The 138,494-nt window shown below is 45.2% G+C and overlaps 2 protein-coding genes across 14 annotated transcripts in view; one reads left to right on the top strand and one right to left on the bottom strand.

The window, feature by feature from the left end:
• Nucleotides 1-16,876: 16,876 nt before the first annotated feature.
• Nucleotides 16,877-93,160, bottom strand: LOC130355477 (extracellular superoxide dismutase [Cu-Zn]-like). 12 transcript variants are annotated; one of them, XM_056555702.1, is made up of 4 exons: nt 93,032-93,104; nt 88,734-88,911; nt 82,676-82,778; nt 16,877-17,774 (listed from the first exon to the last, which is right to left on the bottom strand). In XM_056555702.1, exon 4 carries the CDS (start codon nt 17,759-17,761, stop codon nt 17,081-17,083), a length of 681 nt encoding a protein of 226 aa, XP_056411677.1. In that variant the 5' UTR covers nt 17,762-17,774; nt 82,676-82,778; nt 88,734-88,911; nt 93,032-93,104; the 3' UTR covers nt 16,877-17,080. The 12 variants fall into 12 exon arrangements, 11 of the variants coding, with proteins under 11 accessions (XP_056411677.1, XP_056411670.1, XP_056411662.1 ...); XM_056555695.1 differs by lacking the exon at nt 93,032-93,104 and adding an exon at nt 92,963-92,985; XM_056555687.1 differs by lacking the exon at nt 93,032-93,104 and adding an exon at nt 92,797-92,862.
• A 31,701-nt stretch (nt 93,161-124,861) lies between these two features.
• The window catches only part of DHX15 (DEAH-box helicase 15), a 45,208-nt gene continuing 31,575 nt past the window's right edge, over nt 124,862-138,494 (top strand). Inside the window, exons 1-2 of one of the 2 annotated variants that reach the window (XM_056555645.1) lie at nt 124,862-124,985; nt 138,291-138,494. The exon at nt 138,291-138,494 is cut by the window's right edge and continues 121 nt beyond it. Coding sequence is in view for 1 of the 2 variants with exons in the window: in XM_056555634.1 (XP_056411609.1) it covers nt 125,201-125,265; nt 138,291-138,494 (269 nt within the window). In the remaining variant the exon portion in view is untranslated. Of the gene's footprint in view, nt 124,986-125,006; nt 125,266-138,290 lie in introns of those variants that run through there. The other variant, XM_056555634.1, reaches the window with a different exon arrangement.

Here is a 138,494-nt window from a genome sequence, read left to right as displayed (position 1 = left end):
TACTGCTATACATTGTACCCTGAATATAATACTGTCATACACTGTACCCACTAAATATAATCCTGCCACACACTGTAACCTGAATGTAATACTGCCCCACACTGTACCCTGAATATAATACTGCCACACACTGTACCCACTAAATATAATACTGCCACACACTGTATCCACTGAATATAATACTACCACACACTGTACCCTAAATATAATACTGCCACACACTGTATCCACTGAATATAATACTACCATACACTGTACCCTAAATATAATACTGCCACACACTAAACCCACTAAATATAATCCTGCCACACACTGTAACCTGAATATAATACTGCTGTACACTGTACCCCTGAATACAATATTGCCATACACTGTACCCACTAAATATAATACTGCCACACACTATACCCTGAATATAATACTGCCATACATGCATACACATCATATATACATATACACCCCATCTTATCCTCTGTGTCCTCATCACTCCTCATCACCCCCATAAACCCCCTGCCAAACCTCTCATCACCCCCCCTGCACCTCTCATCACCCCCATAACCCCCCTGCACCTCTCATCATCCCCATAACCCCCCTGCACCTCTTATCATCCCCATAACCCCCCTGCACCTCTCATCATCCCCCCCCACCACTCATCACCCCCATAACCCCCCCTGCAACTCTCATCATCCCAAAACCCCCCCTGCACCTCTCATCAGCCCCATAACCCCCCTGCACCTCTCATCACCCCCCGACCACCACCACTCATCACCCCCCACCACTCATCACCCCCCCTGCACCACTCATCACCCCATAACCCCCCTGCACCTCTTATCACCCCCATAACCCCCCTGCACCTCTTATCACCCACATAACCCCCCTGCACCTCTCAACACCCCCCCTGCACCACTCATCACCCTCATAACCCCCCCTGCACCTCTCATCACCCCCATAACCCCCCTGCACCTCTCATCACCCCCATAACCCCCCTGCACCCCTCATCACCCCCCTGCACCACTCATCACCCCCATAACCCCCTTGCACTACTCATCACCCCCATAACCCCCCTGCACCTCTTATCACCCCCATAACCCCCCCTGCACCTCTCATCACCTCCATAACCCCCCACCACCTCTCATCACCCCCATAACCCACCCTGCACCTCTCATCACCCCCATAACCCCCTGCACCTCTCATCACCCCCATAACCCCCCTGCACCTCTCATCACCCCACGACCACCACCACTCATCACCCACCCCCCCCACCCCCGGCACCACTCACCACCACCCCACCCCCCCTGGCACCACTCATCACCTCTTATCACTCCCATAACACCAACCCCCCCCCCCCCCCCCCCCGCGCAGGTTCGCCTACCTTGTCGGGGATTGGAGAAACCACGTGAGGCTTCTGCTGCTCCTGGTGCTGGACGTGGGAGGATGAAGGAGATCGCGCAGGGATGTGGACAGGTCACCTCTTATCACCCCCATAACCCCCCTGCACCTCTTATCACCCACATAACCCCCCTGCACCTCTCAACACCCCCCTGCACCACTCATCACCCTCATAACCCCCCCTGCACCTTTCATCACCCCCATAACCTACCCTGCCGGGGATTGGAGAAACCACGTGAGGCTTCTGCTGCTCCTGGTGCTGGACGTGGGAGGATGAAGGAGATCGCGCAGGAATGTGGACAGGTCACCTCTTATCACTCCCATAACACCAACCCCCCCGCGCAGGTTCGCCTACCTTGCCGGGGATTGGAGAAACCACGTGAGGCTTCTGCTGCTCCTGGTGCTGGACGTGGGAGGATGAAGGAGATCGCGCAGGGATGTGGACAGGTCAGGTGATAGGAGTAGACGTGCATGCCTGCGCGGGGCTCATGACGTCTGTACTCCAATCAGCCCTTGGCCTGTCCGGCTCTGCCATTATTCTTAAGGGGCCAACGCCCTAGATATAAATGTGCGGGCCCCCCGGACTATGAGGCCCGGTCATAGTCCTTGCGGGCACCCAGTGGTCAGTGAGTGACAGTCGCAGTCACTCACAGACAAGCAGGGCCGCCATCAGGGGGGTGACAAGTCATTAAAATAAATAAATAAATAAAAAGGTCCAGGGACGTCCGGGCCCCCTGAAGCTTCGGGCCCCATACATGTGTATGGGTTGTACCCCCCTGATGGCGGCCCTGCCTGAAATAAACACTGCATGATGCTGCCACCACCATGCTTCCCTGTAGAGATGGTATTGGATAGGTGACAAGCAATGCCTGGTTTCCTACTGACATGACGCTTCGAATTGAAGCCAAAAAATTCAATTTCTGTTTCACCAGGCCAGAGGATCTTTAGATGCTTTATTTAGGCAGGCTTTCATGTGTCTTTTTCTGAGAAGAGGCTAGGAGGAGTCCTGGTTGTTTCAACCTTCTTCCACTTAAAAGGGTACTCTGCCTGTGATCGTGGGGGGCCCAGCCCATGGGACCCCCTGCAACCTGTGGGGGGTGCGGATTTCATGAACCCAGAAGCCTTCTGTGTTTGTGACATCACACCACGCCTCCTCCATTCATGTCTATGCGAGGAGGTGTGATGACTGTGTACTAGCAGCGTCGGCCCGGAGATCTACAAGCAGTTCTTTCCCCCTCATGACTTTTTTTTTTTTTTTGCACTGATATGCATTGGTAGCTGTGAGACATTATATAGACAGGGGTGTGTCTTTTCAAATCCAGTCCAATCAACTGAATTTACCACAGGTGACTCCAATTAAGGTGTAGAAACATCTTTGAAAAGTTTCTACATCTTTTTTGAGTCACCTGTGATTAATAAGAGGCCCCCAGAGCTTAATTTCAAGTGCCCTAGCAAAGGGTCTTTATACTTATTTCCATGCAAAATTTAGTTTCTCTAGTTTTTTTTGAGTGTTGGTTATTTAGGCAGGCTTTCATGTGTTAAGTGTAGAATGATGGGGGAAAATTAGATATTTTTATTTTAGCACAGGGCCTCAACATTGCAAAATGTAAAAAAAAAGGAGATTTTTTAACACTTACCGTAAAATCTCTTTCTCGAAGGATCCATTGGGGGACACAGACCATGGGTGTATCTTGCTGTCTCTAGGAGGTGTGACACTATGGTAATAAAAAAAAGTCAGCTCCTCCCAGCAGGATATACCCGCCTTCAGGCTCTGAGCTAGTCAGTTTAAGTTCCAGAGCAATAGGAGGAGACCAATAGGTCAAGGAAAAACCCAAAACTGTCCGAGAACCAGAAGAAAAACATAACTGAACACACCCTCGGACAGAGAACCAAAGGAAAACCCAAAAAGGGCGGGAGCCGTGTCCCCAATGGATCCTTCGAGAAAGAGATTTTATGGTAAGTGTTAAAAAATCTCCTTTTCTCTATCAGCTCCATTGGGGGACACAGACCGTGGGACGTACCAAAGCTGTCCATTGGGTGGGCAGATAAGTAATCAGGCAGACGGCCGATCCACTGCCGCCTGCAACACTTTACACCCCAGATTAGCATCAGCCGATGCGAAAGTATGAACTCGGTAAAACCTCGAGAAAGTGTGCAAAGACGACCAGGTAGCCACCTTGCATATCTGCGAGGCCGAGGCTCTATTCTGGAGAGCCCAGGATGCCCCAACTGAACGTGTGGAATGAGCCACAACCCTGAAAGGAGGAATCTTCCCCTTACAGCAATAGGCTTTCGAAATGGTGGACCAAATCCACCGAGAAATAGTGGCCTTGGAAGCAGGTTGACCCTTGCGACGACCTTCCGTAAGGACGAAAAAGGAATCACACTGTCGAAACGAAGAAGTGATGGAAAGATAAGACCGAACAGCCCGAACTACATCCAGCTTGTGTAGTAAACGCTCCTTAGGATCTCGTTGAGATGAAATGCCGAGACCACCTTAGGTAAAAAAGAAGGATCCGGCCGGAAAACGACCTTGTCCTGGTGGATCACCAGAAATGGAGAACGGCAGGAAAGAGCTGCCAATTCAGACACTCTCCGGATGGAGGTGATAGCCACAAGAAACGCCACTTTCCAAGAAAGTAAGTGGAGAGACACCTCACTAAGGGGGTCAAAGGGTGCACCCTGGAGAGCACTCAGAACCAAATGAAAGTCCCAAGGAGGAGAAGGTGACCGATAAGGAGGAACAGCGTGCGCCACTCCTTGCAGGAAGGTCTGGACATGAGAATTAGAAGCCAGGGGCAGCTGGAAAAGAACAGCTACTGCCGAAACCTGACCTTTAAGGGAACTGTGAGACAATCCCAGTTCCAACCCTGACTGCAAAAAGGAGAGAAGACGGGGAACCGAGAAGGTCACCGGGGAGAAGTCTTGAGCTTCACACCAACAAAAATAAGATCGCCAAGTACAGTGGTAAATTCTTGCGGAGGAGGGCTTACGAGCCTTGAGCATGGTGCAAATGACTTGGGAAGAGAACCCGCGGGCCCTCAAAACCGCGGTCTCAACCACCACGCCGTCAAATGCAGCGACTGTAAATTGGGGTGGCAAAGAGGACCCTGAGAGACTACGTCGGCGTACAACGACCTTCGGGGCCAATCTGGAGCTACCAGAATGGCGGGAACATTCTCTGCCTTGAGCTTCCTCAGCACCCTGGGAAGGAGCGGAAGAGGAGGGAACAGATACGGTAGGGCGAACCCCGCCCAAGGAATCACTAGGGTGTCCACGGCCAGAGCCTAAGGGTCCCGGGACATGGACACAAACGGTAGAATTTTGCGATTGTGCCAGGACGCGAAGAGGTCCGGAATGCCCCAGAGGTCGCAGAGCTGCGCGAAGACCTCCGGATGAAGAGACCACTCGCCGGGGTCGTGAGAGGACCGACTGAGGAAGTCCGCTTCCCAGTTGAGCACTCCCGGAATGTGAATCGCCGAAATGGCCGGAACTTGGTTCTCCGCCCAGGTGAGAATCTTGGTCATCTCAGCCATGGCTGCCGAGCTGCGAGTGCCGCCCTGATGATTTATGTACGCCACGGCCGTGGCGTTGTCCGACTGAACGCAGACAGGACGGGACTGAAGACGGGACTCCCAATGAAGAAGACAAAGAAGAATCGGCCGTAATTCCAATATGTTTATCGGAAGAAGAGTCTCCGGGGGAGACCAGAGTCCCTGAACCGTCCAATCCCTGAACACACCGCCCCAGCCCGACAGGCTGGCATCTGTTGTAAAAACCTGCCAGTGAAGGGGAAGAAAGGACCGCACTTGGAGAAGAAGGGGGGAGCGGAGCCACCAGAGCAGAGACTGACGGACCCTGCGAGGGAGAACAATCTGACGATCGAGGGACAGGGGAGACCTGTTCCATCGAGAAAGAATCGCCAGTTGAAGGGGGCGGTAATGAAACTGGGCAAAGGGTATGGCCTCCATAGTTGCCACCATCCGGCCCAGGACTTCCATACAGGTGCGGATGGAGACTGATACCTGAGTCCGCAGGGAGCGGACCCCCGCCCGGAGCGCCAGACGTTTGTCCGGCGGAAGACAAATCCAGGCAGAGGCCGTGTCGAATCGAAGTCCCACAAAGACTGGGTAGGCCGGAGGACTGGGTAGGCCGGAGGACTGACTTGTCCCGGTTGACCATCCACCCGAAGCGAGTCAGAGTGTGGAGAGTGACGTCCAAATTCTCCAGAGTCTGGGCTCTGGTTGGAGCCATGATGAGAAGGTCGTCCAGATAGGGTATCACCGAGATTCCCCTCGACCGTAATAGGCCCATCACTGGTGCAAGGACCTTTGTAAAGACCAGAGGAGCCGTGGCTAGACCGAATTGAAAGTGCCCCTCCGGAACCGCAAAGCGGAGATACCGATGATGGCCCGGAAATATTGGCACATGGAGGTAGGCATCCTTGATGTCCACTGATGAAAGGAACTCCCCTTGTTCCAGGGGCGCCACCACCGAGCGGAAAGATTCCATCCGGAAGTGGCGGATGAGAAGATGACGGTTGAGACGCTTGAGGTCTAGAATTGGTCGCACAGAACCGTCCTTCTTGGGGACCACAAAAAGATTTGAATAGAAACCCCAAAAACGTTCCCCTGGGGCGACGGGGTCGATCACCCCCTGGAGAAGCAGAGACTGGAGAGCCGCTCGAAATTGCTTCGCCAGAGGAGAAGACCGGGGGGCCCGGGATCGAAAAAAGCGATCCCTCGGAAGGGAGGCGAATTCGATCCGGTAACCGTTGGACACCACGCCCCTGACCCAAGAGTCCCGAATGTGTGAGATCCAGATGTTTTGGAAAAACAAGAGACGACCTCCCACCCGAAAAGAAACCACGGGTGGGGGCCTCACTTCATGCAGAAGTGGGTTTGCGGTTGCCAGATTCGGGCGCAAAACGGCCAGAGCGCTTGGAGTCTGACTTCCAAGACTGGCGAGCCCGGAACGAGGGAGCCTTCTTGTCCTGCGAGGGTGCCTGCCCGGACCCTTTACTGGGGCCAGAGATCCGAAAGGACCGAAAGGAAAAGGACTTCCTTTGGGAGGTAGGGGGAGCCTTATTTTGAGGTAACAAGGAACTCTTACCTCCCGTCGCCTCAGAGATAATCTCATCAAGGCGTTTGCCAAAAAGACGGCCGCCCATAAAGGGAAGCTCAGTGAGGGAGCGTTTGGAAGCGGCATCCGCATTCCAAGCTTTAAGCCACATAGAGCGGCGGAGGGTTGCTAGGTGACCCACAGCAAAGGCAGAACAACGGGCTGACTGCATGGAAGCTGCGCACAGAAAGTCCCCCACCTTGGTGCATCTGAGAGCCAGAGCAGATAGATCCTCTGGGAGGATCCCGCTAAGATATCCTGATGGAGCTTTTGGCACCACTCCGACCGGGCCTTGGACACCTATGTGGAGGCGAAGATGGGAAGAAGAGAAGAGCCAGCTGTTTCAGAAGCAAACTTCGCTAAAGATTCCACATTCTTGTCCGCGGGATCCTTGAAGGCAGCGGCATCTGCCAGGGGCAGTGTAGTCGCCTTAGAGATCCGGGAGATTGGTAGATCTACTGAGGGAGGAGAAGCCACCTTAGCGACAAAGTCCTTGTCAAATGGATAACGTTCTTGAATTGTCTTGACTCCCACGAATCTCTTGTCTGGATGTTTCCATGCGGATTCCAGAATGTCGTCAAAGTCAGCGTGAGAGCTGAACCTTTGAGGTGCTGGCTTAGTACGATGAAAGGACACTCCTGGATTGACATCCTCCAAATGAAAGGTGTCTCTTATGGCTGTCACCAATGAGTTCACCGTAGCAATGGAGTCCGTGCGGTCCTCTGGGTCAGATGCCGGTTCGGAAGCCTCGTCCACTAGTTCACCAGGAGAATGTGAATGAGTAGAGGCAGTCCCGGAGGGGGGCGACCCAGACAGGGTACGCGGCTCTGGCGTGGCAGAGCGGCGACTCCGAGAACATCCTCTGGAGGAGCGATGTTTGTGCCCGGATGATAGGGGGGGTGGGACCCGCGAGGGGAATGCTCACGTCTATCCGAAGACTCAATGGAAAAGTCAGACGAGGCACCCCTAGCACGCTTGTTACGAGGAGACGACAAGCGTGCCCTCTCAGAGGTCCTACGCCAGGAAGACCCCTTCAAGGCGGACACCATTTCCCGGGAGGCCTCAACCACCGAGCGGGAGACTTGGGTCAAGTCAGCCATATACTGGGTCAGGGAAGAAACCCAGGCTGGAGGAGCGGCTGCACCCACTGGGACCGAAGGGGCATCTGGGGGCACCAGGGGGTCGGGGGGAGCAGTGAAGCAGGCAGAGCAAGTGGGCTCAGCGGAGCCAGCCATTTTGGTATTACAGTGCTTACAGGTATAGTAAGTCACTGAATTCCCAGGTTTCTGTTTAGAGGGAGGAACAGCCCTGGGTAGGGACATAATGTGGTAAAAAGAGAAGACAGGAACTATTTCACCCTGGTCTGTGTCCCCTGTCAGCTGCAGTGAGGAGAACTCGCTCCGTGCAGCCAGAGGGACTGAACAGGCCAGCCAATAGGGAGAGAGAGGTGTGTCTGAAGCAAGGCACATAGTAAACGACCACCACACATAGAAAATCGCACCCACGGCGCTGATTGGACGCTGCTTCGCGCCTCTGAGAGCTCCCAGCCCAGTCGGTGGAGCTACAGACGGCCGAAGAAGAATGTCATGGAGCCCGCTCCTTGTCCCGAGCGCACCTGCCTAGCCGTATATGCGCTTAGGGGAACAGAGCGGGCGGCGAAAGTGAGAGTAAGCCGGCGCTGAAGTGCCCGGCTCATAGCAGCGCCGAGGCTGTCAGCCGCGTATAAGGCACTGCAGGCATAAGGAAAGTAAACCGGCACTGAGAGCGCCCGAAGCAGCGCCGCGGCTGACAGCCGCATATAAGGCGCTGGAGTAGTGCACCAAAACACACACACACACATATTAAAATGTCCCATACCACATTCCCCATAAGTAAGGTGCCTAATAAAATATGCCCCCTCAGGTGCCACTGCTCCCCCAGCATAAGTGCAGCCCCTGCACATCGAGCCCCATAAACTGAAGGTGGTTGCGAGTCCTTACCTATGGAGAAAAAAAGGGGAAAGTACTTACCTCAGTCAGAAGAATTTACCTAATGGAGTCTTCAGTGAAGTCTTCAGTCAGCTTTTTGTCCCTGCATCACGCCTGGCTGCTATGTGCGAGTGAGGCGAGCAGAGAAAAGAGGGGGACCCGGACCCATGAGGTACCACCCAGGCGCTGACCATTGGCGAGAGGGGGTTAACAGCACATATACGCAATGTCTGTGTCAATGTCTGTGCCCCCTTACTCACAATGGGGAGACAGTGCAGTCCCTGAGTCCCCACTTGAAAACGGAAAAGAAAGGGAATAAAAAACTAACACGTCCCTATACTAGAAAAATCCAGACCATGTCCACCTCCTTCAGACACTAAGCTTAAACTGACTAGCTCAGAGCCTGAAGGCGGGTATATCCTGCTGGGAGGAGCTGACATTTTTTTATTACCATAGTGTCACACCTCCTAGAGACAGCAGCATACACCCACGGTCTGTGTCCCCCAATGGAGCCGATAGAGAAAAAAAGTGTATATGTATTCCTTTCAGTTTATTAATACTGATAGCAAATAAAAATCATGATATCTAAGTGTGATACATGCTCAGGGTAGTAATGACATAGTTTAACAGGTTAAAAAAAAATAATGTAGTTTTTAATTTGTCAAATGAATAGTATGTTCATTTTCCATACCTACCAGTATACCTCAGCATTTATAACTCATAAATCAGCATAACCATAAAATATAATATAGTCCACCACAATTGAATCAGATACATTATTTACAGTGAAGACCAGATATCTGCAAACTATTTTAGCTTGGGATCCCCTACTTAAATTTGGTTTGTTGGTTATGTACTAATAGTAAATCTGTCATAGTCTGTCATGATCCATATCAAATAAGTGTTTAAACTTTTAGTGATAATTTACAACTTAATACAAATAAATAAAGAAGAGAATATTGGTGAAAAGTTCAATTCTCAGATGGCTAACTGTACTGTCAAGTGATCCTGGAGACAAGTTCTGGCCATTGGCTTTTTCACTCCATGCATTGAGGGCCATAAGGTGTTTTTAGTAAATACCTGACAGACAGTAATGGACATGCTTAGGGAGGATCCGCACTTGTCTTGGGGATAAATGGCTATGTTGTGAGATTTCCATAACACTGTGGCTATCTTTTTGTGAACTGGCTATTTCCTGTTGGAGTTCTCTCAAACTACAATTGCCATAATTTCTTGTTTGTAAGTGTGAGGTCACACTTTTCTCCCTCCCACACATCAGCCACCCCACCCATTGAAACACACCTGTGATCCTTTCCATGCAATAGACCAGTGTTTTATGACCAGGGTGCCTCCAACTGTTGAGAAACTACAATTCTTGCAGAATGACCTTCCTCCCACCCTGCAGTCTCTCTACCCATTGAAGCAGACAGGCTTCCTCTGAACACCTGACTAGTGATGTCAAACTCTCGGCGTCCTGCCACACTGCAGGACATCTCTGTTTGCTGATCGCAGCTTCACACAACTGTCTGCATTACACCTGGGTTTTGGTAACAAGTATATTACCCAAACATATGTTTACTTAAGTGTCCTGACATGCTGTATCTGGGAGCATATATTTGGTGGTTACCTATATGCAATTCGACCTATGGTGTTATATACCAATTACGGCATTGTATTAGTGTATATATGTATTTTACTCTTGCTCTATATACATTTAGTGGTGGCTATCTGGCATATATATATATATATATATATATATATATATATATATATGTGTCTGACATTCAGATATACATAAGAGCTTATTCCCCTGAGGACACTCCTGTGTAATTGTTCATTGACCTTAGGAGTAGAAGTGTACGTTGGGAATGCTTATGGCTATAATGTTTCTTTCCAGGGAATAACTGTGTACTCTATAGCTGTCCCTGGTGGTTTGCTTGGATTATTCTATTAATCCAGCCACCCTGCTGAAAATATGTGTTTGTTGTCACCACTACAGCACATGTACTATATCTATGCTTACGATTATAACTAGTTGATAGGTTTTTGTATATATGGATATTTTATCTGATATGATTTTTTCTCTCTTTATGGGGGAATGCACCTTTTCCTGATTTTTGGTGGATTTTAGTGATTACCAATTAAGTGTAACGTTTTATGGCACCTTTTTTTTTTTTGTTCTATATTGACTAGTAATGTAATGTCTCGGGGCGCACTGCAACCTGAGAAAACCTGAGACAAAGGTAATTTTATATGCTGTTAAAAACAAACACTGGGGCAAAAATCACAAAATACTTGCGAGACCACCATGAAACTCAGGTGCAGACACTATATTATGAACTACACTAAATGTACAGCCCCTGTAGCATGGTCAAATATAAAAAAAAAATCCCGGAATACCCCTTTAAAATTTTATAAATATCGGGGTGGTTATGCCTAAAGGATTTGCTATTTATTTTTCTATTCATTTATTATAAACATTTTACTGTTTCTGATACATATATGTGAATGTGTATATTAGGGATCGACCGATTATCAGTTTGGCCGATATTATTGGCCGATATTCACGATTTTGGACGTTATCGGCAATTACCTTGCTGATAATCCGATAATGCCCCGCCCCCGCACCGCGCCACACCCCCCACCACCGCACCACACTGCCCCGACCGCTGTCCCATTGCCTCCCCCATCCCCGGTTTTATAATTACCTGTTCCCGGGGTCCACGCTATTTCTGGCTCCTGCGCGTCCTGTGTTACGCTGTGCGCAGCGCATCGCAATGATGAGTGATGTCTTCAACGCTACGTCACCGTCATTGTGCACAGTGACAGCTCAGGAGGACGGCGCCGGAGACAGAAGTAGAGCAGACCCCGGGAACAGGGCCAGATTAAGAGCATCATGGGCCTGGTGCTGAGGATTTTTATGGGCCTACAAGTGTCCGTGACCCAACAGCTGGGTTGCGGCCATTTGTGGGTTGCAGTGCAACTCCATTTACTTACATTATGTGCGACACGTACGACAAACATATGACATATGTAGGTAGCCAGGTAAGTAGCTTGCCAGTTGGATTGTTAGCTAACTAGGTAGATAGCCAGATAACTAAGTAGAAGCAAGGTAGAGCAGCACATCCGAACAGCGTCAAGGTGATGTGGGTGCAAGCTGGCCCAATCACAGCCCTGGTTGCTGGCGGCAGTAATCGACACAAATAGAAAGCGTCCCACAGCCTCCAATATAAGGTGAAAAGCAGTGTAGTTTATTTCCTCATATGTGGCAAGCAACGTTTCGACTGTCTGCACAGTCTTTATCAAGCATACAAAAGTGACCAGAGTACTGGTATTTATGTGTGAACACACACAAAATCAATTACAGGGTAATTACAGCAAATCAAAGTGAAAAGGTTAAAAAAAAAAAAAAAAAAAAAAAACAATGATCCAGTGTAAAAAAATAAAATACACATACAGTGATTCCTCAGCTTACAATGGCCTCAACATACAATAGTTTCAACATACAATGGTCTTTTCTGGACCATTGTAACTTGAAACCAGACTCAACATACAATGTACAGACAGTCCAGATCTTTGAAACGTGTCAATGGCCGGAAGAACTGACCAATCAGAATGGGCATTCACTGGTAAAACCCCTGTATTACTAAAGTGCATGCACTGACTGGTGTCTGGTAGCGCCCCCCCCCCCTACAGTACAGGGAGGTATTACATGTTCTTTACTACTCTTTACCTGTACCAGGGTTAGCTGCTACTTTGGACACCAGGTGAGGACGGCTCCATGATACTTTTTTAGGACACTGTGTACTGTACAGGACCCCGAAGAATCTCCTGTCCTCTACATAGACCAGTGTTTCCCAACGAGGATGCCTCCAGTTGTTGCAAAACTACAACTCCCAGCATGTCTGGACAGCCTTTGGCTGTCCAGGCGTGCTGGGAGTTGTAGTTTTGCAACAGCTGGAGGCACCCTGGTTGGAAAACACTGAAATAGACAGTGATTACAGCTCCCAGCAGATCTTTCTTATTTATATGTAAGGATTTGCTTTATCTGTATTAGTTATCTACTTATTTTTATTTAATCCTCACTTTTTCCTATTTTCAGATGACATTTTGGGGCTTCAGAACCAATTACCAGGTTTCCATAGAGTTCTGGTCTCAACATACAATGGTCGTCCCGAAACCTATTAATATTGTAACTTGAGGGACCATTGTATGGATACATGTGTGCAATGAAATACAATGTGTTTAGTGTTATTACATTTATATATCACCAAACCGATCATAGCGAAAATATAATCTACCACACCATGACCACTGACTAAACAATACCACCATACTGTATGGAAATAAAAGCCACTATACACAGACCAGTATCACTAATAACACCACAATACAAGGGACATATAAATCCTCCACACCATGACCACTACCATAACCACTAACACTGCTATATTGTTATTGAATAAAAACCAGTACAGTATACAAAAGATCAATGACCCTACACAGGAATAGATTTGAGCTGTACACAGGGGCTGCAGACCATATAGGTTATTATAGTTATATACTCACAGGGGCTGCAGACCATATAGGTTATTATAGTTATATACTCACGGGAGCGTCTTCTCTGATCTGAGTCGTTCACTTTTCTCTTTCTTCTCCATCTGTTCTGAGTCATCATGAAGATTTCTCCCAATCACAACTCGTCTTCTCCGAATCTGCCAGACAAACATTTTAGGATTCTCGCTACAGCAAAATCCTCACCTCTATACAAACCCCCTATATGTATTACACTGCCCTATATAGTAGTCCCTTCTGTGCCCTATATAGTATTAGGCCCCAACATTGTCCTCATACATTATAATGCCCCCTCTCATTGCCCCTATATAATATAATGCCCCCTCACATTGCCCCATATATAGTAATGCCCCCTCACATTGCCCCATATATAACAATGCCTCCTTACATTACCCCCATAGATTATAATGCCCCCTAACATTGCCCCCATATATAGTAATGCCCCCTCACATGACCCCCCATATATATAGTAATGCCCCTCACATTGCCCCCATATATAGCAATGCTCCCTCACATGACCCCCCATATATATAATAATGCCCCCTCATATAGTAATGCCCCTCACATTGCCCCCATATATAGTAATGCCCCCTCACATGGCCCCCACACATAATAATGCCTCCCTCACATGGCTCCCACACATAATAATGCCCCCCTCACATGGCTCCCACACATAATAATGCCCCCTCACAGGCCCCCCACACATAATAATGCCCCCCCCTCACATGTCCCCCTCATATAATAATGCCCCCCCTTAACATGTCCCCCTCATATAATAATGCCCCCCTCACATGTCCCCCACATATAATAATGCCCCCCTCACATGTCCCCCTCATATAATAATGCCCCCCCTTAACATGTCCCCCTCATATAATAATGCCCCCCTCACATGTCCCCCTCATATAATAATGCCCCCCTCACATGTCCCCCACATATAATAATGCCCCCTCACATGTCCCCCACACAGAATAATGCCCCCCCTCACATGTCCCTCTCATATAATAATGCCCCCCTCACATGTCCCCCACATATAATAATGCCCCCCTCACATGTCCCCCACATATAATAATGCCCCCCTCACATGTCCCCCACACATAATAATGCCCCCCCTCACATGTCCCCCTCATATAATAATGCCCCCCCTCACATGTCCCCCACATATAATAATGCCCCCCTCACATGTCCCCCACATATAATAATGCACCCCCTCACATGTCCCCCACACATAATAATGCCCCCCCTAACATGTCCCCCTCATATAATAATGCCACCCCTCACATGTCCCCCTCATATAATAATGCCCCCCCTCACATGTCCCCCACATATAATAATGCCCCCCTCACATGTCCCCCACATATAATAATGCCCCCCTCACATGTCCCCCACATATAATAATGCCCCCCTCACATGTCCCCCACATATAATAATGCCCCCTCACATGTCCCCCACATATAATAATGCCCCCCTCACATGTCCCCCACACATAATAATGCCCCCTCACATGTCCCCCACATATAATAATGCCCCCCTCACATGTCCCCCACATATAATAATGTCCCTCTCACATGTCCCCCACATATAATAATGCCCCTCTCACATGTGCCCCACATATAATAATGCCCCCCTCACATGTCCCCCACATATAATAATGCCCCCTCACATGTCCCCCACATATAGTAATGCCCCCCTCACATGTCCCCCACATATAATAATGCCCCCTCACATGTCCTCCACATATAATAATGCCCCCCTCACATGTCCCCCACATATAATAATGCCCCCCTCACATGTCCCCCACATATAATAATGCCCCCCTCACATGTCCCCCACATGTAATAATGCCCCCCTCACATGTCCCCCACATGTAATAATGCCCCCCTCACATAATAATGCCCCCCCTCACATGTCCCCCTCATATAATAATGTCCCCCTCACATGTCCCCCACATATAATAATGCCCCCCCTCACATGTCCCCCACATATAATAATGCCCCCCTCACATGTCCCCCTCATAATAATGCCCCAACTCACATGTCCCCCACACATAATAATGCCCCTCTCACATGTCCTCCACATATAATAATGCCCCCTCACATGTCCCCCACATATAATAATGCCCCTCTCATATGGCCCCCACATATATTAATGCCCCCTCACATATTAATGCCCCCCTCACATGGCCCCCTCACATATAATAATGCCCCCCTCACATGTCCCCCACATATAATAATGCCCCCCTCACATGTCCCCCACATATAATAATGCCCCCTCACATGTCCCCCACATATAATAATGCCCCCCTCACATGTCCCCCACATATAATAATGTCCCTCTCACATGTCCCCCACATATAATAATGCCCCCCTCATATGTCCCCCACACATAATAATGCCCCTCTCACATGTCCTCCACATATAATAATGCCCCTCTCATATGGCCCCCACATATAATAATGCCCCCTCACATATTAATGCCCCCCTCACATGGCCCCCTCACATATTAATGCCCCCTCACATGGCCCCCTCACATATTAATGCCCCCCACATGGCCCCTTTGTATATTAATGCCCCCTCACATATTAATGCCCCCTCACATATTAATTCCCCCCTCACATATTAACGCCCCCCTCACATATTAACGCCCCCCTCACATATTAATGCCCCCTCATACAATAATGCCCCCTCACATGGCCCCCACATATAATAATGCCCCCTCACATATTAATGCCCCCTCACATGGCCCCCTCACATATTAATGCCCCCTCACACACATATGCCCCCTCATATAGTAATGCCCCCATATATGGAGGTCATGTGAGGGGGCATTACTATATATGGGGGCCATGTGAGGGGCATTATTATGTATGGGAGGCATGTGAGGGGGCATTACTTATTGGGGGCAAAGTTAGGGGGGCATTACTTATTATTACTTTGCCCCCATATAAGTAATGCCCCCTCACTTTGCGCCCATATAAGTATGCCCCCGTCACTTTGCCCCCATATAAGTAATGAGCCTCACATAATAATGCCCCCAGCAAAAAACAAAAAAAAACACTCACCTCTGTCTCGTTCCCCCGCAGCTCTTGTTCTCTCCTCTTCTCTCCTGTGGTGACAGCCTCCACAGAGCCGCTGCCGCACAGGAAGCCCGGGATGGAGTGACAGGACGGAGCCGCCGGCTCCTTCTTGTTACGTCAGCTGCCGCACCGAGCGCACGCTCAACGCTGTGTGCGTCTTAAAGGCGCACTCAGTGTTAAAAGCTGCGGGCGCTCGGAGATTCGGGACAGGTGTTCAGGATCTGCTGGCGTCCCAGACCCTTCACCTGCTGGCCCAGTCGCAAGGGGAACGATGGGGCCCGCAGGTGAAGCGTCCGGTTATGCACATGCAGGGACCGTGCCAGCACCGCTCCCAGCATGTTGCAGCCCTCGGTCTGTGCGGCCGTTTGTGCAGGCCGCCGGGCCTATTTTAACGCAGGGGCCTGGAGCTGCCGCTCCATCCGCCCCTATGTTAATCCGGCCCTGCCTGGGAACAGGTAATTATAAAACCGGGAATGGGGGAGGCAATGGGGCAGCAGCCGCGGTCTCTGGCAGGAGTGGTGCGGGGGGGAGTTGCGGTGCAGTGCGGTCCAGGGAGGGGGGTGCGGTGCGCCGGGTGGTGTCGCCGGGGGGGGGGGGGGGGGGGGATAAATAGCCGTTAACTTACACCGGAATATTGGTATAAGTTATCGGCTATCGGCCCTAACCTCCACAGAATATCGTATCGGCCCTTAAAAAACGATATCGGTCGATCCCTAGTGTATGTGTGTAAATAAATATATATAACTGGAATCATACCATCTTTTATTAAAGAGGAAGTACAAAAAAATCAGTGCTTCAGACCTTATCTAAATTGTATTATTAGCACACAAGCCTAATATTAGAGATAGTTACTCACAAATTCTAAAATCAATGCAAAATATTACACAGTGTGATTGCCCTCATAGTTAAAATCTTGGAAGATTGCAATGTTTAATACATTTTGTTTTGAATTTTATCAGTCTTCAGACAAAGCAGTGAACTTATCCCAGCTAGTCTTGCTGCTGGACCCGATCACACAACAAGCAAGACGTGTGCCGGCATTCCCGTTTTCCAGACTAGCCTGGTTACCGCCTTTGCCTAGGTCATCAGTCAACTTGTGGACATTAATAGATTTACCAAAAACAGAGTAGGGCCCAAAAAGTGTAGCTTCAAGGTTTGATAGATTTTTCTGGATCTTTCCATCTTGCACTTTAAAATTCCCAAAGTCTCCTGGGTGCTGAGGATGATTTACCTTAAAAGGGTTGTAATGTCCACCAGTAGAATCACAACCATCGCTCAGATCTCCAAAGTTATGGATATGAATAGCTCTGGTACATTCACTGTCATTCAAGGGAAATCCTTTTATGATGAAGCGCGCTTCGAGCTGTCCATCGGGGTAAGACTGCTTGAGCAAAACCAGTCCGGTGATTTTGGCTTCACTCTCATTCAGTTTTGGATTTGGTTGCAGATTACATATCCCATATGTATTGTTATCTGGATTATTCTTCATGGGAATTGTAAGGACCACTGTGTTCCATATGTCATCCACCTTCTGGGACATCACTGTCAGCATTTGAGTTTCATCTTTGTGCGGTGCCACAGTTCTCACACCGCAGAAGGCACATATATAAAGGATGAAGGTTGGGTAAAAGCTCATGGTGATACGATTCCTGAAACAACCAAAAGACAAATACAATTCAGCATGCTATTAACTAATGTATATGCATAGTAATGTATACTAAAGATATAACAAGCATTATAGAGTAAAGTGTAATTTAGCCCTGTGCCCAATGCCTTCTTTATATTCCAAGTTTAAGAGGAAATTAACTGATTCACAACTCAATGAGAGCTTTATTAAAGGCTATGGACACCTTTGCACTGATTTTTTTTTGTGTTGATTTGTTTCCAGAATTCAAATAAAGCAACTTTCTTAACAACTTTCAATAGAAATTACCAACATTTAGCTGCTACTCAGAGTAGGATAGGATAAGTTTGTCAGACTGCATTTTTTTGCTCTCTCATTGTTAGGCCATGTTCACATGTTGGCATTTCTGAGCGGAATTCTGCATGCCAGGATGTACATGTACGTCCTGCGTCGACCTCTCGCATCATTGACTACGGGTCCAGGCTGCTATTAGAAGCCAAGGACCCGCCGGTGATGGCTGACATAAATATTGGATCCTTCCAGTACTTATCAGCTGCTGTATGCTCCAGAGAAGTTGTGTAGTTTTTTCCAGTCTGACCACAGTGCTCTTTGCTGTCATCTCTGTCTGTGTCAGGAACTGTCCAGAGCAAGAGCAAAAACCTATAGCAAACCTCTCCTGCTCTGGACAGTTCCTAACACAGATGGAGGTGGCAGCAGAGAGCACTGTGGTCAGACTGGAGAGAACTACACAACTTCCTCTGTAGTATACAGCAGCTGATAAGTACTGGGAGGATTAAGATTTATAAATTAATTTACAAATCTGTTTAACTTTTCTGGCACCAGTTGATTTGAAAATATTTGTTTTCGCCCAGAGTACCCCTTTATAGTGGTATTCTCATCTCCCAAGGTTATTCTGTGAATAGGGTATGATAAGCTGATTGGTGGGGCGCCGACTGCTAGGACCCTTATTGATCACAGGCATACGGGGAAATTGCCACCCAAATGAATGGAGCACACCACACTTGTTTGACCAGCGCTCTATTCAATCTTCATGGGTCTTCCGGACATTGCCGAGTGCTGAGCTGTGGATAGAGTATAACTTTGGAAGATGAGTATACTCCTTTAAAGGTGTATTGTTACCTCTCCTTCTGATGCAATGAATGAGTTATGCAATTTCAGTAACTCCCATTGACTTCTGGCAGTTACGTAATATTAATGACAATAAAGTACCATGTATTAGATATCACATATATATTAATAATAAATGCAAATTATTATTAAGAAGATCAAAAACTCCCCAACACACATTAGAACCCCTTAGTATTTACTGTTATTAAACTTAAGCATCTTGTAATACATTTTTTGTGATCAAGTAAAGCATGGATCGACATTTTATATATTTCTGGATGTGCACTTCCATTATTTTGGTGTGCGAGTTTATAGTGCAATACTGACATTGCAGATGGCAATATAACCAGGATAAACCAGAATTAATTGTATCCAACTACTGAATGTAAAGAGTCTTCTCACTCACTGAGATCAAACACATATCTTGGTGAGGAACTGTACCACAAAGGGGGAGATATATTATAGATATTATGCTTTTTGGCATAAATTCGTTGCATATTTTTGTGCAAGTGATAAATTACCGTATTTTTCGCCATATATGACGCACTTTTAATTCCCCAAAACTGGGGGGGGGGGGGGAAGTTGGTGCGTCTTATAAGGCGAATACACACCTATCGCGGCGGTCCCTGTGGCCATCAAGGGCCGGAACCCGTGGCTAATGCAGGACATCACCGATCGCGGTGATGCCCTGTATTAACCCTTCAGATGCGGCGATCAAAGCTGACCGCCGCATCTGAAGCGAAAATAACACTAACCTGGCTGTTCAATCGAGCTGTTTGGGACCGCCGCGGTGAAATCGCGGCGTCCCGAACAGCTTACAGGACACCGGGAGGGACCTTATCTGCCTCCTTGGTGTCTGCTCCGTGCCAGGATCCCCTGCATGGCCGGTGCTCTCCTTCGTCGCCATCATGTCATCGCGCACGCCGTCCCGTCATCCAATAGGAGCGGCATGCGTAGCGACGGAGAGTGAGGATACCGGGCAGCAGGGACGTTCCGGAGCGACAGGGACACCCCAGGGACGTGGCGACAGCGATGGAGGGCGACATCCAGGGCAGCGGCGACGTTCCGGAGCAGCGGGGACACGTGAGTACTATCTCCTATACCAGTGGTCTTCAACCTGCAGACCTCCAGATGTTGCAAAACTACAACTCGCAGCATGCCCGGACAGCCAACCGCTGTCCGGGCATGCTGGGAGTTGTAGTTTTGCAACATCTGAAGGTCCGCAGGTTGAAGATCACTGTCCTATACTTAACATTGTATTTGGTTTAGAATCTTTATTTTCTAGCTTTTTATTCTATTAAATTTGGTGCGTCTTATATGCCGGAGCGTCTTATATGACGAAAAATACGGTATGCTAAAATTTTGTGACTTCTAGCCTAACTTCTTCCTGAATTATAATAATAATAATTATTATTATTAATAATAATCCTTATTATTTCTTTAAAACGCTCTACCATTCATTGCATTTTCATTTCAGATTTCAGATTTATCATATGTGACAATTTTAAATTGTAGCAATTTTTGGCGCAGACACACTATATTTCTGCGCAACTTAATTCCAGCGCACGCCACATTTGAAACTAACTTAGATCAAAGCTATTTAGGCACTTTTCTGATACATTTGGGGGAAGTACACATGTACACACAGGCAAACAGTAGGAAAAATTACTTGCCTTACGCCTACAATGATACGTAAAAACATTTTTTTTTACTTTTAAGTTATACACAAAGTTTAATTAATATAAAACTAGAAAACCTCTAAAGTTGTTAAAGAAAATATGCACAGAAGACTAAAATTTGATGCACAGTTTTCCAAATTTCTAGGTACAAATAGCATAAAGCAGTATAAACACTGTATACACTGACCCCATATAACAAACACTATTCAGTATGATAATAAATGTGCAGCTGCTACAAGTTTATCTTTCTGAACATACAGAACAATAATAACATTTAGCTGAATTGCTGTTTTGCGGTGTTAATTCTCTCAATACACATGAAATAGTATTTACCTGGGTTGCTGTTTGGAGCTGGAGGAGAAAGCAATGAACCTGTCTGAGCTCAAAGTATATGAGGTCTGGGATGTGCTGGGGTTTTGTAACACTGTACAAGGGGAGTGTCCACAAGACTGGATGAGCTCATTACCATACACATTCCAGAGCTCTGCATTACTGCTTCTTCATTCAGCCCGGTCTATCACGGAGTCACCTGTATATCAGACTACGTTTCCATAGATAACATAGGAATTACTTCTAGATGATCTTCTTTCGGTGGATATTCAGCCAACGGCTGTCCGGGCATGCAGGGAGTTGTAGTTTTGCAACAGCTGGAGGCATCCTGGTTGGGAAACACTGTTCTAGATTTTTCCCTAGTGACAACATTTTAGCAGCATAGCAATTGTAGGTCCGCAAAAGGTATTATGAATTCTCTTTTCATTTCTGTGACCCTTTCTTCTGTTATTAAAGGTTTACTCCACCAGGGCCGGATCATTATTGTCGCTATGGAGCGCCTGCTCCGGGCCCCGTGCCCGCAGGGGGCCCCCGTCACACTCGGGACATCCCTGTGTCCCGAAAAATCTTTTCAGGACACAAGGATGTCCAGGGGGTATACCTCCCTGCGGCGGCCCCCGCGTTAACTTTAAAAATGCAGGGGCCACCGGGAGTTTGCGCACGCAGGGACGTCACTGACGTCCCGTGCGTGCGCCCATAGATGAAATGCAGAGCGGAGCATCGAGGAGGACACGCGCGCATGGTTAGTGACCAGCGGCACGTCATCTTCAGTGTTCCGACCTCCGCTCCGGGACCTACACCTATGGCCCATAGGCCATAGCTGTAGATCGTGACTCCGGTCCCCGGGGTCTCTGGACCGGAGGAGCAGTGGTCAGAACACTGAAGTGGGGCAGTAAACAGGCATACAGCCTCCAGCCATTCACTGTATATGGCTGAAGGCTGTATGTCTGTGGAGGAACTATACTGCACCTAATGTGGGGAACTATACTGCACCTAATGTGGTGAACTATACTGCACCTAATGTGGGGAACTATACTGCACCTAATGTGGGGGAACTGTACTGCATCTAATGTGGGGGATCTATACTGTACCTAATGTGGAGAACTATACAGTACTGCACCTAATGTGGGGAACTATACTGCACCTAATGTGGGGGAACAGTACTGCATCTAATGTGGGGAACTATACTGCACCTAATGTGGGGGAACTATACTGCACCTAATGTGGGGAACTGTACTGCACCTAATGTGGGGAACTATATTACACCTAATATGGGGGAACTATACTGCACCTAATGTGGGGAACTATACTGCACCTAATGTGGGGAACTATACTGCACCTAGTGTGGGGGAACTATACTGCACCTAATGTGGGGAACAGTACTGCACCTAATGTGGGGAACTATACTGCACCTAATGTGGGGGAACTATACTGCACCTAATGTGGGCGAACTGTACTGCACCTAATGTGGGGGAACTATACTGCACCTAATGTGGAGAACTATACTGCACCTAATGTGGAGAACTATACTGCACCTAATGTGGGGGAACAGTACTGCACCTAATGTGGGGAACTATACTGCACCTAATGTGGGGAACTATACTGCACCTAATGTGGGGAACTGTACTGCACCTAATGTGGGGGAACTGTACTGCACTTAAAGTGGGGGAACTGTATAGCACCTAATGTGGGGGAACTGTACTGCACCTAATGTGGGGAAACTATAATGCATCTTATGTGGGCAAACTATACTGCACCTAATGTGGGGGAACTGTCAGGAGGGGGGGAGTTGGGCAAGATAATGAAGTGCTCCGTCTTCCAGGCAGCCTTAATCTGGCCCTGTACTCCACTCCCCAGCATCCGGAACTCAATGTTCCGAATGCTGGGTGCGGACTTCCGTGTTCACGCCCGCCCCCTCCCCTTAATGAAAGTCTATGGGAAGGGGGCGCGACAGCCGTCACACCCCCTCCCATAGACTTGCATTGAGGGGGCAGGACATGATGTCACGGAGTGGGGTGACACGAGGGGGCGGGCGTGAACACGAAAGCACGCACCCAGCATTCGGAACTGAATTTCGGACGCAGGGGAGCAGAGAAGCACTCCGGGTTTTGTTTTTATGCCTATATCATGCACACTCAACATCAACAGCTGTACAGCGACACTTGTTTTAGTCCAGCTCAGCTGCATCCGTGTGTTTTATTAACTTGGTTATGTGAATACAAGTCTTACTCTCACAAAGTTACCGTCCTGAATGGGGTGGTCTAGCAAAAAGCAACTTAGTGTCTGAACGCAGTGGATCCGAATGCTGAAACCCCCTGGCTTCTTGTGAGGAGCACGTGCTACAGATAGCATGTGCTCTATTCATTCTCTATGGGCACCAAAGAGAGCCAAGTGCTGAACTCGGGCATCTCTAGTGCTCCCATAGATATGAATAGAGCGCATGTCATCTGCAGCACATGTTCCTCGCAGAGAGCCAGGGCCTATTCAGGAGATTGCAGGGCTGCCAGCACTTAGACCCCATGTGATGAGACACCTATTGTAATGTCCTTTTATTTTTTTTTTGTGTTTTGTCTTGGGGTCTGTTCAGACACTGGTTTTTCTGTTTGTTCAGTTTCTGTGTATTTATTCCTAGCCTTGAAAGAGTTAATGTTCTCATCCAATTGCAACTCGGGTGTGGCTTTAAATCCCTAGCTCTGCTTTAGTATGTTGCTGGAGATTTGTGCAATTTTAACTATGTCTGCTAAATCATGCACATTGTATTTATATTGTAATATTTCAGAGTTTTTAACCAGGGGCCCCTATTTCTCCTGTTTATCCATACTATTTCTGCGACAATACTGCATGTGATGTGTGTCACGTGGACGCCAATGTTGGCGCTTCTACCGCATCTCCATCCACCGCCTCCTGCCCCACTTCCGGCACCTTCACATCAGCGTGCAGGCTCGGGACCATGTCTCCGAGCGTGCGCACTGAGCTACAGGGACCGGGTGAGACAGTGCCGCTAGAGGGAGACTCCGCGCAATCGCACTGTGGAGTTGCACAGACTTAGCTTCTAGTCTAACCTTACCGATGATCTATGTTTGCATGAATACAGTGTGTGGGTTTCTATGGAGGATTACTGCATATAAAGTGCTGAAACAAGATAGCATAAAGTGCTGGTGCTTTATATATCATTACATTGTCTATTAAGACAGTGCATAAATGATAATATACATATAATTTACTCGTGATACATTATTATACAAACTACATATAAATATCTTAATAATATAGGTGCAACAAAATGTATATACAAAAACATGTGATACTGTGCAAATAGTGCATATTGGTCCACTTGTCACAGACAAGCTCAATTCACTCCGTGGCCTGTAGATCATTCTCTGGCAAAAAAAAAATATCTGTGCAATCATCATTATATCTCATATTATGAATACCCCTTATATTACATTCCCAAATAGAACATCAAATCATTAAGGGGAGTTATAAAGCCCATGGAAAGTGCTCTAAAACATAACCTTTAATGGTTCCATAATAAAAGACACCACCAAAACAATTGTGACCCATTAAAATGAGATTAAATGCAAGCGTCAATTGTACCAAGAATTACAGCCCAACACGTTTCCACTGTGTGTAACAGTTTCCTCAGGGAAATAGCATTAGCTGTACCAATGCTATTTCCCCGAGGAAACTGTTACACACAGTAGAAACGCGTTGGGCTCTAATTCTTGGTACAACTGACGCTTGCATTTAATCTCATTTTAATGGGTCACAATTGTTTTGGTGGTGTCTTTTATCACGGAACCATTAAAAGTTATGTTTTAGAGCACTTTCCATGGGCTTTATAACTCCCCTTTATTATTTGACGTTCTTTTGCTGGGAAGAGATTATTGAGAGCGCACCTGCTGTGGGATGGAGATGATACCGCAGACCCTTCTATATATTCCCAAATATAAAATATAATATAACCCCCCATAAACCCCCCTACCCCCATTTTTCTTAGTGCTTGTCTTTAATTCTGGGTAGGTTGATGTTCATTATACGCCCATTCACACTTCCTACAGCATCCATCAGTAGTAGGGAAAACCTCATACTTAATATGACATAAAATTACATTTAATCTAAAAAAAGAAAGGAGAAAAAATAATAAAAATTAAAATCACTAATGGATATGCAGTTACAAGAAGGGAGAAAACATTAACTGCTCATTTAAACCCGTCGGTGTCATCATCCCCAACTGGACTATCCACCTACATTCCTTTTGGGCCAGGATTTTCTTTACATTGCAACCTCATATTCCTAAATAGATTTTTTTCTATGTCTCTTACTTTTAACTGTGTTGGATCACAGTTATGTTCTGCCTTGAAGTGACGTGGTAAGGTTTTCAAGGACACCCAATTCTGGGTATCCTTTTCCGCCAATATATCTCGTACATGTTCTTGTATCCTCATTTTTTGTCTTGAGATTAACCCTATATAAATTTTTGAGCAGCTGCATGTTGCATATGACATTTTTAGTATTGCACGAGATACATTGGCGGATCTCATATTCACGTGTTCCATCTGCAGTACAACAAGTCTTGTTGTATAACAAGTATTCTCCACATGGGTAGCAACCTACATGTGGAGCAGTGTTTCCAAAAGGATTCTTGGTTCTTGCCACATAGTGGCTACTCACCAAGATGTCCTTTAGGTTTTTTCCTTTCTTCGCTTTAATTGGTACCCTATTTGTAATTATGGGAGCCAAAATGGGTTCCATTTTAAGTACGTTCCAGTGTTTTTGAACAGCTCTCTGCATCTGATCCCACTGACAATTATAAGTTGTTGTAAATCTAGTGACATTTCCCTGTTCTTGTTCTCTTAATTTTTTCTTTCCTTGCAGTAACTCACCTCTTTGTTCTCTTTTTGCTCTCCTGCATGCGTACTTTATATTTCGATTACTATACCCCCTCTCTTTAAATCTTTCCCTCAAGTCACGACTCTGATTTTCAAATCTTTCTTCTGTCTAAAATATCCTTCTCATTCTTATAAATTGACCAGTGGGGATTGCTCTGATAGTAGATTTTACATGAGCTGAGGAGGCATGTAATAGAGAATTGGTGGCCGTTTTCTTTCTAAAAACATCTGTGGAAAGGCTTCCATCCTGTTGTTTTTCCAATGTTATATCCAAAAAATTAACTGTTTGCTTATTGTATTCATATGTCAATTTCACATTAATGTTATTGTCATTTAATGATGCCATGAATTGATCCAACTCAGACCCCTGCCAAATAAACATAATATTGTCAATAAATCTCAGCTAGCACTGCACATGGTCTACCCCCTTGAGCGCCACCACACTGCAGAACCTCCCTCTCCCAGAAACCTAGGAAAAGGTTTGCATACAATGGTGCACAGGCGGCGCCCATGGCAGTGCCGCAATGTTGAATGCAGAAATTATCTTTAAACATAAAGAAATTATAACTCAAAAAAATTCTAATAACTGCAAAATAAGTAGGCAGAGGTCTGTGTCCAAGTTGCTAGTCTCCAAATAAAATTTAACAGCTTTTAACCCATCACTGTGGTGGATACAGATGTAAAGCGATTCCACATCTGTTATCATTAGGAGCATGTTTGAGTCCAGAAAGATCCCATCAACCCTACCGAGCACGTTTGTAGTGTCCTTTACGTACGATGGTAGAGTTTCTACTAAAGGTTTAAAAAAAATATGAAACTTACATATAGGATCATTAATTCTTTCAATTTCGGACACTATTGGATGGCCCGGAGGGTGGAGGGGCTCTTTGGGGACTTTGGGGATCAGGTAAAATGTGGGGATCTGTGGGTAAATAATCAGTAACCTTGAAAATTAATTTCAGAAATGGGGCAAAGAAATACTACAATGTCGAAAAAATTCCAACGGGAAAGTGCAGCTCTGGCTCAGAATAGGGTATACCGGTGTAGACAAGGATCAGTATCACGTTCAAGATCTACCTCCATCTCATCTAATGCATCTAGAGAGAAATACCAACACTCTAGAGATGGTAGAATAAGGAATGAATTCCATGATACTCAGACACAGTCAGCCACATCAAGAGAATTGTGTCATGCCCATAAAAGGAGGATTACTCCACCAAAACAACAAGAAAAATGAGTGAAAAATACTATGGAGGTAATTAACCTGTCAAATCATTGTTTAATGTGAGGTGCTTAAATTGGGATTGAATTTTTCTCCCACTAATAATTTAAATTTTTCCACAGCGTTAAAAGACCTCCATTTATCTTCCAGTAAGCTCCTACGGAAAAAGTTACGTTAGACCTGAGCTGGTGAATCAGAGTACCATGGAAAAACAAACAATTCAAACCTTGGAGAGTATTCTTGAAGAACAAGAACCTATCTCACAAGGTAAGCAGATAGAAGTATTGTCATGTCTGTCTTGGTCTGTGTTCACACACAGCTATTGGATATGGTTGTGTTTTAACAGTGATATGCTCCCCGGTCAGGGAATAGTTAAAGCCTTTGACTTTCTATCCAATAGCTCTTAGGGTGTGTTTACTTAAGGTGAGCTCAGTTCCAGCTTCAGGGCTGGTGATTACATATGGACGTCCTGATGTCTTGCTGCTAACATGCTGTGGAGCCTTTGGTGAAACATTCCTTGTTTGAGCTTTTAATCTACTGTCTCTGTTTTAGCATGTACCTTGAATTTATCTTTGATATGTTCTGGGCTTTTACCCATGGTTAGTTAGCATGGTCATAGTAGATTTTGATCCGTGTTTGTATAGTCGGTTTTAGGATATGTATATCCTTTCTGCTATGTATCTGTTCACACTGTGTTTTCTCTTCTATCCGTTTTCTGTGATTCTGTATCTAGATATCCCTGTTACCGGTCCATGGGTAATCAGAAGGTATTGTTCTTCCTGTGTCTAGAAACAATCGCAATCCCTCAGAACATCATATAATAAATCATCAACATTGTGTTCAGTGTGAACAGTGCTCTATAATTGTATCTTGTTGTATCTGTTTTCTCAGTTGTAACTAGGCGTTCCTGTTACTTATCCATGGGGACTCCGTGTCTACTGGACGTTTTCTGAGGGATTGCGATTATTCTTGTCTTGTGTTCAGTGTGAACAGAGTTCTATAACTGTATCCTGTTGTATCTGTTTTCTGAGTTGTAACTAGGCATTCCTGTTACCGGTCCATGGAGACTCTGGCCCAGATTTATCAAACTGTGTGAGAGAAAAAGTGGAGGGATTTTCTCACAGCGACCAATCACAGCTCAGCTAACAAGCTCTGGTAAAGTGAAAGCTGAGTTGTGATTGGTTGCTGTGGAAAAATCACTACATTTTTACCCTCAAACAGTTTGATAAATATGGGCCTCTGTGTCTACTGGAGGTTCTGGAGGATTATGCTATATTCCTGTCTGTTCCTGGAGTCTGTTTAGGCTCCTCCGTTTTCTTGTCTGGTGTTTTGAACTCTATATGTCTATTAGTTCTTTATTCAGATCTTTGGAGTTTTTGTACATGCACTGATCATAGAGTACATGATCACTTAGCTAGTGTTTCCCTCAATGGTCTATAGTGTCCTCTGTGCTGCTTACTGATCTGTGTTCTCTGAACTTAATACTATAGAGTTCTATGTTCCTGTTACGTTTCTGGCTTGTGACCGACTATTTATTTGTATGTGATTTTAAGGCCACTGCACTTTAGCTCAGGGAGGGACTGGCGCCCATTTGTCATTCCACCGTTTAGGGTGGATGGGCAAGTAGGCAGGGAGAGCGATTTTAGGGTCAGTTTTGGGCTCACTCTCCCTGTCCCCTGATCGGTCCCTGACAAGTATTTTACCGAAATCCAACACCTTCACCATCTTCAGACATCTTCACCAGACTGGTAACTGATAGGGATGTCCCGATACCATTTTTTTAAGACCGAGTACCGATACTTTAATTCTAGTACTCGCCGATACTAAGTACGAGTACTTTTATTTTAAAGGGAATCTGACACCAGGGTGACCCGGTCTCTGGCGCTGCTTACCATGCTGATATGTGGGTTCCTTGTTGTGGGCAATGGAGGTGGCTGCTGTAATATGAGCCAAGATTTCTCTCTTCTCCTTTGGGCAGAACAAAAAAAATGTTGCATTATGGGCGAGACCGATGACCACATAATGACCAGCGGTAGAAATCGGGTCCCCTCCACTATCTACCTATTAATTCAAGTTAGTGCAGGCGACTCTGCTGTAAGATTGCCTTTAATATTAGGTAGTATCCCCTTGCAGACACTAGCAGCAGCCCCTGTAGACATTAGTAGAAGCCCCCCTGGAGAACGCAGCCCCCCCCCCTTGTAGACAGCAGGCACCCGCTGTTGACATTAGTAGCAGCCCCCCATGTAGACAGCAAGCCCCCCTTTAGATATCAGCCCCCCTGCAGATGTTAGTAGCAGCCCTCCTGTAGACCGTAGCCCCCCTTGTAAACAGCAGGGCCCCCCCTTTAGACATTAGTAGCAAGCCCCTGTAGACAACAGCCCCCACCCTTATAAACAGCTCACCTGGGTATGTCCTCTGACGGGTGCTGCTGCCCCGTCCTCCCGTCCACATAATGGCATTCTATGGAGGATCATGTGACATACACGTCACTCTGCTTCCTCCGTAGGGTTAAGCTGGGCACAGTGGAGGAGGTGGAGTGACGTGTGTGTCCCATGCTCCTCCATAGAACGCCATGATGCGGACGGGAGGATGGGAGAACGGGACAGCGGAGCGGCAGCAAGTATCGGTTTTGGTATCGGGGACATTAAACAAGTCCCTGATACCAGGGAAATGGCTAGGATCGGCCCGATACCAATACTAGTATTGGTATAGGGACATCCTTAGTAACCGATGAGTTCAGGCAAATTTCAGAAAAAAGATCATGTGATAATTTAACAAAGCAACAAAGTGATGCTTTAAAAGAACTCCATAGGCTGTCTATAAGCCAGCAGACAAAGGGAGAAACATGGTGGCTTTGCCCGTTGGTCTTTATGAGAAAGAGGCGTATCGCCAATTAAAGGACAAGGCAACATACAGTTAATTACAAAATAATCCAGTACAGAAGTGAGTTAAAAACTATTTTAGAGGTAGCCTAAACGGGGATTCTTTCTATAAAAAAAAAAAAAAAAAAGGAAAAGAAGGGTTACAGATTATTTACCCACAGATCCCCACATTTTACCCGATCCCCAAAGTCCACAAAGATCCCCTCAACCCTAAGGACCATCCAATAGTGTCCAGAATTGACAGAATTAATGATCCTATATGTGAGTTTATTGATATTTGTTTGAAACCTTTAGTAGAAACTCTACCATTGTACGTAAAGGACACTACAGATGTGCTCAGTAGGGTTGATGGGATCTTTCTGGACTCAAACATACTCTTAATGGCAACAGATGTGGAGTCGCTTTACACCTGTATCCACCACAGTGATGGGTGACTTGGACACAGACCTCTGCCTTCTTATTTTGCAGTTATTAGAATTAGTTTTGAGTCATAATTTCTTTACGTTTAAAGATAATTCTACCTTCAACAATGCAGTAATACCATGTGTGCAAACCTCTTCCTAGGTTACTGGGAAAGGGAGGTTCTGCAGTGCGGTGGCGAGCAGGGGGTAGACCATGTACAGTGCTGGCTGAGATTTATTAACAATATTTTGTTTATTTGGCAGGGGTCTGTGTCCGAGTTGGATCAATTCATGGCATCATTAAATGACAACAACATTAATGTGAAGTTGACATATAAATACAGTAAGCAAACAGTGAATTTTTGGGATGTAACACTGGAAAAACAACAGGATGGAAGCCTTTCCACAGATTTTTTTAGAAAGAAAATGGTCACCAATTCTCTATTACATGCCTCCTCAGCTCATGTAAAATCTACTATCAGAGCAATCCCCACTGGCCAATTTATAAGAATGAGGAGGATATGTTCGACAGAAGAAAGATTTGAAAATCAGAGTCGTAACTTGAGGGAAAGATTTAAAGAGAGGGGGTATAGTAATTGAAATATAAAATACACATACAGGAGAGCAAAAAGAGAACAAAGAGGTGAGTTACTGCAAGGAAAGAAAAAATAAAGAGAACAAGAACAGGGAAATGTCACTAGATTCATAACAACTTATAATTGTCAGTGGGATCAGATGCAGAGAGCTGTCCAAAAACACTGGATCGTACTTAAAATGGACCCCATTTTGGCTCCCATAATTACAGATAGGGTACCATTTAAAACTTTTTTTACCCACATTTCCTTGGGAAAATGTGGGTGCGTGTTATAGACCGATGCATGGTATACCCTGATAAATACGGTATTTGTTGTTGTTGTTATTATTATTTATGTATTTATTTATCTGTTCTCTACCAGCACATACATTTATTTCAAGTGTATTTTTTCAATAAGTCATATTAGATGAAGTGTATTAGACTTCAAAAAGGATGCTAATATTATCCATTTTATCTTATTTTTATATTCACATACTAGCGGAGTACCCAGCGTTGCCCGGTTTTTCCTTCCTAATCCTTTTTGTGGAGGAAAATCAACAGAGGAAGCTTTTGACTAAATATCCTGTCCTCATATATTGTTGTCATTTCCCAACCCCATATCCCGTCCTTATATCCCGACCTCCTATCCCGACCTCCTATCCCGTCCTCCTATCCCATCCTCCTATCTCTTCATAAATCTAAAAACAACAAAAAGCAGAGTTCCTCATAGGACAGTATGTCATAGACAATGTGAAGATAGGTGAGTGCAGGAATCACAGCTGTTTTAGTGGTCCTCTCACCTGGTACGGTTGTGTAATCGACACAACCACACAAGCGCATAAGAATAGTGGTGCAGCCTCCCGGTATCGGATCCAGCGATGAGCAGGCCGATTCAGAGCAGAATGTATAAATAGGAGAAAATACCCGGTTCCACAGCGCAGTCCACAAATTCAATCAGGAGATGATGATGGATGTATAAGATATTTTATTAGGCCAGGGTGCAACGTGTTTCTGGGCTTGGGATCCCCTACGTCAGGCAAATAGGCATCATAACGATTGATGCCTATTTGCCTGACGAAGGGGATCCCAAGCTCCGAAACGCGTTGCTCCCTGGCCTAATAAAATATCTTATACATCCATCATCATCTCCTGATTGAATTTGTGGACTGCGCTGTGTAACCGGGTATTTTCTCCTATTTATACATTCATTATCCTCTTATCTCGACCTCCTATCTCGACCTCCTATCCCGACCTCCTATCCCATCCTCCTATCTCGTCCTCATATCCCGACCTCCTTTCCCGACCTCCTATCCCGACCTCCTATCCTGACCTCCTATCCCATCATATTATCCCGCCCTCCTATCCCGTCCTCCTATCCCAACCTCCTATCCCGACCTCCTATCCCGACCTCTTATCCCGTCCTCCTATCCCAATCTCCTATCCCGACCTCCTATCCCGACCCGTAATATGTGTACCAGGTATTGAAATATCTACAGCCGTACGGAAGTTATGTGGGAACATACATTTCCCATTGATTTGCATGGTGTCAGGATTCGGCAGGCTGGAGGTGGATCCTCTGTGTCAGAGAGGGATTGGCGTGGACTGTGCCGGCGGACCGGTTCTAAGTTGCTACTGGTATTCACCAGAGCCCGCCGCAAAGCAGGATGGTCTTGCAGCGGCGATAGCAACCAGGTCGTATCCACCGGCAACGGCTCAACCTCTCTGACTGCTGAGATAGGCGAGGTACAAGGCATTAGGCAAGAGCAAGGTCGGACGTAGCAGAAGGTCAGGGCAGGCAGACAGGATCGTAGTCAGGGGCAACGGCAAGAGGTCTGGAACACTGGCTTGGGATACACAAGGAACGCTTTCACTGGCACAATGGCAACAAGATCCGGCAAGGAAGTGAAGGGGAAGTGAGGTAATATAGGGAAGTGCACAGGTGAACACACTAATTAAAACCATGCGCCAATCAGTGGCGCACTGACCCTTTAAATTGCAGAGAGCCGGCGCGCGAGGAAGCGGGGCCGCGCGCCGGGACAGCACAGACGGGGAACGAGTGTGGTAAGCGGGTCGGGATGCGCACCGTGAGCGGGCGCGTCCCGCATCGCGAATCTCATCCCGGCTAGGGACATTATCGCAGCGCTCCCAGTCAGCGGGTCTCACCGGGGCTCTGCGAACAGGAGAACGCTGCGAGCGCTCCGGGGAGGAGTGGGGACCCGGAGCGCTCGGCGTAACAGTACCCCCCCTTGGGTCTCCCCCTCTTTTTTGAACCTGAAAATTTGTGAATAAGGTCATTGTCGAGAATGTTATTCTCAGGTTCCCATGACCTCTCCTCAGGACCGCAACTCTCCCAATCTACAAGAATTTTTTTTTTACCTCTGACCGTCTTAGATGCGAGAATTTCTTTAACCAAGAAGACATCTGAGGACCCGGAGACAGGAGTAGGAGCAACAACCTTGGGAGAGAAGCGGTTAAGGATAAGCGGTTTAAGGAGAGAGACATGAAAAGCATTGGGAATACGGAGAGAAGGGGGAAGAAGGAGTTTGTAGGAGACAGGATTGATTTGGCACTTGATTTTCAAGGGTCCAAGAAAACGTGGTCCCAGTTTATAACGGGATATAAGCGGATATACTTGGCGGAGAGCCACACTTTGTCTCCAGGAGCAAAGACAGGAGGAGTTCTTCTTTTTTTGTCGGCATACTTCTTCATCCGGGATGAGGCCTGTATGAGGGATTTTTGAGTCTCTTTCCAGATGGTGGAGAAGTCCCGGGTAACCTCATCAACAGCGGGCAAACCAGAAGGCGTGGGAGTGGGGAGGGGGGGAAGAGGGTGACGGCCGTACACCACAAAGAACGGGGATTTAGCGGAGGACTCAGAGACTTTGAAATTGTACGAGAATTCGGCCCATGGTAGAAGATCGGCCCAATCATCCTGGCGGGAGGAAACAAAATGTCGCAAATAGTCACCAAGAACCTGGTTAACTCTCTCTACTTGCCCATTGGATTGGGGATGATAGGAAGACGAGAAGTTTAATTTGATTTTAAGCTGATTACAGAGGGCCCTCCAGAATTTCGACACAAATTGAACGCCTCTATCCGAGACATTATGCGTGGGAAGCCCGTGAAGGCGAAAAATGTGCACAAAAAATTGTTTCGCCAATTGTGGCACAGAAGGAAGACCTGGAAGTGGAATAAAATGTGCCATCTTGGAGAAACGATCAACGACCACCCAAATGACTGTGTTGCCATGGGATAAAGGCAGGTCTGTTATAAAGTCCATAGCAATCTGAGACCATGGTAGCTCAGGAATAGGCAGAGGATGAAGGAGGCCGGCAGGCTTCTGACGAGGAGTTTTGTCCCGGGCACAGACTGTACAAGCCCGGACAAAATCAGCAACATCTGCTTCCAGGGTAGGCCACCAATAAAAATGAGAGATGAGCTGGATGGACTTTTTGACGCCAGCATGGCCGGTGAGGTGTGAGGAGTGTCCCCACCTGAGGATCCTGAGGCGCTGGCGTGGAGGGACGAAGGTCTTTCCAGGAGGAGTTTGTCTGATGGAAGCTGGGGAAGCGGAGATCAGACACTCAGGAGGAACAATGTGTTGCAGGGAGGCTTCCATTTCAGAGGCATCCGAGGAACGAGAGAGGGCATCAGCCCTGATGTTCTTGTCAGCAGGGCGAAAATTAATCTCAAAGTTTAAACGGGCAAAAAACAACGACCACCTAGCCTGGCGTGGGTTCAGCCGTTGGGCAGACTGAAGATAAGAGAGATTCTTGTGATCAGTGTAAATAATAATTGGGTATTGGGACCCCTCCAGCAGGTGCCTCCATTCCTCGAGGGCTAGTTTTATGGCTAGTAGCTCTCGATCACCAATGGAGTAATTTTTCTCCGCCGGAGAGAAGGTCCTAGAAAAGAAACCACAAGTAACGTTATGTCCAGAAGAGTTTTTTTGTAGGAGTACAGCTCCGGCTCCCACCGTGGAGGCGTCTACCTCCAGTGAGAAGGGTTTAGCTGGATCAGGTCTGGAGAGTACGGGAGCAGAAGAAAAGGCAATTTTGGGACGGTTGAACGCCTCGTCCGCTTGAGGAGGCCAGGACTTAGGGTTGGCATTTTTCTTGGTAAGGGCCACAATTGGGGCCACAATGGTGGAAAAATGTGGAATAAATTGTCTGTAGTAATTCGCAAACCCCAAGAAACGTTGGATAGTTCGGAGCCCGGAGGGGCGTGGCCAATCCAACACGGCCAACAGTTTGTCCAGGTCCATTTGAAGTCCCTGGCCAGAGACTAAATATCCTAGGAAGGGAAGAGATTGGCATTCAAAGAGACATTTCTCCATCTTGGCATATAATTGATTGTCCCGGAGTCTCTGAAGAACCAGGCGGACATGACGGCGATGTTCTTCGAGGTTAGAAGAGAAAATCAAAATGTCGTCCAAGTAGACCACAACACAGGTATATAATAAATCACGAAAAATTTCATTTACAAAGTCCTGGAAGACAGCAGGGGCGTTGCAAAGCCCAAAGGGCATAACCAGATATTCAAAGTGTCCGTCTCTGGTGTTAAATGCGGTCTTCCACTCGTCCCCTTCCCTGATGCAGATGAGATTATATGCACCTCTTAAATCCAATTTGGTAAAGATGTTGGCGCCACGTAGGCGGTCAAAGAGTTCCGAGATAAGAGGCAGGGGATAGCGTTTTTTTATAGTGATTTTATTAAGACCGCGGTAATCAATGCATGGTCGTAAGGAACCGTCTTTTTTGGAGACAAAGAAGAACCCTTCTCCGGCAGGGGAGGAAGACTTGCGGATAAATCCCCTTTTTAAATTTTCTTGGATGTACTCCGTCATGGCTTGTGTTTCAGGAGCTGACAGGGGATAGATTCTGCCCCGGGGTGGAGTAGTACCACGAAGGAGATTAATAGGACAGTCATAAGGCCTGTGAGGAGGCAAAGTCTCTGCTTGTTTTTTGCAAAAAACATCGGCATAGTCCAGATAGGCCTTGGGGAGACCTGGTATCGGAGGAGCCATAGGGTTTTGACTGGCAGGACTGGGAGCAGACATAAGTCATTTTTTGTAACAAGAAGTACCCCAGTTCTAGATTTCCCCGGTGGTCCAGTCAAGGGTAGGGGAATGGCGTTGAAGCCAAGCAGTCCGAGAAGAATTTCAGAAGTGCAGTTAGAAAGTACCAGAAATTCAATCTTTTCGTGATGGGGTCCAATTCACATTAACAGGGGTTCTGTGCGGTAAAGCACAGTACAGTCCAGTACAGTCCAATCCAGAATCCAAGAAGGCCACAGCTGAGAAGGAGGAGTTAGACGAAGAAATCCGCACAGGCACAGTAAGGCGTGGAGAAGCAGAGTTCACACCTAGAGCTGTCTCACCTTTGTGCGGAATCGGAGTGCGTCTTTCCTGACGTGGAGGACGGATAGGACAATCCTTCAAGAAGTGTTCGGTACTGGCACAGTACAGGCATAGGTTCTCATTGGCGTGTCCTCTCTTGTGGTGTCAGGCGAGACCGGTCTACTTGCGTAGCCTCCACGGCGGAAGGCACAGGAACAGATTGCAGCGGACCAGAGAAGAGAGGAGTCGGGGAGAGAAACCGCCTAGTGCGAACAAAGTCCATATCCTGGTGGAGCTCCTGGCGTCTTTCGGAAAAACGCATGTCAATGCGGGTGGCCAAATGAATAAGTTCATGCATGTTGGCAGGGATTTCTCGTGCGGCCAGCACATCTTTGATGTTACTGGATAGGCCTTCTTTGAAGGTCGCGCAGAGGGCCTCGTTATTCCAAGATAATTCGGAGGCGAGAGTACGAAATTGGATGGCGTACTCGCCTACTGAAGAATTACCCTGGACCAGATTCAGCAGGGCAGTCTCGGCAGAAGAGGCTCGGGCTGGTTCCTCGAAGATACTTCGAATCTCCGCGAAGAAAGAGTGTACGGAGGCAGTGACAGGATCATTGCGGTCCCAGAGCGGTGTGGCCCATGACAGGGCCTTCCCAGACAGGAGACTAACCACGAAAGCAACCTTTGACCGTTCAGTTGGAAATTGGTCCGACATCATCTCCAAATGCAGGGAACATTGCGAGAGAAAACCACGGTAAAGTCTAGAGTCCCCATCAAACTTGTCCGGCAACGATAAACGGAGGCTGGATGCGGCCACTCGCTGCTGAGGAGGTGCAGGAGCTGGCGGAGGAGATGGTTGCTGAAGCCGTGGTAGAAGCTGCTGTAGCATAACAGTCAGTTGAGACAGCTGATGGCCTTGTTGCGCTATCTTTTGCAACTGCTGGGCGACCACCGTGGTAAGGTCAGCAACAACTGGCAGCGGGACCTCAGCGGGATCCATGGCCGGATCTACTGTCAGGATTCGGCAGGCTGGAGGTGGATCCTCTGTGTCAGAGAGGGATTGGCGTGGACCGTGCCGGCGGACCGGTTCTAAGTTGCAACTGGTATTCACCAGAGCCCGCCGCAAAGCGGGATGATCTTGCAGCGGCGATAGCAACCAGGTCGTATCCACCGGCAACGGCTCAACCTCTCTGACTGCTGAGATAGGCGCGGTACAAGGGATTAGGCAAGAGCAAGGTCGGACGTAGCAGAAGGTCAGGGCAGGCAGCAAGGATCGTAGTCAGGGGCAACGGCAAGAGGTCTGGAACACTGGCTTGGGATACGCAAGGAACGCTTTCACTGGCACAATGGCAACAAGATCCGGCAAGGAAGTGAAGGGGAAGTGAGGTAATATAGGGAAGTGCACAGGTGAACACACTAATTAAAACCATGCGCCAATCAGTGGCGCACTGGCCCTTTAAATCGCAGGGACAGCACAGATGGGGAACGAGTCTGGTAAGTGGGTCGGGATGCGCACCGCGAGCGGGCGCGTCCCACATCGCGAATCGCATCCCGGCTAGGGACATTATCGCAGCGCTCCCGGTCAGCGGGTCTGACCGGGGCGCTGCGAACAGGAGAACGCTGCGAGCGCTCCGGGGAGGAGCGGGGACCCGGAGCGCTCGGCGTAACACATGGGACTTTAAACAAAAAAAAACACCCTCACAAATGGGGGTAGTTAAGGGTTAAATTAACTATCCTATATTTTAAGTGGACATATAAGTAACAAGTGACCAAGTATACTAGCGGAGTACCCGGCGTTGCCCGGTTTTTCCTTCCTAATCCTTGTTGCGGAGGAAAATCAACAGAGGAAGCTTTTGACTTCATATCCTGTCCTCATATATTGTTGTCATTTCCCAACCCCATATCCCGTCCTTATATCCCGACCTCCTATCCCAACCTCCTATCCCATCCTCCTATCCCAATCTCCTATCCTGTCCTCCTATCTCAACCTCCTATCCCGACCTCCGATCCCATCCTACTATCCATCCTCATATCCTGTCCTCATATCCCGACCTCCTATCCCGTCCTCCTATCTCGTCCTCCTATTCCGACCTCCTATCCAAACCTCCTATCCCGACCTCCTATCTCAACCTCCTATCCCGCCCTCCTATCCCGTCCTCCTATCCTGACCTCCTATCCCGACCTCCTATCTCGACCTCCTATCCAGACCTCTTATCCCGTCCTCATATCCCGTCCTCCTATCCCGACCCGTAATATGTGTACCAGGTATTGAAATATCTCCAGCCGTACGGATGTTCTGTGGAAACATACATTTCCCGTTGATTTACATGGGACTTTAAACAAAAAAAAACACCCTCACATATGGGGGTAGTTAAGGGTTAAATTAACTATCCTATATTTTAAGTGGACACATAAGTAACATGTGACCAAATATTATCGAAATATCTCCAGCCGTTTGGAAGTTATGCAGTAACATATATTTCCCATTGACTTGTATGGGACTTTAAACATAAACCCCGCCCCTGGCAAATGGGGGTGAGTAAGGGTTAAATTACCTATCCTATGTTTGTTGTTGACATATAAGTAACATGTGTGCCAAGTTTCATGTTAATATCTTTAGCTGTTTGGACGTGAAGCTGGAACATACACACACACATACACACATTGGCCCTCATTTCCTATTGCAAACTCGACATGTTTTGTCGGGTTGTGCGCCAGATTCTATTGCACTGCGCCAGAAATTCTGTCTGCTCCAGATATTGCGCCAGATTTTGCGTCAGAATTGAAAAAACCCCGACTAACTCTCCATTTTGCTAAGAAACCCGAAAATGGGGCGTGACCACCGGGAAAAGGGGGCGTGTTCCCGACATTTTCACAAAAACCCAACATATTTACTAAGGTTTCCACATAAACAGTGGTGGATTTGAGCTGAGGAAAACCAGACAGTGTTACGCCGAGCGCTCCGGGTTCCCGCTCCTCCCCGGAGCGCTCGCTTCTCCCCCTCCGCTGCAGCGCTCCGGTCACGTCCTCTGACCCGGGGCGCTGCGATCCTGCTGTCAGCCGGGATGCGATTCGCGATGCGGGTAGCGCCCGCTCGCGATGCGCACCCCGGCTCCCCTACCTGACTCGCTCCCCGTCTGTTCTGTCCCGGCGCGCGCGGCCCCGCTCCCTAGGGCGCGCGCGCGCCGGGTCTCTGCGATTTAAAGGGCCACTGCGCCGCTGATTGGCGCAGTGGTTCCAATTAGGGTTATCACCTGTGCACTTCCCTATATTACCTCACTTCCCTTGCACTCCCTTGCCGGATCTTGTTGCCTTAGTGCCAGTGAAAGCGTTCCTTGTGTGTCCCTTGCCAGTGTTTCCAGACCTTCTGCCGTTGCCCCTGACTACGATCCTTGCTGCCTGCCCCGACCTTCTGCTACGTCCGACCTTGCTTCTGCCTACTCCCTTGTACCGCGCCTATCTTCAGCAGCCAGAGAGGTGAGCCGTTGCTAGTGGATACGACCTGGTCACTACCGCCGCAGCAAGACCATCCCGCTTTGCGGCGGGCTCTGGTGAAAACCAGTAGTGGCTTAGAACCGGTCCACTAGCACGGTCCACGCCAATCCCTCTCTGGCACAGAGGGTCCACTACCTGCCAGCCGGCATCGTGACAGTAGATCCGGCCATGGATCCCGCTGAAGTTCCTCTGCCAGTTGTCGCTGACCTCACCACGGTGGTCGCCCAGCAGTCACAACAGATTGCGCAACAAGGCCAACAGCTGTCTCAACTGACCGTTATGCTACAACAGTTGCTACCACAGCTTCAGCAGTCATCTCCTCCGCCAGCTCCTGCACCTCCTCCGCAGCGAGTGGCCGCTCCTGGGATACGCTTATCCTTGCCGGATAAATTTGATGGGGACTCTAAGTTTTGCCGTGGCTTCCTTTCCCAATGTTCCCTGCATCTGGAGATGATGTCGGATCTGTTTCCCACTGAAAGGTCTAAGGTGGCTTTCGTAGTCAGTCTTCTGTCCGGAAAAGCCCTGTCATGGGCCACACCGCTCTGGGACCGCAATGACCCCGTCACTGCCTCTGTACACTCCTTCTTCTCGGAAATCCGAAGTGTCTTTGAGGAACCTGCCCGAGCCTCTTCTGCTGAGACTGCCCTGTTGAACCTGTTGACGAGAGAGGCCAAAATAAAATTTCCTGCAGATCCAGAGTCCAAGAAGGCCACTGTAGAGAAGGGGGGGGGGTACTGTTACGCCGAGCGCTCCGGGTTCCCGCTCCTCTCTCTGCCCCAGAGACTCTTGCCATGTCCGAATACGTCCAGGAGAATCTAAAAAAGGGCTTTATCCGTAAATCCTCCTCTCCTGCCGGAGCCGGATTTTTCTTTGTGTCCAAAAAAGATGGCTCCCTACGTCCTTGCATTGACTACCGCGGTCTTAATAAAATCACGGTTAAGAACCGCTACCCCTTACCCCTCATCTCTGAACTCTTTGATCGCCTCCAAGGTGCCCACATCTTCACTAAATTGGACTTAAGAGGCGCCTATAACCTCATCCGCATCAGAGAGGGGGACGAGTGGAAAACGGCATTTAACACCAGAGATGGACACTTTGAGTATCTGGTCATGCCCTTTGGCCTGTGCAACGCCCCTGCCGTCTTCCAAGACTTTGTTAATGAAATTTTTCGTGATCTTTTATACTCCTGTGTTGTTGTATATCTGGACGATATCCTAATTTTTTCTGCCAATCTAGAAGAACACCGCCAGCATGTCCGTATGGTTCTTCAGAGACTTCGTGACAACCAACTCTATGCCAAAATTGAGAAATGTCTGTTTGAATGCCAATCTCTTCCTTTTCTAGGATATTTGGTCTCTGGCCAGGGACTACAGATGGATCCAGACAAACTCTCTGCCGTCTTAAATTGGCCACGCCCCTCCGGACTCCGTGCTATCCAACGCTTTTTGGGGTTCGCCAATTATTACAGGCAATTTATTCCACATTTTTCTACCATTGTGGCTCCTATCGTGGCTTTAACCAAGAAAAATGCTGATCCCAAGTCTTGGCCTCCTCAAGCAGAGGACTCCTTTAAACGACTCAAGTCTGCCTTTTCTTCGGCTCCCGTGCTCTCCAGACCTGACCCTTCCAAACCCTTCCTATTGGAGGTTGATGCCTCCTCAGTAGGAGCTGGAGCTGTTCTTCTACAAAAAAATTCTTCCGGGCATGCTGTCACTTGTGGTTTTTTCTCTAGGACCTTCTCTCCAGCGGAGAGGAACTACTCCATCGGGGATCGAGAGCTTCTAGCCATTAAATTAGCACTTGAGGAATGGAGGCATCTGCTGGAGGGATCAAGATTTCCTGTTATTATCTACACCGACCACAAGAACCTCTCCTACCTCCAGTCGGCCCAACGGCTGAATCCTCGCCAGGCCCGGTGGTCTCTGTTCTTTGCCCGATTTAATTTTGAGATTCACTTTCGTCCTGCCGATAAGAACATTAGGGCCGATGCTCTCTCTCGTTCCTCGGATGCCTCAGAAGTTGATCTCCCTCCGCAACACATCATTCCACCTGACTGCCTGATCTCCACTTCTCCCGCCTCCATCAGGCAGACTCCTCCAGGAAAGACCTTTGTTTCTCCACGCCAACGCCTCGGAATCCTCAAATGGGGTCACTCCTCCCATCTCGCAGGTCATGCGGGCATCAAGAAATCTGTGCAACTCATCTCCCGCTTCTATTGGTGGCCGACTCTGGAGACGGATGTTGGGGACTTTGTGCGAGCCTGCACTATCTGTGCCCGGGATAAGACTCCTCGCCAGAAGCCCGCTGGTTTTCTTCATCCTCTGCCTGTCCCCGAACAGCCTTGGTCCCTGATTGGTATGGATTTTATTACTGATTTACCCCCTTCCCGTGGCAACACCGTTATTTGGGTGGTCGTTGATCGATTTTCCAAAATGGCACATTTCATCCCTCTTCCTGGTCTTCCTTCTGCGCCTCAGTTGGCTAAACAATTTTTTGTACACATTTTTCGTCTTCACGGGTTGCCTACGCAGATTGTCTCGGATAGAGGGGTCCAATTCGTGTCTAAATTCTGGAGAGCTCTCTGTAAACAACTCAAGATTAAATTAAATTTTTCCTCTGCATATCATCCCCAGTCCAATGGACAAGTAGAAAGAATTAACCAGATCCTGGGTGATTATTTGCGACATTTTGTTTCCTCCCGCCAGGATGACTGGGCAGATCTCCTTCCATGGGCCGAGTTCTCGTATAACTTCAGGGTCTCTGAATCTTCCTCCAAATCCCCATTTTTCGTGGTGTACGGCCGTCACCCTCTTCCCCCCCTCCCTACCCCCTTGCCCTCTGGTCTGCCCGCTGTGGATGAAATTTCTCGTGACCTTTCCATTATATGGAGAGAGACCCAAAATTCTCTCTTACAGGCTTCTTCACGCATGAAGAGATTCGCGGATAAGAAAAGAAGAGCTCCCCCCGTTTTTTCCCCTGGAGACAAGGTATGGCTCTCCGCTAAATATGTCCGCTTCCGTGTCCCTAGCTACAAGTTGGGACCACGCTATCTTGGTCCTTTCAAAATCTTGTGTCAAATTAATCCTGTCTCTTATAAACTTCTTCTTCCTCCTTCTCTTCGTATCCCTAATGCCTTTCACGTCTCTCTTCTCAAACCACTCATCCTCAACCGTTTTTCTCCCAAATCTGTTCCTCCCACTCCTGTTTCCGGCTCCTCGGACGTCTTCTCGGTCAAGGAGATTTTGGCTGCCAAAAAGGTCAGAGGGAAAAATTTTTTTTTAGTAGACTGGGAGGGTTGTGGTCCTGAAGAGAGATCCTGGGAACCTGAGGACAACATCCTTGACAAAAGTCTGCTCCTCAGGTTCTCAGGCTCCAAGAAGAGGGGGAGACCCAAGGGGGGGGGTACTGTTACGCCGAGCGCTCCGGGTTCCCGCTCCTCCCCGGAGCGCTCGCTTCTCCCCCTCCGCTGCAGCGCTCCGGTCACGTCCTCTGACCCGGGGCGCTGCGATCCTGCTGTCAGCCGGGATGCGATTCGCGATGCGGGTAGCGCCCGCTCGCGATGCGCACCCCGGCTCCCCTACCTGACTCGCTCCCCGTCTGTTCTGTCCCGGCGCGCGCGGCCCCGCTCCCTAGGGCGCGCGCGCGCCGGGTCTCTGCGATTTAAAGGGCCACTGCGCCGCTGATTGGCGCAGTGGTTCCAATTAGGGTTATCACCTGTGCACTTCCCTATATTACCTCACTTCCCTTGCACTCCCTTGCCGGATCTTGTTGCCTTAGTGCCAGTGAAAGCGTTCCTTGTGTGTCCCTTGCCAGTGTTTCCAGACCTTCTGCCGTTGCCCCTGACTACGATCCTTGCTGCCTGCCCCGACCTTCTGCTACGTCCGACCTTGCTTCTGCCTACTCCCTTGTACCGCGCCTATCTTCAGCAGCCAGAGAGGTGAGCCGTTGCTAGTGGATACGACCTGGTCACTACCGCCGCAGCAAGACCATCCCGCTTTGCGGCGGGCTCTGGTGAAAACCAGTAGTGGCTTAGAACCGGTCCACTAGCACGGTCCACGCCAATCCCTCTCTGGCACAGAGGGTCCACTACCTGCCAGCCGGCATCGTGACAGACAGATTAGAGCATGTGAAAAAAAATCAAAGTGTAGAGAAAGTGGAAAATGTAGGGAAACCTTAGTAAATACCGTGGAAAATAAATTGTAGGGAATTAAAACCCACAAAGAAACCTACACTCCACTCTTAGTAAATAAGGGCCATTGAGTTTTAGATATATATATATATATATATATATATATATATATATATATATATATATATATAGATTGTTGGACAACCACAAGGGCCCTGTGGTTTGTCATTTTTAGTGTGATATTTTACATCTAACATATCTTGATTCTATTGTCTTGGTTCAACATTTTTAGCCTGTATATGCAATAAAATATTATTTTAATAGTTTACATCTTTTATTTTACATATATCCACCTTAGATCTTAAGCACCGGCACTTCTGGGTTATTTTAATTCCAAATCATTTATTATCTTGGATATAGGTGATCGGTTATGTAGCTCAATCCATTTGTAGTGGGTGTTCATAGAGAGATTCTCAGTTTTTTTGTTAGAATTACTATTTTCTATTCTACATAAACTATATGTTGCTGCATCTCAGTAATTTTACTATGATTATATTTCCTTTTTTTTATATGGAAATCTAAAAGGTGTTGTCATCAGTAAAATATTTATTTTGACTTTACTCCAGCAACCATTAAGAGATTACATCAGATATACTGTACCCTTTTCCTTTGTGCTTATTTCTTTCTGTGTGTGTATTATATTGTGTGTGTATTTTATTAAGTAGACTACTGCTATTGAAGGCAGACATTTTATTGTGGTTTATGCATTTATGTTCTTCATATTTTTTGTGAATCATTTGTATTTATAATAAAATGCATTTGTTCAAAAAAGAGAAGCTTTTTTTTATAGGTAATGGGGAATTTTATGGTACAGGAATAATTGCTTTAGTGAAATTACTATATTGTTCTTAGGGAAATTACTGGAAAATGGAATGCATATTACTATCCCAATGCCCCAATTCTTAGTTAAAGGGGTAGTCCAGTGGTGAAAAACTTATCCCCTATCCTAAGGATAGGGGATGAGTTTGAGATCGCGGGGGGTCCGACCGCTGGGGCCCCCTGCGATCTCGCTGTACGGGGGCCAGGCTCTCCGGCCAATACATCTCAATGGCAGAGCCGGAGATTGCCAAAGGCAGTGCTTCGGCTCTGCCATAGAGTTGTATTGAGGGGGAGTGTCGGCCGCTTCGTGCGGAGGTCGACACGCCCCCTTCCCGCAGGCTGTCGGGGCTCCATACAGGAGATCGCAGGGGGCCCCAGCGGTCGGACCCTCCGCGATCTGCAACTTATCCCCTATCCTTAGGATAGGGGATAAGTTGTTCACCACTGGGTCACCACTGGACTACTCCTTTAAGTATGCAGCTTGTTGGTGGTTTTCCATGGTATGTACAGGTCAGTGGGCTAAGGGCTCTTCACTTGGTCCATTATACTTTTCTTAAATGCATTGGGTCCTCATGGAAGTCCACATAAAGAGTTGGTCTCATAAAGACATCCTCTGTCCATGTTTCTTTTTATTCTATATGGAGGTCATGGGAGGGTGAACCTTGTGAGACAAAATGAAGAGTAGCGTTTACTTAATTTGTCACTGAGTGTTTGCAACACTGTATTTGGACAAATAAAGCTGCATATACCAGGCAAGTTTATTTTTATTTTCCACACTGCATTAAAACATGAAAAACTGATTCTGGTTACTAAAAAACTGTTGTTATACATGCAACATTGGTGCATTATTTTTGTATTCCCAGCAGTGTCTTGACCTCAAGAGTAAATTATGAATTTATTCCTCGCCAAAGTTCAGCCAGCTATCCTATTCTATATGGGTATGTTCACACTGAGGAATTGGAGAGGAATTTCCACGAGTAATTCTGCTCGCTTTCTCCTCTCCAATTCATTCAGCAGTGAAATCCCCATAGAGCTGTGCAGAATTTCTGCCCCTCAGTTCACACTGAGGAATTTCCTCAAGCAGAATTCTGACGAGGAAGTCTGTTCCGCTTGAAGAAAGAACCTGTTCTTTCAGGCGGAATCAGCGTCGTCCTCCCATAGAGATCAATGTTATTTTTTTTTTCAGTCAGAAGCATTTCCACTCGGAATTCGCACGGAATTGGCACGGAATTGGCGCGGAATTCGCGTGGAATTTCCACATAAAAAAAAAAATACAAATTTTATGAATAGAAATACTTGATACTCCTCCTCGGCATGAAACCTGCATTTCATGCGCAATTTCCACGCCAATTCCGCGCAAAATCTCTGTGAGTTCTTGTGGAAAAGTAACAATATTTTGAGGCAGAAAATTTCTGCTTGAATTCCGCCCCAATTCCTCAGTGTGAACTAACCCTAAGACTTCTCTCTTAGACTGTAATAAGAAAATTTACCTTCTGTCAATACCAATGTGAGAAGGTCTAGAGTGAGTACCAGAGCTTCATAAAGATGGCCATACACCTTTAATAGATGTCAGCTGAACATTGTACGGCTGTAGTCATCTCATCTGGTGTACCCATACACATAAATATTCGACACGGCTGAATGTTCTTTTGTTCTCTATGGAAACAGAATGGGTAAGACACAGCTCTGGCGGTAAATCTGAGAAAAGCAGGATCTGGCAGTTGGAATCCAACATACTCGATCCATCTCTCCCCTGAAGTCAAATGTCTGGGAAGAGTGGGGAAGCTCTCATACATTTTAGGATCTTATGGACCCAGACAGGAGTAGGTTAATAGTTGAACAAACAATGAAAAAACAATCATCTGAGTACCCAATGTTGCCCAGTCTTCCTACCTAAGCCTTGTGGGAGAGGAAAAGCAATAATGCTCTGGTCCTCATATGCCATCCTTATATCCCATCCTCACATTAAGGCTTCATATCTTGACCTCATATCCCAACCACATTTCCCATCCTCATATCCCCACCTCATATCCCTTTCTCATAATCCGTCCTCATTTCCCATCCCCTCTTAACTATTTTCTGCACCTGCCTGTGGGACAGTTGGCATGATGTTCAAAAGTCCCGGGCAATCTTTGCAGGCCGTGAGTAACGCAATCAGGGATGCATGGGATTTTAATTTAAAGGTGTATTCCAGGGAAAAACTTTTTTATATATATCAACTGGCTCCAGAAAGGTAAACAGATTTGTAAATTACTTCTATTAAAAAATCTTAATCCTTTCAGTATTTATGAGCTTCTGAAGTTAAGGTTGTTCTTTTCTGTCTAAATCCTCTCTGATGACACCTGTCTCGGGAAACGCCAAGTTAAGAAGAGGTTTGCTATGGGGATTTGCTTCTAAACTGGGCGTTTCCTGAGACAGGTGTCATCAGAGAGGATTTAGACAGAAAAGAACAACCTTAACTTCAGAAGCTCATAAGTACTGAAAGGATTAAGATTTTTTAATAGAAGTAATTTACAAATCTGTTTAACTTTCTGGAGACAGTTGATATATAAAAAAAGTTTTTCCTGGAATACCCCTTTAACTCTACTATATTTTATGTTGACATATAAGTAACATCTCTACCAAGTCTCATGGAAATATCTACAGCCATTTGGAAGTTATGCTGGAACATATACAGTACAGACCAAAAGTTTGGACACACCTTGTCATTCAGAGTTTTCTTTATTTTCATGACTATGGATTAACACTGCGGAATTATATACATAACGAACAAGTGTGGTTCTTCAAAGTAGCCACCTTTTGCTTGGATTACTGCTTTGCACACTCTTGGCATTCTCTTGTTGAGCTTCAAGAGGTAGTCACCTGAAATGGTTTTCACTTCACAGGTGTGCTGGTGTGGAGGAGGAGGTGTGATGGTGTGGGGGTGCTTTGCTGGTTACTGTCACGAACCGGCAGGACAGGTAGTGGATCCTCTAGACCAGAGAGGCGATGGCACGGGTCGTACTGAGGGATCGGTACAAAGCAGTTACTGGTCTTCACCAGAGCCTGCCGCAAAGTTGGATGGACTTGCTGCAGCGGTAACTGCCAGGTCGTGCCCCCCAGTAACAACTCGACCTCTCTGGCAGCTGATATGGCGTAGTACACAGGGAGCAGGCAAAAGCGTAGTCGGACGTAGCAGAGGTCAGGGCTGGCGGCAAGGGTTCAGAGGGAGTATACGGTAGCAACGGGTACGGCAACAGGCAAGGCAATACTAGGCAACAGGGAACGCTTTCTCAGAGGCACAAGGGCACAAAGATCCGGCAAGGGCAGGAAGGGATATAATTGGCCCTTAATTAACCATTTGGACCAGGCACCAATCATTGGTGCGCTGGCCCTTTAAACTTAAAGGAGTAGTCCAGTGGTGACCCAGTGGTGAACAACTTATCCCCTATCCTAAGGATAGGGGATAAGTTTGAGATCTTGGGGGGTCTGACCACTAGGGCCCCCTGCGATCTCCTGTACGGAGCCCCGACAGCCCGCAGGAAGGGGGCGTGTCGACCTCCACGCAAAGCGGCGGCCAACACGCCCCCTCAATACAACTCTATGGCAGAGCCGAAGCGCTGCCTTCGCCAATCTCCGGCTCTGCCATAGAGATGTATTGAGGGGACATGTCGGCCGCCGCTTCGTGCGGAGGTCGACACCCGCTATCTGACCGGAGAGCCTGGCCCCCGTACAGAGAGATCGCAGGGGGCCCCAGCGGTCGGACCCCCCGCGATCTCAAACTTATACCCTATCCTTAGGATAGGGGATACGTTTTTCACCAATGGACTACCCCTTTAACATAGCTCGCGCGCGCCCCAGAGAGCAGGGACGCGCGCGCTGGGACACATGGCTGGTGTACACAGGAGCGGGAGAGGTGAGACTGGGATGCGGATCGCGCGCGGGGACGAGCCGTGATGCGACCCACATCCCCGCCGGAGACCACAGGGACACTGCGCCCCCGTTCAGGGTGAAGAACCGGGGCGCGCATGGCTGCAGCAGGAGGCGAGCGCTCCGGTCCAGAGGCAGAGACTGGAGCGCTCGTCATGACAGTTACACTGTTGGGGATTTATTAAAAATTGAAGGCATACTGAACAGCATGGCTACCACAGCATCTTGCAGCGGCATGCTATTCCATCCGATTTGCGTTTAGTTGGACCATCATTTATTTTTCAACATGACAATGACCCCAAACACACCTCCAGGCTGTGTAAGGGCTATTTGACCAAGAAGGAGAGTGATGGGGTGCTGCGCCAGATGACCTGGCCTCCACTGTGACCGGACCTGAACCCAATCGAGATGGTTTGGGGTTGAGCTGGACCGCAGAGTGAGGCAAAAAGGGCCAACAAGTGCTAAGCATCACTGGGAACTCCTTCAAGACTGTTGGAAGACCATTTCAGGTGACTACCTCTTGAAGCTCATCAAGAGAATGAGTGTGCAAAGCAGTAATCAAAGCAAAAGGTGGCTAGAACCTAGAATATGACATATTTTCAGTTGTTTCACACTTTATTGTTATGTATATAATTCCACATGTGTTAATTCATAGTTTTGATGCCTTCAGTGTGAATCTACAATTTTCATAGTCATGAAAATAAAGAAAACTGTGAATGAGAAGGTGTTTCCAAACTTTTGGTCTGTACCGATATATATACATTTCCAACCTTCTAGTAGATGTGAACTGGCACTACTTTCACTTCTCAGTCCCTATATATATTCAGCAACATGAGGAGTCCATTATACAGGTGTGGAAATATATAGTGTACAATATGGTGGTGCTAATCGTGATTGTCCAATGCAATTGGTAAATCAACTTGTAAGTAGAAAAGAAGACAATTGCACTCACCAATCTTTGTTTATGTGCTTTTATTCTTCAGAATGAGGGGTACAGTTTACGGGTGCTCCTGTACCCGCAAACTGTCCCCCTCGTTCTGAAGAATAAAAGCACATAAACGAAGATCGGTGAGTGCGATTGTCTTCTATTCTACTTACAAGTTGATAAATTTATGTACATTCAGTTTTGAATTTATAGATTGGGCATTACAGTCATTCATAATGACCTTACATAATCAATGAAATTGGGAAAAGGACAAAAGATCTTTCTGGAAATGTTCTGGAAACATTTTGCAAAAAAGATCATTTATGGACAAAAGACCTTTTTTGAGTGAAAAATCTTTCAGCCGACTATCTGACACAAATTTCACATACATCTAACTTCATTTCTTTGCCATCATTTCAGACAATGATGATCTGACATTGATCAGCTAAAACTATTGTTCATAGTTGAATATCCGTGTATGAATGACTTTTGGTAAAGTCATACCCTTTCATTAACTTTAATGTGTATGGGTACTTTTAGTCAGGAGGAGGAAGTTTCTTGATTTTGGTATTATTGAAGACATATCTCGATTTTTCCATTTTCACATGAGTTAAAAGGCAAATACTTGTGTCCAATAATGGTGTTTTCTGGATAATTAACACTTTATTGGCTATAATGGAAATTCCACAATCAATTTAATTTAAGATATGGTGGTGAACAAAGCACATCTGTTCTTATCTTATATCAGAGGTCATAGGTCAGAGAACTGGAGTAATTACACCCTACCAGGATCAATAGGTAAGAGACTATTCATGTTTTCACCAGGCAGGTCTAATGAAGAGACCACCTCAATTCATATTACTTGTTAGGCAATTTGGATGTTCTATTTGGAATGGCAGAGATCCACTAAATAAAGGCCCATGTAAACATTGGAGGCTTAACCAGAATGACTGGCCAACTGTCTAATGTGTACGACGATCCCCCCGACTCTCCCTGACAGATGATGATAGAGGAGAGAAGGATCAGGTATGTTGGATTTCAATTGCCCATTCCTTATGTTCTTAGAGAGATAAGGCACCAATTTGTAATTGGCTTACCCCTTCTTTCTCCATGTAGAGCACATGGATGCTTGGGCGAGCTTATAGTGGACAGTGATTACTCATCTATGGCTACCTTTAGAGTATCTTTTCATCAGAATTGGAGGTCACCAGATAAAACAACAATAGCAGCTGGATGTTGGGGTAAAGTAGCTTTTAGAGGGTGTTATGTAAATTAGATTAATCACTGTATAAACTTTCATCTAAAAGTGACTATACACAAGAAGTTATGTTCCCATCACCTTTTTGTAACATATTTCTGACTGACGAACACATGGAGAAGGAGAAAAGTCGGCACTGCCGCACTCACGATTCTGCCGGAGTTACTGGATCACTGCACCTTCACGTCCAGCTGCCACAAATCCGGTGCTCAGTCCGCCATAAGCATAAGCGTAGGAAACTTGAAAGAAGAGATCGCAGACGGCACTCACGGAAACAGCAAGAAGTTTTATTCGGGATCGCTGGTCCACGCAACAACAACGACAGGTAAGTCGACCGGTTTCGCGCTACACAGAGCGCTTACACGTGACCTCTGACATCACTTAACCCTACCCCCTTAAATACATACACCAAGTAATACAAAAATAGAAAACTAGACATTACAGGGTTAAAAGCACAAAAATGGTGTGTGGTATAGAGAGACTAGCATTAGTATTTACTAATTAGCTATAACAGCGCCTTAAACTGTGTAACACTATCGGAGGTAATGCATAGTATTAAAAACGCTAGGTGTGAACATAGATCCTATGCTAACAACATACACCTGCACTATGGAAATACATTAAAATCCTCCCGTAGGTTTAATCCTAGTGGTCCTATGGCGTCTGTAAGTATAATCATTTCTGATTCTTTTTGTAACAATAATTTATGTCTATCTCCACCGAATTTTAAGGGTGCAACTATTTTTAATCCAAGGAATTTTAAATCTTCAATTTTGTTATTGTGTTTATATTTCATATGTTCTATTACTTTTGGGCAGCCTTTTCCAGTAGTGAGTGAGCGAAAGTGTTCCCTAATTCTTTTATACAAGGGTCTTATGGTCTTCCCAATATAGTAAAAACCACATGTGCAAACTAATGCGTAAACAATATAGGTAGATTTACATGTCACAAAATCATGGATATCAATATTCTGTGATCCTAAATGTATACTTTTCGTTTGTATCATGTGCGAACATAATTTGCACTGTCCACATTTAAAACATCCTTGTGGTTTTGATTTTTCTATCCAATTTTTGGACATATCATCTTGTAATCTACCTCGTACAATATAATCTCTAATATTCTTAGTTCTGCGAAAAGAAATTAATGGTTTGTTCAGCTGTGTTTTGCTTAAGATATCATCCTGCTGGAGAATATGCCAATTTTTATGTATCGCTGACCTAATTTTATTTTCCATAGGGCTGTATGAGAAGGAAAACGTAAAATTTTTTGTTTGATTTTCTATATTTACTTTAGCACAGTCTTTATCATGTGTTTTATGTTTTTTATGCAATAATTGACTACGAGGTATTTTCCTGACCTTAAAAAGTGCCTCACTCAGGATAGATATAGGGTAGCCCCTCTCTTTAAGTCTGTCCCATAATTGTTTCGCCTGTATTTCAAATGTTTCAGTAGTGGTATTTATCCGTTTCAATCGGACAAATTGTCCGAAAGGAAGGGATTTTTTGACATGTTGAGAATGGAAGCTGTCATATCTAAGTAAGGAATTAGTAGCTGTAATTTTTCTAAATCCCTCAATCTCCAAATAATCATTTTTAGCAACAAGTTTAGTGTCGAGAAATTCTATACTGTTGGTGCCCACCACACTAGTAAAATGCATATTGTAGTTATTATCGTTCATGTAGGCGACGAACTGGTGGAACTGGGCCGTACTGCCCGACCAAATAACCAGCACGTCGTCGACATATCTAACATAAAGGGCCAGATATTCAATGAAAGGATTGTTAGTGGAGAAGACCTTATCTTCCTCTAGGACCCCCAAAAAAATATTTGCGAAAGTAGGTGCCACGGGGGTCCCCATCGCAGTCCCAGATCGCTGGTTAAACCAGCGATTATAAAACTGGAAAGCATTATGGGATAATACAAACTGTAACATCTCACAAATATAATTAATGTAAACAGGGCTATGATTTTCCGTTTGGTCTAGTCGACGTCGGACAGCCTCCACACCCGCACCCTGAGGAATGCGAGTGTAGAGACTCTCCACGTCGATGCTAGCCAAAATGAAACGCTCCTGCCACCCAAAATTTTCCATAATTTGCAGTTAGTGTTGGGTATCTTTTAAGTAAGCTGGTATAGTAGGTAGTAATGGGCGTAAGACCCAATCTAGATATTGGGACAGAGGCTCAGTAACTGAGCCTCTGCCCGCAACAATAGGCCGACCTGGCGGTACTTGTGCATTTTTGTGAATTTTGGGTGTCCAGTACCAGTATGGTTTCTTAGGGTGAGTAATAAAAAGTTTGTTGGCAAATCTCTCCGAAAAAATATTATTTTCCACTCCCCTCCTAAGTAATGATCTAGCACTCTCCTGGTAGTGTGTGGTGGGGTCTTTAGGTAATGCTGTATAAGTATTTAGATCACTCAACTGACGATTTGCCTCTTGTAGGTAATAATCTTTGGTCAAAAGTACAACATTGCCTCCCTTATCCGCAGGCTTCACTACAATTTCTGTATTTTCAGATAACCATTTTAGAGCACTCCTTTCTCCCCCCGTAAGATTCGGGGTAGATTTAGGATAAATAAGTGCTTTAACGTCTTGAATGATGCTTTCCATAAAATTCTGGATATTAGAGCCTGCGGGCAAGGGCGGGTTAAATGTGGATGGAACACCTCCTGTAAAAGGTCTGTAAGTTGTAACTTTATCTGGATCGTGAATAGTTTCATCATCTGCAATTTCCATTAGTAACGATACAACATCTCTATCTTGTTCTGACCAGGATGGGTTAACCATAAAGCCCAACGGGCTAATAGAAGTTGGAACTTCCCCTTCTAACTGATTAGACTCTTTACCAGGGGTATGACCACTAAGGAAAAACCTGTGTAGGTTAATTTTCCTAATAGATTTATACAAATCTATAGTAAAATCCGTAAAATTGAATTCGTGATTAATACAATAGTTTAGCCCCTTCCTTAACAGAGATAGACAATCTTCAGACAGAACATGCTGTGTCAAATTAATAATATTGGACTGACCTGTAGGATCTGGAGAGGCAAGATCACCTATTGTTGCCAGGTGACTTGCTTTCTCTTCATCCCACCTCTTTTTGAAAATCTTTTTGCACCTGCCCCGCCGTATCCTCCTCTTGCGGGTAGGTGCAGTTGTTGGTCCCCCAAAGCCACAAGGTTAGAGGGGTCTTTAGGTAGGGTGGTATCACCAGTCCCACTAGAGTCGGACCCTGAATCTGTGGTCCAATAGTCCTGAGGTGGTCTCCGCAGTCGTCTTTTTCTTCTCATCTTATTAAGATTCCAATCAAAGACATGGCCTCCATCATAGTCTTGTTTGTCTCTCAGATATTTATTCTTTTTACGTTCCTTAATATCAGCCTGGATCGGTAATATCTTTTTTTCCACCTTCTTTTCGAATGCTTCATATTGCTCTTTGTTCACACGGGTTTTCAGCTCTAATTTAGCTTTAAGCAATTGTGCAGTAATTTGGGCATATGCCCAAATTACTGCACAATTGCTTAAAGCTAAATTAGAGCTGAAAACCCGTGTGAACAAAGAGCAATATGAAGCATTCGAAAAGAAGGTGGAAAAAAAGATATTACCGATCCAGGCTGATATTAAGGAACGTAAAAAGAATAAATATCTGAGAGACAAACAAGACTATGATGGAGGCCATGTCTTTGATTGGAATCTTAATAAGATGAGAAGAAAAAGACGACTGCGGAGACCACCTCAGGACTATTGGACCACAGATTCAGGGTCAGACTCTAGTGGGACTGGTGATACCACCCTACCTAAAGACCCCTCTAACCTTGTGGCTTTGGGGGACCAACAACTGCACCTACCCGCAAGAGGAGGATACGGCGGGGCAGGTGCAAAAAGATTTTCAAAAAGAGGTGGGATGAAGAGAAAGCAAGTCACCTGGCAACAATAGGTGATCTTGCCTCTCCAGATCCTACAGGTCAGTCCAATATTATTAATTTGACACAGCATGTTCTGTCTGAAGATTGTCTATCTCTGTTAAGGAAGGGGCTAAACTATTGTATTAATCACGAATTCAATTTTACGGATTTTACTATAGATTTGTATAAATCTATTAGGAAAATTAACCTACACAGGTTTTTCCTTAGTGGTCATACCCCTGGTAAAGAGTCTAATCAGTTAGAAGGGGAAGTTCCAACTTCTATTAGCCCGTTGGGCTTTATGGTTAACCCATCCTGGTCAGAACAAGATAGAGATGTTGTATCGTTACTAATGGAAATTGCAGATGATGAAACTATTCACGATCCAGATAAAGTTACAACTTACAGACCTTTTACAGGAGGTGTTCCATCCACATTTAACCCGCCCTTGCCCGCAGGCTCTAATATCCATAATTTTATGGAAAGCGTCATTCAAGACGTTAAAGCACTTATTTATCCTAAATCTACCCCGAATCTTACGGGGGGAGAAAGGAGTGCTCTAAAATGGTTATCTGAAAATACAGAAATTGTAGTGAAGCCTGCGGATAAGGGAGGCAATGTTGTACTTTTGACCAAAGATTATTACCTACAAGAGGCAAATCGTCAGTTGAGTGATCTAAATACTTATACAGCATTACCTAAAGACCCCACCACACACTACCAGGAGAGTGCTAGATCATTACTTAGGAGGGGAGTGGAAAATAATATTTTTTCGGAGAGATTTGCCAACAAACTTTTTATTACTCACCCTAAGAAACCATACTGGTACTGGACACCCAAAATTCACAAAAATGCACAAGTACCGCCAGGTCGGCCTATTGTTGCGGGCAGAGGCTCAGTTACTGAGCCTCTGTCCCAATATCTAGATTGGGTCTTACGCCCATTACTACCTACTATACCAGCTTACTTAAAAGATACCCAACACTTACTGCAAATTATGGAAAATTTTGGGTGGCAGGAGCATTTCATTTTGGCTAGCATCGACGTGGAGAGTCTCTACACTCGCATTCCTCAGGGTGCGGGTGTGGAGGCTGTCCGACGTCGACTAGACCAAACGGAAAATCATAGCCCTGTTTACATTAATTATATTTGTGAGATGTTACAGTTTGTATTATCCCATAATGCTTTCCAGTTTTATAATCGCTGGTTTAACCAGCGATCTGGGACTGCGATGGGGACCCCCGTGGCACCTACTTTCGCAAATATTTTTTTGGGGGTCCTAGAGGAAGATAAGGTCTTCTCCACTAACAATCCTTTCATTGAATATCTGGCCCTTTATGTTAGATATGTCGACGACGTGCTGGTTATTTGGTCGGGCAGTACGGCCCAGTTCCACCAGTTCGTCGCCTACATGAACGATAATAACTACAATATGCATTTTACTAGTGTGGTGGGCACCAACAGTATAGAATTTCTCGACACTAAACTTGTTGCTAAAAATGATTATTTGGAGATTGAGGGATTTAGAAAAATTACAGCTACTAATTCCTTACTTAGATATGACAGCTTCCATTCTCAACATGTCAAAAAATCCCTTCCTTTCGGACAATTTGTCCGATTGAAACGGATAAATACCACTACTGAAACATTTGAAATACAGGCGAAACAATTATGGGACAGACTTAAAGAGAGGGGCTACCCTATATCTATCCTGAGTGAGGCACTTTTTAAGGTCAGGAAAATACCTCGTAGTCAATTATTGCATAAAAAACATAAAACACATGATAAAGACTGTGCTAAAGTAAATATAGAAAATCAAACAAAAAATTTTACGTTTTCCTTCTCATACAGCCCTATGGAAAATAAAATTAGGTCAGCGATACATAAAAATTGGCATATTCTCCAGCAGGATGATATCTTAAGCAAAACACAGCTGAACAAACCATTAATTTCTTTTCGCAGAACTAAGAATATTAGAGATTATATTGTACGAGGTAGATTACAAGATGATATGTCCCAAAATTGGATAGAAAAATCAAAACCACAAGGATGTTTTAAATGTGGACAGTGCAAATTATGTTCGCACATGATACAAACGAAAAGTATACATTTAGGATCACAGAATATTGATATCCATGATTTTGTGACATGTAAATCTACCTATATTGTTTACGCATTAGTTTGCACATGTGGTTTTTACTATATTGGGAAGACCATAAGACCCTTGTATAAAAGAATTAGGGAACACTTTCGCTCACTCACTACTGGAAAAGGCTGCCCAAAAGTAATAGAACATATGAAATATAAACACAATAACAAAATTGAAGATTTAAAATTCCTTGGATTAAAAATAGTTGCACCCTTAAAATTCGGTGGAGATAGACATAAATTATTGTTACAAAAAGAATCAGAAATGATTATACTTACAGACGCCATAGGACCACTAGGATTAAACCTACGGGAGGATTTTAATGTATTTCCATAGTGCAGGTGTATGTTGTTAGCATAGGATCTATGTTCACACCTAGCGTTTTTAATACTATGCATTACCTCCGATAGTGTTACACAGTTTAAGGCGCTGTTATAGCTAATTAGTAAATACTAATGCTAGTCTCTCTATACCACACACCATTTTTGTGCTTTTAACCTTGTAATGTCTAGTTTTCTATTTTTGTATTACTTGGTGTATGTATTTAAGGGGGTAGGGTTAAGTGATGTCAGAGGTCACGTGTAAGCGCTCTGTGTAGCGCGAAACCGGTCGACTTACCTGTCGTTGTTGTTGCGTGGACCAGCGATCCCGAATAAAACTTCTTGCTGTTTCCGTGAGTGCCGTCTGCGATCTCTTCTTTCATATTTCTGACTGACCCATACAGTTCAATGGACTGATGGAGTCAACTAGTGACTGCATTTAGTCCATTTTTCAAACCTATATGTAAATTTTTACGGACTCAATAATGTAATGTGCTCTGCTGTAAAATGAATGTATACGTTTAAAAAGTGGACCAAACAGTCACTAGTTGACAATTTCTGTCCATTAAACTCTATGGGCCTGTGGGAATAGCGTGTGGTTGTCAACTTCTTTACACAGGTTGTAGTCAGTTGAGGTTTGAACAACCACTGAACAAACTATTGTCCACTCAACGATCATGTTGCAGATGCAGCCATGCCTGTTTTAGTCCATATAGGCGATACCTCATAAAAGAGGTATCCTTTTATCCCTGAGATGGAACCCTCATCTAACAAACTGAACAAGTTCCAGGGGACCATATAAAGTAAAAAATTTCATATAACTATTTTGTGACTAGTGTTAGAAACAAATGGCCAGTGGCCACAACCAGATGATAGTTGCCGCACACTATAATATTATAATAATTGAGTCTACCTGTACTTAATTCTGGAACTTATATTACATGCACTCTAGATTATGTGAATACAACAATTGGGACTGCTGTTTTTTAAGCAAAGTCTCTGTGCGTCTTCTGTTGTTAAAATAGTGTACATGGATAGAACATTATTCACACTGTACATCTTCCTTACATGGACCTTATGTGCCTCAATGGGGGACATTTATCAATGCATTTAGAGACTTTTTTTGCTTACAAACCTTTAGGTAATAATGTACATGAAAATGTAAAATGACAATAATACCAAAAATTAAAATAATGTTAATGGCATAATAATATCACTGGCATATAGTGAGTGCAGCTGGTATTTAACCGCTGATATCTAGGCACCCACTGCGCAATATGTAAAATGTAGCTGAGGGTGCCTGTATAATCGTTTCCCTCTTTTCCTTCTTTAGAATATAATGTATCCTTATAATAGTTCAACAATTTATGACAGTTTCAAATGAGTGTTACCGATCCTTTTGGTAGCAGCATGGGTAAGAGGCGCTGTTTTCACAGTGTGTAGATGGTGCCGGTACACTGCGTCCTCTGTGCAACGTTCCAGGTGGTATTGGTAGAGTCCAGTAAGGTCCTGGTGAGAGCGGAGGCGATTGGCGCTGGCAGGCGCCGGTGACCGCAGATCGCCGGGAGGACGTTGGCGCTGGCAGGCGCTAGAGATGGTAAGTCCTCACCGCTGGCTAGATGGAATCAGGGCCATACACTGGATACGAGGAGCTCACCTCGTGTTGTCGGCGTGTGACGTCAGCTGCTGCTGGAGCCGGGTTCGTTGCACTGGAGGTAGTTGGCAATAGTGGACCGGACTGATGTCGGACTAGATGTCCTGATGGTCTTAGTAGTTTGAAGGCGATAAACCAGCCTTGGTGGATACGCACAATTTATAAAATTGATATGCCAGTGATCATGCCCAAGTGGACTAGACGCGTTTCAGGGTTATTTAATGTAACCCTTTCCTCAGTAGTCATATGGTTGTCATAAACTATTTCCTTTTTTATAGGAGCACAAATCCCGCCCGTTGACTCATTCCTGAGTGTTAATGAAAACAGTGAATGGAGTCTACGGATAGGTTCCCTAGAGAGCAATACTATGTAGAAATGGGTATAAGAAAGCTGTGTGAATACTGTTAGAGATATAAAATTGCGTTTTTATAATGGTACCCTTCCAAATTTTATTCAAAAAAGATTAAAAACCGCATGCAAAAACGCCAAAGTTAAAGCCCACATATCGTTTTTCTTGGCGTTTTCTCACCCCCATAGACTTCTATTGGAGCAAAACGCCACGATTTTGACTAAAAACGCCGGTTTGAGCTACAGACAGTGTTTTTTGGAAAATGCAAAGGAGCTGGAAAAAACGACAAAAAAAGTGAAAAAACGCCAAAAGGATTAAAAAAACGCCAAAGTGAAAGAACGCCAAGTGGAATAAGAAATTTGGGATTTCTCATTGATTTACAGCTAACATCTGGCCACAGCATTTTTTGGCCAAAAAAACACCATGCGGCAGAATTGGCGTTTTTCTTGGCGTTTTTGAAAAAAAAAATAAACAAGTGGAATCCTAGCCTCAAACACATGCAGTTTGTTTAGACCACCTATTGGCAACATAGGTGTCAGGGTCCGGACTAGCGGCTGGAGGTGGATCCTCTGTGCCAGAGAGGCGATGACGCGGGTCGTACTGGGGAATCGGTTCTAAGCAGTTACTGGTGTTCACCACAGCCCGCCGCAAAGCGGGATGGACTTGCTGCGGCGGTAACTACCAGGTCGTGTTCCCCAGTAGTGACTCGACCTCTCAGGCAGCTGAGACTGGCGCGGTACACAAGGACTAGACAGAGGCGAGGTCAGACGTAGCAGAAGGTCAGGGCAGGCAGCGAGGTTCGTAGTCACGGGCAACAGCAGAAGGTCTGGGTACACAGGCTTGGGAACACACTATAACGCTTTCTCAAGGCACAAGACAACAAGATCCGGCAAGGAAGGGAAGGGGAAGTGTGTATTTATGTGTAGGGAGGTGATTGAACTAATTGGGCCAGGCACCAATTAGCGGTGCGCTGGCCCTTTAAATCTTAGAACATCGGCGCGTGTGCGCCCTTGGGAGCTGGGCCGCGCGCGCCAGGACGAGACAGCCACAGGAGGAGGGTGAGTAGAACGGGGCGCGATCCGTGAACGGGTCTGACCCTCCACACGGATCGCATCCCCGCCGACATGAACACAGCAGTGCTCGCGGTCAGAGACAGAGACCGGAGCGCTGCTGTTAGTATAACGCCGCGAGCGCTCCGGGGAAGCCGCGGGACCCGGAGCGCTCGGTGTTACAGTACCCCCCCTTAGGTCTCCCCCTCATTTTGGAGCCCAGGAACCTATGGATGAGCTCCTTGTCGAGGATATTGTCTTCGGGGCCACAATTCTCCCAGTCAACAAGAAATTTTTTTTTACCTCTGACAACCTCGGAGGCGAGGATTTCTTTTACCGAGAAGACATCAGAGGAGCCAGAGACAGGAGCAGGAACGGTGACCTTGGGGGAAAAGCGGTTAAGAACGAGAGGTTTGAGAAGGGAAACATGAAAGGAGTTAGGAAGATGAAGCTTGTAGGAGACAGAGTTGATTTGACTTTTGACTCTAAATAGCCCGAGGTAACGTGGACCCAGCTTGTAGCTAAACTGAATATATTTGGCAGAGAGCCACACTTTGTCAGCAGGGGCAAAGACAGGAGGAGTTCTTCTCTTCTTATCCGCATGTCTCTTCATTCAAGAAGAGGCCAGTAAGAGCGACTTTTGAGTCTCTTTCCAAATCGAGGAAAAGTCCCGAGTCAATTCATCTACGGCAGGAACTCCAGATGAAGTGGGAACAAAGAATGGAGACTTGGTGGATGACTCAGAGTCTTTGAAATTGTACGAGAATTCAGCCCAGGGTAACAGGTCGACCCAATCGTCTTGGAGGGAGGAGACAAAATGTCGCAGGTAGTCAAAGCCAAGGGTCTGGTTCACTCTCTCCACTTGTCCATTGGACTGCGGGTGGTAGGTGGAGGAAAAATTTTATTTAATCTTCAACTGGGTGCAGAGAGCTCTCCAGAATTTTGAGATGAATTGAACGCCTCTATCAGAGACGATATGCGTAGGCAGTCCGTGGAGACGAAAAATGTGCAAAAAGAATTGCTTTGCCAACTGTGGCGCAGAAGGGAGGCCAGGAAGCGGGACAAAATGAGCCATCTTGGAGAATCGATCAACGACCACCCAAATGACAGTGTTGCCATGGGATACAGGAAGGTCAGTGACGAAGTCCATCGCTATATGTGACCAAGGCTGTTCGGGCACCGGCAGGGGAAGGAGAAGACCTGCAGGCCTCTGGCGAGGAGTTTTGTCACGTGCACAGACAGTACAGGACCGTACAAACTCAGTCACATCTTTTTCAAAGGCAGGCCACCAATAGTGTCTGGCAATCAACTGAATGGATTTTTTGATTCCGGCGTGACCCGCCAAGTGGGAAGAATGACCCCATTTGAGAGTCCGGAGGCGAAGACGTGGAGGGACAAAAGTTTTTCCTGGTGGAACAGGCACCAGAGAAGCAGGAGCAGCAGAGATCAGACACTCAGGAGGGATGATGTGTTGAGGAGAGACTTCAGCTTCTGTGGCATCGGTGGAACGTGATAGGGCATCCGCCCTGACATTCTTGTCAGCAGGATGAAAATGGATCTGGAAATTGAAGCGGGCAAAGAACAACGACCACCTGGCCTGGCGAGGATTTAAGCGCTGGGCGGACTGTAGGAAGGACAGATTTTTGTGGTCAGTGTAGATGGTGATAGGGTGAAGGGATCCTTCCAGGAGATGTCTCCACTCCTCTAGGGCCAACTTAATGGCCAACAATTCACGGTCACCAATAGCATAGTTCCTTTCAGGAGGAGAAAACGTTTTAGAAAAAAAAAAAACACAAGTGACGTTTTTCCTTTATCAGTTTTTTGAAGAAGAACCGCCCGGCTCCTACTGAAGAAGCGTCTACCTCAAGGAAGAATGGTTTCAGGGGATCGGGCCTAGTCAAGATGGGGGCGGATGCGAAGGCGGCCTTAAGGCGAGTAAAAGCTTCTTCCACTTGGGGAGGCCAGGATCTTGGATTCGCATCTTTCTTTGTCAGTGCCACAATGGGAGCCACGATAGTGGAGAAGTGGGGGATGAACTGACGGTAGTAATTAGCGAATCCGAGAAAGCGCTGGATAGAGCGAAGTCCCGAAGGCCGTGGCCAATCCAAGACCGCGGAGAGCTTGTTGGGGTCCATTTGAAGACCTTGTCCCGAGACCAAGTATCCCAGGAAAGGAAGACAGGTACGTTCAAAGAGGCATTTTTCAATTTTGGCGTAGAGATGGTTAACACGGAGGCGCAGGAGCACTTGACAAACATGGAGGCGATGTTCCTCTAAGTTGGAGGAGAAGATTAGTATGTCATCAAGATAGACTACACAGGTATACAATAAGTCCCGGAAGATTTCATTGACAAAGTCTTGGAAGACTGCAGGGGCGTTGCAGAGACCAAGTGGCATGACGAGGTATTCGAAGTGACCATCTCTGGTGTTAAAAGCGGTTTTCCACTCATCTCCTTCACGAATTCTGATGAGATTGTATGCGCCCCTGAGGTAAAGCTTAGTAAAAATCTTAGCTCCGAGCAGACAGTCAAAGAGTTCAAAGATGAGAGGTAGAGGGTAGTGGTTCTTTACATTGATCTTTATTGAGGCCACGGTAGTGAATGCAAGGGCGTAGTGACCCGTCCTTCTTGGCAACAAAGAAGAATCCTGCTCCAGCGGGAGAAGAAGACTTCCTGATGAAACCTTTCTTGAGATTCTCCTGAATATACTCCATCATGGCCTTAGTTTCTGGAGTGGAGAGAGGGTAAATCCTGCCACAGGGCAGTGTGGTACCAGGGAGCAAGTCAATAGGACAATCGTAGGGCCTATGTGGTGGTAAGGCCTCTGCCTGTTTCTTGCAAAAGACATCAGAAAAGTCCTGATAGGTCTTAGGAAGGCCGAGCAATGAAGAAGCGATGGAGACTTGGCTGGTAGGTACCGACTTAAGGCAGCATGTGTGGCAGGAAGAGCCCCAGGATTTTAATGTCCCCAGTGGTCCAGTCGAGGGTAGGAGAGTGAAGCTGGAGCCAGGGTAAGCCTAAAGGGATGTCAGAGGTGCAGTTTGGCAGAACCAAAAATTCAATAGTTTCTTGATGGAGAACGGGTCATGTGCACGGGTTCTGTGCGGTAGCGCACGGTCCAATTCAGTTTTTCTCCATTAACCGAAGAAATAAACAAGGGTTTAACGAGACGGATAACAGGGATGTTAAACTGGTTGATGAAGGAGGCTTTAATGAAGTTTCCTGCTGAACCAGAGTCCAAGAAAGCCTCCGCAGAGAAAGAGGCTTTAGCGGCGGGAGAAATCCGCACTGGAATAGTCAGACGTGGAGAGGAAGAATTTACACCCAGTGACGCCTCTCCCACGTTCACTAGGTTCGAGCGTTTCCCGGACACTGAGGACGAAGAGGACAGTCCTTTAGGAAATGTTCAGAGCTCGCACAGTATAAGCATAAGTTCTCGTTCCTCCGGCGAGTCCTCTCTTGCTGGGTCAGGCGAGACCGGTCCACTTGCATGGCCTCCTCAGCGGGAGGCACAGTAACAGGCTGCAAAGGATGCTGGAAGAGAGGAGCCAGGGGTGGGTATTGCCTGGTGCAAACAAGATCTTTTTCCTGGCGGAGCTCCTGACGTATTTCAATGTAACGCATATCAATGCGGGTAGCCAAGTGGGTAAGTTCATTCAGAATGGAGGGTATCTCTCGTGCGGCCAGACAATCCTAAATGTGGCTGGATAAACCTTTTTTAAAAGGTTGCGCAGAGAGCCTCATTGTTTCAGGCCAGCTCAGAGGCCAAAGTACGGAATTGTATGGCATATTCGCCCACTGTAGAATCTCCTTGGACAAGGTTCAGCAAGGCTGTTTCCGTGGATGAGGCACGGGCAGGTTCCTCAAAGACACTGCGGACTTCAGAAAAGAAGGACAGGACAGAGGCAGTGGCAGGATCGTTGCGGTCCCAGAGTGGCGTGCCCCAGGCCAAGGCTTTCCCAGGTAGTAAACTGATCACGAACGCCACCTTAGACCGTTCCGTGGGGAATTGGTCCAACAACATCTCCAGGTGCAGGGAACATTGGGACAGGAATTCCCTGGCACTTCTTAGAGTCCCCGTCAAACTTATCCGGGAGAGACAAGCGGACTCTAGCAGTGGTAGCGGCAGCTTGGAGATGAGGGGATGCAGGAGCTGGCGGAGGAGATGGTTGAGGCTGTGGAGGCAGAAGCTGTTGAATCATGGAGGTCAACTGCGACAGCTGTTGTCCTTGCTGGGCAATCTGTTGGGACTGCTGGGCGACCACGGAGGTGAGGTCAGCAAGGCTTGGCAGTGGTACCTTAGCGGGATCCATGGCCAGATCAACTGTCAGGGTCCGGACTAGCGGCTGGAGGTGGATCCTCTGTGCCAGAGAGGCGATGACGCGGGTTCTAAGCAGTTACTGGTGTTCACCAGAGCTCGCCGCAAAGCGGGATGGACTTGCTGCGGCGGTAACTTCCAGGTCGTGTTCCCCAGTAGAATACCCTTTTTATTATTATGGATAATCCTGGGGTGAGCCTAATGTCTTTCCATTTGGCTGCCCAGGTTGCACAGCTAACAAGTATAAATCATAGTATGGATCACTTTTCAGTTCACAGAAATCTAAGAATCCAGAATAAGAATCTTATTTTCTAAGAAAATCATTCAAGACTGGTGTGATGAGGATGCGGGGACCAGCCCCTGTAAATCCCTATCGGTGCCTAAATGAGCTAAAAAAAAAATGGAGCAGGACTACCAGTGGAGCAAGTAAGCGGCTGGCAGGATAGCAATTTCTCCATTTCAAGACAGTCTTTATGATCGCCATATATTTAGATAAAGCTGCATTATTGTAACAATCATTCTGTTTAATTTGCCATCTCCAGCAGTCTGATATTTACATGAGGAACAACATACTAACCCAGGAAACCAATTTACCATGTTCCACTGTTGTCTAGTCCTATGGCAGAAGGCCAGCAGGACTGCAGGAGCCGAACATCACAAAATCTACTTAGCAATTTGGTCTGTGATGGACAAATCAACCTGCAGCCTCCATTATATCAAATAAATCTCCCACAACTCTCATTATTTCTGTCTGTTCTCCAGGAATTTTACAATCTTTAGTCATTTATTTTACTAAATTACCTTCTGAAAGCCTTGTAGAAGTAGAGTTAAGAGCCACTTAGCCTGCCATATTTATCTCTTGTATGTCATCCTCGCCGTTTTATATTCTGACTCCATATTTCTCAGTGAAGAATGCCACTATATTATTCTCCTTATAGAACTAGAAAGTGTCATCTTTTTCTTAAGATGACCCTTTCATAAATTGTTTAGAATAGAAAGGTGCACTGGAACTCAAGGCATTATATAGAAATGCATCCAGAAATTTGTAAACGGCTGCTAGGACTTAAAAATTGGGATATCTTGGCATAAATATTGGTTTCCTTTAGCAGGCATTGTGCCTGAGGGATCCCAAAGGCCTTAATGCCACATAAAATTATCCTAGGATTCAGGGGAGGGCTGGAAAAATTTAGCCAGTGGGGCAAGCACACCTGACCTGCCTGTTTAATTCTTCCTCAGCACAAATAGGGTATATAGCGGGGGAAAAAAAATACTGTTAACAAACATCTGTAAGAGAATTTTCCATGATAATAACATATACGTTGTTAATACTAAATTATAAGGAGTAAATACTGTTACTGCCAAAATCCAGCATACTGAGACCAAGATTACCAATCGTACCAATATACAAGGAGGAATATTATCATTTATTAAAATATTATCATTTATGAAAAAATTCAGTATACTGAGGCCAAGATTCACAAAAATACCAGAAAAGAAAAAAATAATTTTTTATCACCATACATATTACCATCATACTGTTACTGACCAAATCCTGTATGTGTGGACCAATATTACCAAAAATACAGTATACAGGGAGGAATATTATCACTATACATATTACTATCATACTGTTACTGATCAAATCCTGTATACTGAGGCCAATATTACCAATAAGACCAGTATACAAGGAGGAATAGGAATAGTATTACCATAATTATTACTATCATAATGTTCCTTAGCAAATCCTGACCAATATTACCAATAATACCAGTATACAAGGAGAGATATTATCACCATACATATTACAACTATACTGAGCTTGCTCTTCTGAGTGTTGCTGTGTAAGAGGGGGCGTGAAAGAGGAGTTACAAAAACTGTGATTATCTGTTGTGCGGAGTGAATCTGTGGAGTGAGTGCGACTGCCTATAGTCCACATTCATATTTTTGGGGGAGGAGGAGTAGATTGGGCACAGGTGTATAAATCTTAGCTTGGGACTCTTATTGAGAGCTTGCTTTTCTGAGTGTTGCTGTGTAAGAGGGGGCGTGAAAGAGGAGTTACAAAAACTGGAGTTTGAAAGCAGGAGGTTGAGATGGCTGTGAGTGTTAATTTCTAAACCCACAAGGTCTACAAAAAATTTTAAGTGTAATTTTGACTGTCTGTTTTTTCCTATACATTTGTGAAATCCCCATAACTAGATGGCCTCCATGTTGGAAAATGCAGTCCAATGTACATCCTGTTCAATGTATGCAATCCTTGAACAACAGTTTGAGGGTGCATATTGTTGTGCGAGATGTGTGCTAGTTGTCCGTTTGGAAGCCCAGATCCTGCATCTAGAGGGGCGACTGGCAACAATGAGAAGCATTAACAACATGGAGAGGAGTCTCGTGCTCACTGAGCAGGCACTCTCGGGAATAGAGGTGGGGGAGGACAGTGGGACGGAGTTGCAGGACAGTCAGGCAGTTAGCTGGGTTACAGTTAGAAAGAGGGGTAGGGGAGAAAGTGTCAGGGAGGCTAGTCCTGAACTGGCACACCCCAACAAGTTTGCCCGCTTGGCAGATGAGGGGGATGCCATTACAGAGCTAGCAGAACTGCAGCAGGATACTGCCTCTGACCGCCAGGGGGGTGTCTGCTCCAGTAAGGAGGGAGGGAGGAGTGCAGGGCAGGCCAGACTGTTGTCTGCCTGGCGCACGAGTTCGGCATATCGCGGATCGGGTTGACAGGTTGCTGGGCGGGGCTGGAGAGGACCCAGCAGTCATGGTACATATTGGCACCAATGACAAAGTAAGAGGTAGGTGGAGTGTCCTTAAAAATGATTTCAGGGACTTAGGCCGCAAGCTTAAGGCAAGGACCTCCAAGGTAGTATTTTCTGAAATACTACCAGTACCACGAGCCACACCAGAGAGGCAGCGGGAGATCAGGGAGGTAACAAGTGGCTCAGAAGCTGGTGTAGGAAGGAAAGGTTTGGGTTCATGGAGAACTGGGCTGACTTCGCTGTCGGTTACCGGCTCTACCGTAGGGACGGGCTGCACCTCAATGGGGAGGGTGCAGCTTTGCTTGGGGAGAAGATGGCTAGAAGGGTGGAGGAGTGTTTAAACTAGGGACTTGGGGGGAGGGAACCTACAGTAAAGAGGGGGAAGATAGTGTAGATAGAGAGGTAGGAATTATAAATGTACCTGGGGGTGGAGCGGAGGGAGGGGTTAGAATAGTTAATAGGAATAGGCTTCATAGGAAAATAAAACTTACACCCTTGAATCCCATTAACCCCAATAACATAAAGGATGGAAATGTAAAGTGTATGTTCACAAATGCCAGAAGCCTAGCAAATAAAATGGGGGAGCTTGAGGCCTTGATACTGGAGGAACATATTGATATAGTTGGGGTCACTGAGACATGGCTGGACTCCTTGCATGACAGGGCTGTCAATCTGCAGGGGTTTACATTGTTTCGCAAGGATAGAATGAACAGAAAAGGTGGTGGAGTCTGTCTGTATGTAAGAAGTGGTATGAAAGTCAGTGTGAACGATGCCATAGTGTGTGATGATTCTGAGGAGGTGGAATCACTGTGGGTAGAATTACAAAAGGAGGGAAATACTGAAAAAATAATATTTGGGGTAATCTACAGACCCCCTAATATCACTGAAGAGATAGAAGTTCGGCTTCATAAACAAATAGAGAGGGCCGCCCGGGCAGGTACAGTGGTAATAATGGGAGATTTTAACTATCCATATATAGATTGGGGTCCGGGGTTGGCTAAAACTACAAAGGGGCGACAATTCCTAAATTTATTGCAGGATAATTTTCTGGGCCAGTTTGTGGAGGACCCAACAAGAAGTGATGCCTTGTTGGATCTGATCATTTCCAACAACGCAGAGCTGGTTGGTAATGTAACTGTGCGGGAAAACCTTGGTAATAGCGACCACAATATAGTTACTTTTGACTTAAAATGTAGAAAACAAAGACAGGCGGGGAAAGCAAAAACATATAACTTTAAAAAGGCAAACTTCCCTGGGCTGAGAACTGCACTACAGGACATAGACTGGGGGGAGGTGTTGTCAAATACTGATACAGAAGGTAAATGGGACATCTTTAAATCAACTCTAAATAACTATACATCTAAATATATACCAAAGGGGAACAAATATAAACGATTAAAACTAAATCCTACATGGCTGACAAATGAGGTTAAAAGAGCAATAAACAACAAAAAAATAGCCTTCAAAAAATACAAATCTGATGGGTCAGTGATAACATTTAAACAGTACAAGGAGCTTAATAAAATCTGTAAACATGTAATAAAAACAGCAAAAATTCAAAACGAGAGACAGGTGGCCAAAGAAAGCAAAACTAATCCTAAATATTTTTTTAGATATAAATGCAAAAAAAACAAGGACAGAGCATGTAGAACCCCTTAATAATGATAATGGGGAGGTTGTCACAGGCGATCAAGAGAAGGCGGAGCTACTGAATGTGTTCTTTAGTTCTGTATACACTATGGAAAAAGGAGCTGACATTGGCCAGTCAGTGCTGGTAACACATCATGTAATGTACTGAACTGGCTTAATGTAGAGATGGTACAAGGCAAGTTAAGTGATATAAATGTAAGCAAATCTCCAGGGCCAGATGGATTGCACCCAAGAGTTCTTAGAGAGGTAAGTTCAGTAATATCTGTACCCCTGTTCATGATATTTAGAGATTCTCTGGTGTCTGGTATTGTGCCAAGGGACTGGCGCAAGGCGAATGTGGTGCCAATCTTCAAAAAGGGCTCTAGGTCTTCCCCAGGAAACTATAGACCGGTAAGTTTAACGTGCATTGTGGGTAAATTGTTTGAAGGACTTATAAGGGATTACATACAGGAATACATAGGGGATAATTGTATTATAAGTGATAGCCAGCATGGGTTTACTAAGGATAGAAGTTGTCAAACCAATCTAATTTGCTTTTATGAAGAGGTGAGTAGAAGCCTTGACAGGGGAATGGCTGTGGATATAGTGTTTCTGGATTTTGCTAAAGTGTTTGATACTGTCCCTCATAGATGTCTCACAGGTAAGTTAAGGTCTTTGGGTTTGGAAATTTTAGTTTGTAACTGGATTGAACACTGGCTCATGGATCGTACCCAGAGAGTGGTGGTCAATGATTCGTACTCTGATTGGTCCCCGGTTATTAGTGGTGTACCCCAAGGTTCAGTACTGGGACCGCTGTTGTTTAATTTATTTATCAATGATATAGAGGATGGTATTAACAGCTCTGTTTCTATCTTTGCAGATGACACCAAGCTTTGTAGCACAGTACAGTCTATAGAGGATGTGTATAGGTTACAAGATGACTTGGATAGACTAAGTGTCTGGGCATCCACTTGGAAAATGAGGTTCAATGTGGATAAATGTAAAGTTATGCATCTGGGTACTAATAACATGCATGCGTCGTGTGTCTTAGGGGGGATTAAACTGGCAGAGTCACTGGTAGAGAAGGATCTGGGTGTACTTGTAGATCAAAGACTACAGAATAGCATGCAATGTCAGGCTGCTGCTTCCAAAGCCGGCAGGATATTGTCATGTATCAAAAGAGGCATGGACTCGAGGGACAGGGACATAATACTCCCCCTTTATAAAGCATTGGTACGGCCTCACCTGGAATATGCTGTTCAGTTTTGGGCACCTGTCCATAAAAGGGACACTGCGGAGTTGGAAAGGGTGCAGAGACACGCGACTAAACTAATATGGGGCATGGAACATCTTAGCTATGAGGAGCGATTAAAGGAGTTACAATTGTTTAGTCTTGAGAAGAGACGTTCAAGGGGGGATATGATAAACGTATATAAGTATATTAATGGCCCATACAAAAAATATGGAGAAAAACTGTTCCAGGTTAAACCCCCCCAAAGGACGAGGGGGCACTCCCTCCGTCTGGAGAAGAAAAAGTTTAGTCTCAAGGGGCGACACGCCTTCTTTACCGTGAGGACTGTGAATTTATGGAACGGTCTACCTCAGGAACTGGTCACAGCAGGAACAATTAACAGCTTTAAAACAGGATTAGATACATTCCTGGAACAAAATAACATTAATGCTTATGAACAAATATAAAATCCCATCCCTTCTCCAATATCGCGCCACACCCCTACCCCTTAATTCCCTGGTTGAACTTGATGGACATATGTCTTTTTTCGACCGTACTAACTATGTAACTATGAGATCAATGTTACCAATAAAATACCAATATAGAGGGAGGAGAATTATCACCATCAATTAAGTACCATAAATGACCATTAATACCAGTATACAAAGAGGAAATATTCTCATCATACATATTACATCATACAATTACTGACCATTATATTAACCCCCCCTCCCCCACACACACCTTAGTGGTGGTAAAGAGTAGGTACGCACCCCATTAGGAAGTTAGGTCTTTCCTGTAGGCAGACAGGTCCCATACTCACCTTGCTATTCTGTCATATAGATGAACCAAAAGAAAGAAAGAATGGCACAGTGATAGGACTTACCGTCCTACAAGCGTGCACAGCTTCCACAGACCTGACTCTTGGCTTTCAATGAACCAAAAAATGGGTGATGGATGAATAAACCACGGATCACATTAAGAAAAGGAACTGGAATGAAAATTCTTCCTTATTGGCTTCTAAAGCATATAGATGAGGTTGGTAAACTCTCATCCATGTTTTCCATACAGACATTGACCTGTGTGGATTTTTAATTCTGTTGCATGTCAATTCCCTTGGAGGTTTAATGGCGATATCCACCATAAGATGATTTTAGTATGTCCCTTCCAGACAGTAATGGACATGCTAACAGAGAATCTGTGCTTGTTTTGAGGCTATATGGCTATGTTGTGAGATTACCATAATGCTGTTGCTATCATTTTGTGAACTGGTTATTTCCTGTTGGAGTTAGTTCACTCAAACTACAAGTCCCATAATTCCTTGTTTGCAAGTGTGAGGTCACTTTTCTCCCTCCCACACATCAGCCACCCCTACCCATCAAAACACATGCACTAGACCACTGCACTGCACTAGTGCACTAGTGTTATATGACCAGGGTGCTTCCAACTGTTGCAAAACCACAATACCTGCAGAATGATCTTCCTCCCAACCAGTGGTCGCTCCACCCATTGAAGCAAAGCCAGGCTTCCTCTGGGCACCTGACTAGTGATATAATATCTCAGGCCACACTGCAACCTGGGAAAACCTGAGACGACAGGTTTGTATGCTGTTAAAAATAAATATTGGGGCAAAAATCACAGAAGAATTGTGAGACCACCATGAAACACACTTTTAAGGCCCTGTAGGACAGTGAAATAAAATAAATTCCTGGAACATCCCTTGAATCATCAGTTTCCATCCCTTTATTTTTCCGGGAGGAAATTTGCATGTAAGGCTACGTTCACATGGTGGAACTTCCTGCTCATAAATTCCACGGCAGCAGAGTCCCATTAATTTCAATAGGATTCTGCTGCACTGTGCACACGGCAGAATTTCCACAGCAGCAACATCGGCCGCAGAATTCCAGATGCCAGTGTCCGCAGAAGGACATTCTGCACATTTGTCTTAGGACAATTTGCACATTTTCAGCCGTGTGAACATGGCCTAACACACCTAACAAGGTTATATTCACATATGGCCAACTTGTAGCAATGTATCAATTTGCAGTAAATGACACAAAAAAAATAAAATACAAATAAAATCCTTCACATCCCTTTGAATGGCTTTAGTAAAAATAAAAATAAAATCACATGGATATGCTATGGATTGAAGATGCAACCCAGTTCAGATTTGTCACAGAAATTTCTGCAACAAATCTGCTCTGTGTGAACAAACCCTTACTGCTCACTGCCCAGTACTAAATCGCAAATACCTACTATTGCGGGTTAATGTTCCCTTCTAAAGAGGTCTAAGGTAGAAGTGGGATTTCATTTCTGTGGTCTAGGGCAGTGATTCCCAACCAGTGTGGCTCCAGCTGTTGCAAAACTACAACTCCCAGCATGCCCGGACAGCCTTTGGCTGTCCGGGTATGCTGGGGAGTTGTAGTTTTGCAACTACTTAGGCACACTGGTTAGGAAACATTGGTCCAGAGTATCTTTGGGTGGTTACTGTAATTTCTATTGGTTAACCGTGGTCTCAAATATTGTGAAAGGTAAACTTCTTAATTCTCAAGGAAATTGACAAAAATACTGGTGACTAAGTGATATAGCAAAGGACAATAAACCATGACATGACAGTGACAGTGAACATGATACATTTAGTTTAATAACAATTGTGACTAAGTAAATTGCTCTCTATTCAGCCAGTGTGGCATAACATGCTTGTTAATGGTTTTGACTTTCATAGCTTTTTATTAGTAACACTGCCCCCTAGTGGAAATGAAAAGAATAGGACTGGTAACAGTGCCCTCTAGTGGAAATTTAAAGAATATGACTGATTTACTAAATTAGGTCAGGTTTCACACCTAATTGTGCTGCCTGCAGCACCTATACATCGGCAACCTGTCAAAATGGGATACTGACATATACGAGCATGGACAGGCAGAGGTCTCATATTCTTAAATAGCCTGAAGGAAATCAGCCGGTGCCCATGTTTTTTTTGGGGTCATTTTATAAATGTATATGTGTTTGTGTTTCTTGGACCAAAAAGCACAGCAATCCACGCATTTGGGTCCGAGCCCAAACATGTCTACATTTGGAAATTAACCTGAATGTGGTAACTAACTGAAAATGTGTCCTAGAAGGCACCCGGCCTTACCACATAGCAATGCCCTGTGGGTCTTTATATAGTTGCTCTCAATCAAACTTCATTTATTTAGGTTACTTATATAGCAGTAACAAATTCCTCAGAGCCATACAGACAATAACAGTCATACCAGTCCCTGTCCCTAATGGGACCTACAATTTCTAGGAGGGAAGAGAGACCCATTTCAACAAGGGTAGAATATACTTTATATATTCCATGTTGTTCTGGCAGAAAGACAGCAGAGCTAACCACTGGACTTATTTTCTTCTTAGAATACCACCTCTCTAGAGAACCAATTTTCGTTGCAATTATAGGTGGTTTCACTGTAGTGGTTTTACTGTAAATTAAAGCTGCCAGGAAGACAGAGCACTACATTATGATGGGGGAACTGTAAAGCACCTAATGTGGGAGAACTGTACTGCACCTAATGGGGGGGAACTGTAATGCACCTAATGTGGGGGAACTGTACTGCACCTAATGTGGGGGAACTGTACTGCACCTAATGTGGGGGAACTATACTGCACCTAATGTGGGGGAACTATACTACACCTAATGTGGGGGAACTATACAGCACCTAATGTGGGGGAACTGTACTGCACCTAATGTGGGGGAACTGTACTGTACCTAATGTGGGGGAACTGTACTGCACCTAATGTGGGGGAACTATACTGCACCTAATGTGGGGAACTATACTGCACCTAATGTGGGGGAACTATACTACACCTAATGTGGGGGAACTATATTGCACCTAATGTGGGGGAACTGTACTGCACCTAATGTGGGGGAACTGTACTGCACCTAATGTGGGGAAACTGTACTGCACCTAATGTGGGGGAACTGTACTGCACCTAATGTGGGGAACTATACTGCACCTAATGTGGGGGAACTATACTACACCTAATGTGGGGGAACTATACTGCACCTAATGTGGGGAACTATACTGCACCTAATGTGGGGGAACTATACTACACCTAATGTGGGGGAACTATACTGCACCTAATGTGGGGGAACTGTACTGCACCTAATGTGGGGGAACTGTACTGCATCTAATGTGGGGGAACTGTACTGCACTTAATGTGGGGGAACTGTACTGCACCTAATGTGGGGGAACTGTACTGCACTTAATGTTGGGGAACTGTACTGCCAACCTAATGTGCGGGGGCTATACTGCCTACCTAATGTGGGGGTACTACAACCTAATGCAGGGGAACTTTTCTGCCAACCTAATGTGGGGGAACTGGGGGTGGGGTTGGTGAAGAAAAGTGTAGTGGAGAAGGACCAGAAGGGTATGGGGGCTGAAGTGAGGTTGTTTGGGGGGGGGGGGGGTGAGGTAAGGTAAGTGTGGTTTTGGTAAAGGGGGCAGAGGAGTGTGAAGGGGACTGAGGGGGTGGTAGGGGTCTCTGCGAGCAGGAGTCTGGAGAAGGACTTAGGGGTCTAGGGGGGCAGAGGGGTCTGGGGGAATAAGGGCTCGTCCACACTACAAACTTCCGCCAGCAGAATTTCGCTTGTTTTCAATTGGATGCTGCTGTTCTGTGCACACTACGGAAGACAGTGTGTGGTAGTATTATTTTTTGAGGGCATGATGTTTGGCAGTATAATATACAGAGTACACAGGGTTTGGCAGTATTATATTTAGGAAGCACAGTCTCTTGTAGGGTTATAATGATTGTTGTCTTTATACAGAGGATGAGGAGCGGCTGGCAAAGTGAGGAACCAATGATGTCCAGGCGTCAAACTTTACAGAGGAAGATGGAGCTGGAAGAAGACATGGCATCTGGACCAGATGAAGAAAAGAAAAGGAAAGACAACAGAGAAGACATCTCCTGTGAGTCATTTTATGTTTGTGTATTCTCCTGACTGTCCCATTAGATCTCTCGTGACTTCTAAGTTTTTCAGTAATAATGGATGAAACTGTACTAAAAGTGATTTTAGACCGTGCACCCCATTTTATTTTGACGGGGGCCTGACTCCTGTTACACCTACCAAAAAAAAAAAAGGCGACATAGTCTAATGTGCCCAGGCCTATTTTTGTACCGCAACATGTCTCAGTGGAAGGGAAGGGGGACTGTCGGGGGGAGGCTGTATGGCTGGAGACTGTATGCCTGTGTACTGCCCCACTTCAGTGTTCCGACCACTGCTCCTCCGGTCCGGGGTCACGATCCATAGGCCATAGCAGTAGGACCTGGGAACGGATGACGTGCTGCCAGCTTGTGCTGGTGACTTACCATGCACGCGTGTCCTCCTCACTGTTCCACTCTGCTCTTGTCCTATGTCACACCAAACTCCAAAAAATGTGCTGGACAAAATTATTGGCACCCTTTTAAAATTGTGGAAATGTGATGCTCCGTTAAACTCACCTGGGGAAAGTAACAGCTGTGGGCAATATAAAAATCACACCTGAAATAAGATAAAAAGGAGAGAAGTTCACTTAGTCTTTGCATTGTGTGTCTGTGTGTGCCACACTAAGCATGGACAACAGAAAGAGGAGAAGAGAACTGTCTGAGAACTTGAGAACCAAAATTGTGGGAAATATCAACAATCTCAAGGTTACAAGTCCATCTCCAGAGACCTAGATTTGCCTTTGTCCAAAGGGCGCAACATTATCAAGAAGTTTGCAACCCATGGCACTGTAGCTAATCTCCCTGGGTGTGGACGGAAGAGAAAAATTGATGAAAGGTGTCAACGCAGGATAGTCTGGATGGTGGATAAGGAGCCCCAACAAGTTCCAAAGATATTCAAGCTGTCCTGCAGGCTCAGGAAGCATCAGTGTCAGCGCGAACTATCCGTCGACATTTAAATGAAATGAACTGCTATGGCAGGAGACCCAGGAGGACCCCACTGCTGACACAGAGACATAAAAAAGCAAGACTACATATTACCAAAATGAACTTGAGTAAGCCAAAATCCTTCTGGGAAAATGTCTTGTGGACAGATAAGACCAAGATAGAGCTTTTTGGTAAATCACATCATTATACTGTTTACAGAAAACGGAATGAGGCCTACAAAGAAAAGAACACAGTACCTACAGTGAAATATGGTGGAGTCCAATGATGTTGTGGGGTTGTTTTGCTTCCTCTGGCACTGAGTGCCTTGAATGTGTGCAAGGGATCATGAAATCTGAGGATTACCAATGGATTTTGGGTCGCACTGTACAGCCCATTGTCAGAAAGCTGGGTTTGTGTCTAAGGACTTGGGTCTTCCAGGAGGACAATGACCCCAAACATATGTCAAAAAGCACCCGGAAATGGATGGCAACAAAGCGCTGGAGAGTTCTGAAGTGGCAGCAATGAGTCCAGATCTAAATCCCATTGAACACCTGTGGAGAGATCTTAAAATTGCTACTGGAAAAAGGCGCCTTCCAATAAGAGAGACCGGGAGCAGTTTGCAAAGTAAGAGTGGTCCAACATTCCGGCTGAGAGGTGTAAGAAGCTTATTGATGATTATAGGAAGCGACTAATTTCAGTTATTTTTTCCAAAGGGTGTGCAACCAAATATTACGTTAAGGGTGCCAATAATTTTGTCCAGACCATTTTTGGAGTTTGGTGACATTATGTCCAATTTGCTTTTTCCCCTCTTTTTTGGTTTAGCTCCAATACACACAAAGGGAATAAACATGTGTATAGCAAAACATGTGTTACTGCAATCCTTTTCTGTGAGAAATACTTCATTTTCTAGAAAAATTTCAGGGGTGTCAACATTTACGGCCATGACTGTATATATAATTATGAAGACCAAATCAATACAGTTCTGGACTTTTAAATGCTTTTTTATTTTATGAAGTTACATCTGAATGTTATTTCCACCAGCAAACAGGATTTCTACTAAATTCTCTGTCTGTACTGGGATTAATAGAAGCAGAATAGATGTGACTTAGCGGCCCATTATAAACCTCCAGTCATCCACAATCAGATTATCCCAGGTTATTCACACATTTAATCAAAGTGATGGGCAAACACAAATTACAATCACAGCTAATCGGCGGGATTTCCTGCGGCCACCTATGATAACATTCTATGGGTAATGGAATTTAACAGAGGAAACACCAAAACAAATAAATATTGTCTATTCATGAATAAGAACATTACTTTCTTTTACAACTAAGATTTTTTGTCATGTTTCCCAAATTGCACATGTTCGATTGTTGTGAACCCCAGGTATAAAACTACTACACTATAAGGGTATATTCACACCCTGCCTTCAAATTGTTTTTATTTGGCTGCAATTTAGTGGTAACCATGGAAATAAACTACATTTGAATACAAAAAATAAAAATAAATCATAAAAATGTCTCCTATGTGACAAATAAACTGATATGATGGCATGAGGAACACTTGTGTCTGGTCTTGAGAACGACATGGGCTGCAAAGGATGAAGACAGTTTATACCTGAACATGGGTCTGTCTGGTATTCTGCAAACAGCCCCAAACCTGCAAGGTCTTAGTGGGAGAAAATTTACCATAACATATCAAATTTTTGTTGGCCCACTCTGTAGACATCTATTTTGGGCATCTTGGCCCTTTTGAGCTAAAGACAAGTTGCTGGTTGGCTGGACAGATCATTGGTGAATGGAGAATTATTTCCAGGCATTGGGGAAAAAGTATGCAGATTAAAGGGGTACTCCGTCCCTAGACATCTCATCCCCTATCAAAAGGATAGGGGATAAGATGTCTGATTGTGGGGTTCCCGCAGCTGGGACGCCCGCGATCTCTGTGCAATCGTTTAGAATGCTGGGTGTGGGCAGCCGGGGTTGTGACGTCACGGTCACGCCCCTTGTGGCATCACGCCACACCCCCTCAATGAAAGTCTATGGGACTTGTATTGAGGGGGTGTGGCCTGAAACCACAAGGGATGTGGTCGTGACGTCACGACCCATTGCTGCCCGCATCCAGCGTTCAGAAAAAAACGTTCCGAATGCTGGGGCAGCAGAGTACCCCTTTAGCTTTCCTCACTGAGTGTTAGTAACCCCCATCCCTGTTGTACAGCTATGTCATCTCTCCGGCCAACCAGTACTCTAGTAATAGGTGTTCTTCTCAATTTATTCTGGTCTCCTGGTTTTGGCGTATAAACATTAATGCAAAGTACTGCCATGTGAGAGTGGCCTAACACACGGTATCCATTTAGGAGATTTGGGGTAGATAACCATTTAAGTAGTTTTATTTTTGCTTATATAGTGCAGCATAGGCTAATATTAGATAACAAGGTAAAAGGTTCTTGTGTATGCCTTGTCATCACGCACCTGATGTGCCATCTACATCTGCCATCCGGGGTCTCTCCTTGCATCTATGGTGATGAGTATATACACCATAGTGTTGCATTATACACTGTGGCTATGTATCATTATTAGCCATTCTTTCTTCATTTGGCTATGCGCTGTACTTTTGTAGGGGCCAATATTGTATCTGTGGTGGTGTGGCATCTAGTAGCCCCACAGCTGGTAATGTGTCATTTTTATCTGGGTGACTACTGATAGTGTCTTATTTCTAAAATGGTACTATATTTGTCCCTTTATGAACCTAACTAATATTTGCATATGGACTAATGACATATTTATTAATAAATAGAGTTATTAATAATGGTGTAGTGTAATAAGGGAATAGGAGGAGCCTTATCATTCCCCATTACACATTTTTTTTAGACTTTAAGATTCAGAGCTTTTGACATGGTTGTTACCTGTGGGTTACTATTTTTGGTTTTTCCACCTGGTTGTCACTATGTATATTTAGGGGGGGCCTGGCCCTTTTTGTCCGTTTTGCTATTCTCAGCAATATCATATACACAACCCTAACTTGCACCTTTCGGTATCATTCTTTGGTTTCCTCATGAACCTGTGACTATTTGACAGGCAAAACGCGTCAGAAATGTTATTGTGGGACCGACCTTGTTTTTAAATTTCACTTAGTGTGTTCAGTTGTTGGTACTTGTTGTGATCACAGAGCTTTAGAGTATCTGTCCTAGCAATATTTCATCTTCTATTCTGTTTTTTTTTTCCCCCTCACCTAGTGGAGGTAAAGGCCTGTCAGGAGGTGGGTCCCTCAAAACGTAGGGACAGGGGGATGGGCGTCTGTAGTATTAGAGGGCACATTGTCCTTTTTCTTACAACAACTTTATTAGCATTACTGAATGAATATCAGCTCAATCCCCTCTACTATGAGATACCTCTCTGACACCTATTTATTCTCTATAGTATATTTCTTTTGTGATAATATCTACTATCTGAACCAATCATATTGGGATACTCCATAGCCTGTGCCACATGGTTTTTTTTGTTTGATATTTTTGATACACTATGCTGTTGGTGCATTTATGATTTTTTCATTATTTTGTTTACCAGAGGATTCTTATACATGGTTTAATAAAGGTTATGTGTTAATATATTGTGCTTACCAGCTTTAGCTGATGTGGCAGGCTTGGGTTTCTGATTCAGAACAAAACTGAAATTCTCATGCTTCCTACATTCCCCAAAAATCCTCTGGCTGTGCAGAAAGAGGAGTTTGTTCAATTCACCTATTGATACCAGCATAATCACCTGACTAAACTCCAGCAACCAGAAGCCTAAAGAGCTGAGACTCATAAATGGCGTGGCACTGCATTATTTCACTCTTATTCAGGGTAGGGTCACAAGTAACGGATCCACAGCATATTTTACAGAGCGGATCTGCTGATGACCCAACCCTATAGTGTGCCTCCAGCTGTGCCTGTCTGTTGGTAGCTGAAATCCTCTGGTATGAGCAGACACACATGGACCTGTGACGAACGCGCAGTGTACTCACAGTCATCATGGCCGCTCCCCCTGCTTCCTGAGCTAGGCTGAGAGCGGCCGCTATGGCTGTGAGTACACTGCGCCTACGCGATCCATGTGTGTCTGCTCGTAGTGACACATTTCCGCTATGAGTAGACAGGCACAGCAGGAGCCACACTATAGGGTCGAGTCATTGGCGGATCAGCAGTGTAAAATACGATGCGGATTCCTTACATGTGACCTTACCCTCAAATTACATTTGTTTTGGAGAAATATTGCCATCAAGCGTATGTGATTTGACTTATAATTGGAACTGAGATGTTTTATGAAGATTTGATGTCTCCAATCTGTGTTCACATGTTCAATTCTTACAGCATTGTTGAGACATTTCATTCATCATGTTTCTGTAGCGTTTTTTCTATACCAGGTTTCAGCACAGAGCGTTTTTTTTTTTTTTAATAGATGACAAGGTGAATCATGACATCACTGGTCAGTAGGAAGCAAGTGTTATCATTTTCTAAAAATCTGTAATGTTAAAAGGGTGCGTGACTGATCAGAACTAGGGTACATAGTAGATATACGGTTTTATCTTCTAGAGTTCCACAATTTATGATCACTCACTTGCAGTAAAATCCTGGAATATTCATCCCCACATCATCATAATATTGGGTAGGCTCACTATATAACCGTGAGCAGAACAAATCCCAGTTTGATTTTGAGATCCTTTGTATTGCAGGTTTGACAGGTTTATATAATAGCGCACTTAAGTATTATTATACAAACCAGAAAGTGACAGATCCTTGGGGAAATGTGAGAGCAGAAAATAATCATACACTGGAAATAAATCACGTAGGCAGCTCTGAATAAAAATATATGTTATTTTCTGCCTCTGCTTCTACCTGTAATTGTCGGAATTTTTGGAATTTCAAATTTATACTCAGTTTTAAAGCAAAGCGTGCCTTATATATAGAACATCTGCACATCTGAAACCTACATACTAATAATAGTAACTAAAGTATAAAATAGTAAATCTAAATCTGCTGCTGCTAAAACCAGGCAGTGCCGACATCTTGTCCTAGGTATGGTTCCATCATATCCCTAGCAATACCCATCCACCTATACACCCATTAATGCCCAGAGTATAATCAGATGTAAAGGGGTGAAGGATATGCTTTATTAGGCCACATAAGTACAAATCCTCAAGACCATTTAGCATTATATATCAGGACATTTTTTATTGCTATACAATATGGTGGAGATTTATCAAAACCTGTCCAGAGAGAAAAGTTGCTGAGTTGCCCTTAGCAACCAATCAGATCGCTTATTTCATTTTTCTGAGGCCTTTTAAAAATAAAACATGAAAGTAGCAATCTGATTGGTTGCTATGGGCAACTCAGCAACTTTTCCTCTGGACAGGTTTTTTATAAATCTCCCCCCTATGTCTGTATTACAACAGTAAGACAAAAAATAAATAAAAAGGACCAATATTGTACATGTTCCATACACACAGACACTTTAAAGGAGTTCTCTAAGCTAAAACTTTTAACCCCCGCTGTGCCCGGGCTGTAAACTATACATAATAAACTTTCACTTACCTGCCTACGATCCCCCGTTGTTCCGATATTGCCGTCCCGTTCTCCGGTCCCGTTCTCTTCCACTTCATGCAGGTCCGTGACTTCACTCTGCGCTCAGCCTATCAGCGGCCGCATCTTTTTTGCAATTTTTATTTTTAGCCAAATGTTTTTTAATCTATACTTAAAGGGGTATTCCAGGAAAAAACTTTTTTATATATATCAACTGGCTCCAGAAAGTGAAACAGATTTGCAAATTATTTCTATTAAAAAATCTTAATCCTTTCAGTACTTATGAGCTTCTGAAGTTAAGGTTGTTCTTTTCTGTCTAAGTGCTCTCTGATGACACCTGTCTCGGGAAACGCCCAGTTTAGAAGAGGTTTGTTATGGGGATTTGCTTCTAAACTGGGCGTTTCCCGAGACACGTGTCATCAGTAGTGTTGAGCGGCATAGGCCATATTCGAATTTGCGATATTTCGCAAATATATGGACGAATATTCGTCATATATTCGCTAAATTCGTATATTCGTAATATTCGCGTTTTATTTTCGCATATGTGAAAATTCACGTATGCGAAAATTAGCATATGCGAAAATTAACATAAACCAAATTTAGCACAAGCGTAAATTCGCATATGCAAATTTTCGCATATGTGAAAATTCGCACGCCAGTCTCACACAGTAGTATTAGAGCCTTCTTTACACCACACAAGCTGGAAGCAGAGAGGGGTGATCACTGTGATGTTTACTGTGAAAAAAAAAAAATGAAAAAAAAAAAAAAAAGAATATTCGTAATTACGAATATATAGTGCTATATTCGATATTCGCAAATAAAATTCGCATTGCGAATATTCGCGAGCAACACTAGTCATCAGAGAGGATTTAGACAGAAAAGAACAACCTTAACTTCAGAAGCTCATAAGTACTGAAAGGATTAAGATTTTTTTATAGAAGTAATTTACAAATCTGTTTAACTTTCTGGAGCCAGTTGATATATAAAAAAAAGTTTTTTCCTGGATAACCCCTTTAACATTTAAATAAGGTATCAACATGTTACCTTGTACTTTTCCCATTTTTATTTGGCCCACATACCTTAATCTGTTTTGTGTGTTTGCCTCTCATTTTCCTATCTTTAATTGGATGCTTCTGTCATCATCTTGGCACTACTGCTTTGTGTGACACATTTCATTTCGTGCTACAGATTTAAACCCGTGCGACACAAAAAAAATAAATAAATAAATAGACGGGCGACAGATTAGTAAATCAGGGAGAGAAAAAAAAACGGGTAAAATGAAAAACACTCCACAATAAACACTCGGGTTTTAGGAAATGAGGGCCATTATCTTTATTCTGTATTTTATTCAGTCCATACGATTAACATGATTAATTCTAACTTTTTGTATGAAAATTAGTATGCTTAACATTTGTCCTCTTCTTACCCCTATAACTTTTTTATTTTTAAGGGATATATGAGGACTCATAGGGACGTATGAGGACTCATTTTTTGCACTGTGATCTGTAGTTTTTTTTAAAAGTTTATTTCTGTTTTGATGACACCTTTTGATTGTGTTTTATTCAGTATATTCTAAAATATGAAGTGACCAAAAATATGCATTTCTGGACTTTGGAATTTTTGATAAGATACTCCTTTGACTGTGTGGTTTAACCCCTTAAGGACCCATATAACATTCCTTGAGGGGTGTAGTTTTCAAAATGTTCACCCGCAGAGTACTTTACATCCACATATAGGGTATGTTCTTACTTAGAAATGGGATTACAAATTTTGGGAGACTTTTTTTTTCCTATTTTCCTTTGTAAAATGAAAAATTTTCATCCAACTTTAACGAAAATTCATTAGACACCTGTGGGGTGTTAAGGCGCACTATACTCCTTGTTATGTTCCATGAGGGGTGTAGTTTCCAAAATTGGGTCACATGTGGCTATTTTTCTTTTGCGTTTATGTCAGAACCGCCATAAAATCAGCCACCCCTGTGCAAATCACCAATTTAGGCCTCAAATGTACATGGTGCACTCTCAGTCCTGAGCCTTGATGTGCGTCCACAGAGCATTTTACGTCCACATATGGGCTTTTTCCGTACTCAGGAGAAATTGCCTTACAAATTTTGGGGGTCTTTTTTTCTTTTTACCTCTTGTGAAAATTAAAAGTATGGGACGACACTTATGTTAGTGTAAATTTTTTTTTTTTTTTACACTAAGGCTGGTGTAGACCCCAATTTTTCCTTTTCATAAGGGGTAAAAGGAGAAAAAGCCCCCAAAATTTGTAACGCAATTTCTCCCGAGTACGGAAATACCCCATTTGTGACCCTTAACTGTTTCCTTGAAATATGACAGGGCTCCGAAGTGAGAGAGCACCATGCACATTTGAGGAATAAATTAGGGATTGCATAGGGGTGGACATAGGGGTATTCTATGCCAGTGATTCCCAAACAGGGTGCTTCCAGCTGTTGCTAAACTCCCAGCATGCCTAGACAGTCAGTGGCTGTCCAGAAATGCTAGGAGTTGTTGCTTTGCAACAGCTGGAGGCTCCGTTCTGGAAACACGATACGTTTTTCATTTTTATTGGGGGGGACCATGTAAGGGGGTGTATAAATAGTGTTTTACCCTTTATGTGTTAGTGTAGTGTAGTGTTTTTAGGGTACATTCACACAGGAGGGTTTTATACAGTGAGTTTCCTGCAAGGACTTTGCGCTGCTGGGGAAAATTTGCCGCATCTCAAACTTGAAGCAGGAAACTCACTGTAAACCTGCCTGTGTGAATGTACCCTAGTTCTGTTATCTAACTCAGTATTTCCCAACTAGTTTGCCTCCAGCTGTTGCAAAACTACAAATCCCAGCATGTATTGATCACCAAAGGGCATGCTGGGAGATGTAGTTATCTGTAGTTAGCTGGAGGTACGCAACTACTACTCCCAGCATGGCAAGAAAGCCATTTGCTGTTCGTGCATGCTGGGAGTTGTAGTTTTGCAAGATTTAGAGGGCCACAGTTTAGAAACCGCCGCATAGTGATCTCCAAACTGTGGCCCTCCAGACGTTGCAAAACTACAAATCCCAGCATGCCCAAACAGCAAACAGCTGTCTGGGCATGCTGAGAGTTGTAGTTTTGCCACACCAGGAGGATTACAGTTTAGAGACCACTGTATAGTGGTCTCAAACTGTAGCCCTCCAGATGTTGCTAGGCAACTCACTGGCTTCCGTAGTCTACATCAGGGAGCCAGCCGCACGTCATCGCCGCCGATCGTTGCCTGCGCCGCCGCCGATGGTACGAGACCTCCGGCTTTGGTCACAGGACGGTGTGGGGGCAGAACGGGGCAACTGAACTTTAACCCCCCTTGCCCCCGATCTGCTATTAGTCGGTTTCTTCTGACGACCAATAGCAGGGATAGGAGGGGTGGCACCACTGCCACCTCACTCCTATCCCTTTAGGGGGATCGTGGGTGTCTTGGACACTCCCGATCCCCCTTATTTTTTGGGTCACCGGAAACCCATATGACCTGGAATCGCCGCAGATTGCCGGTCTGAATTGACCGTCGATCGCAGACATGGGGGGTCTCAGAACCCCCCAGGTCGATATGCCAGGATGCCTGCTGAACAAATCCTACGCTGCATTCACGTTGCCTTTGTGTTTACACGGTGAGCGGCGGGGACCCGAAGAACGCAGGGCATACCCATACGCCCTGAGTCCTTAAGGACTCGGAAATGGGGGCATATGGATACACCCTGCGTCCTTAAGGGGTTAAAGGGGTAGTCCAGTGGGGAAAAACTTATCCTCTATCCTGAGGATAGGGGATAAGTTTCAGATCGCGGGAGGTCCGACCGCTGGGGCCCCCCGCAATCTCCTGTATGGGTCCCCGACTCGCTGGCCAGATAGCGCGTGATGACCACTGCACGAAGCGGCGGCCGACACGCCCCCTCAATACAACTCTATGGCAGAGCCGGAGATTGCCGAAGGCAGCTTCATCACTGGTCAACACGCCCCCTTACCACAGGCTGTCGGGGCCCCGTACAGGAGATCGCGGGGGGGGGGGGGGCCCCAGCGGTCGGACTCCCCACGATCTGAAACTTTTCCCCTATCCTTGGGATAGGGGATAAGTTTTTCACCACTGGATATCTCCTTTAATTATATTTTAACAGTTCGGACATTTACGCACGCAGCGATAACACATATGTTTATGTTTCATTTTTCTTATTTGAAAAATGGGAAAAGTGGGGTGATTTTAATATTTTTTTATTTTTACTTTACACTTTTTTTTTGTCCCAACAGGGGACTATAACATGTAATCTTTAGATTGCATACACTGATCAATGTTGCTCAATAGAACAGCATTGATCAGCGTTATCTGAGCTCTATTGCTCCAGCCTGCCAAGGCTGACAGGAGCTTTAGACCACCGATCGGACAGTGAGGAGGAAGGTAAGAGACCTCCCACCATCCTCTCAGCTGATCGGGATGCCGCAGTTACGCTGTGGCAGTCCAGATCAGCCTGCCAAGCTAGTTGGGAACTTTGATTGCGGCGTCTAAAGGGTTAATGACAGACATCATTACGATCGGTGATGTCCGATACTAGCTGTATACTGGGTATTACATGATCTCAGCTCTCTGGGAGCCCACAGTGGACGTAAATATATGTCCATTTGCGGGAAGGGGGTTAAAAGTGTATGATGGCATCCCGTTTTACCCTGAGCTGGATGATCTAACTTTAAGGCTAGGTTTACACTACGGAATTTCTGCCTGCAATTCTACTTTGAAATTGCAGGCAGAAATTGTGCTTGCTAAAATGCATTATGCTTGTGAATGGGTTTTCCATTCACAAATTCACACTTTGGAATTTTTGAAGCGGAATTGGTGAACTGAAAATCCGTTTCAGGTGGAAATACTCGTGGAACACTTTGCAGTCTATTGGGTCCCTTACTGGCCGCACTCGGAATCTCCGGGCAGATATTTTCCATCTGGAGATTCCGCAGTGTGAACCTAGCCTTACAGAAATTTTTAAGTGGGCATAGTAAGGGGGGAGACTCACTATTTGACTTATCTTCTATGGCTTTCTGTTACAAACTGATTTAAATAGATTTGTCTCAAAAGACGAGAAATCAAATTGCGCAGTAATGAAAAGTTCAAAGCCTTAGGCAACAGTGAAATCCATTCATCATAAAGAGACACATTAGTCAAATTCCCCACATGTGATAAATTGCCAGTGTTGGAGAACAGCCCCCTTGTGTAGGAACAAAGGAAGCACAATATCCTGGCTGCTTTCTAATATTATATAGTGCTGCGATATGTTGCATTTGTTGCTCTCAAAACATGTTTTGACAATTGGGGTATTATATGTGAGTGGACACCTTTAAGAAACACCTGTAGTAGGGTTTTATAAGAGGTAGACCAGCCTTTCCAACCAGGGTGCCTTCAGCTGTTGCAAAACTACAATTCTCAGCAAGCCCGTACAGCCAAAGGGAGATTGGGGAGATTTACTAAAACTGAAGTTTTACGTTTGTGGTTAAGTTCTAGTGGCCGTAACATTCGGCTGATTAGTTCAAGGAGTTATCCAGAATAATAGAAAAAAAAGAAACCTAATTTCTTCCAAAAACAGCACCACACCTTGAGTTGCATGTGGTATTTCAACATTGCTCGATTAACTTCATTGGAACTGAGCTGCAATACACACAACCTAACAACTGGAGAGGTGTTTTTTTTTTCTTTTTAACAAATTAGCTGTTTTTCTAATCCTGGATAACCCCTTTAAGGCTTGGGTCACACTACATTCCTGCCTCATGTAAAGTGTATCAGTCAGCATCCCGCCAAAAACGGAATGTGGATGTATACCATTAACGGGAGCATCGGACCCCATTCACTTCTATGGCCAAACAGAGCCACCTAGTGACTGTTCAGGATGTATCTGCTATTTTAGCAGACTCATAAACAGGGGGCTATTGTGCTTTTGAAATATCGGCTGCGTCCAGAATGGAGTTACTAGGTGACTATGTTCGGCCATAGAAGTAAATGGGGTCCATTTTCGGAGGGATGTCGACTTATATGATTAATAGGGACAGGAACATAGTGTGAACCTACCCTAAGAGGCTACGGTGTATAAATCAGGTGTTGCTGCGCCTACCCCACATGCTGCAAATTGAAATGTACATTAGCTCCGAGCTGATGTAGATTTCAGTCCTGGCACCTTTTACACCAAGTCCTGTCCACTTTTCAAAAATAGTCTCAACTGGCATAAGAAGTCAAAAAGTCATATATTTTTGTGCATTCAAGTGAGTAGTAGCTTATATAAAATTCAGATTATGAACATAAAAACATACAAAATATTAAAAGATACAAAGAAACATACATTTCAAAACATACTATGAAAGTAGCAAATAAAAAAAAAACTGGCAATTGTCAATGAGATGCTGATCAATACTGATCACGGCATATGTGGGGGCTTTGTATGGGATCCAATGAGCCAGGATGGTGGCCAGAGGTCTCCTTTAGAGATGAGCGAACTTACAGTAAATTCGATTCGTCACAAACTTATCGGCTCGGCAGTTGATGACTTATCCTGTGTAAATTAGTTCAGCCTTCAGGTGCTCCGGTGGGCTGGAAAAGGTGGATACAGTCCTAGGAAAGAGTCTCCTAGGACTGTATTCACCTTTTCCAGCCCACCGGAGCACCTGAAAGCTGAACTAATTTACGCAGGAAAAGTCATCAACTGCCGAGCCGAGAAGTTCGTGACAAATTGAATTTACTGTAAGTTCGCTCATCTCAAGTCTCCTTACCAGCCTCCGGCTACTCTCAGAGCATCTTCTTCTCTGGTCTGCCCATGATGGCATTTAGTGGCCATCTCCTTAATGACACCATGATATGTATACATTTCATAAGTCGTTATAGGGGTTAAAATAATATGCATTCCTAAACATATACAAAAGGCTGGGTTCACATTGTGTTTTGTGTTAACAATTCCCTGGTTTCTGTTTTATTATGCATTTCTTTACTTGAAGTCAATAGGAAACAGACTCTGTTATATGGCATACAGCAGAATCAGTTTTTAGCATCAGTTTAATGTATTCTTTTTTCTATCCTTTTGAAGAGTATAAAATGTATACATGTAAACACAAAGGCAACGTGAATGCAGCATAGGATTTGTTTTACCTGTGGGTGTTTGATGTGAATTCCTCCTTACTCCTCCCATAAATTCTTGGTTAACACCTCCAGCTCGAGTATAGTTAACCATTAGAACAAATGCCGGAAATAGAAGACTTATCCTATACTTACAACATGGAACCTGAGAGAAGTGACAGCATGTCGGCCAGGCCGGCTGTTGATGCATCTATTACAGAGGAAAGACAAGAGGACATAGATACTTTGTTTTCACAATGCAAGATTTCTGACACATTTCAAGTCTTGAGTGGTGAAGAAATTGAATGTAAATACTTACATTTGGCTGAAAAGGAGGTGAAACTTTTCTGGAGTCAAACTTATTTAAAATTGTATAAAGATTGCGGACATTCCCCACTGAGTTTTCACTGTTACTTGGAGCAATATAGTAAAGATGTGGACTTTATCCATGAATGTCAACAAGCCCAAGACAACAAGCAAGCTGAACATCTGATGGATCTAGTGCTTCGTAAAACAGAAAAGGAACACATGGAGACACTTGCTGAATTAGGAAAAGTCACAGACATCATAAAATCATGTCTCACTCCGGGCAAATTTCAACAATTTATGGAAAAGGTTAAATTGATAATTGAGCCTATTGGGGATAAAATCAAGGAGTGTGAATGTGAAAAATTCCTTCAGGTTAAAGAAAAGGGTCATGTGTTTTCATGGAGCACTTTTGACCAGAAAGATAATACCCAAAATGAGGACTCAGGATTAGACTCCAGTCAATTTGAGGACATTACCCTTCAACAACAAAATAAGAACTGGGCAGATGCAGAGAGTGGTCCCACAGAAGCCTCCTCGCTTCCTCTAGAAGGCATGTACATGGTGGCTGATGTGCCCTGGAACAGGTAGGACATACTCTGAGGTTTGTTCTCCAATACAGTCAATATATCAAATTTGGTAAAATTTGACTGATGTACTGGGGCCCATCATGCTTTATCATAAGCCAACAATAACAAAAGACAGGCACCACTGCAATAACAAACCAAAAAAAGGGGGGGGAGGGTGCTGCCAGTGGCTACATGTAGGACTATGGAAAAAAAAGAAAATAGCTAGCCACTATGAATGGACCCACACCACAATGTATACAGTAAAACGTTCATATCTTTATTGAATCACACCAAATGTAGCACAACCATTTAAAACCACTTAAGAACAAGCAAGAGACAGAAATCGAGGTGGAGGATTATAATCCCTATAACCACCAACTCCTCCCTGGTAAGCACAATAAGCCTGTGGCAAAGGTCCCTGGAATAAAGGGTCAAGGTAGGAGATCCTGCATATAGATAATGGCTAAGCATGAGTAATAATAAACAATCACACAACCAAATATGGCTAAGCAACTGCCGCCATCAGCCAGTAGTGCTAAACTATAGTAACAGCCCAGTCCTGACAACAATCAAAAATACCAGGGACACAGCAACTCCACGCATTCCGCTGTCCTGCACGACAGCTTCCTCAGGAGTGAATAATGCTACATGATGTTAAGTATAAATATAATAGCCCTCATTTACTAATGTCAACCTGACTTTTTTTGTCGGGTTGTGCGACCAAATTTGTGTCGCATAGCCCATGCGACACAAATTTGGTCGCACAACCCAACAAAATATATCATCACTCCGAGTGTTTTTTAAACCCGTCAAAATGGGCGTGGTTATCACAAAAAGGGGCGTGTCCCCGACAAAAAAAAAAAAGAAAAACACTCGGAGTATGAATTTTTCTTCACCAAAACCCGACAGCTCAGAGCTGTCGGGAAATTATTGAAAACCGAGTGAATCCTATCCCCATCACGGAACAGGGACTAGTACAGGGACTAGGGGGTTGATCGCATCGAGTCTCAATTCTGAGACCCGATCCGATCAAAAGTTATTAAGCAGGGGAGCGGGTGGCATGCTTCGCTCCCCAGCGATGTACGATGTATTTTACTTTCATTTTCAAATTCTCCGCCAGCATCCCTGAATGGAAGGGAATGAAGAGCCATTCAGGGATCCCGGCGGGGTTCTAAAATAGAAGAGCTGCAGTAGGGAAAGATATATAGAATCGCTGGGGGGAATGTATATGTCCCCACAGCTTCCATATATCTTGCCCTCTGCTTCGCTATATGTCTTGTCCACTGCCACGCTATCATATGCCCCCCCGCAGTGTATGTGTATATATATGCCCCCTGCACAGCGCTATCATATACCCCCCTCAGCACATGTGTGTGTGTGTATATATATATGCCCCCGCACAGCACTATCATATATCCACCGACGCGCATATATATGTATATATGTATATATATATATATATATATATATATACCCCCCCGCACAGCTCTATCATATATCTACCGCAGCGCATGTGTATATATATATATGCCCCCCGCACAGCGCTATCATATACACACCGCAGCGCATGTAGATATATATTATATATGCCCCCCACACAGCGCATCTATACACATATGCCTCTGAAACGTTATCAATGACTAATGCTTGTCATTGATAGCGCTTCAGAGGCATATGTGTATAGAAGCGAAGTGGGGACCAGACATATAGCGTTATCTGGTCCCCACTTCGCTTCTATACACAATCCACAGCTGCCCCATCGCCTCCCCCATCCCCGGTGTTATAATTACCTGTTCCTGGGGTCCGCGATCCTTCTGGCTCCGGCGCTGTTGCTGTGCGCTGTCACTGTGCGCACTGACGGTGACGTCGCATTGGGGACATCACTCGTCATTGTGCAGCGCACAGCGCCGGAGCCAATGTCAAATAACAGGAAGTGGGGCACCTATACAATACAGATGGAGCCAGATGTGCGGCAACATGACAAGTAGCAACCCTGATAGAAATGGGGCCAAACTGTGGGTCAACCCAATAAATAATCCTGAATTACTGACTATGGGAGAGATTTATCAAAACCTGTGCAGAGGAAAAGTTGACCAGTTGCCCATAGCAACCAATCAGATTGCTTCTTTCCTTATTAAAAGGCCCCTGAAAAATGAAAGAAGCAATCTGATTGGTTGCTATGGGCAACTGGTTAACCTTTCCTCTGCATAGGTTTTGATACAATTCCCCCTATATCCTTACACATTGAGCAACCAGGTAAAAATTAAAGTAAAAATGACAGCATAAATAGAAATAAATCTGTCACTCTATATTCCCTCAACGTATAAGAAGTGACATGCTACCACTCATCCATTATGAGTAACAAGTGTGCACCAAATTGTGTTATATATTTATGTCTATAACGACATATATACAGCATATCCATGAATAATCACCAAATACCATAATAGATAAGACAGATAGCATAGAAAGAAGAAAAATAAAATAACAATAGCATATAACTATTGGAAGATGCATCTCTCGGATGCCTCAAAAAGACGCATCACCAAAGGGACTCCCAAATACACCATCCGAATAAATAAAAACATAGACATACACTGTGAATAATAATATTAACAATGTGACACTAAATGTATATGAAAATAGCAGATGATCAGGTCTTGATCCCTAATGGATTATAGCACCAGACAGAATGGCTTCCAATGTGTCCACTTTAGATGAAAGATATATAAACAGTCTGTCACATGAGTCTATAGAAATAAATAATGCAAAAAAACAAATTATAATACCGCTACAACAATGTGAACCCCAGAGGAAAAAAACAAAACACTGATAGTGTTGTGAAAAAATGTGAAGCAGCGTGTATGGGCGCAAAGTCAGTCACCTGAACTATGTGAAATTATATGGGTACATTTTATATCATTTCACATCGTTCACATTCCGGTGCTCAGTCCTTGACTTAGCGCCCACACACGCTGCTTCACATTTTTTCATTACACTATCAGTGTTTTTTTTTTTTTTCCTTTGGGGTTCACATTGTTGTAGCGGTATTATAATTAGTTTTTCACATTATTTATTTTTCTAGACTCATGCGACAGACTGGTTATATATCTTTTGTCTAAAGTGCACATCTGGCTCCATTTGTATTGTATAGGTGCCCCACTTCCTGTTATTTGACGTAGCACACTTTTGCTCTGCCTGCCTCACTTCCGGTCACGTACCATCTGAATTATAGAGGTGCCCCACCTCCGGTCACTTGGTTTAGCACACTCTTCCACTGTCTGCCTCACTTCCGGTCACGTACCATCTGAATTATAGAGGTGCCCCACCTCCGGTCACTTGGTTTAGCACACTCTTCCACTGTCTGCCTCACTTCCGGTCAGGTACCATCTGAATTATAGAGGTGCCCCACCTCCGGTCACTTGGTTTAGCACACTCTTCCACTGTCTGCCTCACCTCCGGTCACGTGTAGCGTGATGCGGTGTTCATGAACGGACTGTGTTGGTTGATTGGCTGGCCTCCATGTACGCTTGCGCGCATTATGCGAATTATGGGGGAGATTTATGAAAACCTGTCCAGAGGAAAAGTTGCTGAGTTGCCCATAGCAACCAATTAGATTGCTTCTTTCATTTTACATAGGCCTTTTCAAAACTGAAAGAAGTGATCTGATTGGTTGCTATGGGCAACTCAGCAACTTTTCCTCTGGACAGGTTTTGATAAATCTCCCCCTATGTCATTTCCGGTCCTGTCACATGGTGCGGACCTCCTGGCTGACTCATGCCTTACGGCAGTGAGTGAGTCACATGGCTCACAGGACTAGTATGTTGTGCACACAGGTGAGACTTTTATAGGAGCTCATTGTTTTATTTACCCAACATGCAATACACACAGGTACATCTAGTCTACAGGTATATTTATACTTCACATCATGTAGCATTATTCACTCCCGAGGAAGCTGTTGTACAAGACAACGGAACACGTGTAGCTGCTGTGTCCCCCCCCCCTTGGTTGGTGAGGGTGTCCCTGGTATTTTTGATTGTTGTCAGGACTGGGCTGTTACTAAAGTTTAGCATTACTGGCTGATGGTGGCAGTTGCTTGGACATATTTGGTTGTGTGATTATTATTACTCATGCTTATCCATTATCTATATGCAGGATCTCCTACCGTGACCCTTTATTCCAGGGACCTATGCCACAGGCTTATTGGAGGGGATTTATCAAACTCTGTGCAGAGGAAAAGTTGTCCAGTTACCCATAGCAACCAATCAGCTCACTTCTTTCATTTTTATCAATGCCTCTGTAAAATTAAAGAAGCAATCTGATTGGTTGCTATGGGCAACTTTTTGTTTGCGCAGGTTTTGATAAATCTCCGCCATTGTGCTTACCAGGGACATGTTGGTAGTTATAGGGATTATAATCCTCCACCTTGATTTCTATCTCTTACTTGGTTTTAAGTGGTTTTAAATGATTGTGCTACATTTTGTATGATTCAATAAAGATATTAACTTTTTACTGTATACATTGTGGTGTGCGTCCTTTCATAGCGGCTAGCTCTTTTCTTTTTTTGCTCTCTTATCATAAGCCAAGTCTAGGGCATTAAGATGGCTTAGAAGCAAAACTTCTGCTAATAAAAGGGAAAGGAGTAGGGTAATGTCCTTTTGATGACAGGACAATTTTAACTTCAAGAGACTGTGAAGCAATAGGGTACTACTGAGGTGTAGTGTTGAGCGGCATAGGCCATATTCGAATTTGCGAATATTCGCGAATATATGGACGAATATTCATCATATATTCGCGCATATTCGCATATTCGTAATATTCTCGATTTATTTTCGCATATGTGAAAATTCGCGTATGCGAAATCAGCATATGCGGAAATTAACATATACAAAATTAACATAAGCGAAAATTCGCATATACGAAAATTTGCATATGCAAATTTTCGCATATGCGAACATTCGCACACCAGTCTCACACAGTAGTATTAGAGCCTTCTTTACACCACACAAGCTGGAAGCAGAGAGGGATGATCACTGTGATGTGTAATGTGAAGAAAAAAATTAAAAAAATTAAAAAAATTTAAAATTAAAAAAAACGAATATTCGTAATTACGAATATATAGTGCTATATTCGCGAATTCGCGAATATGTGATATTCGCGAATAAAATTTGCATTGCGAATATTTGCGAGCAACACTACTGAGATGTACAATAAATTACTTTCTGACCCAACTTTGGTGTGTCAAGGCAAACCCTAGTTTTTACTGTGAGAAAATGTATAGTTAAATGGGCACTGTCAGATTCAAAAACTTTTTATATGTTGTACATCTTGGCAAAACATTAACCTTTTTTAATTAACTTAATAAGAAAATGTTATTTCTTTTTTATATAAATCATGGCTTATAAAATTATGGCTTTACCTAAGCTGAAGCACAGGCATGGACAAAGTCCAGAAAGAGAGGGTGGGCTAGCACTCCTCTATGGGTCTGACAGGACAGGAGAGAGCACAGAGGAGTCCTATCAGACAGGAGAGAGCACAGAGGAGTCCTATCAGACAGGAGAGAGCACAGAGAAGTTCTATAAGACAGGAGAGAGCACAGAGGAGTCCTATCAGACAGGAGAGAGCACAGAGGAGTCCTATCAGACTGGAGAGAGCACAGTGGAGTCCTATAAGACAGGAGAGAGCACAGAGGAGTCCTATCAGACAGGAGAGAGCACAGTGGAGTCCTATCAGACAGGAGAGAGCACAGAGGAGTACTATCAGACAGGGGAGAGCACAGTGGAGTCCTATCAGACAGGAGAGAGCACATAGGAGTACTATCAGACAGGAGAAAGCACAAAGGAGTCCTATCAGACAGGAGAGAGCACAGAGGAGTCCTATCAGACAGAAGAGAGCACAGAAGGATGCTATCAGACAGGATAGAGCACAAAGGAGTATTATCAGACAGGAGAGAGCATAGGGGAGTACTATCAGACAGGAGCGAGCACACAGGAGTACTATAAGACAGGGGAGAGCACAGAGGAGTGCTATCAGACAGGAGAGATCAAAGTGCAGTACAATCAGACAGGAGAAAGCACAGAGGAGTACTATCAGATAGGAGAGAGCACAGAGGAGCGCTATGAGACAGGAGAGAGTACAGAGGAGTCTTATCAGTCAGGAGAAAGCACAGAGGAGTGCTATCAGACAGGAGAGAGCACAGAGGAGTACTATCAGACAGGAGAGAGCACAGAGGAGTACTATCAGACAGGAGAGAGCACAGAGGAGTCCTGTCAGACAGGAGAGAGCAGAGAGGAGTCCTATCAGACAGGACAGAGCACAGAGGAATGCTATCAGACAGGAGAGAGCACTAAGGAGTATTATCAGACAGGAGAGAGCACAGGGGAGTACTATCAGACAGGAGAGAGCACACAGGAGTACTATAAGACAGGAGAGAGAACAGGTGAGTCTTATCAGACAGGAGAGAGCACAGAGGAGTGCTATCAGACAGGAGAGAGCACAGGGGAGTACTATCAGAGAGGAGAGAGCACAGAGGAGTGCTATCAGACAGGAGAGAGCACATAGGAGTGCTATCAGACTGGAGAGAGTACAGAGGAGTGCTATCAGACAGGAGAGAGCCCAGAGGACTACTATCACACAGGAGAGAGCAGAGAGGAGTACTATCAGACAGAGGAGAACACAGTGGAGATCTATAATACAGAAGAGAGTACAGAGGAGTACTATCAGACAGGTGAGAACACAGATGAGTCATATCAGACAGGAGAGAGCACAGATTAGTGCAATCAGACAGGAGAGAGAACAGAGGATTTCTATCAGACGAGAGAGCACAGAGGAGTACTATCAGACAGAAGAGAGAACAGAGGAGTTCTATCAGACAGGAGAGAGCAGAGTAGAGTACTATCAGACAGGAGAGAGCACAGAGGAGTACTATCATACAGGGGAGAGTACAGAGGAGTGCTATCAGACAGGAGAGAGCACAGAGGAGTGCTATCCGACAGGAGAGAGCACAGAGGAGTGCTATCAGACAGGAGAGAGCACAGAGGAGTGCTATCACACAGAGGAGAGCAGAGAGGAGTCCTATCAGACAGAAGAGAGCACAGAGGAATGCTATCAGACAGGAGAGAGCACAAAGGAGTATTATCAGACAGGAGAGAGCACAGGGGAGTACTATCAGACAGGAGAGAGCACAGGGGAGTACTATCAGACAGGAGAGAGCACACGGGAGTACTATAAGACAGGAGAGAGCACAGAGGAGTCCTATCAGACAGAAGAGAGCACAGTGAAATGCTATCAGACAGGAGAGAGCACAAAGGAGTATTATCAGACAGGAGAGAGCACAGGGGAGTACTATCAGACAGGAGAGAGCACACGGGAATACTATAAGACAGGAGAGAGCACAGAGGAGTCCTATCAGACAGGAGAGAACACAGAGGAGTGCTATCAGACAGGAGAGAGCACAGAGGAGTGCTATCTGGCTGGTGAGATCACAGAAGAGTACTATCAGACAGGAGAGAGCACAGAGGAGTACTATCAGACAGGAGAGAGCACAGAGGAGTCCTATCAGACAGAAGAGAGCACAGAGGAATGCTATCATACAGGAGAGAGCACAAAGGAGTATTATCAGACAGGAGAGAGCACAGGGGAGTATTATCAGACAGGAGAGAACACAGAGGAGTCCTATCAGACAGAAGAGAGCACAGAGGAATGCTATCATACAGGAGAGAGCACAAAGGAGTATTACCAGACAGGAGAGAGCACAGGGGAGTACTATCAGACAGGAGAGAGCACACAGAAGTACTATAAGACAGGAGAGAGCATAGAGGAGTCCTATCAGAGAGGAGAGAGCACAGAGGAATGCTATCGGACAGGAGAGAGCACAAAGGAGTATTATCAGACAGGAGAGAGCACAGGGGAGTACTATCAGACAGGAGAGAGCACACGGGAGTACTATAAGACAGGAGAGAGCACAGAAGAGTACTATCAGACAGGATAGAGCACAGAGGAGTGCTATCAGACAGGAGAGAGCACAGAGGAGTGCTATAAGACAAGTGAGATCACAGAAGAGTCCTATCAGACAGGAGAGAGCACAAAGGAGTATTATCAGACAGGAGAGAGCACAGGGGAGTACTATAAGACAGGAGAGAGCACGGAGGAGTACTATCAGACAGGAGAGAGCACAGAGGAGTACTATCAGACAGGAGAGAGCACACGGGAGTACTATAAGACAGGAGAGAGCACAGAAGAGTACTATCAGACAGGATAGAGCACAGAGGAGTATTATCAGACAGGAGAGAGCACAGAGGAGTGCTATAAGACAGGTGAGATCACAGAAGAGTCCTATCAGACAGGAGAGAGCACAAAGGAGTATTATCAGACAGGAGAGAGCACAGGGGAGTACTATCAGACAGGAGAGAGCACACGGGAGTACTATAAGACAGGAGAGAGCACGGAGGAGTACTATCAGACAGGAGAGAGCACAGAGGAGTACTATCAGACAGGAGAGAGCACAGAGGAGTACTATCAGACAGGAGAGAGCACAGAGGAGTACTATCAGACAGGAGAGAGCACAGAGGAGTACTATCAGACAGGAGAGAGTACAGAGGAGTCCTATCAGACAGGAGAGAGCTCAAGATATTATCAGACAGGAGAGAACACAGAGGAGTACTATAAGACAGGAGAGAGCACAGAGGAGTACTATCAGACAGGAGAGAGCACGGAGGAGTCCTATCAAACAGGAGAGAGTACAGAGGAGTGCTATAAGACAGGAGAGAGCACAAGATACTATCAGACAGGAGAGAGCACAGAGGAGTACTATAAGACAGGAGAGAGCACAGAGGAGTACTAGTCCTAGCCCTCCCTCACCTATTGGACTTTGTCCATGTTTGTGCTTCAGCTTGGACAAAGCCATGATTTTCTGTCATGATTTCTATAAATAGTAAATACAATTTTCTTATCTTGGCAAAAGGTTAATTTTTTGCCAAGATGTACAACATATAAAAAGTTTTTGTATCTGACAGTGCCCATTTAACCCCATTTGGGACTTAGACAATTTTATTTTTAAGTTTTCGTTTTTTCCTCCTCGATTTAAAAAAATCATAACTCTTTTATATTTTCATCCACAGACTAGTATGAGGGCTTTTTTTTTGCGCAACCAGTTGTCCGTTGTAATGCCATCACTCACTTTACCATAAACTGTATGGCGCAACCAAAAAAATGCTATTTGTGTGGGGAAATTATAAAAAAAAACACAATTTAGCAAATTTTGGAAGGTTTTGTTTTATGCCGTACAATTTACGGTAAAAATTACATGTGTTCTTTATTCCTTTGGTCAATACGATTAAAATGATACCTATGATAACATACTTTTCTATTACTGTTGCGCTTAAAAAAAAATCGCAAACTTTTTAACCAAATTAGTACTTTTAAATACCCCTATTTTGAAGACCTATAACTTTTTCATTATTCAGTGATCTGCACTTTTTATTGATACAATATTTGCTTATATAAAACTTCTAATACATTTTTTATACATTTTTTGGGGAAGAAAATGTTATTAAAAAGCAGCTATTTTGGACTTTATTTTTTTACGTTCACGCCGTTCATCGTACGGTATCATTAACATTATATTTTAATAGTTTGGATATTTATGCACGCGATGATACCAAATATGTATATAAAATACCTTTTTTTACACTTTTTGGGGGTGAAATAGGGAAAAGGGGACAATTTACGTTTTTATTGGGTGAGGGAGTTTTTCACTTTTTTTTAAACTTTTTTTTATTTTTTTAACTTTTATTTTTACACTTTAATAGTCCCTATAGGGAACTATTTATAGCAATCATTCGATTGCTAATAATTTTCAGTGCTATGCATAGGATATAGCACTGATCAGTATTATCGGTCATCTTCTGCTCTGGTCTGCTCGATTACAGACCAGAGCAGAAGACCCGTGGAAGGCAGCAGAGACAGGTGAGGGGACCTCCGCCTGCCCTTCTGGATGATCGGATCGCCGCGACAGCGCTGTGGGCGATCCGATCATCCATTTTAGTGACCGCGATGCTGCAGATGCCGTGATCAGTATTGATCACGGCATCTAATGGGTTAATGGTGGGTTAATCAACTGGCTCCGGAAAGTTAAACAGATTTGTAAATTACTTCAATTAAAAAATCATAATCCTTCCAATAATTATCAGATGCTGAAGATGAGTTGTGGCAACTGTGAGTAGAAGAGGTTTGCTATGGGGATTTGCTTCTACTCTGGACAGTTCCCGAGTCAGGTGTCATCAGAAAGCACTTAGACAGAAAAGAACAACTCAACTTCAGCAGCTCATAAGTACTGAAAGGATTGAGATTTTGGAACCAGTTGATCAAAACGTCCCATCAAGACAAAAGTAGAACCGGCAAAAAGCCTTTATAATGCCATAACACAGAAAAATTAAAAAGTTATAGGGGTCAGATTAGGGCATTTACAAGCATACTTATTATATTAAAAAAAAAGTTTAACTTTTTTTAATCTGTTAAGGGCATAGGAGGAGATTTATCAAAACCTGTCCAGAGGATAAGTTGCCGAGTTGCCCATAGCAACCAATCAGATCGCTTCTTTTATCTTTCATAAGCCTTTTCAAAAATGAAAGAAGCGATCAGCAAATTTTCCTGTGGACCGGTTTTGATAAATCTCCCCCATAGGGTGTACAGGTACGTCTTTGTGTCCTTGGACTTAAATGGGCACTGTCACCAACTTTATTTTTTGATATGTTGTAGTACTTATGTACTACAACATATCTCTAATATACTTTTATTATTATTTTTTTTTCATTAAAATGCTTTTACATTTAAAAAACGGCCACTAGGGGTCAGCCTGGCGTGACGTCATGCCTGAAAAAGGACTGATTTTGGCCTGGCAATCAGTCCTTTTTCATTTAGGCTGCTCTCGCTCCCTGCCTGTCAATCAGACAGGCAGGGAGCGAGCGCATTGGCTCCCCGGCAACTGGCTGGGAGGCCATTCCTCCCGCACATGTCGTCACGCCGCTGTCCCTGCACGCCCGGTGCCGGACTCTGCAGTAACTGTAAGTGTAATGAGGCAAAGGGATTTGCGGGAGGGGGGTTTGTGATGGAGGGAACGGGGTATGCGGGGGGGGGGGGGGTGTGTGATGGAGGGAACGGGGTATGGCTCGCGGGGGGGGGTTGACGGAGGGAACGGGCTAGTGCCGCAGCGCCGCATGGAACTAACTTATAGCTTATCTACACAGGGTGCCTCCAGCTGTTTCACTACTACAACTCCCAGCATGCCCTGACAGCCAATAGATGTCAGGGCAAGCTGGGAGTTGTAGTGGTGAAACAGCTGGAGGCACCCTGTGTAGATAAACTAAGGGCGGAAGTCCCCCCCAGCAGGCATCAGTGCTGGGGAAGTCTGCCTGGTAGTGAGCAGGGCCGTTTGAAGGAATTTGGGGGCCCCAAGCAAAATGGACATGGAGGGCCCCCCCCCTTGATGTTCACGCATGTCACGCTCTAGGGCCGGCGTCAGGACGTAGTAACGCCAGCCCTTGAATGCTGGGAGCGCGACGTGAGCGAACGTCTATACGAGACCCCCACATTAGGTGCAGCACAGTTCCCCAACGTTAGGTGTGGCACAGTCCCCCCCCCCACGTTAGGTGCGGCACAGTTCCCCCCATGTTAGGTGCGGCACAGTTCCCCCCACGTTAGGTGTGGCACAGTTCCCCCCACGTTAGGTGCGGCACAGTTCCCCCCACGTTAGGTGTGGCACAGTTCCCCCCACGTTAGGTGCGGCAGAGTTCCCCCCACATTAGGTGCAGCAGAGTTCCCCCCACATTAGGTGCAGCAGAGTTCTCCCCACATTAGGCTAGCAGTGTTCCCCCACATTAGGTGCAGTATAGTTCCCCCACATTAGGCAGTATAGTTCCCCCACATTAGGTGCAGTATAGTTCCCCACATTAGGCGCAGTATAGTTCTCCCCACATTAGGTGCAGTATAGTTCTCCCCACATTAGATGCAGTATAGTTCTCCCCACATTAGGTGCAGTATAGTTCTCCACATTAGTTGCAGTATAGTTCCCCACATTAGGTGCAGTATAGTTCTCCACATTAGTATAGTCCCCAACATTAGGTGCAGTATAATTCTCCACATAAGGTGCAGTATAGTTCTCCACATTAGGTTGGCGGTATAGTTTACCCCACATTAGGTGCAGTATAGTTCTCCACATTAGGTTGGCAGTATAGTTTACCCCACATTAGGTGCAGTATAGTCCCCCCACATTAGGTGTAGCATGTTCCCCCACAGACATACAGCCTCCAGCCATATACAATGTATGGCTGGAGGCTGTATGTCTGTTTACTGCCCTACTTCAGTGTTCTGACCACTGCTCCTTTTGTCCGGCCACCATAGCAGTAGGTCCCAGGACTGGAGGAGCGGTGGTCGGAGCACTGAAGCTGATGTGCCACTGGTCACTTACTATGCTGGCCAGCGCATGTCCTGTTCGCTGCTCCGCTCCTCCGCGTTGCTTTCTAATGGGCGCACGCACGGGATGGGGAAATTGCCCCATTTCCCCCCCCCCCCTGGATCTGCCACTGCATGCATTATATACACACACAACACACTGTATATATAACATATTGTAAATGCATGCTTCATACACACACAGATACTGTACACATTACATATTGTACATGCATCATACACACACACATACTGTACACATTACATACTGTACATGCATCATACACACACACACACACTACACATTACATACTGTACATGCATCATACACACACACTGTACACATTACATACCGTACATGCATCATACACACACACACACACACACACATACACTGTACACATTACATACTGTACATGCATCATACACATAGTGTACACACTGTACACATTACATACCGTACATGCATCATACACACACACACATACACTGTACACATTACATACTGTACATGCATCATACACACACATACTGTACACATTACATACTATACATGCATCATACACACACATACTGTACACATTACATACTATACATGCATCATATACACACATACTGTACACATTACATATTATACATGCATCATACACACACATACTGTACACATCACATACTGTACATGCATCATACACACACACAGTACACATTACATACTGTACATGCATCATACACACAACATACTGTACACATTACATACTGTACATGCATGCTTCATACACACACTGTACACATTACATAATGTACATGCATCATACACACACACACACACACACACACACATACTGTACACATTACATACAGTACATGCATCATACATACACACACTGTACACATTACATACTATACATGCTTCACACACAGATAGAATAGATTAGTGTTTCCCAACCAGGATGCCTACAGAGGTTGCAAAACTACAACTCCCAGACAGCCTTTGGCTGTCTGGGCATGCTGGGAGTTGTAGTTTTGCAACAACTGGAGGCACCCTGGTTGGGAAACACTGGTATAGATACACACATGTGCTTTACATATAGTCGTCCACAGTAGTAACACACACACAGGCACAGTACATAGACATACACATATGTACACACATAAATATATATATATATATATATATATATATACACACACACACACACATGCTTATACACATATATATATCCACACACACACACGCTTATACACAAATACATGCAGGGACATCTACGTTAGCCAGGCCCCATGTTGAACAGCCTCTGCGGTCTCCTTTCCTCACAGCTCCAAGTGCAGCAGGGATGGGGGGAGGGTGATTGTGGTGAGGTGAGAAGAACTCCAAAGCTGCAAATTAGTTTATTTTAAAAACATGTCAGACATTTGGGGGCCCTCTTGTTTGGGTGCCTGGGGCCCGGAGCACAAACTTCAAGAGCAGGATTGTTAATCGCTACAGGACGGGCAAGCACTGGCTGTGCTCGGGGTGCCCAGCCAACTCGGGGCCCCAAGAAATTGCTTGGTTTGCCTGTCCTGTAGCGAAGGGCCTGGTAGTGAGCACACTACCAGGCAGACAAAAAGTTATTTTTAAAATAGTAAAAAGAAAAATTAAAAGCAGGGACGGGGTTAGGGATAGATTGGCAATAGGCAGGGACAGGAAAAAAAATAGGATGGTGGGAGCTACCCTTTAAGAATCAAGGCCCAGAGTTATCAAACTGTGTGAGAGAAAAAGTGGATAGATTTTTCCACAGCAGCCAATCATAGCTCAGCTAATGAGCTGTGGTAAAGTGAAAGCTGAGCTGTGGTTGGTTGCTGTGGGAAAATCACTCAACTTTTTCTCTCACACACGTTGACAAATCTGGGCGAAAGCTTACTTTTACGCACTGAATCCTTAAGTGACTTTGAAGCGAGTGCAGGAGCTGCGCTCTCTTTAGAGCAGTAAGTGTCGGCTTCTATCAATAGCAATCCCTCCGCTGCTTGTCATTTAACCCTTATGGTGCCGATCACAGTGTCTAAAATGAAAAAAGAAGTTGCCAGGATTTGGAGAGCTAAAATGGTGGAGGAGGAGGGTCCCCTTAAGTACCTCTGAATGAATAATGCAGCCTGACTTAGTTAGGCTGTAGCACATCGTGAAATGCTATGCCATAAGCATAGCATAATACAGAAAATGCAATCAAATGATTCAATATAAAAGTCCCCTATGGAAACTTAAAAAGTGTAAAATAAAAAAAAGTCTATAAAATTATATAAACCCTCCCCTAATAAAAAATCTAATCACCCCTATTTTTACCTTTTACAAAAAGATTTTTTTTTTTTATATTTGGTATTGGCGCATGCGTAAACATTCAAACTTTTAAAATATGTTTATGATCCTGCATGGTAAACCGTGTAAATGTAAAAAAATACCAAACACCAAAAATACAGATTTTTAATCACATCTATATACCAGGAAAAAATTTATAAAAAACGATCAATCCCATCAAAACAAAAATGGTACCGATAAAAACTACAGATCACGACACCAATTAGCCCTCATACATCTCTGTATTTGGAAAAAATTTTTTTATTGGGGTCAGAAAAGGACAAATATTTACATACCAATTAAAAAAAGTTAGCATTTTTTTTAACCCCTTGCCACAAAACGCTGTTTATAAATGGTGCTGCGGCACGGCAGGGTTATGAAGGCAGCCCAGGAGCTGAGCTCGCATCATACCCGCACGGTCCCGGCTGCTATCAGCAGCCAGGACCCGTGGCTAATGCCGGACATCGTTGTTCAGGCATTAAAGGAGAACTCCTTAATAGGAAAATTATCATCCATACTGTCAGCAGTAAAAAAAAAAAATAAACAGGTGCATACCTTCCTTTGCTCCCCCGGTGCCTCCGGTAACCGGTTCTGGCCTCCGCCGCGATCCTCTTCCTGGTTGCCGGCGAGTCATACTGCACTCACCGACCACAGCGAAGTCCCAACTCGGCCGGCGACAGGCTGAGCGGCAGTGTGAGAACGCTTCAAGACACACAATTCTTCACTACACCGGCACCTGCTGTCGGGGCCGAAAACGTCACACTGCCGCTCAGCCTATCGCCGGCCGAGTCGGGACTTCGCTGCGGACGGTGATTGGCTGAGTGCAGTATGACTCGCCGACCACCAGCAACTGGGAAGAGGATTGAGCCAGTTACCGGAGGCACTGGGGGAGCGAAGGAAGGTATGTGTCGGTTTATTTTTTTACTGCCGGAAGTATAGACAATAATTTTTCTATTCCGGAGTCCTCTGTTAACGCTTTAGACGCGGTGATCAAAGTTGATCGCCGCATCTAAAGTTAAAGTGAAAGCTTCCCGGCGGCTCAGTCGGACTGATCGGGACCATCACGGTGAAAACGCGATGTCCCGATCAGCTAGGACGCATGAGGAGGGTGCCTTACCTGCCTCCGGTGCATCCGATCAGCGATTGATTGCTCCAAGCCTGAAATCCAGGCTTGAGCAATCGACCACCGATAACACTAATCAATGCAATGGAATGGAATGGCATTGATCAGTGTATTGAATCAATGTACTGTATTTTCTAGTCCCCTATGGGGGCTATAACATTGCAAAAAAAATAAAAGTGATCTAAAAAAGTTAACCCCTTCCCTAATAAAAGTGTTACGTTATGCGCTCCGGCTGCACACGCTGGCCGTGAGCACATGGTCCCGTTACCTGCTGCTGCCGGTGGGGCTGGGACTCACATCCCGGGACGTGCCCGCATGCGAGCCCCAGTCCATCAGTCACCTGGTGCTTCTCCTGCCCCAGCCTCTGACTCACTGCTCTGGCATGCGAGTCCCTGTCCCCTAGGGTGCGCGCGCTGGAGCTGTAAGTTTTAAAGGGCCAGTGCGCTCATTAGTGTAACTCACCTGTGGCTCATTTATATATTCCTCCACCCTCCTCACTCCCATGCCGGATCTTTGTTGCCTTGAGCCTGAGAGAAAGCATTCCTGTTTCTGCCTTGCCGTGCATCTGATTCTTCACTTTGTGACCCAACCTTGCTTCCCTGCCGACTTCCTATTGAACTCCTGCTACGTCCTGACTATGCAACCATGCCGCCTGCCCTGACCTTCTGCTATCCAGATTACGAGCTGCCTTATCCCTCCTGTGCCCCGCATCTCCTCAGCCACCTTTTTGGTCCAGCCGTGCCAGGGGTAGCGACCTGGGTTAATTAGTACAATAATAGTTAAAAACTATATTAATTGGGTATCGTTTTAATCGCATTGACCTAAAAATTAAAGATAATTTAACATTTTTACAATACAGTGCACTGAGTAAGCTATCCACCTGAAAAGTTGCAAAATTGTAGCTTTATTATAAATTTCAGCTCACAAATAAATAATTTTTGGCTTTGCTGTACATTTTATGGTAAAATGAAAGATGTCATTATAAAGTGCAGTTGATTGAGCAATAAACAAGCCCCATATGGATCTGTAGGTGGAAAAATAAAAGAGTTAAGGATTTAAAAAGGAGAGGAGGAAAAAACAAAAATTCACAAATGAAAATTGCCTGTGTCATTAAAGGAGAACTCAAAAAAGAACCCACAGGATACGAGATAAGTAGCTGATTGCAGGGGGTTCAGACCCTCCCACGACCTCTGGGACCCCGACTCTCTCTCAGAGGGAGGTGCATGTCATCTACAGGTAGACTGCACCCGCTCCATTCATTTATATAGGAGCAATGATGATGTCCAAGTGCTGTACTAGGGTCTTTTTGGTGCCCCAATAGAAACTAATGGAGTGCAAGCCGTTTGCAGCATGTGCTCCTCACTGAGCACCAAGTCCTGTCCTGGAGATCACGGTGGTTGCAACAGTTGAACTCTCTGCTATCAGCAAATTATCCCCTATCCTGTGAATAGGGGAAAAGTTTATTTTTAACCAGTTGCGGACATGCCGGCCGTGAGCGCATCTCCAACCGACTGTCAGCTCCCGGTGGGGCTGGGAATCGCATCGCGGGACGCGCCCGCATGCGAGTCCCAGCCCGTCACTCACCCCCGTCTCCGGCCTCTGTCCCTCAGCTCCGATGCTCGCGCCCCCGCCTCCTAGCGCGCACGCCAGAGCTTTGAAATTTAAAGGGCCAGTGTGCCCGTAATTAGTGTTCACACCTGTACCCTTCTTATAAGTTTTTGCTCCTCCTTAGCACCCCTGTCGGATCTTTGTTTGCCTAGTGCCTTAGAGAAAGCACTTCTAGTTATTCCCTTGCCGTGTACCAGACCTCTGTATTCCGTGACCCGACCGTGATTCTAGCTGCCAGCCTATTGACCTTCTGCTATCCTACTGACTACGCTCTTGTGCCGCCCTCACCTCTAGCCTGCCCGACCACATCTTGCCTATTCCTTTGGTACTACGCTTCACCTCAGCCGCCTGTGTGGTTGAGTCGTGCCAGGGGTAGCGACCTGGGTGTCGCCTGCCGCAGCAAGCCCAACCCGCCTTGCGGCGGGCTCTGGTGAAAACCAGCGGCACCTTAGACTCCGCTCCCTGGCACGGCCCGCATCATCTGCCACACAGGTCCAGTGGATCTACTACATCACCCGCTCCAGACTACTGTGGAACTACGGATCTCCTGCTCCCTGGGTATCTGCCGTCTGCGGTGAGTCTGACAATGTACAGAGGTGTCAGCAGAGAACAATGTGGTCAGGCAGAAAGGAAATTCAAAAAGAAAGGAACTTCCTGTGGATCATACAGCAGCTGATAATAGAAGTAATTTACAAATATGTTTAACTTTCTGGGATCAGTTGATATGAAAATAAATAAATAAATAAATGTTTTCCAGTGAAGTACCCCTTTAACCCCTTAAGGACCCAGACCATTTTCACCATAAGGAACCGGCCATTTTTTGCACATCTGACCACTGTCACTTTAAGCATTAATAATTCTGGGATGCTTTTACTTTTCATTATGATTCCGAGATTGTTTTTTCGTGACATATTCTATTTTATGTTAAATTTTATCGATACTTGCATAATTTCTGAAAAAAATTTAAAATTTAGCATTTTTTTTTACTTTGAAGCTCTCTGCTTATAAGAAAAATGGATATTCCAAATATATTATATATTGATTCACATATACAATATGTCCATTTGTCAGGGACCAGTTCAGTTTTGAAGTGGATTTGCAGGGCCTTCTTATTAGAAATACCCCATAAATTACCCCATTATAAAAACTGCACCCCTCAAAGTATTGAAAATGACATTCAGAAAGTTTGTTAACCCTTTAGGTGTTTCACAGGACTAGCAGCAAATTGAAGGAGAAAATTCAAAATCTTCATTTTTTACACTGGCATGTTCTTGTAGACCCAGTTTTTGAATTTTTACAAGAGGTAAACGGAGAGAAATCTTTCTAAAATTTGTAACCCAATTTCTCTCGAGTAAGGAAATACCTGTGTATGTCAAGTGCTTTGTGGGTGCACTAGAGGGCTCAGAAGGGAAGGAGCGACAGTGGGATTTTGGAGAGGTCGTTTTTCTATAATGGTTTTTGGGGGGCATGTCACATTTAAGAAGCCCCTATGGTGCCAGAACAGCAACCCCCCCCCCCCACATGGCATGCTATTTTGGAAACTAGACCCCTCAAGGAACGTAACAAGGGGCCAGTGAGCCTTAACACCCCACAGTTGTTTGAAGACTTTTCGTTAGAGTTGGATGTGTAAATTATATATTTTTTTCCCTAAAATGCTAGTTTTCCCCAAAATGTAAAATTTTTACAAGTGGTAATAGGAGAAAATGCCCCCAAAATTTGTAACCCCATCTCTTCTGAGTATGGAAATACCCCATGTGTGGATGTCAAGTGCTCTGCTGGCGTACTACAATGCTCAGCAGAGAAGGAGTCATATTTGGCTTTTGGAAAGCAAATTTTGCTGAAATGGTTTTTGCGGGGCATGTCGCATTTAGGAAGCCTCTATGGTGCCAGAACAGCAAAAAACCCACATGGCATCCTATTTTGGAAAGAAAACCCCTCAAGGAATGTAACAAGGGGTCCAGTGAGCCTTAACACCCCACAGTTGTTTGAAGACTTTTCGTTAGAGTTGGATGTGTAAATTATATATTTTTTTCCCTAAAATGCTAGTTTCCCCCCAAATTTTTAATTTTTACAAGTGGTAATAGTAGAAAATGCCCCCAAAATTTGTAACCCCATCTCTTCTGAGTATGGAAATACCCCATGTGTGGATGTCAAGTGCTCTGTTGGCGTACTACAATGCTCAGCAGAGAAGGAGTCACATTTGGCTTTTGGAAAGCAAATTTTGCTGAAATGGTTTTTGGGGGGCATGTCGCATTTAGGAAGCCTCTATGGTGCCAGAACAGCAAAAAACCCACATGGCATCCTATTTTGGAAAGAAAACCCCTCAAGGAACGTAACAAGATGTACAGTGAGCCTTAACACCCCACAGGTGTTTGACAAATTTCCGCTAAAGTTGGACGTGAAAATGAAAAATTTGATTTTTTTCACTAAAATGCTGGTGTTACCCCAAATTTTTCATTTTCACAAGGGGTAATAGGAGAAAAAGCCTCCCAATATTTGTAACCCCATTTCTTCTGAGTATGGAAATACCTCATATGTGGATGTAAATTGCTCTGCGGGTGAACTACAACGCTCAGAAGAGAAGGAGCGCCATTGAACTTTTGGAGAGAGAACAGAAGTCGGGGGCCATGTGCGTTTACAAAGTCCCCCGTGGTGCCAGAACAGTGGACCCCCCACATGTGACCCTATTTTGGAAACTACACCCCTCACAGAATTTAATAAGGAGTGCAGTGAGCATTTACACCCCACTGGCGTTTGACAGTTCTTTGGAACAGTGGGCTGTGCAAATTAAAAATGTTATTTTTAATTTTCATGGATCACTGTTCCAAAGGCTCACTATACCCCTTGTTACATTCTGTGAGGGGTGTAGTTTCCAAAATGGGGTCACATGTGGGTATTTATTGTTTTGCGTTTATGGTTTATGTCAGAACCACTGTAAAATCAGCCATCCCTGTGCAAATCACCAATTTAGACCTCAAGTGTCCATAGTGCGCTCTCTCTTCTGAGCCTTGTTGTGCGTCCGCAGAGCATTTTATGCCCACATATGGGGTAGTTCCGTACTCAAGAGAAATTGCGTTACTTTTGGGGGTCTTTTTTTTCCTTTTTTACACTAACATGCTGGTGTAGACATCAACTTTACCTTTTCATATGAGGTAAAGGGAGAAAATGCCCCCCAAAATTTGTAACGCAATTTCTCCCGAGTACGGAAATACCCCATATATGGCCCTTAACTATTTCCTTGAAATACGACAGTGCTCCAAAGCGAGAGAGCGCTTTGCGCATTTGATGTCTATTTTGGAGATTTGCATCCGCCACCAAAACACCCTACAGCAATGTTTCCCAAACAGGGTGTTTCCAGCTGTTGCAAAACTCCCAGCATGCCTTGACAGTCAGTGGCTGTCCAGCAATACTGGGAGTTGTTGTTTTTCAACAGCTGGAGGCTCCGTTTTGGAAACAGTGCCGTACAAGATTATTTTTTTTTTTGTTTGTTATTTTTTTTTTTTTTTTTACTTAGTGTTTTTAGGGTACATTCACACAGTCAGGTTTACAGTGAGTTTCTCGCTGGGAGTTTGAGCTGCGGCGGAAAATTTGCCGCATCTCAAATTTGCAGCAGAAAACTCGCTGTAAACCCGACCGTGTGAATGTACCCTGTACATTCACATGGGGAGGTGGGGGGGGGGGGGGGGCGAGGGGGGGGGGGGGATCTCCAGCTGTTACAAAACTAAAACTCCCAGCATTCACTGACAGACCATACATGCTGGGAGTTGTAGTTATGCAACAGCTGGAGGCACATTGGTTGCGCAACACTGAGAGTTTGTTACTTAACTCAGTGTTTTGCAACCAGTGTGCCTCCAGCTGTTGCAAACCTAGAACTCCCAGCATGTATAGTCTCTCAGTGCATGCTGGGAGTTGTATTTTTGACACAGCTGGAGGCACACTGGTTGGGAAACACTGAGTTAGGAAACAAACTCTGTTTCACAACCAATGTTTCTCCAGCTGTTGCAAAACTGCAACACTCAGCATGCATTGACAGTCGAAGGGCTTGCTGGGAGTTGTAGTTATGCAACAGCTGGACGCACACTTTTTCATAGAAAAAATTTGCCTCCAGCTGTTGCATAACTACAACCCCAGCATGCACAGACTACCAAAGGGCATGCTGGGAGTTGCAGTTGGAACTCCAGCTGTTGCAAAACTACAACTCCCAGCATGCCCTTTGGCTGTGCATGCTGAAAGTTGTTGCTAAACAACAGCAGGAGGTGAACAGGCTTCACCTCCTGCTGTATCCTGCCATCTGCACCGCCGGGACCATCGCCGCTGCTGCCACCAGGACCGCCACGGCCGCTCCTGAGGGGATCCCGCCGGACCAGGTAAAGGTAGGAGACCCCGCCGGCCCCGATCTCCGCCCTGATCGACGTCCAGCAGGACAGTGATTGATCGGTCATTGTGATCGATCAATCACGTGATCATGAGGTGGCACCCGTGCCACCTCACTCCTGCTGGGTAATGGTGAATGGGGCTGTCTCGGACAGCCCCATTCACCCTTTTTTTCCGGGTCACCAGAGACCCGATTGACCCGGAATTGCCGCAAATCTGAACTGACCGGCGATTGCCGACATGGGGGGGGGGGGTCTCAGGACCCCCCTGGGCATTTGCACGGGATGCCTGCTGAATGATTTCTGTGGGCATCCTGGTCCAGTCCACGCCTGGCGTGCGGCGGGGACCAGAATTCCCACGGGCGTACAGATATGCCCTGAGTCCTTAACTACCAGGAAGCCAGGACGTACCCATACGCCCTGGGTCCTTAAGGGGTTAATGCCAGGTATCACCGATTGGGCCAGTGACCAGCATTAACCCTTTATATGCCACAATAAAAGTTAATCGCGGCATCTAAAATGAAAGTGAAACCATCCCGGCAGCTCAGCGGAGCTGATCTGGACCATCGCAATGAAATCATGATGTACCAATCAGCTGAGAGGATGGCAGGAAGGCCCTTACCTGCCTTCTCGCTGTGATCGGTGCTCTGCTGATCCAGGAAGCTTCAGCAGGCTGGAGCAGCAGAGCACCAATAACACTGATCAATGCTATGCTATGGCATAGCATTGAACAGTATATGCAATTAACAGACTGCATGGTATAAGCCCCTATGGGGGTAAAAAAATAAAATAAAAAATAAAGTCAAAAGTATTTGAAAAAAAGTTAATATAAATGTGAATAAGCCCCTCCCCTAATAAAAGTTTGAATCACCCCCCCCCAATAAAAGTTTGAATCACCCCCCCCCCATTTCATATCTTTTTTAATAAGATAATGTAATAAAAAATAAAAACAATAATTTGTGGTACAGCCGCGTGCATAAATGTCCGAACTATTAAAATATAAGGTTTGCTAAACAGCACAGTCGATGGCGTACATGTAAAAAAATAGCAAAGTCCAAAATTGTGCATTATTGGTCACTTCATGTACAATGAAAAGTTCCTAAAAAGCGATCAAAAAGTCCCAAAAACTACAGACCACGGCGCAAAAAATTAGCTCTCATATAGCCACGTATGCAGGAAAATAAAAAAGTTATAGGGGTCAGAAGATGACAATTTTAAACTTAAAATTTTGGTGCATGCAGTCATAAAAATTTTTAAGTAGTAAAAGAAAAGAAAACCTGCATAAATTGGGTGTACCAGTAACTGTATGGACCTACAGAATAAATACCGTATATGGTGTCATTGTACCAAAAGGTGCACTGCATAGAAACGGAAGCCCTAAAAAGTTACACTGTGGTCATTATAAAGTACAATTGGTGACGCAAAAAACAATCTTATATGGGTCTATAGGTGCAAAATTTAAAGCATTGTGATTTTTAGAAGGAGAGGAGGAAAAAACGAAAGTGCAAGGATAAGTATCCTGAAAAAAACATATATCCTTTGTTCGAAGGATAGAGGATAAGTTTTAGATCGCGGGCATCCGGGTGCTGGGGCCCCCTGTGATCTGCTGTTTAGAGCCCTGGCTCTCCATCACAAAGGAGTGTCATGAACCCCGCCACGCCCCATCTATACAGTGATCCCTCAACATACGATGGTAATCCGTTCCAAATGAACCATCGTTTGTTGAAACCATCGTATGTTGAGGGATCGGTGCAATGTAAAGCATAGGACAGTTTTCTACAACCTGCGGACCTTCAGATGTTGCAAAACTACAACACCCAGCATGCCCGAACAGCAAACGGCTTTAATCATTCAGCAGGCATCCCTTGCAAATGCCCAGGGGAGACCCCCCCCCCATGTCGGCAATCGCCGGTCAGTTCAGATTTGCGGCGATTCCAGGTCAATCGGGTCTCTGGTGACCCGGAAAAAAAGGGTGAATGGGGCTGTCCGAGATAGCCCCATTCACCATTACCCAGCAGGAGTGAGATGGCACGGGTGCCACCTCATGGTCACGTGATTGATCGGTCAGAACGACCGATCAATCACTGTCCTGCTGGACGTCGATCAGGGCGGAGATTGGGGCCGGCGGGGGTCTCCTACCTTTACCTGGTCCGGCGGGGATCCCCTCAGGAGCGGACGTGGCGGTCCCAGGGGCAGCAGCGGCGATGGTCCCGGCGGTGCAGGTGTCAGGATACAGCAGGAGGTGAAGCCTGTAATCTTTCAGCCTTCCATCGCTGTTGCCACGTCCCCGACGCTCCGGCAAGGCCTCTGCTTCCCCGGCATCCTCGTTCTCACGTCGCCGCCATCACGTCGCTACGCACGCCGCTCCTATTGGATGACGGGACGACGATGGAGAGCGCCGACGATGCAGGAGATCCCGAAGACGACGCGCCGGAGCCCCGAGGACAGGTAAGTGATCGTCAGCGGACCACACGAGGCACAGTAAACAGCTATGCGGTGGCAGCTGAAGCAGTCTGCGCTGCCGGATAGCCGTTTATGCGATGGTCCCGATATACAAAAGCATCGTATGTTGATGCTGCCTTCAACATGCGATGGCCTCTGAGAGGCCATCGTATTTTGAAATGATCGTATGTTAGGGCCATCGTAGGCCGGGGGGTCACTGTATAGCTCTATGGAAAAGCCGAAGATTGCCCCCACTTCGGGCAGGGGTTGTGACACGCCCCTGTGATGGGAAGCCGAGGCTCCAAATAGCAGATCGCAGGGGACCCCAGCGCTAGGACCCCCCACAATCCAAAACTTATCCCCTATCCTTCAGATAGGGGATACGTTTTTTTTTTTTTCATGATACTTATCCTTTAAAGGACATCTGTAGCAAAAAACACTTGCCCCCTATCCACAGGATAGGGGATAAGTGTTTGATCGCGGGGGTCCGAACGCTGGGACCCCCCACGATCTCCTGCATGGGGCCACGGCTTGGCCGTGGCTCCCCCATGCAGGAGGCGTACTGTCGGCAGCATGACGCAGCGCCCGACATGCCTCCTCCATGTACTTCTATGGAAGAGACTGTATAAGGACGGGGATCGCGGGGGGTCCCAGCGGTCGGACCCCCGACGATCAAACATTTATCCCCTATCCTGTGGATACTTATTAGCAGCTGTATACTACAGAGGAAATTCTTTTCTTTTTTAATTCCTTTTCTGACTGACCCCAGTGCTCTCTGATGAAACCTCTGTCTGTGTCCGGAACTGTCCAGAGCAGCATAGGTTTGCTATGGGGATTTTCTCCTGCTCTGGACAGAGGTGTCAGCAGAGAGCACTGTGGACAGACAGAAATCCAAAAAGAAAATCATTTCCTCTGTAGTATACAGCTACTAATAAGTACTGAAAGGATAAAAAAAAAAAAATAATAGAAGTAATTTACATATCTGTTGAACTTTCTGGAGCCAGTTGACTTAAAAAGACCTAAAATATTTTTTTTTCCCACCGGAGTACCCCTTTAACCCCTTAGGGACTCCACCCATTTTCACCTTCAGGACTCACACCCTTTTTTTGCAATTCTGACCACTCTCAATTTATGCATTAATAACTCTGAGATGCTTTTACCTTTTATTCTGATTCCAAGACAGTTTTTTCGTGACATATTCTACCTTAACATACTGGTAAATTTTCATCATTACTTGCATCCTTTCTTGGTTAAAAATCCCCAAATTTCATGAAAATTTTGAAAATTTTGCATTTTTCTAACTTTAAAACTTTCTGCTTGTAAGGAAAATGGACATTCCAAATAAATTATATATTCATTCACAAATACAATATGTCTACTTTATGTTGGCATCATAAAGTTGACATGTTTTTACTTTTTGAAGACATTAGAGGGCTTCAAAGTATAGCAGCAATTTTCTAAATTTTCACGAAAAATTTAAAATCAGAATTTTTTCAGGGTCCAGTTAAGTTTGAAGTGGATTTGAGGGCCTTTTCGGTGAGAAATACCCCATAAATGACACCATTATAGAAACTGCACCCCTCAAAGTATTCAAAATGACATTCAGAAAGTTTGTTAACCCTTCACAGGAATAGCAGCAAAGTGAAGGAGAAAATTCAAAATCTTCATTTTTTACACTCATGTTCTTGTAGAGCCATTTTTTAAATTTTTATGAGGAGTAAAAGGAGAGAAATACCCCCAAAATTTGTAACCCAATTTCTCTCGAGTAAGGAAATACTCATATGTGGATGTAAAGTGCTCTGTGGGTGCACTAGAGGGCTCAGAAGGGAAGGAGCGACAATAAGATTTTGGAGAGCGAATTTTGCAGAAATGCTTTTTGGGGGACATGTCACATTTAGGAAGCCCCTATGGTTCCATAACAGCAACAACAAAAAAAAAGAAAAAACCTGGAATACTATTTTGGAAACTACACCTCTCAAGGAACGTAACAAGGGGTACAGTGAGCCTTAAAACCCTACAGGTGTTTGACGACTTTTCGTTAAAGTCAGATGTGTAAATAAAAAAATTCACTAAAATGCTGCTTTTCCCCAAATTTTACATTTTTACAAGGGGTAATAGGAGAAAATGCCCCCCAAAATGTGTAACCCCATGGGGAAATACCCCATATGTGGATGTCAAGTGCTCTGCTGGCGAACTAAAATGCTCAGAAGGGAAGGAGTCACATTTGGCTTTAGGAAAGCACATTTTGCTGAAATGGTTTTTGCGGGCATGTCGCATTTAGGAAGCCCCTATGGTGCCAGAACAGCAAAATAAAACAAAAAATAAAACACATGGCATATTATTTTGGAAACTACACCCCTCAAGGAATGTAACAAGGGGTACAGTAGTGAGCCTTAACACCCCACAGGTGTTTGAAGACTTTTCTTAAAAGTTGGATGTGTAAAAGATTTTTTTTTCACAAAAATGCTGTTTTCCCCCCAAATTTTACACTTTTACAAGGGGTAATGGGAGAAAATGCCCCCCAAAATGTTTAACCCCATTTCTTTTGAGTATGAAATTACCCCATATGTGGATGTAAAGTGCTCTGCGGGCGAACTACAATGCTCAGAAGAGAAGGAGTGCCATTGAACTTTTGGAGACAATTTTTGGGGCCATGTGCATTTACAAAGCCCTCATGGTGCCTCAACAGTGGACCCCCCCCCACATGTGACACCGTTTTGGAAACTACACCCCTCACAGAATTTAATAAGGGGTGCAGTGAGCATTTACACCCCACTGGCGTTTGACAGGTCTTTGGAACAGTAGGCTGTGCAAATGGGGTCACGTGTGTGTTTGTTTGGGGGGGGGCGGGGTCCATTGTTCTGCCACCATAAGGGCTTTGTAAACACACATGGCCTTCAATTCCGGACAAATTTTCTCTCCAAAAGCCCAATAGTGCTCCTTCTCTTCTGAGCATTGTTGTGTGCCCGCGGAGCACTTTACATCCACATATGGGTGTCCCGATCACACCCTATCGGTCCAGCTAAGATGCTAGAGAGAGTGTGATGGTGCAAGGGTTAAAGCCGCCAGCCCTCTGGGTATCCACTACTAGTCCCAGCAAGTCACCAAATTAACCCTTAGATAAACGTGTTTCACCAGAGCTTCCTTCAGAAAGATGAGCTCAAATATTTAGAGATCAAAGACCAGAGCTGATTAATTAAACATTTAATCTGATAAAAAGTATCACAGTGCTATGCATAAAAATAAACAAATGACATACAGTTACAAAAATATGAAAGAGTTTAGCAAGGCAAGTTCAGAAAACAAAAGATGAAGTTCTTACAGCATGATGATATAGCAGTCCATGAGAGTGCTGTTCTTAGGATGGTCTTGTCAGCTTCCCCTGACCAGAATCTCAGTTCTTATACTGGCCTATCTGGAGGGGAAAACCTTCATCCTACCCCCCCCCCCTCCCCTATGATCCCACCAGGTGAAGGGATCTCTTATCTCATATATGGGACCAGAGACCCCTTACATGCTGCTGCTTCAAAGGGCCTTTGACTTCAAAAGAGCAGACAGACCCCAATTGACTGCAATACACAAACACACAGTCTGAATGACCCTCACCCCCAGGTCTTAGTTTATACACAGATACAATTATAAAACACGTATGTTTCCATAATCAGGCCTTGGGCCTGACACCTCCCCCTTAAGATGGAGACAGAGAGATCTTGCCTCTCCAGGCTGATAGATCTGTCTCCATTAACCGTCTATTTCTTTTCTTGACACCACAGGCCCTGCATTCCCAGGCAAAGATGGCACTGAAGGGGCCTATTTCCTCATTTAGCTGCCTTTTCTTTGCAGCTAAGAGCTGTGCATTGATCTATACATCCTGAAGGGATCCCTGGCTCTTAGTTTTCTCCACTAGGTCTAGTAGGGGATCACTACCCAGCCCTTCCTCTGGTGCACTACATACACTGAGTGCCACCTTCTCAGGGTCATAGTATGCCATATTAATGTGATACTGTCTCTGCCTCTAACCTTTCTCATCAAGGGCAACTACATATGTGGTGGGTTCTAGGCACTGCAAAATGGGGAAGGGACCCTTCCAGGCAGCCTGCAACTTATTCTGCCTGATGGGGTTCAGAACCATTACCTTCTGTCCCACTTCATAGACCCGGTCCCTTGCATTGTGATCATACCAGTACTTCTGCCTGGACTGTGCTGCTGTGAGGTTGTCATGTACCAGCCCAGTCAGGGCCTGCATCCTGTCCCTGAACTTCAGAACATATTCCCCCACAGAAGTCTCAGGGGCAGGTAGCCCCCCTTCCGATTCTTCCCTAACTAAATCTCGGGGTCCCCGCACTTTGTGACCATATAATAACTCAAAGGGCAAGAAACCTGTAGGCTCTTGGGGTACCTCCCTGTAAGCAAATAACAGATGGTGTAAATACTTTTCCCAGTCTCTGCCCTCCGAATCTACAAATGTTTTTAGCATTTGTTTCAAGGTGCCATTGTTACCGGACACTCTGTCCAACCAATGTAGAGGGTTGTGATCAGTTATGACAGTAAAATCCCTACCATACAGGTACGGCTGTAATTTTTGCAAAGCCCAGACCACAGCTAGACATTCCTTCTCTATGACCGCATAGGCCACTCCCAAATGTCCTGCCAGGGGGGTCTCATGGGCCAACCTCAGCAGCTCTTTCCTGTACTGCCTAGGAACCACTAACGGCCTTTCTCCCTCCTGGGCCCCTAGCATGCCTTTGGAAAGGGACTCCCAGTACAAGATATAATTTTCCCAATATACCCGATGCCCCTCTGTGTTAACATCTGTATGCTCAGCACGTTGTCTCAACCCTTCAAGGGAAGGGGAACTGCGCAGAGCTTCCCAGAAATGCTAATTTCCCTCCCCCATCTTGGGGCATCAGGGAGCACATTTCCCCCAGGTGAACTAGCATCTCCACCTTCCTCTCTCTCAGTACCAGACATAACAATGTTACAGGCATCATACACAGGGCATACACACTCCTTCTCTCCTCCTCCTTAGGCTCACAGGATTGAGACATATCACTCACTGCTGGTCCCTCATTCTTAAATGTCACCAGGGGCACACCAACCCCTCCCCCTAGCCCATCTCCACTAGGTTTTGGCATTGGCAATTCATTGTCACCACATTTTACAATAAACCCCATTTCACTTTTGGAAAACATTACTGGTTCAGTCACAGGTAAACATTTATCCATCCCCTGCACTCCCTCCCAGTTACCACATTTCACAGTGTCTCCCAAAGTCTCGCACAGTACCTCAGAATGAACAGGGCTCTCCCCTAGCCATTCCAGTGTGCAGGTAGTGTCCTCTGGAGCATAATGACAGAGCATCTGACCCAAATCATTCCCCAACAGAACATTAACAGGGATGTCCTCAGAGACCCCCACCTCCCGCAAACCTTTGCCTGTACCCCAATCCAGGTACACATGGGCCATGGGCACAGCAGGCCGCACACCTCCAATTCCTTTTAAAGCCATGGTTCTTCCAGGGATGATGTCCTCTGTATCCACCACTTCAGGCCGCACCAAGGTAAAGGAGGCTCCAGAATCTCGCAAACCCACTGTCACCCGGTCACCCACAGTTACACTCTGCAGGTTATCCGCTCTTTTCTCCACCATTCCGGACAGCAGAAGAACGGCTGTGTGTCCTCCAGCTACTGGTGGAGAATTCTTTTTGTTGGGGCAAGTGGCACTCAGGTGCCCAATATTGTTGCATCTGTAACATCGGCAGGTGTCCCCCTGACCGAATGTGGCTCCTATTGCTTTTGGTGCTGATGGCAAGAATTTTCCGGCTTGCTTGGTGCTGCTGGTGGTGCTCTGTGGGTGTGTGGCTCCCCTCCAGGTACTTGCTCCAGCTTGTGCAGATCCACGGTTTGCTGTTGGTGCCCGGTTGTTGGCAAAGTCGTCTCCAAGTTCTGCTGCTTCCATTGCTGTCTTGGGCTTGTGGTCCAATATCCACTCTGTGGCTTCAAAGCTCCGTGTTTGGAGAAACTGATCCAGGACCATCAAGTCCTCCAGGGCCTCATAGGTAATGACTTGTAGGCGCCCAGTCCATTGCCTGAATGTAGTCCTTAGCTGACCTGCATGTTGAGTGCAGCTTTCTGTGGCACTTTGTTGCAAAGATCCGAAACTTTTTCCGATAAGCCTCTGGAGTCAGATTAAAACTTTTTATATAACCTACACTCTTCCTCTGAAATGTGACACCAATAGAAATGGCAACAAAAACCACCTATGGTAATACTCCTACAATTGTCACCATGAAATAATCACCAATAATGCAAGATTCATGCAAAAATTAGTATAAACTTTATTAGATAAACAATTACAAACTAATGGACAGACAACCCCACCCCTAAAAAACATATACCCCAGAATAGCACTAGAGCCCTGGTCCTGATTATCAAGGTGGTAAATATAAGGAACACTACATGAAATATTATTAATAAATCCCTCTAAATATCAATACGGTAGTGTATACATCAATACAAAATCACCGCTAATACAAAAATGATAAATGTCCATTAAACACTACTTGTAGTAGGCATGTTCCCACAGGCCATCCAGGGACACAGTGCACCCTCAACGGACGTCGTTTCGTGGGTCTCCCCACTTTGTCAAACTTTTTAGCAGGGCAGATTTTATTGCCTCATAGTCCTGGTCACTCTCAGAGGGAAGCGAAGCAAACACATCCAGAGCTTTCCCTTGCAGCCATGGGGTTAGATATCATCCCCACTGTTCCTTAGGTAGATGGAACTGCTGGCAAACCTTTTCAAATCCCCTCAGGAACACATCCAGATCTCTCTCCAACATGGGGAAATGTTCCAAGCGAGGTTTCTGGTCTCCTTGATCCTGCACATCACTGCGTGCAGATGAAGCATCCCCTCTCAGCCTCAGAACCTCCAGTTCATGCCTCCGCTGAGCCTCTCTTTCTGCCGCCTCTCTCTGCAGCTCATATCTGTGCCTCTCTCTCTGCAGTTTGGTACTGGAGAAGCAGTTGGAGTTTTATATTGGCATCCACATTCCCAAGGTGTTGTAAGGCAGTCCGTATTTAAGAGTCCAAGGCCTCATGTGGAGTACTGTCCTGATGGGGAGTAATGTTGTATTCCCCAGGAGATATCAGTCCTTGGATGGCAGTTACAGCTATAGGACTTTGTCTCATGTCACTCAGCTTTTCTGCACAGGCATCATACTCCACAAGATCAACAATAAGTTGTTCCTTGTTCTTCCTGCAGGAGGGATGTCCTTTTCTTGGAACATTAGCTCCAGTGCAGGCTTGGACTGCTTGCGATATGCCTCCATATTTCCGAGATGTGACAAAGGAGGTAAAACAGGAGATGGGGAGGACAGAACTGTCTTGCACTCTTTTTGTATGTCTTTTAAACCAGCACTGAGCTCTGTCTTTGGAATTTACACACAAGAGTATGTATGCAATTTCTTTTTAGTGCTAAGATTTCCTTACAGGTAAAATCCAGCAAGCACTAAAAATCTCTAAATATGTCCCGACGCTGCCACCAATTGTCACGATCACACCCTATCGGTCCAGCCAAGACATTAGAGAGAGTGTGATGGTGCAAGGGTTAAAGCCGCCAGACCTCTGGGTATCCACTACTAGTCCCAGCAAGTCACCAAATTAACCCTTAGATAAACGTGTTTCACCAGAGCTTCCTTCAGAAAGGTGAGCTCATATATTTAGAGATCAAAGACCAGAGCTGATTAATTAAACATTTAATCTGATAAAAAGTATCACAGTGCTATGCATAAAAATAAACAAATAACATACAGTTACAAAAATATGAAAGAGTTTAGCCAGGCAAGCTCAGAAAACAAAAGATGAAGATCTTACAGCATGATGATATAGCAGTCCATGAGAGTGCTGTTCTTAGGATGGTCTTGTCAGCTTCCCCTGACCAGTATCTCAGTTCTCATAATGGCCTATCTGGAGGGGGAGAACCTTCATCCCCCCCCCCCCCTATGATCTCACCAGGTGGGGGCATCTCTTATCTCATATATGGAACCAGAGACCCCTTACATGCTGCTGCTTCAAAGGGCCTTTGACTTCAAAAGTGCAGACAGACCCCAATTGACTGCAATACACAAACACACAGTCTGAATGACGCTCACCCCCAGGTCTTAGTTTATACACAGATACAATTATAAAACACATGTATGTTTCCATAATCAGGCCTTGGGCCTGACAATGGGGTATGTTCTTACTCAGAAAAAATGGGGTTACAAGTTTTGGGGTTTTTTTTTTCCCTATTTTCCCTAGTGAAAATGAAAAATTTTAGGAAACACCAGCATTTTTGTGAATTTTTTTTTTCATTTTCCCATCCAATTTTAACAAAATTCGTCAAACACCTGTGGGTTGTTAAGGCTCACTATACCCCTTGTTACGTTCTGAGAGGGGTGTAGTTTCCAAAATGGGGTCACATGTGGGTATTTCTTTTTTGCGTTTATGTCAGAACCGCTGGAAAATCAGCCACCCCTGTGCAAATCACCAATTTAGGCCTCAAATTTACATAGTACCCTTTCACTTCTGAGCCTTGTTGTGCGTCTGCAGATCATTTTACGCCCACATAATGGGTATTTCCGTAGGTGCGTAACTGTGTGCGTAAATATGTATATGTAGTTTACCGTTGAGAGTTTGAGCTGCAGCTGAATATTTGCTGCATCTCAAACTTGCAGTGAGAAACTCACTGTAAACCCCCCCCCGTGTGTGTACCCTGTACATTCACATGGGGGGGGGGGGGCAAACCTCCAGCTGTTTCAAAACTCCCAGCATGCCCTCTGGCTGTCGTGCATGCTGGGGGTTGTAGTTATGCAACACCTGGAGGCACACTGGTTGCAAAACACTGAGTTAGGTAAAAAAAAACTCTGTTTCGCAACCAGTGTGCCTCCAGCTGTTGCAAAACTACAACTCCCAGCTTGTACAGTCTATCAGTGCGTGCTGGGAGTTGTAGTTTGCAACAGCTGGAGGCATGCTGGTTGCAAAACACTGAGTTAGGCAAAAAACTCTGTTTCGCAACCAGTGTGCCTTCAGCTGTTGCAAAACTGCAACTCTCAGCATACACTTACAGCCAAACGGCATGCTGGGACTTGTAGGTAAGCAATAGCTGGAGGCACACTACTGCAACTCCCAGCATGTCCTTTGGCTGTCTGTGCATGCTGGAGGATGTAGTTATGCAACAGCTGGAGGCACAAAAATATGCCTCCAGCCGTTGCATAACTACAACCACCAGCATGCACAAACTACCAAAGGGCATGCTGGGAGTTGCAGTTGTGCCTTCTGCTGTTGCATAACAACAACTCCCAGCAAGCCCTTGTGTGCATGCTGGGAGTTGTTGCTAAGCAACAGCAGGAGGCCAGCCTTACCTCCTGCTGCTGTGAACTGAAGATCCGCCTGCAGTCGCTGACTCCGCTCCACAGGCCCCGATCCCGCCGCCAATTCAGGTGATCGGGGGCCCTAGCCACAGGTACACACTCCCGGCACCCGCTCTAGTCCTCTGGAACAGGGGTGGAGCGAGTGCCGTTAGGGACACCCCCACAGCAGGCATCCTGATTCATCGGCTGGTAACGGCCGACGAATCAGGATGATCGTGTGGTGGCACCAGTGCCACCTCACTCCTGCTGCTAAAGGATGATAGGTGCCATCCCAGGGACCCGACTGACCCGGAATTGCCGCAAATCACCGATCTGAATTGATCGACAACAATGGGGGGGGGGGGGGTGTCTCTCAGGACTCCCCCCAGACGTTGTCACGGGATACCTGCTGAATGATTTCAGCAGGCATCCCTGTCTGGTCCCTGCCTGGCGAGCAGCAGGGACCGAAAATACTCATATCTGTACGCCGAGTCCTTAAGGATCGGGGATGTAGGGTGTCCCCAAGAGGTTAAGGGGTTAGAAACAGTACAATAATAGAAAAGCATGTAAACATGGGCATTGTTTTAGTTATCTTGACCCACAAAATAAAGATTACATGTCAGTTTGACAGTAAAAAGCTTGTTGTTTTTCTAATAGCCGTACATTTTATGGTAAAATGAAAGGTATCGTTACAAAGTACAATTGTTTGCGCAAAAGACAAGCCTCATATGGGTCTGTAGATGGGGAAAAAAAAGTTATGGGGGGGGGGGGGGGGGGGTGATAACCTATGAAGAGAGGAAATGTTGACCAGTAGCAACCAGATTGCTTTTTCAGAGGCCTTTTCAATAAAAAAAAAAAGAGGCAATATGTATGCTATGGGCAACTTCTCTTTTCCTTTGCACAAGTTTTGGTTAAATTTCACCCACGGCTGGTAAAAGGTGAGGAGAAAAAAACCAAAACCCACATGGTGTGAACACAGCCTAAGGGTTAAAGGGGTGCTCTATTGGAAAACTTTTTTTTTTCTTTAATCAACTGGTGCCAGAAAAGTTAAACCGATTTGTAAATTACATCTATTTAAGAATCTTAATCCTTCCATCACTAATCAACTGCTGTATGTTCTACAGGAAGTTATTTTCTTTTTGAATTTCCTTTCTGTCTGACCACAATGCTCTCTGCTGACACCTCTATCCATTTTAGGAACTGTCCAGAGTAGGAGCAAATCCACATAGCAAACCTATCCTGCTCCTGACAGTTCCTGACATGGACAGAGGTGTCAGCAGAGAGCACTGTGGTCAGACAGAAATGAAATTCAAAAAGAAAATAATTTTCTGTAGAACATTAAGCATCTGATAAGTACTGGAAGGATTAGGATTTTTAAATAGAAGTAATTTACAAATCTGTTTAACTTTCTGGCACCAGTTGATAAAAAAAAAATGTTTTCCAGGGGAGTACCACGTTCATCTTACGAAGTAGAATGACGTTTCAGGGTCGCACGCCGCTGCCCTATTAATTATAACGGCGCTTACGTCACGCACAACGCATCTGTCCTAAAATAAACCAAACGCGACGCAGCAACTCACGCGCTGCCTTCCGCGTCGCAGTGACGTCACACCCCTTTTTACGTGCTGCCGTCCCATTGGCTAAGCGTCGCCCACTCATCAAGCTTCTCTGGTTCTCTCGATCGTCCAATCAAGAGGTTTGTTTGTTTGCCGACGTCACGTCGCCTCAGACGCTACCCCCGCCTCCTCCTCCCCTCCCCGTCTTCCCGCTCCAGCTTTCGCGCAGGCGCGCTGCGTTCTTTCTTTCGGCCCTATTGAGCCGCGGCTTGCGTTGTTTCTGTGTAGGTACCCTTTCCAGGCACGTGACCTCGCAGGCGCTTGGCCTAGTTTACCGGGAGTAGAAGCGGAGAACATGTCCAAGCGGCACCGGTTGGACCTGGGCGATGACTACGCCACGAATAAGAAAAGAGGAGAAGGGTGAGTGCTGAGAGAGACGAGATTATGCCGCCGAGCCCGCTTCTTTGTCCGTTTTCTAATATGGCGGCGGCCATGAGACGAGAGAAGTACGCGACAAATAGCGCGTGCTCACCCGTGATGAAACGCTCTTATGTATCGCAGCGCCTCGGCTGGGCTTAGATACCTGGGCATACATAAGCTATTTCTGGCCTCAGATAGTATTTCCATGATTTACAATAGTAATCCCTTTATGGGGTATAGCACCCTGTATAGTGAGGTGTAGTATATAGTAAGCCCTGTATAGTGAGGTGTAGTATATAGTAAGCCCTGTATAGTGAGGTGTAGTATATAGTAAGCCCTGTATAGTGAGGTGTAGTATATAGTAAGCCCTGTATAGTGAGGTGTAGTATATAGTAAGCCCTGTATAGTGAGGTGTAGTATATAGTAAGCCCTGTATAGTGAGGTGTAGTATATAGTAAGCCCTGTATAGTGAGGTGTAGTATATAGTAAGCCCTGTATAGTGAGGTGTAGTATATAGTAAGCCCTGTATAGTGAGGTGTAGTATATAGTAAGCCCTGTATAGTGAGGTGTAGTATATAGTAAGCCCTGTATAGTGAGGTGTAGTATATAGTAAGCCCTGTATAGTGAGGTGTAGTATATAGTAAGCCCTGTATAGTGAGGTGTAGTATATAGTAAGCCCTGTATAGTGAGGTGTAGTATATAGTAAGCCCTGTATAGTGAGGTGTAGTATATAGTAAGCCCTGTATGGGGTATAGCACCCTGTATAGTGAGGTGTAGTATATAGTAATCCTTGTATGGGGTATAGCACCCTGTATAGTGAGGTGTAGTATATAGTAATCCCTGTATGGGGTATAGCACCCTGTATAGTGAGGTGTAGTATATAGTAAGCCCTGTATGGGGTATAGCACCCTGTATAGTGAGGTGTAGTATATAGTAAGCCCTGTATGGGGTATAGCACCCTGTATAGTGAGGTGTAGTATATAGTAAGCCCTGTATGGGGTATAGCACCCTGTATAGTGAAGTGTAGTATATAGTAGTCCCTGTATTGGGTATAGCACCCTGTATAGTGAGGTGTAGTATATAGTAATCCTTGTATGGGGTATAGTGAGGTGTAGTATATAGTAAGCCCTGTATAGTGAGGTGTAGTATATAGTAAGCCCTGTATAGTGAGGTGTAGTATATAGTAAGCCCTGTATAGTGAGGTGTAGTATATAGTAATCCTTGTATAGTGAGGTGTAGTATATAGTAATCCCTGTATGGGGTATAGCACCCTGTATAGTGAGGTGTAGTATATAGTAAGCCCTGTATGGGGTATAGCACCCTGTATAGTGAGGTGTAGTATATAGTAATCCTTGTATGGGGTATAGTGAGGTGTAGTATATAGTAAGCCCTGTATAGTGAGGTGTAGTATATAGTAAGCCCTGTATAGTGAGGTGTAGTATATAGTAAGCCCTGTATAGTGAGGTGTAGTATATAGTAAGCCCTGTATAGTGAGGTGTAGTATATAGTAAGCCCTGTATAGTGAGGTGTAGTATATAGTAAGCCCTGTATAGTGAGGTGTAGTATATAGTAAGCCCTGTATAGTGAGGTGTAGTATATAGTAATCCTTGTATAGTGAGGTGTAGTATATAGTAATCCCTGTATGTGGTATAGCACCCTGTATAGTGAGGTGTAGTATATAGTAAGCCCTGTATTGGGTATAGCACTATATATAGTGAGGCGTAGTATATAGTAAGTGTTATACCCAATACGGATTGGGTATAACACTATATATAGTGAGGCGTAGTATATAGTAAGCCCTGTATTGTTATAACAACCTGTATACTGGGGTTTAGTATATAGTAAGTCCTATGTTTGGTTATAGTGCCCTGTTTGCTGAGATGAAATACAATGCTCAAAAAATAAAGGGAACACTTAAACAACACAATGTAACTCCAAGTCAATCACACTTCTGTGAAATCACACTGTCCACTCAGGAAGCAACACTGATTGACAATCAATTTCACATTCTGTTGTGCAAATGGAACAGACAACAGGTGAAAATTATAAGCAATTAGCAAGACACACCCAATAAATGAGTGGTTCTGCAGGTGGTGACCACAGATCACTTCTCAATTCCCAACTTCCTGGCTGAGGTTTTGGTCACTTTTGAATGCTGGCGGTGCTTTCACTCTAGTGGTAGCATGAGATGGGGTCTACAACCCCCACAAGTGGCTCAGGTAGTGCAGCACATCCAGGATGGCACATCAATGCGAGCTGTGGCAAGAAGGTTTGCTGTGTCTGTCAGTGTAGTGTCCAGAGCATGGAGGCCCTACCAGGAGACAGGCCAATACATCAGAAGATGTGTAGGAGGGCAACAACCCAGCAGCAGGACTGCTACCTCTGCCTTTGTGCAAGGAGGAGCACTACCAGAGCCCTACAAAATGACCTCCAGCTAGCTACAAATGTGCATGTGTCCACTCAAACGGTCAGAAACAGACTCCATGAGGGTGGTATGAGGGCCCGACATCCACAGGTGGGGGTTGTGCTTACAGCCCAACACTGTGCAGGAAGTTTGGCACATTTGCTAGAGAACACCAAGATTGGCAAATTTGTGTCTGGTGCCCTGTGCTCTTCACAGATGAAAGCAGGTTCACACTAAGCACATGTGAGTCTGTAGACGCCGAGGAGAACGTTCTGCTGCCTGCAACATCCTCCAGCATGACCGGTTTGGCGGTGGGTCAGTAATGGTGTGGGGTGGCATTTTTTGGGGGGGCCGCACAGCCCTCCATGTGCTTGCCATTTGGTTGGAGTGTGTCAGCAGTTCCTGCAAGAGGAAGGCATTGATGCTATGGACTGGCCGCCCTTTCCTCTGACCTGAATCCGATTGAGCACATCTGGGACATCATGTCTCGCTCCATCCACCAATGCCACGTTGCACTACAGACTGTCCAGGAGTTGGCGGATGCTTTAGTCCAGGTCTGGGAGGACATCCCTCAGGAGATCATCCACCACCTCATCAGAAGCATGCCCAGGCATTGTAGGGAGGTCATACGGGCAAGTGGAGGCCACACACACTACTGAGCCTCATTTTGACTTGTTTTAAAGGGGTAGTCCAGTGGTGAAAAACTTATCCCCTATCCTAAGGATAGGGGATAAGTTTGAGATTGCGGGGGGTCCGACCGCTGGGGCCCCCTGCGATCTCTCTGTACGGGGCCCCGGCTCTCCGCCGAGATAGCGGGTGTCGACCCCCGCACGAGGCGGCGGCCGACACGCCCCCTCAATACATCTCTATGGCAGAGCCGGAGATTGCCGAAGGCAGCGCTTCGGCTCTGCCATAGAGTTGTATTGAGTGGGCGTGTCGGCCGCCGCCTCGTGCGGAGGTCTGCACGCCCCCTTCCCGCGGGCTGTCGGGGCTCCGTACAGGAGATCGCAGGGGGCCCCAGCGGTCGGACCCCCCGCGATCTGCAACTTATCCCCTATCCTTAGGATAGGGGATAAGTTGCTCACCACTGAATCACCACTGGACTACTCCTTTAAGGACATTACATCAAAGTTGGATCAGCCTGTAGTGTGGTTTTCCACTTAGATTTTGAGTGACTCCATATCCAGACCTCCATGGGTTGATAAATTTGATTTCCATTGATCATTTTTGTGTGATTTTGTTGTCAGCACATTCAACTATGTAAAGACGAAAGTATTTCATACAATTAGTTCATTCATTCAGATGTAGGATGTTATTTTCGTGTTCCCTTTATATTTTTTTGAAGTAGTGTATATAGTAAGCCCTGTAGTTCATACCAGCCTGGCTGGATTGAAAGGTCCATTATAACCTCATCGCAGTTTCAGAAATACTGTCCAGGCATGCTGGGAGTTGTAGTTTTGCAGTTTGTAAAAGTCCACAGTTTGGAGACTGCTGCCCTACGCATTGCAGAGAGTAAAATTTTGCATGAAATGCTGCAAAAAAGTTTACATGCTGCTGGTTTAATGTGAAACTAGTAGTCTTCGTAGCTTAAGACTTTTCCCGAGGCTACAGCGGTGAGGATACAGATTTGCCTTAAGTTCCATGCAAGTTTATCTTGGCAAATCTGTATCTTCAATGCTGTGTTGTTGAACTACAGAGTTCCTAGTAGATTAACCGCTTAAAGGAGTAGTCCAGTGGTGATTCAGTGGTGAGCAACTTATCCCCTATCCTAAGGATAGGGGATAAGTTGCAGATCGCGGGGGGTCCGACCCCTGGGGCCCCCCGCGATCTCCTGTACGGAGCCCCGACAGCCCGCTGGAAGGGGGCGTGTCGACCTCCGCACGAGGCGGCGGCCGACACGCCCCCTCAATACAACTCTATGGCAGAGCCGAAGCGCTGCCTTCGGCAATCTCCGGCTCTGCCATAGAGATGTATTGAGGGGGCGTGTCGGCCGCCGCCTCGTGCGGGGGTCGACACCCGCTATCTCGGCGGAGAGCCGGGGCCCCGTACAGAGAGATCGCAGGGGGCCCCAGCGGTCGGACCCCCCGCGATCTCAAACTTATCCCCTATCCTTAGGATAGGGGATAAGTTTTTCACCACTGGACTACCCCTTTAAGGACTAGGGATCGACCGATTATCGGTTTGGCCGATATTCACGATTTTGGACGTTACTGGTATCGGCAATTGCCCTGCCGATAATGCGATAATGCACCGCCCACCACACCCGCACTGCCCCATTGCCTCCCCCATCCCTGGTTTTATAATTACCTGTTCCCGGGGTCCGCGCTACTTCTGGCTCCTGCGGCATTCTGCATTATGCTGTGCAATGACGAGTGACGTCCTCAACGCTACGTCACCGCGCACAGTGACAGCTCAGGATGCCGCACGGGCCCCGGGAACAGGTAATTATAAAACCGGGGCTGGGAGAGGCAATGGGGCAGCGGCGGTGGTTGGACTAAGGACCGGCAGGGGGAGAGAAGCGGGTGGCGGCGGTCTCTGGCCATAGGATGGAGGGGTTTGGACTCAGGAGGACCCCAGGACAGGCAGGGGGAGAGAAGCGGGTGGTGGTCTCTGGCCCCGCAAAAGCCACTGCAGTTCATTGATTTAAAGCTCCCGGTTTAAGCTATCGGCGTGAAAGGCCACAGATTATCGGTATCGGCCCTAAAAAAAATCGATATCGGGTGATCCCTATTAATAATGCAGGGCGTACCTGTACGCCCTGCGCCCGGTCCCGGTATAAAGCGTGTCATACCTGGTTGGTCACGGCAGCTAATGACACGTGCGGCACGCTTTTAACCCTTTAGACGCTGTGTTCAAAGTTGATCGTCGCGTCTAAAATGAAAGTAAAAGCTTCCCGGCAGTTCAGTCTGGCTGATCGGGACCATCGCGATGTCCCAATCAGCTAGAACACAAGCGGCCTTTGTAGTGTCCGATTGGTGATTGATTGCTCCAAGCCTGAAATCCAGGCTTGAGCAATCGACCGCCGATTACACTGATCTTTGCTGTGTCAATGCACGCAATGATCTGTGTGTGAGATCGGTATGTTCAGTGAAATAGCCACCAGGGGGTCTATAACACTGCTAAAAAGTTAATAAAGATCATTTAACACCTTCCCTAATAAGAGAATCACACCCCTTTTCCCATAAAAAAAAAAAAAAACTCTGTAAATAAAAATAAACATGGTATCGCCGTGTGCGGATATGTTCGAACTATAAAAAATATATCGTTAATTAAACCGCACAGTAAAAAATTGCGTATTTTTGGTCACTTTTTATATCATGAAAAAATAAATAAAAAGCAATCAAAAAGTCAGTTCAATAAAAAAAAAATGGTACAGATCACAGCGCAAAAAATGAGCCCTCATATTGGCCCATACGCGGAAAATAGTTATAGGGGTCAGAAGATGACAATTTTAAACATATACATTTTCCTGCATGTAGTTATGATTTTTTTTTTTAGAAGTAATACAAAATCAAACCTATATAAGTAGGGTATCATTTTAACCGTAGGAACCTACAGAATATAGATCAGATGTAATTTTTACCCAAAAATGCAGTGCGTAGTAACTAGAGATGAGCGAACTTACAGTAAATTCGATTCGTCACGAACTTCTCGGCTCAACAGTTGATGACTTTTCCTGCGTAAATTAGTTCAGCCTTCAGATGCTCCCGTGGGCTGGAAAAGGTGGATACAGTGCTAGGAGACTCTTTTCTAGGAATGTATCCACCTTTTCCAGCCCACCGGAGCATCTGAAGGCTGAACTAATTTACGCAGGATAAGTCATCAACTGCCGAGCCGAGAAGTTCGTGACAAATCGAATTTACTGTAAGTTCGCTCATCTCTAGTAGTAACGGAAGCCCCCAAAAGTTACAAAATGGCATTTTTTTTTTTTCAATTTTTGTCTCACAAAGAATTTTTTCCGCTTCGCTGTGGATATTTTGGTAAAATGACTAATGTCACTGCAAAGTAGAATTGGTGCAAAAAAGTTTTTAGGTGAAAAATTTTAAGCGTTATGATTTTTAGAAGGTGATGAGGAAAAAATAAAAAAGCAAAAAACGAAAAGACCCTGCATACTTAAGGGGTTAAACCAGATATCCAGCGGCGGGGACATCATCAGAATTACACTTAAATGGATACCGGTTACGTTTTAAAGTGTTACTTTAATTTAGAATAACTTATTTAAAATGTTGCTCAGGTCAAAAGTTGACATTGCACTGGTTCTTACCCTTAAGACCCACTGCAGCATGTACCTCATTTCCTGGCTGTCAATCAAATCCGCCATTTTCAGTACATACGTTTATGGAGTTAAAAGGTCTGATTGGTCTGACCAGGGAGTGAAGCACTTCACCAGCCTACAACTCATGGTCACAGCAGGTATTGGAAGTGAGATCTGCTGCAATATAAACTTTTGGCATGTCTGAGCAACATGTCAAGTTATTAAATTGTATTTGTTCATTAGCTTCTTCACAAACACTTGTATGTGAAAATGTTACCTAAACCAGCCCCCTACCCCTTTTTCTAAACAGCCATTACTATGCTGTTCCCATACAGAGTTGCTGTGTAGGGGTAACAGCTTAGCTGCTCTGTTTTCTCACTGCTGTCAGTGTTGTACATCACTAAATGGCAATACTGGATCATGTGCTGGGTTCGCACTACAGAATCTCAAGGGCGGGACCACACAGACATTGCCGGTCCCCATAGATGTCAATTTTGTTTAAAGGATGAACAAGGAAAGCATTGCCACTGAAATTCCATAATGTACACTGGGCAGCAGTGGGATTCTGCAGCTTTGGAAATTGAAAGCCTGAGATCCTCTCAGAAATTTCTGTAGTAACTTGTGAGAAACCTAATCTCAGCTAGCTCAGTGGGCTAATCGGGTCCTCTGCGGCAAAATTACGGCATCTGGATCAGTTGAGAGGGTGGCGGGAGGTCCCTTGGCTCCTCACCCGTCCGATCAGCGCTTCAGTCAATGGTGGTGATGTGAGGAAAACTGTCTTGCGGCCAAATGTGTGACCGCACGGCTGGCAAAACTGCTGACTCGCCTAAGGGTTTATGATTGGCTGAGACACGAACACCCACCCCCTGGCATTGGTGGTTTGGGGGGGGGGGTGCGCTTCTCAGCTGATCCACCTTGCTGCGGAGGACACATGAAGAGCTGCACGGGACAAGTGACATATTCTCTGCTGCTGTTCCCCGACCTCCGCTCTCGGGGATCAGGGGTGCGGATAGTGTTGCAGGGACACAGTGAGCTATGTGTCTGAGCGCAGTGGGGATGTAGGGGAGTGTGCTCGCCCTCGCTATGTGTCCACAGTCCCTCCAGCTCTATCACCCCTCTTGCTCTCAGAGAGCGGATATCGGGGAACAGCAGTGGGGAGTATTGTGAGTTATTCCCTGCAGCGCTTCCTTTCCCTTTTTCTGAAAGCAGAGGATATAGGCCCTGAGCAGCAGAGCATCTGTTCCCAATCTCAGTGGGGAGACTGACTGCTACATCCCGCTGTTAGAGCGTGGCGATGTGCAGAAAACTGTCACAAAAGATCAGCTGACTCGTTTAGCCATATATATATGGAAGAATAAAAAATTATAGGGGTCAGAAGAGGACAATTTTAATACTAATTTCCATACAAAAAGTGATAAAACAAAACCCACACAAACTGGGCATAATTTGTTTCACCGTAGATTTTGTGGTAAAATAAGTGATGTCATTACAAAGCGCGATCGGTGGTGCAAAAAATAAACCCACATATGGGTCTGTTGGTGGAATATTGAAAGTGTTATGTTTTTTTTTTTTTTAGAATTCTACTTTACAGTGACATTAGTCATTTTACCAAAATATCCACGGCGAAGCAGAAAAAAGTGACATTTCGGAGGCTTTCGTTTCTAAGCAGTGCATTTTTCAGTAAAAATGACATCTTATCTTCTGTGGGTCCATATGGTTAAAATGATACCCTACTCATATAGGTTTGATTTTGTATTACTTAAAAAAAAAAAATAATTATCATAACCACAAGCAGGAAAATTTACACGTTTAACCCCTTAAGGACTCAGCCCATTTGGCCTCAAGGACTCTTTTATTAAGTTTTCGTTTTTTCCTCCTCGCCTTCAAAAAATCATAACTCTTTTTTAGGTTTTCATCCACAGACTAGTATGAGGGCTTGTTTTTTGCGCGACCAGTTGTCCATTGTAATGCCATCACTCACTTTACCATAAAATGTATGGCGCAATCAAAAAATACTATTTGTGTGTAGAAATTAAAAAGAAAACCGCTATTTTGCAAATTTTGGAAGGTTTCATTTTCACGCCGTACAATTTACGGTAAAAATGACATGTGTTCTTTATTCTTTGGGTCAAAATGATTAATGATTTATAAGACCTATACCGTATATACTCGAGTATAAGCCGACCCGAGTATAAGCAGAGACCCCTAATTTCAACCTAAAATCCCAGGAAAAGTTATTGACTCGAGTATAAGCCTAGGGTGGGAAATACATCATCCCCCCCCCCCGTCATCATCCAGACCCGTCATTAACATCCTCATCATCATCACCGCCTGTCATCATCCAGACCCTCATCATCATCACCTGTCATCATCCCCTTGTCATCATCCCACACATCCCCCCTTCATCATCCCCTTGTCATCATCCCACACATCCCCCCTTCATCATCCCCTTGTCATCATCCCACACATCCCCCCTTCATCATCCCCTTATCATCCCCACCCCCCTTCATCATCCCCTTGTCATCATCCCCTTGTCATCATCCCCACCCCCTCCTTCATCATCCCCTTGTCATCATCCCACACCCCCCCTTCATCATCCCACACCCCCCCCTTCATCATCCCCTTGTCATTATCCCACACATCCCCCCCTTCATCATCCCCTTGTCATCATCCCACACATCCCCCCCTTCATCATCCCCTTGTCATCATCCCACACATCCCCCCTTCATCATCCCCTTGTCATCACCCCCCTTCATCATCCCCTTGTCATCATCCCACACCCCCTCCTTCATCATCCCCTTGTCATCATCCCACACCCCCTCCTTCATCATCCCCTTGTCATCATCCCACACACCCCCTTCATCATCCCACACCCCCCCCCCTTCATCATCCCCTTGTCATCATCCCACACCCCCTCCTTCATCATCCCCTTGTCATCATCCCACCCCCCCCCCCCTTCATCATCCCACACCTCCCCTTGTCATCATCCCCACCCTCCTTCATCATCCCACACCCCGCCTTCATCATCCCACACCCCGCCTTCATCATCCTCTTCTCATCATCCGCCCTCAGTGGTCTTCAACCTGCGGACCTCCAGAGGTTTCAAAACTACAACTCCCAGCAAGCCCGGGCAGCCATCGGCTGTCCGGGCTTGCTGGGAGTTGTAGTTTTGAAACCTCCGGAGGTCCGCAGGTTGAAGACCACTGCGGCCTTCGACATCATCCAGCCCCCTCTCACCCCCTTTAGTTCTGTACAGTACTCACCTCCGCTCGGCACTGGTCCGGTGCTGCAGGGCTGTCCGGAGAGGAGGTGGTCCGGTGGCATAGTGGTTCCGGGCTGCTATCTTCACCGGGGGCGCCTCTTCTCCGCGCTTCCGGCCCGGAATAGAGGCGTTGCCTTGACAATGACGCAGAAGTACGTTGGCAATGAACGTACCTCTGCGTCGTTGTCAAGGCAACATGACTATTCTGGGGCCGGGCCCGAAGCGCTTAGAAGAGGCCTCCCCGGTGAAGATAGCAGCCCGGAACCACTATCCCACCGGACCACCTCCTCTCCGGACAGTCCTGCAGCACCGGTCCATCGCCGAGCGGAGGTGAGTACTGTACAGAACTAAAGGGGGGTGAGAGGGGGCTGGATGATGTCGAAGGCTGCAGTGGTCTTCAACCTGCGGACTTCCGGAGGTTTCAAAACTACAACTCCCAGCAAGCCCGGACAGCCGATGGCTGCCCGGGCTTGCTGGGAGTTGTAGTTTTGAAACCTCTGGAGGTCCGCAGGTTGAAGACCACTGCGGGTGGAGAGTTCACTCGAGTATAAGCAGAGGGGGGTGTTTTCAGCACGAAAAATCGTGCTGAAAAACTCGGCTTATACTCGAGTATATACGGTAACTTTATTTTTCCATATAAGCAGCAGAATGAGGGCTCATTATTTGCGCCATGATCTTATTGATCATATTTGCTTATATAAAACTTTTAATACACTTTTTATTACATTTTTTTTTTAAATAAAATTTTATTTAAGAAAAGCAGCTATTTGAGATTTTTTTTTTTAATTCGTGCCGTTCACCGTACAGTTTCCTCAACATTTTATTTTAATAGTTGGGATATTTACACATGCGGCGATACCAAATGTGTATAAATGTTTTTTTTTTTTACACTTTTTGTGGGTGAAATAGGGAAAATGGGACAATTTACACTTTTTTTTTTTTTACACTTTAATAGTCCCCATTGGGGACTATTTATAGCAATCATTCGATTGCTAATACTGTTCAGTGCTATGTATAGGACATAGCATTGATCAGTGTTATCGGTCATCTTCTGCTCGATCTCATACGAGTGGAAGGCAGCGGAGGCAGATGAGGGGACCTCCGGCTGCTGCTGGATGATTGGATCGCCACGGCAGCGCTGCGAGCGATCCTATCATCCATTTTATTGTCCGCAATGCTGCAGATGCCGTGATCTGTATTGATCATGGCATCTGAGGGGTTAATGGCTGATATCCGTGCGATCGCTGAGGTCCGCCATTACTGGCGGGTCCCTGGCGATCAGAAGCCAGGACCTGCCGCGCATGACTCAAGCATCGCTCCGATGCTCATGATTGTGTGTAGGACGTAAATGTAGGTCCTAGTGCGTTTAAGTACCAGCTCACCTGGACGTACATTTACATCCTGCGTAGTCAAGGGCTTAAAATTGTCATATTCTGACCCCTATAACTTTATTTTTCTGCATACGGACCGGTATGAGGGCTAATTTTTTGCGCCGTGATCTAAAGTTTTTATTGGTACCATTTTTATATTGAACACTTTTTATTCATTTTTTTTCATGATATAAAAAATGACCAAAAATACACTATTTTGGACTTTGGAATTTATTTTGCGTGTACGCCATTGACCGTGCGGTTTAATCAACGATATATTTTTTATAGTTTGGATATTTCCGCATGCGGCAATACCACATATGTTTATTTTTAAATGGGAAAAAGGGGGGGGGTGATTCTTACTTTTTATTTGGGAAGTTTATTTATTTATTTTTTTGCAGTGTTATAGACCCCCCATGGTGGCTATTTCACTGCACATACCGATCTCATACACAGATCTTTGCCGTGCATTGACACGGCAAAGATCAATGTAATCGGCGGTGGATTGCTCAAGCCTGGATTTCAGGCTTGGAGCAATCAATCGCCGATCGGATGCGACCGGAGACAGGTAAGGGGGACCTCCGCTCGCGTTCTAGCAGATCGGGACATCGCGTTATCACCGCAATGGTCCCGATCAGCCCGACTGAGCTGCAGTGAAGCTTTTACTTTAATTTTAGACGCAGTAATCAACTTTGAACACCGCGTCTAAAGGGTTAATAGCGCGCAGCACAACGATTGGTGCTGCGTGCTATTAGCCCAGGGTCCCGGTATGACGCAGAGTCATGGCTTGACCCCGCATTTTATACCAGGACCTGGCGCATGGCGTAAAGGTACGCCATGCATCCTTAAGAGGTTAAAAACTAAAATGTTTATTATCCCACATGGTTAACAGCATAAACAAATGCCAAACGCGCTGATTTTTGGTCGCATCATATATCAAGAAAAAATTCATAGAAAGTGATCAAGACATCCTATGAAAACCAATATGGTACTGATAAAAACTACAGATCATGGCACATAATGAATTTACCAGGTTTGAATTTAGCATAGAAACACAGAGCAAACTCACCTGCAAAATGGCTTTCTTTATTACACGTTTTTAATCTCAGCGCAGTAGTATTGACTGACTATCCTGTAGACAACATGACAGTATGAGTGTTCATACTTAATAGGGAGAGTTGCAGGCTCCTCTCTCTTGTAACTTAAGTCAATTGAGTGTAATAGGCAGGCCCCCGTCATAAGTTTTGTTCACATCAGTGTTTTTCCTCGTGTGTTATGGAATCAGCAAAACTCTGCCAGATCTGTTGCACAATGAAAACTCTTGACTTATAATGGCGTCTGTTGGGTTCTACTGAGGCGTTGGTCTTGTTTGCTGTGGATCCAGCTCGCCTTCTGACAGTCTCTGTTTAGGAGGATAAGCAGATGCTGCTTCCATCTTATTGCGGGACAGCATCTGCAACTTGTTTAAGTCTTTATGCTGTAATGCTGCCAAACTGCAGATATATTTTTCCACATTTGGAAAGCACGTGTATTTCACATTATTTAAATGAGGAATTTGCTGAAGATATTTGGCCATATACACAGCCAAATATTAAGAACAGATCTGTGCTCTGTGGAGGTAGTCTGTTTTGTCACTTGCCATTAGGACTATCACATGTAGCGCTTGAGATCTGCACCAAGTGATTCATAAACCACTTTACAGATTTTTAATCTTACGATTTTTCATATTTTTAGGAAGGACCGAGATAGAGATGACAGATCAAAGGACCGAGATCGTGACAGAGACCGTGAGCGAGATAGAGACAAAGATAAAGATTCTCGAGGTGCATCGAATACTCCATTTATTCCTGCTGGTGGAGTTCAGTCCGTGAAGCCAGCAGTGCTTCCCCAAGGTGTCAATCCATTCACCAATTTACCCCACACACCACGTTACTATGA

This window comes from Hyla sarda, chromosome 1, assembly GCF_029499605.1.
Source record: "Hyla sarda isolate aHylSar1 chromosome 1, aHylSar1.hap1, whole genome shotgun sequence".
NCBI classification, from domain to species: domain Eukaryota; kingdom Metazoa; phylum Chordata; class Amphibia; order Anura; family Hylidae; genus Hyla; species Hyla sarda.
Note: the sequence above shows the minus strand (reverse complement) of the source record. Positions and strands in the feature narration are given on the sequence as shown.

Excerpts from the sequence above, each read along its gene's own strand:
- LOC130355477 (XM_056555667.1), bottom strand. The coding sequence starts at position 88,885 with ATGCTGTCACTTCTCTCAGGTTCCATGTT. Across the intron at positions 17,775-88,856 it reads CTTCTCTCAGGTTCCATGTT|GAATCGTATCACCATGAGCT; the intron begins GTAAGTATAGGA and ends TGGTTGTTTCAG.